General features: G+C 40.5%; 5 protein-coding genes across 9 annotated transcripts; 3 read left to right on the forward strand and 2 right to left on the reverse strand.

Moving 5' to 3' along the window:
* Positions 1–487: 487 nt before the first annotated feature.
* LOC143847521 (guanylate kinase 2-like) lies at positions 488–5863 on the forward strand. 3 transcript variants are annotated; one of them, XM_077356387.1, is made up of 11 exons: positions 488–771; positions 1221–1258; positions 1452–1559; positions 2379–2455; positions 2542–2671; positions 3583–3945; positions 4114–4235; positions 4795–4930; positions 5053–5098; positions 5219–5297; positions 5386–5863. In XM_077356387.1, the coding sequence occupies exons 2-11, from the start codon at positions 1256–1258 to the stop codon at positions 5513–5515; spliced, it is 1194 nt and encodes a 397-aa protein (XP_077212502.1). In that variant the 5' UTR covers positions 488–771; positions 1221–1255; the 3' UTR covers positions 5516–5863. The 3 variants fall into 3 exon arrangements, with proteins under 3 accessions (XP_077212502.1, XP_077212501.1, XP_077212500.1); XM_077356386.1 differs by having other exon boundaries at positions 492–800; positions 5192–5297; XM_077356385.1 differs by having other exon boundaries at positions 492–771; positions 5192–5297.
* A 1095-nt stretch (positions 5864–6958) lies between these two features.
* LOC143847522 (nuclear transcription factor Y subunit A-7-like) lies at positions 6959–27387 on the reverse strand. Of its 2 annotated transcripts, none has more exons than XM_077356390.1 (6): positions 27170–27387; positions 26065–26184; positions 20206–20318; positions 19971–20042; positions 10440–10604; positions 6959–7699 (listed from the first exon to the last, which is right to left on the reverse strand). In XM_077356390.1, the coding sequence occupies exons 2-6, from the start codon at positions 26147–26149 to the stop codon at positions 7376–7378; spliced, it is 759 nt and encodes a 252-aa protein (XP_077212505.1). In that variant the 5' UTR covers positions 26150–26184; positions 27170–27387; the 3' UTR covers positions 6959–7375. The 2 variants fall into 2 exon arrangements, with proteins under 2 accessions (XP_077212505.1, XP_077212503.1); XM_077356388.1 differs by having other exon boundaries at positions 26065–26187.
* Positions 27388–36466: 9079 nt separating this feature from the next.
* SIR (sulfite reductase) lies at positions 36467–43575 on the forward strand. The gene is made up of 8 exons (XM_077355697.1): positions 36467–36817; positions 40374–41162; positions 41265–41561; positions 41757–41954; positions 42361–42495; positions 42668–42784; positions 42929–43087; positions 43176–43575. Exons 1-8 carry the CDS (start codon positions 36650–36652, stop codon positions 43380–43382), a joined length of 2070 nt encoding a protein of 689 aa, XP_077211812.1. The 5' UTR covers positions 36467–36649; the 3' UTR covers positions 43383–43575.
* Positions 43157–60481, reverse strand: LOC143847030 (40S ribosomal protein S27). Of its 2 annotated transcripts, XM_077355696.1 has the most exons (4): positions 60264–60481; positions 46025–46389; positions 45260–45918; positions 43157–45187 (listed from the first exon to the last, which is right to left on the reverse strand). In XM_077355696.1, exons 1-4 carry the CDS (start codon positions 60436–60438, stop codon positions 43741–43743), a joined length of 2646 nt encoding a protein of 881 aa, XP_077211811.1. In that variant the 5' UTR covers positions 60439–60481; the 3' UTR covers positions 43157–43740. The 2 variants fall into 2 exon arrangements, with proteins under 2 accessions (XP_077211811.1, XP_077211810.1); XM_077355695.1 differs by having other exon boundaries at positions 43160–45918.
* Positions 60482–100566: 40085 nt separating this feature from the next.
* LOC143845585 (calcium-dependent protein kinase 20-like) lies at positions 100567–108532 on the forward strand. Its single transcript, XM_077353963.1, has 8 exons — positions 100567–101393; positions 103073–103196; positions 103402–103545; positions 103841–103993; positions 106302–106417; positions 106569–106736; positions 107446–107676; positions 107953–108532. The coding sequence occupies exons 1-8, from the start codon at positions 100905–100907 to the stop codon at positions 108097–108099; spliced, it is 1572 nt and encodes a 523-aa protein (XP_077210078.1). The 5' UTR covers positions 100567–100904; the 3' UTR covers positions 108100–108532.
* Positions 108533–144179: the final 35647 nt, after the last annotated feature.

Below are 144179 nucleotides of genomic sequence, written 5' to 3' on the forward strand. Positions count from 1 at the left end.
CCTAGTAGGTCCAACTTACATTGTACATAGTTATAATTCTCAAAAGAGGGCGAGGACGGGCTGCAACAAGACCATGTAGTGGTTCAGAGACTTAAAGTCAATGGTTAGAGAAGGAAAAGAAGAGGCCGACTCAAGACTAGAGAGATGAATGACAAAATAGTAAACATAGAAATTGTTCGGAATAGATATGACTTATCTTTACTAAAATACCCTTGAAATATACTTAGTTTTATAAAAATTGAAGCGTATTTTTGTAAAATAATATGATAATATCGGATTTCGGACAGTCCCACGGGCTTTTATTAGTCGTAAACTTCGAATAGTCCATCGGACTGTCTGATCCAATGACACCCTACTCCCTAAGGGTGTTTTAGTCTTTTCGCCTGAAAACGGGAAATTTCTTTCCTTGAAAAAAAGTGAAAAGCGAGATAAACGGAAAAAAAAAACTCGATTCGGGATTCTCAGAGAGTCAGAGGCAGTTTTCAAAGTCTGTTTTTCTCGAAATTTCCCGGTTTTTGAAAGCCAAACAGAACCGTCCCATAAACCGCTATAAAAGGCAGGGTTGTGTGGCTTTCTGTGAATATGACCGTACAACATCTAGCAATTTTTGGTTTATCTTCGATCACCTTGTTACTATTTTAAGAAAAGTTCCTGAAAACTTAGGCTCTTGGGTCTGAATCTGATAACATATCTACCACTTTCTTCAGCTCTTTTCATTGATTTTAGTTCAAAAAGATCATCATCAGATCCTAAGACTTAAACGTGATAGAGGTGGGTTTTGTTTCTATTTTCTCTATCTGGTGAGTATCATTTCTAATTCTTCCTTCATTTTTCCGTGTGATGAATATAGCTTTGTGGGTTTTAAGTATGAGTTTGTAAATCCATTGGTGCTATGTTTTTATCTAAGATATGGGTTTTGTTAAATATATGATCAATTATTTGAGTCTTTTGATTTTTTTTGGTATGATCTACTTATTTGCTTTATGGGTTCTCAGTTTTTTTTTTTAAATTTTTCGTTATCTTTTTGTATGTGTATTTGTCAGGTTGCAAATTTGTGTGGGTACAATGGGGTTTTTGGTTCTGTGTCTTCTTAGTGATTTCTATTTTTGTCTTGGTACTTTTTTTTTTTTTTTTAATGTAGGATTGAGATTGTTAAATTGTCTATTTGGGTTTTTAATTTGTCTTTTTCCCTTTTAAATTTCTGTATGTATGTTGTTCAGGTTAGAAGCTTCATTTGGGGAAGCAAGATTTCTCCATGGTGAGATCTTGTTAATAGATTATACTTTGTTTCCATTTTGGAAAAGCAGAGAATAGTGTAATCTTGAATTATGTTGTTGTAGATTGAATTATATTTCAAGTATTTCTTCCTATTTTAGGAGTCATGATCTTTTCTTGGTTTTGGTTGGATTATCAAATAAAGGGTTTTAATCTCTTTGCATTTTCCTAATCAGGGAGAAGCACAAGAGTTCTTTCTAAATGACCTGCCAGAAGTTTTCCCTGTTGGGTTTGATTCAGAATCGAGAGGCTACCAGACGGCCACTATCCTCGACGAGAAGATAGTGAGTGAATCTAATCACATATTTTAGAATCTAAAACCCTAATTTTCACTGATCCTTTTTGCCCCTATTCTCAAACATATCTTCCCATATTCCCAAATCATCCAGATTTCCCAATTTTTTTGAAACTCAAATGGCTTCAAGAGTGTGCCCTAAACTCCTCAATACGTGATTAAAATCAGCAGAGATAATCCCTTCCGTAGATTCTTCTTACATCAATTTGGCATTAGAGCGAAGTATTAGTCGTACATTACATTGCCCTGTATCAGATGGGCCCCATCTTCGTAACTACTTGATTTTTCATGGTATATCAGATGGTCCCCCATCACATTTTACCATTCTTATTGCATCTTTTAAAATCTGGAAACAAAGAAGATGATTGTTTGTGACCGTGAGGATAGCGAGTTGTGTAGTCCTTAAAAGTGTTATTTTCAAATAGGAAAATGATATGGAGACCGAGAGTACCACGTAGCAGGGGACCTGTAATGAGAACGTGCCATGTGTTCAAAAAAAATTTACTTTTTATGATTTCCCTAAAATTAAGGGCTCGCTCACGTCACTTGTGATTTTGTGGCGTGAATCTATTTGTTCGGTCCACTTTTAGGTCCTACTCTCGGTTTTCCTAACATTACTCTTTCAAATAATTTCTGTTTAAACAACGAGTCAAAGTTAAATTGTGAAGTCTGTCAATTTTCAAAGCATTGTAGAACTACATATTATTCCAGTATCATTGAAAGTTCTAATCATTTTTCTTTAGTCATTCATTGAATAGAAATTCTATACATATCATCTTCCTAACCATTAATCTGTGTTTTTGCTCAGTATGTAATTGGAGGATCCGATGATGGAGCAACCTTGTCAATTAGTGTCCAGATCTTTGATAAATCAACAAGCAAATGGTGAGATAGTTACTGACTACTTTGCATTGGTGCTTTTTGGGTATTGGTCTAGAATTGGATTTGTTGATTTATGCTAGAACTGGCAGGGTGGTTCCGACTGTATTAGGCACAAAACCTGCCCCATGTAAAGGCCACTCAGCAATGCTTCTTAATAGAGATCGAATATTGATTCTTAAGAGAGACTCTTCAGCTGACGACTGTGCCTGGTTTCTCGAGGTTCGATCTCTTAAACTGCTTTTGCCTGTTTGATATATTTCTTTGATTAATGCATTGTTAGAAGTGCTGGAAGATGGAAAAATGTACAGTTATCAGCCAATTGATCGGCATGATAGTCTCTGTCTGTGTGTGTGTGTGTGTGTGTGTGTGTGTGTGTGTGTGTGTGTGTGTGTGTGTGTGTGTGTGTGTTAGTGTGTGTGTGTGTTATAGTTGTATTCAGTTGTCATTCGTGCTCCCACAGTTCCTTCAAATCTGCGTGTGTGTTATAGTTGTATTCAGTTGTCATTCGTGCTCCCACAGTTCCTTCAAATCTGCGATGGAAAATTTAAGGCCCTGTTCGTTTAAGATTATGACAACCGATTGAGAGTGCCAAACTGATTATTGGACTCAAAGTTATTTTTAAATTTGAGTATAATAATCGGTTTAGCACTCACAATAGGTTGTCATAATCTTAAACGAAGAGGGCCCAAGTGTATGTGCCCCACCATTTTAACAATCCATGGTTATAATAGTTGGTGTTGATTTCATATAAGGTCTGTATACATCAATTAATAATTATAGTTATTTGGGCCCCCAGTTAATCCATTAGGCTGGATATATTTTTATTGCAGAATTTGATCTGGTTCCCTTTTTATGGTTTTTCCTCTTCGATTGCCATGATAGTCTTTCATTTTTCTGTTGTATTTAGTTGTTGGTGGTACTCTACTCTCACAGTTCCTTCCAATCTGCAATGGGAATTTTAACTGTTTGTACCCTACCATTTCAACAAAACCATGGTTATAACAACTGCTGTTGTGTTCTTATAAGTTCCTTGTGCATCAATTAGGAACTAAATCGATCTAGTTCCCTTTTTGCATTTCTTTCTGTTCCATGTGGACATACCGTATTCTTACCATTCCTTTTTTTGGTAGGTGGACACCCCATTTGTTAAGGAACAGAAGAAGATTCTAGAAACTGAGGTGGTTGCTTGGAGTAAGGGGGTGAAGGGCGACGGTCCGAAGCCAATAGTTATTAGTGGGCCCTCTGGAGTGGGAAAAGGCACATTGATCTCCAAACTAATGAAGGACTTCCCATCCACCTTTGGTTTTTCCGTGAGTCACACAACCCGTGGTCCAAGAGACAAGGAGAAGAACGGAATTCATTACCATTTTACCGAGCGAAATGTGATGGAAAAGGACATTCAAGATGGAAAGTTCCTTGAATCTGCCAATGTTCATGGAAATCTCTATGGGACAAGTATCGAAGCAGTTGAGACAGTAACAGATTCAGGAAAGGTAAAATGCCATACTTTGTTACTACTCTAAACAAAGTGTAGTCTTTAGCTTGGTCTTTAACTCTTTATCCTGGTATGTATGAGAATTTGATTTGGTTTTCTAACTATATACCTCCACATATTTGATCCAGTTGGTTTAGATGAATTAACGTCTTCTTTTCAATTGCAGAGATGCATTCTCGACATTGATGTTCAAGGCGCTAGATCTGTTAAGGCTAGTTCTCTTGGAGTGATATCCATCTTTATCTGTCCTCCTTCATCTGAGGAGCTTGAGAAGCGCCTTCGTGCACGGTAAATTTAGAAGCACGAGGCTGAAACTTTTCTTTATACTTTGAGCCATTGCTAATTGCTGTAAACATAGTTGTCAAACTCTTATGACTCGTACGAGTCAACTCCCAAGTCGAATCGAGTCGCATGGGTGACTCGCCTCTATTGAAGATTCGTCCAAGTCGTTTGATGACACGAACGAGTCGTTGGGAGTCGACTCGAAAAAATAAGACTTACGAGTCGAGTCGCTGGGCCTGCGCTTTCTTATTTTGATGGTTGAAAACATGGAAGTTGGAACTTATAACCTAATTATTTTTGTGCATGCAAGTTACAAGCATATAGTTATTTATATTTTTGGCTTAGTGTTTTATCCATGTTCTATTGGGTTATATTTTTTACATGATGCTTCATCTTTTGATATATAATTATATTTTTTTCAACTAAATTTCTGTTTTTTTTATTTTGTTCTTGTCAAAAACTCTTATGAGTCACGAGTCATAAAATTAAGAAATCGAGTCACAGGTTGACAACTATGGCTGTAAAGCCATTAACCACATTTGAATGTATTTGTGACTTTGCTTAGGGGCACTGAAACGGAGGAACAGGTTCAAAAGCGTCTCAGGAATGCGAAAGCGGAGCTTGAGCAAGGGAGATCTTCAGGTCTTTTCGATCATATCTTGGTGAATGACGGCCTTGAAACATGTTATGCAAATCTTAAGGTCATTCCCATGTTTTCGCATTAACTAAATTCATCTGGTTATGCTTCTAAAGTCTTATGCCAATCAGTGATAGTAGATTTCCAAGGGGTGGTCTGAACTCTCTTGTAATTGCTTTGCTGTAGAAAATCCTGGCCCTAGATGGGAGCAACAAAACTTTTTATTCTCCATGTAAGTACCTATTTTCAGCTCCTATTCATTGCTCCCTTGATTTTTTTTCCTCTTTGAAACTAAACTCAGTAAACCCTTGCAACTTTCATCCAGCTTTGAAGAATGTTGAACTTCCTTTAGGTCATCTGGTATCAGACATGGACCAAAAGGTTCTCATACACTGCAGAACAACTGACCTAGGAAAAGCATCAAATAACCTGTAAGCCTTTTTTTTTTGGTGCTGAATTGCACATACAATATCCATTGAAAATACTCATATTTGTTTTACTTTTGCTTGGACTGCGTAGGTTTGTGCTTGATGTATCGTCGGTAAAGGGAGGTGCACCAGGGCGGACTAGAGGATTAAACATGCATGCCATTGGCCCATTTTCAGATGATCTAAATGGGATCAAACAAATCCAGAACTTCACTTATTAGCACTTGTGGGCAGAGATTAACGCTATTAGTAACCGCTACCTGGATTATGCTTCATGCTATTATTAACCAGTATCTCAGTTTTGGATTAACTTAGAGGGAATAGACTGACGTGTTTGCTTTCAAGCCATCACATTGAATGAGAGGAGGTGAAAGAAGATGCAGAATGGTATTGGGAAACAAGCTAAGATTGGGGTTCCTTCCCATCTTTCTTTATTTGTGCTGAGAACTAAAATTAGTTTTGAGGAAAAAATTTCATCTGTGGAGGAGAGCGAGAGGGGAGAATTCATGTGTTTGGTTTGTGTTGCAGTGGTGATTTTATAATTCAAATACCCATTTAGCATTCTAGTATTTGAATTTTTCTAGTGACAGCTTAGTAATTTTTGTTGGTATAGGGCTCAGTGGATTGTAATTTTACGTTTCTATACCAATCCTAAGCTGTTACTACTTACAGAAAGAAAACCAGATTAATCGCCATGACAAGTGAATCCTAAAATTGCAATTAAAACTGGCACAACGGCTGAGTGTTTCAGAAAATGTTGCACACATTGCAGTTTTAGGTATGCAAATGGTGGAGAAATCAGGTAGGAGTGGAAGGTGATGAACCCTTAGCTTTATAATGAAGTTTTGTTCATTGATGCGTTAGGAAATGCAATTAAGGTAACGGGTGTTTTTTCAATTGAGATGCTTCTGATATCAAGGCTCTGATCATTTGGATAAAGCCTATTCTTGGATTAGGGTAGCATCAACATAGAAGATACTCAGCAAACAAGTTGGCTTCTTATGTCATATAGAAAAGAAGCATTTAGTTTATTTTATACTTGGATAGGGCTGCTATCCTTCGTTCACGTCCAGAAGTCCAGAACAGCCCCAATGGGTAGGGAATTTATCCAAGCAGGGTGGCCAATCCCAGGAACAAGGATTATTTCCATCCCTGTGCAGATGAGCCCTGATTGATAAATTACATGTGAGAGATAATACAGAGGACACACACCTGCAATGAGAGAAGATAAGGCAGAAAAAGCAACACTTGAAGGGACATGGTAGAAGTGTCTACATTAAAGCCAAAATGAATGCATACCATGTGCAATGGATGAGTAGCAAGACCATTGGAAGAACAGTCTAAACAGCAAGTGGGCCACACCCTTCGGGCAAGATCACAACATAATAGGCCCAAGCTCCTGCCTATAATGACCTGTTAATGCTCCTTACAGCAACACAATATTGATTGAACAACTAAGCAAAGGAAGTTACAGGCTCAAAACGTCTACTAGCACTAGCAATTTTCAGGTCTTTCTGATTGCACAAATTACACCCAATTCCCAATTTCGGTATACCAGTTAGATGAACATCAAGAGAAAACAAAGTAGACAACTGTTGTTCATAGATCCCAGATAAAAAAGCCACATCTCTTGAGGTAATAAGGCTTCATCCTTGCAACAAATCTCCCAACATTAAATTGTCAAACTTTGTTAACAACAAGGTATTTACTGTTTTACATACCCTGATGATAGATTGATTGTTGAAAATCCCCAAATCCTATTACAAAGGAGTTACTGTTCTTTTCTTCATATCATTCACATTAACTTGATTCAACAGAAGCTATTCATCACTTTCTTTTTACATGAAAGGATAGAGACAGAGGAATAGAGATGTCTGGTTGACTAGACAACCCACAGAGACTACCTCATCCCTCTCACATTGCCTCCCCAAATTTAAAAAAAAAAGAACAAAACAAAACAAAACAAAACCTAACCAAGCCAAGAATGAATTGCCTTAAACACCAGATAACCAGGGGTTTCCCTCTCTGGTTGAACGGGTCGAATGCTTGGCACACCCTCTGATCCCCATTGCAAAGGGGAATCATTGGATGGTCAGTGCCCTTTGTGGGAAGCTCTGATGTTGCTGGTAGCAACCATTGCTGTTGGAGTATTCATGTGTTTCGTGCATTATAGACCCTTTTACTCCATGCTGATTCTTGGAAGAGCCAACAGTACAATCAGGCTGCAAAGGTTCTGAACCCGACGAGCTTGCCGACTGTGTGGGGAGAGCTGAACCTGAACCCGTGTCCTTATTAGAGGTAAGATTATTGGCATCATTATCAAGCTTCTTTGTATTGAGGAAACGGCCTCCACAACCTCTTGCCCTTCTCATCGCATGCTTGTGGCGAGATTCATGAAGATACGGCTGTAAAAAAAATGCATCATCAGCCACCTATCTTATGGTTAGCTCAGAACCAGAAAATCTAGAATCAATTTGGTACAATTCCCTTAATTTAAAATAATAAATTCCATTACTGAACCGATAAAATAAACTAATGAATCCATATGTTAACAAGTGAGCATTATCAAGCAATACAGAACCTAGTTAGCAAATTCAAGAATAGGTTTGAATCCAGCTTGAAGGGATGAAGTGGAGATTCAAGGATAAAGCTGAGAATACAGAACCTACAGAGTGCCGATAAAAGGTGCCAATCACACTGTTTAACTGCCCGAGTCAACAACTTACCTAAATCAACTCAGTTTTGACCACATCGAGTCCATCAAAAACTCTTTTGACTTGCCCAAGTCAATAAAGAACTTGCACTGTCAGTCACTGACTTGCCCAAATCAACTCAATTTTACCATTGACAAGTTCTTGTCATGGAATAAGTTTTTAAACATCCGCAAATCAACAAAACAGGAAAAGATGTACACAAATGGCAATGGCATTGCCCTTAAATTAAAATGAAAAAAATGCAATTCTCATAATTGTAACACCTAATAACTATTCCATTAATGTTAAATCAGTTTCTCAAGAAATAAATGACTTCTGTGGCAGATTCAAGAGCATACCCTGGCAACGAAGAGTCAAAACATTGGTATAATAGTATACCGGGTAGTACCATCTATCCAATTTAGTATCTCAACTCCAGCTAAACTAGTCCATAACATTGGTAAAATAGTATACCTAACAAGGGGCCATTGCAAGAATTACAAAAACAAGAATGATATGACAAATGCACTCCACTAAAGCTCGTTTCTTGAATGAGAGACTAAAACAAATCATTAGCATACTTATCAAACAAACTATATATAATCGGATGGGTTTCTTACACAATTGACTGTTGCTATACTATGGAAAAAAGCACTTAATGCTAGTTATCTGTAACAGTAAGGGCCCCTTGCATGCATTGCTTTACATTTGCAAGGGGTGATTCTGCCTATAGTCAGTAAAATTGCATTACTACTGAAAATCATGTCTAGTATTTTAATGGTTCAGAACTCACAGATAAGTTGCAAGTGGTGGAACAGAGAATCAGCCACCAAGAAAAATAAGTTCTATCATGTGGATACAACTTGTACAAGAACACTACCCAATACATATAAGCTTCCTTTGTGCACAACACAAGAAGAATTTAACATAAATAATTCTCATAAACCAATCACCTACAGGAGGAGTAGAAATCATATGAAAAATTGAAAACATGCATTGGGCTCCAAGTGGAGAAGTCAATTAAAAAAAGGTACATGTCAGAATAAGCTTTATATTTTTAAAAAGCTCAAGCAATTATTTTATTTCTCTCCATAATTGAGAAAATCGATTTCAAATCACTTCTGAAAATAAGAGTAGGTCTTTCAAAAGAAATTCAAAGCCTAAACTGTTTTGAAAGTTTTCAGGTCAAAACAATGTGAGCACAGCAGGATCACAGGCTGACCTGAAAGTTTTCAGATCATGACTTTCCAATTTGTTTATGTACTTGGTTTGTTGGAAGAATTGAAGAATTGCTGGGAAGCCCTAAAAAGGGAAAATAATCTCAAGAAAATTAATCAATCCCCAAATCTAGGACCTCACATCATCTAAATTGATCAAGTCATCCAAATTCATCTCAAAAGATCAGTGACAATTGAACGGTTTGGGACAAACAAATGTGAGCTCAGCATGACAAAACCTGATCCTAATCCTGTGAATTTGTAATTGTCTCCTAATAACTCACTCATTATCGGTTTTGCTTTCCTACCTAATTTTTGGAAACAGTGGATGGGCCGTCCTGACAATTCAAAAAAGCATCTTTGAAACCCAAAATTGGGATTACTTTACTGTCTCACCTCATGTGTTCTGTGGTACTATCCTATCTAGCACCTTATATAAAAAGCGTAAGGATCTATGCTCAGTGAGAACAACCAAATGGGAAAGTGAATAAAAATGTGGCTTTTCCCTCTTTCCCACTTGCACCTTTTCTTCATGGTTGTCCTGGACTCCTGGTTATCATCTGCCAGTTCCTATAACAAAATGTTTATAGATTTTAGTTTGATGTCAATGCAAGCTTCTGTTCAACCTTAACCCGACCTGTTAAACAGGAACGATGTGCAACTCAAACAACCTATGTAACTTAAGCACACACATATCTCAGTATCAGACAAATATACAAGGTGTGGATCACATTAGCTAGAAAACCAAAAATGGCCATACACCATACAGCTATCTCTTAATATTAGAAGAGAGATTTTTTTTCTTTTGAAAGATAAAACAGAAATTAGAAGAGATATTGTTACACACACATATTAGCCACATAATCATAAAGTATAAAATGAATGTACCCAGATAAACAAAAATATTTTAAATTAGACAAAAGAAGAATAACTAATTTATAAACGACAATACTTGTTAAAAAGGAAAAAAAGGAGCCATCCATGTATGATTAACTTGAAATTTTTACTTCTAAAAATTTACAAACCTTGATAAAACTACCTGCTCTATTGCAAAATGCAACTCTAGTAACACTTACACCAAGCCAGTACTTTTAGTCCACTAATAATGCCAAAAAACTGAATCTTGTTGCCATACATTACGTGCTCACAAAGATTTAAGCATCATGCAAACCTCAATAACGCCACACATGCAACCAACCAAATCTGAATAGGTATTTCAAGATACGTGTGAATACCTTTCTGACTTTAATCAATTTCTTTTCCAATTCAGCTTTGGCCCGTGATCGTCTTCGCCTCAGAATCCCATGGTATTGCTTGGCATTAACATAAACAGGCTCCTCTGCCATTTCAAGGGGCAAAGGCATACGAGTATGATGCATTCCAAATAAATGAGGATGTGCCTGTCACATTGGGTAAGGATCATTAACCATAAATTCTTCATATTCAAATATCAGTTTGATTTAATATATTCTTGAAATAGGTCTCCTTAAAATTGGTACTGCAGAAGATACACCACAAAAGAAATCAGCATTCACATATAACAGCATGCAGCACTAAAAACACAAAATATCAAAGGCATTGGTGGTTCCTGCACAAAAGAACCAAAAATATGGAAACCAAACATGGATGGCAGTTTCACAATGAAAAGAGCTTGGAACCAAATTAAATTGAAGCCCCCAACTGTTCCCTGGGCTAAAAACATATGGTATACACGCCATGTACCGAAACACGCCTTGGTAGTGTGGCAGGCAATCCAAAACAGACTTAACGCTACTGACATTGACTTTCCTAGGAGATAATGCTGATCATATGTGTCTGCTATGCAAAGCAAACAGATAAGGGACATATCACCTTTTCTTTGGGCCTTCTTACTCAGCGTCGATCTGGCTCTCAGTCTATGAAGGTTCAATCATCGCCATAAACCGTAAAGATCGCTGAGAGAATAGGAGGATTGGATTAGGCACTAATTCACAGGTAAGGGGCAGTCAACAACGACCATAAAGCTGGCTTTCTCTGCATCAATCTATCATATTTGGATGGAGCGTAACGCTAGACACTTTGAAAGAAAAGAACAATACAAGAAAACCGTCCTCCAAACAATCCTTGCAGATGTAAAAGATAGATTACAACATTTAAATCTGCCAGACGTCGACAATGAAAGGAACTAAACAATATCTAAGAACTTCGCATGCCAACTAATCACAAAGCAAAAGGAAAAGAAGGAAGTCAGTTAGGAAAGTCCAGATGAAGGGATCTTCAAGATAAATACCGATGCCTCACTTGAGAAAGATGGGGCAGGAATTGCAGGTACAGTGAGGGATGCAGCTGGTTATGTCTACAGAGTATTCTCCCTAGACATAACAAAGGAAGAAATATTTGCTTTAGAGATAAATGCTATTCTCCGAGATATCACGTTGGCGAAAGAACTTCAGCTAAAAGATAAATGGATTGAATCTGACTCACTGATGGCAGTAAATGCGATCAATGCCATCTACAAAAGACCCTGGGAAAAGATACCAGTCATATCAGAAAGAAAGAGCACTTGCTCGAGTTCAGCACTTAGCTGAGTTACGTATATGTGGACAGAGGGCAGCTCAGCAGCTGATTTCCTTTCTAAGATATCATGCCCTTGTAAAGGGGAGAATATTCGTCTCGCCATTATGCCCCCCACTTTGCTTGATATTGTATACACATATAGAAATGGGAAAATCTATACCCGAATGTAAATCTTATATTGTTTAATACATTGGTAGGGGTCATGCCAAACCCCAGCTTGCCCACCAAAAAAAGCATGCAGCACTACAAAGGAATCCAATATAAAACTCTTTCTTGGATATACACAAGAAACTCCACTTTCTATCCGATATATACCAAAAAAGGAAAAAATGTTATAATTTTGCATGCAGACTATTATTTCATACAACGTTTTAAAATGTAATATTGAAAAACAAAAAAAAAATCATGTCGAGGACTCCCAAGAGAGGAAGGTGTCGATCGGCTAGAGCTTGTTATCGGATAAGCCTTGCTCATTTGCAGGGACTGTTTTTTACTGCTATCTCATTACCTTCACTTTCTTGGTCTCTCGGTTTTCGTTGATATTCTCATTCATTCTGACCACTCACAATCAAATGGAATCAAGGTCAAGTTTTCTAGTAATCTCACAGATAAGATGATATAGACTGAAGAACCAGACACGTAAACTAGAAAAAAGTCAAGTTTGCATCAAACCTATGTGTGCTGCTGTAGGATGTGACATGGTTTGTCCGAAATGGAGATCATGGAATATAATGTGGCCCACTAATTTATTCGAGATAGAGTAGGGCCCACATAGTTGCTAGTGTAGGTTGCTTTGTTTTTAATGTTCAAAGGAGGCTCATCTATGTCCTGTTAATTTTCAAAAAAAAAAGAAAAGAGGCTCATCTATGTAATTTGTCATCAAAGTAAGATTAATTGTATGAGTGGGGCCCATTTTCATTGGTTTGGGTCCCCCTTCGCATGCAGTCTATTATTGTTGGAACCCCGAATGAAATCGCTACGCACAACGGAACTACAAATCGCGTAGAACAAAAATTTTCTGGTCGATTTCGCCCCTAAACCCAGGATCCTAAGGTCTAAATGATCTGATGGTGATTTAAATAAAACAAAATGTTAGAATTATTACATTTGTGGTTATCCGCAACAATAGCCTCTGCTTGATCTACTCCTCGAACGGCCACGATCGATCTCATCGCTGCAGACCCGCAAGTTGAACCGATGGATTCATTCAATTTACGTGAAGGGAAATTGAATAACTTTTATTCAATTGTGTACGCTGATCATATCAGCACCTTTGGATGGGAAATATGAATTTTCTTGATGGAGCTTTAATGGTTTTTCCAAAAACTAAAACTAAAAGTGGAGAAACTGGAAGATGAAGCTTGGTAGAGAAAGAGAGAAGTGTTGCACGTTTTTGGAGAGCAAATTTCCAACATTGTTCACTTTAGAAAACGTCCATAAAGCATATATATATATATATATATATATATATATATATATATATATATATATATAGAGAGAGAGAGAGAGAGGAAAAGGATTGTACGCTCGAGTGTACCTAACCTTAGGTACGCTCGAGTGCCAAATCACATGGGTCCCACATTTTTGTGGTCATCCAAACCATTCATTTGCAAGGCCCCATCATAGATAGGGTGTATACCAAATCAGCTCCATAGGATCATCCTAACCCATCCATTTGTGGAGGTCAAAATGGACAAACACTGTTTGTCCACAAATCTGCCCATTTTGCCCTCCAGTTTTGGAGGGGTTAGGATGATTCAATGGAGCTGATTTTTGGTACACCCTATCTATGATGGGGCCTTGCAAATGAATGGTTTAGATGACCACAAAAAATGTGGGACCCATGTGATTTGGCACTGGAGCGTACCTAGGGTTAGGTACACTTGAGCATACAATCCTTTTCCTCATATATATATATATATATATATATATATATATATATATATATAGAGGAAACTGTTGGTGAGCTTAAGCTCACCAAACTTATGGTGAGCTAGCTTGCCCAATCACATGGGTCCCACATTTTGGGGAGTGATCCAAACCATTCATTTGCAAGGCCTTATCATAGATAGGGGGTGTACCAAAAATCAGCTCCATAGGATCATCCTAACTCCTCCATTTGTGGAGGACAAAAATGGGGCAGATTTGTGTCTGTCCATTTTTGTCCTCCACAAATGGAGGGGTTAGGATGATCCTATGGAGCTGATTTTTGGTACACCCCCCATCTATGTAAGGGACTTTCAAATGAATGGTTTGGATCACCAACAGTTTCCTCATATATATATATATATATATATAATGTTAGATTTGTCTCTAATAAGTTTCCTAAGAATTCTCCTTAAAGATAGCTATTTTGCAAAACTAGTTTTCTTGCTTTTTGAAAGATAGAAGCAAATTTGCAAAGAAAATTATGGACGTTTTCCATTGCCCATAATGGGCTTGTTCCAGCCATGCAAAAACGTGGGTTGCTTTATTGTAAATTGAACTGCTATTTTATCTCCAAAGAAATCTCGAAGAAGATCTCCTACAATATCTCCACTTTTCTTTCTTTCCCTACTTTTCCTATTTTCTCTCCAACAACATAGGAAACCAATATTTGAAATATTATAAAATATTCTATCAAAATGGAAAACGATGTACCCAACTTAGTGTTGGACTGTTGGGCCTTTTTGCATGTCGGTCGTCTTATTTGATCAAAACCAATCCCTAAAAAATCTCCTACTTTTTTACTTCCCCATTACAAACCTGGTGGCCAATTTTCAACTCCATTTTTGGACTATTAAATGGCCGAATTAGAAAAAATCATAAACTACAAAGTTGTAGATCTTTCAAAGTTGTTCGAATCGAGTACTTACACACTTAATTTGGCCATGAGATCAGAGAGTCATGACTGTTTTAATAAAACGAGTCTATAAGCTTGTTATTTAATTTTTTCTTATTAAATAAACTTATTTCCTCTCATCCAATGGGATAAAAGCTCCATCCGTAATTTTCTATAATTCCCAAAATACTCCTAAGTTAATAATTAACTCTTTGGGTATTCTAAATGCGTCCTACGGTGTGTATACACCAAAAGAACTAAGTAAATCTTTTACCTCGCATCAAATGCGGGGAAACTATACCGTCCGTGCAATCTAGTAAATGCGAGATCCTTATCCAAAGGATATAAATGGGCCATTCGAGTTGTGAGTGGGATCATTATAGGGATCCTACGGTCGATCCTACAGAACCTAATAATGGGCCCCACTGCAATCTTGCTCCGTAGTTAACAACTACAATTGCATTGGATCAGTGGCCTCCATCGATACGTAACAATGAAAGTAACAATGAAAATGACCGTCAAATCATCATACCTAATATGTGTTAAGTCCTTTCTCTATTCCATATCTACTAAGTTGGGTCCTATGGGGGGTGGACAACTATTACCCCCTGGACCCACTCGTGGTATACCTTCCAGTCAAGCAGCTAGGGCCCGCAAATGCATTTGCAAAACATGTTTTTAATAAAAGATTTGATAAACCATTTATCGAATCCGTTTGGTCAAACTATTTTATAGGCCTACTGTTCTAACAAAAACTGTAGATGATATCTCCTTAAATTGGGGCGGAGAATTCCATGTCGGGTATCCTATTAGCCACGTGGGTTTATCCAAGACTCTAGTACTACCCATTGATGACCCATAGAAGGATCATGGTTAGATAGTCTAAGAATCTAGACCGTGCCCACATACCAATATGAACCCTCAGGTCTAAGGACATGTAAAGGGTCCTATCTGGTAGAATAGCCTTACAAACTCCTGTCCACAAGCTATTCTAGTGCGATCATGTTCAGTGCGCGCTCCTATCGCCGCACCCACTCTTCTTGCTTAAGGTCCATTACCCAAGTGACTGAGAATGAGATAAGCTACTCAACGACACGTGCATGTAGGCAGGACTGGTGCTGGTTGTGTACAGGAGGAGATGTCCAATCTCGACCCCAACCAGGAACCTTTAAGGTCTGCAAAGAAATGGGATATCGTATCTCCCTACTCCCTACGATCTGTGAATCCTTGAGCATGGTATTCCTACTTTGCTACCTAAGGACGAATATGTGACGAATAACAAGAACGTCACACATATTCAATCATATATTACCCATTAGATGTCATGAAATTAAACCTTTATTAATATTAATGTGACAAGACATACGAAATGTATTGGCTTTTAGGGCTCTAACTCTAACAATTATTTCATACAACATTTTAAAACGTAAAATTGAAAAACAAAAAAAAAATCAAGTCGAAGACTCCAAAGAGAGGAAGGTGCTGATCAGCTAGAGGTTGTTATTGGGCAAGCCTTGCCCACTTGAAGGGCCCTTCACTTTCTTGGTCTCTCTGTTTCCACTCTCAGAATCAAATGGAATCAAGACTGACTAGTAATCTCACATATATCTGAATGAATGACAGAAGAACCAGACATGAAAACTAGAAAAAAAAAAACTCAAGTTTCCTTCAAACCTGTGTGCTGCTGTAGAATCAAATACCCCTAGCTGAAATCAAATGACTAAAATGCCACTAGTACTAGCAAAATAACCAAATTGCCACTACTAAAGGAAAATGACATAAAAGGGAATAAGAAAAAACTAAAATGACGAAGTTACCTTACGAGCACAAGTAGACCAAAGAAAAGAAATGATCACACACTAATGGAGCAATATCGGATGCCTATAGGCTAAGGGATGCTCATGCATCAACTCCACCCTAGGAATGGGCTTGGGTGGAGATCGTGGAACCCACCCATAGGTAAAATGGTAGGCCCCATCCTATGCATGGGCTCGGGCAATGTTACCTGGAATGCGGTTCGTTCTGGTACGTGGTACGGGAACAGGTACGGGGTACGATGGTAGCCCGGTACGCAGTACGATGAGGGTATGTTATGTTGGTTCGCTATTCAGGGTCATGGTCAGTTTGGAGCGCTAATTCGGACTCACACACATTCTCTCTCTCTCTCTCTCTCTCTCTCTCTCCACACACACACACACATATATATATATACTAGTAAAAAATCCAGTGCAATGCACGGGCCGATAAAGAACTGTACGGACCACATCATCGGTTGATCCAAACCGTCCATGTGATGGACCACAACAAAAATAAGTTGTGCCCGTAAAATCATTTCCATAGGCTGATCCTAGCCCTCCAATCTATAGAGGTTTCCATAATTAAAAAAGCATAAAGGAGGGGGGTAGGATTGAAATTATGTGGCTTTAATGGGTGCCTTTGTTAAAAAGCATAAAGGAGGGCGTAGGAGTGAAAATATGTCGGTTGAATGGGTGCCTTCGTTAAAAAAAGTCGAAAAGAGTGAGGTGTAATACTCATAGAATTTTGGGAGAAATTCAAATAATTCTCTCCTTTTCTCTTCTGCTATATAGTATATAGATATAATTTCATATATTTTTACAACAATATCATTCCATAGTACAGACTACATACATTTAATACACAAAATATAAAAACCTCATTTATGTCATACATATTTTTTCAAAAAGAAAGTTCCCGTTGGAAGATGTGAATATCCTTCCATAATCCATACTACATCCATTTAATAAACAAAATAAAAAAACCTCATGTATGCCCTACATATTTTTTTCAAAAAGAAAGCTCTAACTTCAATTCAACCCAAAATATATAAAATTTGTAGCTCTCTCTTCATCTCTTCCTTAGTCTATGTGCATCTCTCTCTCTCTCTCCTGCGGGTCGCCGCGAGTCGTATTTTTGGCGATCCGGGTCGCTAGCGAACCACGTTTGGGATCGTGCGACCCCGGATAGCGGGTCAGAGGGCGGATGGCTATTCCGGTGACTATGGGCTCGGGTGGAGATCGTGGGACTCACCCTATCAAAACATGGTGTAAAATGGTGGGCCTCACCCTATTCATGGATTTGGTCATTTGGGTGGAGATGGCGTGCCCACTCATGAGTGTAAAATGCTGGGGCCCACCATATGCATGGGTTTAGGTAGAGATGGTGGACCCTACCATATATTAAAAGATAGGTGTAAATGGTGGGCTCCACCCATGCTATGCATGAAATGCCACCATAGAAATACTTCCAGTAAAAATTTTCAATGGAAAAAGTAATCCAATAATTTTTTTCCTTGGAAAATTCCAGTAAAAATTTTCCATAGAAAAAGTTTTCCAATAATTTTCTGGCATGACAAGTGGTGTTCCTCCCTTCCCCTAAAGAAGCTATTTCCAGATCTGTTTGTAGTTTCTGCTTCAAAGGAGGCCTTAGTTAAGGACTTCTTTGAGAGGAGAGAGGATAGGCTTGTGTGGTTGCCTACTTTAAGGCGAAACTTCTTTGACAAGGAGCTACAGTCGGTAACCAGGCTTTTCAAGTTATTAGAGGGGTGCTACACAAAGAGGGATGGTTCAGATATACGGGTATGGGTTTGGAATACTTCGGGGGAGTTCACCACCAAATCTTTCTATCATCGCCTTGTGTCTTGTCCTATGGCCACCAGAGTAGCTAGGGTTTGGTCTATCCAAGCTCCACCCAAGCTGTGTGTTTTTGGATGGGCTGCTCTTCGAGAGAGGATTCATGTGGTGGATTTCTTGTGGTAGTGGAAGATGTTGATTATAGATCATTGTGCACTATGCATCAAAGCTGGGGATTCAGTGGATCATTTATTCATTAATTGTAAGTTAGCTCAGGAGATTTAGAGTGCCATCGTGGGTAGATTTGGAATATCATGGTGTTCCCAAGACGTCTCTTAGATTTAATGGATTGTTGGCAAATGGCTCCTTGGAGGAAGAAAGGCAAGATTTTGTGGAACACATACTTCCTTACAGTTATATGGGTTTTGTGGAAAGAGAGGAATGCAAGAATATTCAAGGGGAATGCTAAGAACTCTTCTTATTTATCCACCAAGGTGTCGGCTCTAACAATTGCTTGAGTGAAGGCCCTTCCAAGTTTTAAGTTTGTATCCGCTTTCGACTTAGGGAATAGGTATGCTAAGAGCTCTTCTTATTTATCCACCAAGGTGTTGGCTCTAACAATTGCTTGGGTGAAGACCCTTCGAAGTTTTAAGTTTTTATCCGCTTTTGACTTATGGAATGGGTGGATGGTGGTTTGCTATAGTTCAGGATTGAGACCTGTGATTGCGCGAGAATGGGAGCCTCTAGCTCATGGTATCCTGAAGCTTAACTTTGATGGTTCTAGCTCAGGAGATCCAAGTCCGGCAGGTATAAGAGGAGTACAAAGAGATGAGGGGGGGTCAGTGAGGTGGGCAATTGCAGGCCCCATTGGAGTGGCTGACTCTAATGAGGCGGAGGTGCGTGTAGTCCACGCAGGCATTAAATTTCTAATGGGAGAAGATTTAGACAAAGTAGTGGTTGAGGGGGTTCCCTCAATGTGATCCGTTGGTTGTGCGGCTCTCATGACTTAACTTGGAGATTTGCAAAGTTATTTGATAAGATTAAAGACATTGTGGGCAATTCAGTTATTTCCTTTCGCCATAATAGAAGATCTGTCAATGGGGTGGCGGATAAGCTTGCTAGGGATGGGGTTCGTTTGGAGGCATTAAAGCAGTTCGATTTCCTACCACCTTGACTCTTTCCCTTTTTTTTTTTTTTTGCTAGCTTTTGTTAAGTGTAGCTCTGTTGCCTTCTTATTTTATCTCTTCCTTTGCTTGTATTTGACCATCTCGGTCCCTCTCCTTTAATGAAATTATTGACAATTCAAAAAAAAAAATCTTGGAAAGAAAACGAATGACAATGGAAAGAAACATGATTAGTATATTATATATATATATATATATATATATATATATATATAGAGAGAGAGAGAGAGAGAGACAGAGACAGAGACAGAGACAGATGCACCCACCCACACACACACACACACACAGACTTTACTCTCATTTACACTAAATAAATAGTGTTTAGCTCATGAGAGTAAAGTTAGAGAGATATTAGACAATTTTTTAGCTCAAAAGAGTGCAAAGTTAACTAGATGAACATAAGCACAGTTACACTAAATAAATATCATACAAATAAAACAAAATAAGAAATTAGAAAACTCAAGGCTTTCTCTGTAATAGAAGTTTTCATGTGTCCAACACATGTATTGAGACTGGATTGATACCATATAAAAGCACAAACAGTGCATTCAAGAGATCTAACAAAGCTCAAATAATCACAGACATTCTTTTAAGCATATGATACAGGTAGCATACCAAAGTCTGAGCTCCATAAGCACCCATAGCCCCTCCATAATATAGACCAGAATATGGATATGACGCACAAGGCTGTAAAAAAGTTAAAAGCCACTCAACAAAAGCTGTATTTCATACCAAAGGCATGTATAAATCTTAACTTCCTGCTAATAAATCCACTATGTTCAAGCAAGATAAGAATGAAAATATTTATTTCACTCATAAAAATATAGAAAAAATGGAAAAAAAATCTTACAATTGAGTGACCAAGTTCCAACTGGGTATGTGGTAGCACGTACCCAGCCATCACAGGAGGTGTTGTAGATGTTGCAGGCTGGGAATGCTGATGTTCAGATCCATGGTTTTCATCTACCATGGAAGAATAACGAACCTTATCAATATCACAACAGTATTTACTTGCACTCGACTAGATAATAAAATTTCTTCATTGGCTGCCTAGGAAAGCTATTTTATATAGCGGAAGATATGGGTCAACATAATATGCCGTAGTGATTTGAGGCATTGAGATATACCCACTTCCACTCAAGGCATGCACATAAAATATAATTATAAACAAGCATAGACTTGTATGGATGCTGATTGACTTGGTAGGAAAAAACTCGGACTTGGACGAGAACTCAGGCAAGGTAAAAAGGACTCAAACTTGGGTGAGACAGCAATTGCCTCGGGGAGTTTTTAAACAGTGATTAAGATAGATGAAGATATTGTAGGTGGAAAGCACTGTTTTAAAGCTCCCTAAAGTTATCATCAACTTGCCCGTGTTTTTAAACAGTGATTAACAAGTCAAGCAAAAATTCCTATGACTTGCCTGAGCCTACAAAAACTTGCCACCCGATCATTGACTCACCTGTGTTGACTTGGATTACCTCTGGGCAAGTTTTTATCCCAATAAACATTTTTTAAACATTGGTGCAAAGTACAAATTTTCAACCAAACAACAAACTGAATGATGTGAATAGAAAATAGCTGGCTAACCCCAAATATTGTAATTACAAATGCAGGGTGGATCGCGGACTGAAAGTTAGAACTTAGATACTCCCAAAAAAAAAAACATTGTTCATTTTTTGCATTGGTTATGAGTTTGATAGAATCGTATGAACACATGCAAATTTACCACCCTGTCCGATAAATAGCTATTAGAACAGGCGACACTTTGGTAGAAACATATCTACCAAAACGCAGCATGGATTAAATTCCATGACAAGAAGAGTGAGTAGAGTACCAATGCACATAAATGCCTACAAATAATGCATTATGAAATTTCAAATTCAATGACAAGAAGAGTTAGTAGAGTACCAATGCACATAAATACCTACAAATAATGCAGATTTAACACTTTGGTAGAAACATATCTTAAATTTTATCAACATACATATCCAACAGTTTCCATGCCAAGCACTCAAAAAAATAAAAATAAATAAAAACCCAGTTTCCATGCCATAAAACTAAACCACAAATACAAAAAACAGTTTCCATGCCATAAAACTAAACCACAAATCAAGCAGCAAAAGAAACGGAACCCGTGTAGATATTGATTATTCATTAATAAAAAGTTGTATCCAGTTCGCTAGCATTGTCCAATGCATGCTTTTTCCTTGTGGGACTTCTCCGAGTTTAATTGGAAAACATAACTGAAAGATAAAGCCAACTAAATTGTCCACGGGTAAAACCAGATCATGATTCAGTCTTGGAGAGCAAACATAAAATGTAAAGTGGAACAACACTTATGAGTACTTGCTAAAATATTGCATTGGACCTATTGGAATATGTAACTTGCCTAAGGGCATTTAGGACTTTGTACATCCCTTTATGTTTTAGTATAAAGATATGAGTCAGGGGGAGGTAACCCTAACTCATTCTATTTTCTCTGTCTAAACTTTCGTCTAACATGGTATCAGAGCCTTAGGGTTTTCTGATCCCTAGGGTTCTCTATCAACCTCCATCTTCTCCGCCACCCCCCACCCCCAGGAGATAACAAAATAAGTGGGCAAACTAGGATACGCCAAGAAAGCTAGACGCGGCTCCAAGAATGACGGGCATCGACGAAGCTTGACGGGCACCGAGGGGAGCCGCAAAGTCAAACGAGAATCAAAGTAGGGTAAGAGTAAGAGATGAAGATCTAACACATAATAACAGGGAGAAAAGAGTGGTAGGGTTTACCAAGGGATGAAAGGGAGAGGAGGAAAAATGATGGGGGTTGAAAAACTTGGGGTGTGAGACTTACCAGCAAACCTACGAATTGGGGGCTGGAAAAAAAAATTCTGGTGCGAGGCGAAGCACAGCCCTAGAAACTTATTTCCAGGAAAGTGATTTTGTGGGGGGGGGGGTGCAGATCCTCGGTCCTGGAAAAGGTTTTCCAAGTTTGTGAGAAAATATTTTCCTGCAAAATTTTGGGGGAGTGCAAATCCTCGGTCCTGGAAAAAGATTTCCGACTTGGTGGGAATTCCTGGAAAATTTTGGGGGGGGTGCAAATCCTCGTTCTTGGAAAATAATTTCCACCCTGTGTGGAAAATGTTTTAGGGGTTGCTGCGCAGGGGTATTCCCGTATGCAGAAAGGCTATCGTTGCCCTAGCCCTCGTCTGCGTCGCTGGTTTGTCTCAACCGATGTTACGTTCTTTGAGTCTGAGGCATTCTTCCAACATGAGGCGGCATCGTTCACCCCTTCTCTCGAGTCCGAGGTCTCGCTTCCCTTACCAGATCTACCTGCTTCTCTTCCGTCATCTCCTATTTCCGTGCGGCTAGCTTCTACTTCTTCTGCCACATTGGAGAAGCCAGCTCCACCTAAAATTACACAGCAGTATCAGCGGCGCCAAGTTGCAGATAGGTCTCTTCTACCTCCTCACGCACAATCATATTCTGAGCCGATGATCCCTCTCTCCCGCTCTCAGGTATCTTCTCTTCCGCCTTCCTCTGTTGTTTCTGATTCTCCTATTGCATCTCGTACGAGATCCCGTTCCGCTGCACATCCTATTTCGAGTTTTGTTTCTTATGATAAGCTCACCAGTACCTTCTAAAGCTTTGTTTCCTCCTTATCTTCTATGTCTTTACCACAGTCAGTGGCTGAGGCTCTTGACCATCCTGGCTGGCGTGATGGGTGCTCTTCATAGTAATGATACATGGGATCTGGTTTCTCTACCCCCTGGTGCCCGTCCTGTTGGTTGTCGGTGGGTTTTCTCCATCAAATACCTCCCTGATGGTACTGTCGAGCGCTTAAAAGCACGATTAGTCGCGAAAGGATACACTCAGACTTTTAGTATTGACTACACTGAGACCTTCAGTCCCGTTGCGAAAATTCCCTCTGTCCGTGTGCTCCTGTCTCTTGCTGTTAATCATAGCTGGCCCCTTCATCAGCTGGATGTGAAGAATGCCTTCCTCCATGGCGACCTGACTGAGGAGATGTATATGGAGCAACCATCAGGGTTTGTTGCTCAGGGGGAGACTTCTTCCTACGTGTGTCGCCTACGCAAGTCACTCTATGGCCTCAAACAATCTCCGCGTGCGTGGTTTGGGAGATTCAGTGAGGCAGTCATGCGCTTTGGCATGAAACAATGCGCAGTGGATCACTCAGTCTTCAGTTATCACTCTTCAGCTGGGTGTATTTTGTTGATAGTTTATGTGGATGACATAATCATCACAGGAAGCAATTCACAAGGTATACAACGTTTGAAAACCTTCTTGCAAAAGGAATTCTCTACTAAGGATTTGGGTCAGCTCAAGTATTTCTTGGGGATAGAGGGTGCTCGTTCTTCTAGAGGCTTGTTCCTATCACAGAGAAAGTATGTCTTGGACTTGCTAAAAGAAACAAGCAATCTTGGAGTTAAACCAGCTTCTGCACCCATGGATCCTAATGTGAAACTCGTTCCAGAAGAAGGGGAGTTGTTGGAGGATCCTGGCAGGTATCGCAGGCTTGTCGGTAAACTTATATATCTCACGGTTACTCGGCCAGATATTTCATATGCTGTTGGAGTTGTCAGTCAGTATATGAGCTGTCCAAGTACTTCTCACTGGGCTGCGGTGACACAGATTCTCAAGTATTTGAAAGGAGCTCCAGGGAAGGGATTGATGTTCAAAAGACATGACCATATGAAAGTTGAAGGCTTCTCTGATGCAGATTGGGCTGGATCCCCAGCAGATAGACGGTCCACCACTGGGTATTGTACATTCATAGGTGGCAATCTTGTTTCATGGAAGAGTAAGAAGCAGGATGTTATAGCTAAGTCCAGTACAGAGGCTGAATACAGGGCAATGGCACATACAAGCACGGACCTTATTTGGCTACGTTCACTTCTTTCTGAAATTGGCTTCATTTCATCTTCTCCTTCGCAGCTTTATTGCGACAACAAAGCTGCAATATACATTGCCAACAATCCAGTCTTTCATGAGCGCACCAAGCATATTGAAGTGGATTGTCATTTTATCCGTCAAAGAATCCAGAAAAGAGAGATTTGCACTGTGTTTACTCGGTCAGGGGACCAATTAGCTGATATGTTTACAAAGTCCTTAAATAAGTCAAAATTGAGTGATATATGTAACAAGCTAGGAATGTATGATATCTACATTCCAGCTTGAGGGGGAGTGTTGGAATATGTAACTTGCCTAAGGGCATTTAGGACTTTGTACATCCCTTTATGTTTTAGTATAAAGATATGAGTCAGGGGGAGATAACCCTAACTCATTCTATTTTCTCTGTCTAAACTTTCGTCTAACAGAACCTATATAAACCAGCACAGCAATTGACAAATTTTGGATGGAAATAAAAGTTTCCTAAAAGAAAATTGCAGTGGGGAGAGCAGATCACATGCATGGGAAAAGTAGCTTTTAGTGTTTAAAGGGTCAAGAGGATGTAAGAGGTATCCATATTAAAAACATATATTAAATCATATAGCCATAACAATTAAACAATGCCAAAAAACTAATGTTACAAGATAACATGTTTATACCAAGTCACATCACAATGTATAGATAAAAAAATGCAAATGTAAAAAACACAATTTCTTGACAATGGAGGCAAAGGTATGAAGCTAAATCCGCTATGAGACTGGCTGCCAATGGCTGCAGTCAGACAATGTCCCAAAATAGCATACAAGCAGATTTTGGAGATATAAAAATACCTCTAGATAATTATTATTTGAAACGTGAAACATTTGAGAGTAAGGGGATAATTATAGTTAATGGTAAAATGATGGAACCCGCTCCCCCAAACATTATTAAGCTGACACTGACGGCTGATCTCTCGGAAACTCCGAACCAGCGGGTGTTGGGGCTCTTAGGGGATGCTAATGAAGAGGTTTGTTTCTCATATTCAGGTCCGATCAGCCGAACAGATTCAACAGAAGCAGGGTTCCGAGTGGTTTTAATGGGAATAAGACTGTTTAGGACGGAATTTAAGGGACAACTTGTTGTAGAGGGCAACTCATCCAACGTCAGTACGTGGATAAGAAGAGAGAAGGTGGGGTACAAAGGATGGGTCCATGGAGATTTGGGCAATATATGAGAGAGATCAGAGGGACAATTGAAGAGTTTTTGGAGGGGTGGAGACACATGCTAAGAAGTACGAATGAGCTGGCAGATAAATTAGCAAAATCAGGGGTTAGTTAGCAGACCCCAACTACTTTGGGACAAAGGCTTAGTTGAGTTGAGTTGAGAGTTGAAAGGGTTAGTTGTGCGAATCTATATTATGGGCAGGTTCTGCCCATCGATGTACATTTGCAATTCTATTTTACTAATATAGTCATCTTTTCAAGAAAAAAAGTAGAATGATAATAATTGAGAAATGCAAATATTGTTGCGGTGGTGTTTTTAATACTTGTGTATAAATTGTGCTCGCGTTACCCAACATGCCAATCTTTTAATCGTTTTCCTGAATACTGATGTCAAGTGGAAGAAGCTTTATTTCTTGTCACTTTGAAGGTTATATACACTATACATTTGAGCAACCAGAAAAAGGTAAGGATGAGTAATCTCTTCTACCAAAAGTGAACCCCAACTCCACTAATTTAAAATAAACAAACGTCTCCGATCTAAAAGTTATGAAACAACATAACCCAAACCTAGGAAAACAAATAGAAAAGAAGACAATTCGAAGGAAAAATACCCGATGGTGTCACCATAGTTTGAACTCCTTTACTAACATCAGCCGCCTCATTCACACCATTCACATTTTTGTGTTTTGAGTGCATGCTTCCCAAGTTTCTTCAGTGAACTATCTCCTACCCTACTGTATCAAGAGATAAATTCCAATCAATACAACAAAGTAAAATCCGTTACAAAAAGAGATCATAAAAAATGAAAGGGGATGAGAAACAGCGCAATGTTGTTGACATCACCAGATGCAAGAAAAACGAAAAGCAACTAATCAAAATTATACAAGAGATGAATAGATCCAAGTAAAAAACTAGGTGAAGTCCACAGAACATTGAAACAGCAATACTGAGAAAGCGGGGATGAAAAGAAGATAAACAGTGGAGGCATGCCCAGATCATCATATTGAAAGAAAACTCTTCAAAAGGGGAGAAAAAAAACTCCAAATTTCCCCACAAAAATACAACTTTTTCAAAGCTTTAATTCTCTTCTGTAAGCTATAGGCTTCAATGATATTACAGATTCAAAAAAAAAAAAAATCAGAAGCTAGTCCCTGTTTGGATTGCAAGAAAAATTTTCTTTTCACAATTTAGAGAGAAATATATATATATGATTATGGTTAATTTAGAGGGATAACATCATAAATTGAAGGACCCTCTCCATAAAAATTGAATAGGGATTGTTCAAGACTTCAAATTATCTCTAGTCCTGTGCAAAAAAATTAGGAAATTTTAGAAATATTTTTCCTTTCCATACTTTTCTAGAAAATTCTTGGCCTAAAGATATAGCTATAGAAGAAAAATGAATTAAAAAAAGAGCAAATTTTTTTAAAGAAATTCAAGATAAAAAATTATGCAGCAAAATCATCATAAAAGAGATTAAAACACAGAAATGAGAAACACTGAATGATTCCTTAGATCAATCCATGAACTGAAAACAATTAAATGTTGACATCTGTCTCACAAATCAAACCCTAAAACCTGGAAAAAAAAAAACAAAAAAAAAACAGCGTTTTCTCGAACCTAGGGCAAAGAAAACAAAAACCCTAATTACAACCCTAAAACCCTAAAATTGAGAAGAAGAAAAAAACAGTTAAAACTACTTCTATGAAGACTTACCGATCGAGAACAGTAGAAAATTCTTAGAATTCTCTACCTCTATAACTTTCCAGCAATCGATTTCTCTGTAAATCCATTGATCCTCAATTCTTCAACGAAGAAAAAGAAATATAAAAAGTAAAAAGATAAAGAGAAGAAAAAAAAAAGGATTTTTCACTTTTCATGCAAAGAGATCTCTCGCTCGATTACTGCTAAAAAACTGTCTTCTTTTTCTGGACTCTTTTTACCCATCAAAAATGCCTCCAAAAGATTTTTAAAATATAAATCAGTATAAAGACGATGGTGGCCTTGTCTTTTTCATAATGATGGTTGTATCCCCTCGCCTTTCAGTTACGCCCCCCGCATTTTTCTCTCTTTTATTTATCACTATCATTTTTTCACCCCCCTGTAGGATTATGCGCCTCCCTTTTAACGGGTCAAATCTCCCTCTTTTAATAAATACTCAAAAAAAAGATCGGTTTTTTTTTTTACGAGAGCCCCGGGCACCACAACCCCAATCATCACCGTTAGATGGCCTTGTGTCAATCCAATGGTTAGGATTTTTCAATTAAGAAACCTTTGGGTTGTGGTACATCTACTGTGAGGAGATTTAAAATTGGTGGGGACACTTTAATAATGTATGTTATGAATGGGTCCAATAAGTATACCAACTAGGATTATCGGCGGAGTGAATCTCATAATTGGATGATCCAAACCGTTCATCTGTTGGGTCCGACCTAAATAATAGGTGGCCCGCCAAAACTCATCTCCAGAGGATGATTTTAACCCTCCGATCTGTAGATGTTTATAATGGGACGTGCGATATAAGAACGTCCACAGATCAGATGGTTAGGATCATCTTACGGAGATGATTTTTGAGACTCGGCTTAATTAAGGTAGGACCCAATAAATGAATGGATTGGATCTTCCAATAATGTGAGCCCCGATATACATTTTTGGTATATAGTTGCTCATAGTTTCTTTTCTTTAATAGGGGCTAATCATTTTTACTTGGTCAAAACTCAAAAGTCTATTTTTCTTATTATTTTTATTTACAGTAGGTAAGTTGGGATTGAACGGGTGAAAATGAGAGGTGGAGACTCAATCGGTCAATCCCCTTGTTAATTTGCCAAAATTTCTTTAGTTTTCACTTTCAAATGAATGGAGTGGTATTTTAGTCATTTCATATTTGAATAGCTACTTTCCAAAAGTCTATATCCGTCAGTTATTTATTATCACAAACCGCCAAAATGAAATTTCCCAAGACAGTTATCAAGTCCTTCCAAAATTCTCACTTTCCCCAAATTACCCTTTTAACGGTGCCTCCGTTATTTTCAGACTAGACAGGTGCTTAGAAAATCCCGTTGATCTGCTGAACCTGCCTGCTATGGTGAAAGACGTAAATACCCTTCCAATTACAGAATTAGACGCACAAGTACACTCTGTTCACTATACTTACAGTAGCAGGACAGAATAGCCACCTAATATGAATAAGTCAAAATCTTCTTAGAAGTGGTTGTCCTAAACCACAAAATGGCTTTATGTGAAATTACCCAGATAAACACTCCTAATAAATCTGAATTGCCTACTAAATACCCCACATTAGACTGCCCACAATATTCTGATAAATTAATCAACAACCATCCATGTTCAGTGCCCAAAAATCTGTTGGTCAAGAATAGTGCGGGCCCACCAAGTGAAATGTCCAGAATATCCAAATCAATAATCAGATCAGTTATGCGAGCTAACGGTGCAAAGATTGCATGGGATCATCAGCTGTTATTTTGTAAGTGTGCATGGATTTCCTAAGCAGTCACAATTACAAGTGGGAGCCACTTGTTTAATGATCTGACCCATTCACTTGTCGGACCCTGCTACTGATCATCTGACCCAACACACAAGCAGTTTCACGATCAATGGTTAAGAACAGGTTTAGGCCGCAAAGGGATATGTATAAATATTTATGTAAAATGAAGGTTCATTGTAGTAAGAGTCGAAGAAGGGCAATCACTCAGCATTCTTAAGAGACCAAAGAGTAAGGCAGAAAAAAAAAGGGATAGTTTCCCATTCTTAGTTCTCTTATAGCTAGATTCAAAACTCCTTCGAATGGGAATCGAATTCAACACCTTTTGATTAAGACTTTGTGAGGAGTTGCTCTGTGGAGTTCTCGATGATAATTGGCTATAATTGTAATTATGGTTCTAGTTCACATCAACTGGTCTGATCAGGGGTCTGCCTAACCCCGGGCATTTTTTTTTATTTTTTTTTTACTCTAATGGAGTCCCCTTCATGAGATTGTAACTCCTTTCTTCATTAATATATTCCGGCCGGGGTCTGCCTAACCCAAGTTTGCCTACCAAAAAAAAAAGCCTGGTCTGATCACATACACAACATAGAGATGAGGTGAGGCCCAATAGGTGTCTTTTAGGAGGGAGCATAACGCTCCCTTTCTTTTAGAGAGTGATATATTTGCCCTCTTTTCTTCGCCGGGCCACTCCCATTGATGTATTTACGGCTATTCTTTTTGCACTAGAAGGTGGTAGCCCAGCAAAGAAAAGGAGGGTAATATAACATTTCCTAGAGAGACCATCAATATCATGGCCCATGTTCAAAATAGAAAGAGTGTTACTTCGGTCAACTAAAAGTTAGTAAGGAAAGGAATTAGAGGCATTTTCGTCATTTTACAAGGACCAGCCAACAATAGCCGTCCTTGTGCCCTAATTTTCCGTTCCCTACCCAACCATTGGTATGAGTTAGCTAACCGTAGATTAAGCTGAGCGTGAAAGTGTCGTCAAAGGTGTCAAAGGTTAGGATCCACGAAAGCATTGACTGTCAACACGTGGTAGGAAGATGGCCAAATATTGTTGAGTTAACGGCGTAAAGACGGTGCCCCGCCGTTATGTCTTCCGCAAGGTAGCAGGTGGGACCCCTTCCCGAGTACGAATATGGGAAGAATCCGAGACCCAACAACAAAAAATGCCCCTTGGAAACTGTTATAGGCCGGTCTCCGTTTGGTTGCTAGTAAAAAAAAATCCCTAGGATTCTTGTGGGAGAATATTTAGTGGTCACATCAGCTTTTTCTTTTCCTTTCTAGGGAATGATGCTCTCTCTTTCTCTCTCTTATCTGTCTCTCCACTCATAACAACAAAGATGTCTAATTAATACTTGTCTCCTCCTTTGTCTCCTACCTTTTCCCACAAAAGCCCCAAGAACTAAAAAAAATTCTGGCAACCAAACGGATAGTTAAATTTGTCCGGAATTACCTCATAGAATAGTTGGAAGTAGTGTTTGGCTGTGCGGCATAGACTCAGGGAGTATTGGAATAAGTAGTAAAGATATACAGTGAAGTAAGAAAGGGAAAGAGAGAAAAAGCACCATTTCTAATATTTTCAACCAAAATTCAATCTTTTCTTAGAATTTGGTTTGAAAGTTATAAAGAGGGTACATAAATACTACCTCAGCAGACATGTAATAATGACATAAGAAACATGCAAAAGAGTCACCTGGAAGTTCAATACAATGTTGGCAATCAAACGAGGTTGCTTTATGGAGATTTTATATGGTGTGGGGCTGTATCGTCAAATATTTTTCAAAAAGTACTGTATGGCCCACTTCATATGATGATCAAAACCGTTTGTTTGTTGGGCCATATCGTAAATAGGTTGTGCTCCAAAAAAAATCATTTCCATGCGATTATCCTAACCCAAAATCATTTTTATAGAGGCCATAGATTCGAGGGTTAGAATCATTCTATAGAAATGATTTTAGTTTTGATGCCTGTCTTGTTTTTGAAGTTTTTTTTTTATTTTGAGAGGTCTTCCCTGTTTAAAGGACAATCCTGCCCATTCAAATCCAAGACATCCCTGGAGCACCCTATTTGCCCGCCCCACACCTAAACAGACCATTGAGCTGAGGTTCTTTGAACCAATGAAAGATGAGGAGGGGAATAGCTTCATATGATTCGTTGAAGAAGAGATCCGTGAGATTAAAAACTGGTTGAATAACGGCCTCATATCCTTGGCCGACGACCTTACTCCTTCAATCCAAAGGACAACCTCACCAAAAAATGGTAGTTGAGAGGGGAGCTGCAAATCTACACCTTAAATCAAGGTTTCTATCTCTTCAAGTTTAGTTGTTTTCGGAGGATTGCAACATGTTCCTAAAGAAAAACAGCTCCTATGCAGGTAGACCTCTCATCCCTCGAAAATAGTCCCTAGGAGTCACTCTGGAGAAGATGAATCTAACGATTGTTCCAATCTGGATTCGAATGCTAGGCTTACTACTGCAGTTTTGGAGCCCAAGGGGAATAAGTAAAATTCCCAACGGGATTAGTAGTACCCCCCCTCCCCCCCAAGACACACACACACACGGACACCCAAATTTCAGAAGTATCAAGACTCAACTTCACTAGAATATGCATCGAAGTGTAAGTTGGGGTAATAACCTGGATTATATCCCCATTCATACCCCGAATGGCTTTCACCAGCAAAAAATAGAATACAAATGGAGACCCCATGCCTGTAGTGATTGCCGAGATTTCAGCCATACTTCCGAGGCATGTACTATGCAGGAAAAAGAAATGAGGACATCAACCATTCACCAGGAATGGAGAGCAATTGCAAATGCCTCAACACACCACAAAGCAAACACACAAAGACCCTCCAAAGCTTCCCTGAAAAATAGTTTCTCCATTCTAAAATAACCTACGGGAGATTGAGCAAGAAGAAGATGACAATGATCAATCCGGCACAGATTCCCCAGATGATGACGACAGTCTTCAATAACAGTCTGAAATGGAGATTATAATAGATGTAGGCAATCAAAACTTGCCTCTCATCAGAGGAAGATGGCAAAACCCACTCTAAGAACACACCATCAGAAGATGAGGAAGAGCCACATAAACAAGAAGCCGGGTCAGAAGAGGATTGCCCTGCTTCCATTGAAGACAAACCATTAGAAACAGATGTGAAACCACCGAAAACAAACCACCATAAGTCGAGAAAGAGCCAGAGAATCAGGAAATTAACTCCGAAGATGATAGACCTCCCGGAACATTAGGGGCATCAAGTCCTCTCAAGCTATCTGCCCAAAGATATTTTGCATTAGAATCATTCATGAAGGGATACCAGGGAGCTGACCTCGAGGAGCTTGAAAGTTTGCTAGTAGGTCTCCAGATTTTTTTGATTATTTGAGTCCTTTGTTTTTTCCCCTATATAGTGTGTCTCGAGGATAGGGATGACGGTTTTCATAATTGTATCATATTTTAGTAAACCAGTAAGCATCCCCGCCAAACCCCAGCTTACCTATAAAAAAAAGTCTTTCTTGCTTTAATTTGTATTCGGCTTCAAATATTAGACGTTGTTGGAATGAGGTTTGCTTAATTAGGGTTAGGAGATCAACGCTCTTGGATGGAAGCCCAAAAAACTCTCACAAGCAAATTAAAAAAAGAAAAGACAAGCTGATTTTGTGCAACTATTTAAACATGGTTGTGCTGATATCATTTCCACATAAAAAAGTCATTTCTTATTTTAAGAATTTTTTAGTGTTCCTATGCGACTACAAGCAGAAAACAGTCGAAGTTTGTGTAGTGGTCTAAAGAAAAAGACCCCCAAAATGTCCAAATTCAGTAGACTAGTTCAAGTTTTCTTTGTTATCAAAAGAGATGGCTAGACCCATGCTGGGGCCCATTCTGAATTGGTTAAAGTTAAAATAACCACATTGATTAGATCCAAAGGGCATCAATTCGATTAAATTATCTGGAATCTAGACCGTCAGATTCAATGAGAATCTTGGACCGCAGCAGGGCAATAATAGGGCCCACCAAATCAACGATCAATATAGACGATGGAAAACTGCCACGTGTCTATTGGGCAGGGCCCACTAAAGTGGAACTCAGCAGATGATTGGCCTGGATTAATAAACAGAAAAAAAATCCAAGGAGATTGGTGGGAAAAAAAAGAGTTCTAGAAGTATCCCGGTAAAATAAAAGTCCCATGTTTGGTTGACAGGACTATGGTGGGAAAAAAAAAACTTTGTTTGGTTGCTTGAACTGTTGGGAAGAAAAAAAATTCTTCTCAAGCTTATTTTTGTTTCTGGGATTATTTTGGGATGAGATGAAAAGGCAATCATTACAAGAGTGAGATTAAAAAAAATCACCACACAAACAATCATTACAAGAGTGGGATTAAAAATATTCTAGTGGTAAAAGGCAACCAAACATGGGATGGGACCAAAATTTTACTAAAACTTCCTACGACAAAAATTTTACTGGCAACCAAACGGAGCATAGTCCCGTATTTTTCAAAAAGTACTGTACGAACCACACTATAGGAATCACCAAACCATCCATGTGATGGAACACAACGTAAATAGGTTGTTCCCTAAAAATCATTTCCACAGGATGATTCTAGCCCTCCGATCTATGGACGTTTCCATAAAATGCAGTCCTCTACAGATCAGAGGGTTGAAATCATCCTATAGAAATAATTTTTTGAACACAACCAATTTAAGTTGTTGCCCATCATATGGACGGTTTGGATCATCCTATAGAAATGATTTTTTAGGCACAACCTATTTAAGTTGTGGCCCATTATATGGACAGTTTGGATAGTCCTATAGTGTGGTCCGTACGGTACATTTTGAAAAATTCGGGACTATAATGCTCTGTTTGGTTGCTTGTGGATGGGTGCGAGATTAGGAGAAGAAGAAGTCACGGGAGATCAAAAGGAGATCAAAAGAAAATCAGTCGATGGGGAGATTAGGAAAGGATGTAGGGAATGTTGTTTGGTTGCTTAAGATTTGTGGGAGATCTCCCAGACGTCTTCTCAACTCTATCGCGCTGAGATTTTCTCCTCAAAATTTCTACGTTTTGGTAAAATTTGGGAGCGAATTTAGAGTGCGCCACATCACCCGACCGGCTCAAGACAACCCCGGTGGTCAAAGACCCCAAAATTGCTAAATGGCGACCAAACAACCTTCGGCAAATTAGGAGAAGATCATTCCCCCATATTTTTCTCAAAAATAAGTAACCAAACAGAGCATAAGGGCTTACACCTAGGAAAACACGGTCTCGGGTCTCACCACATTCGTCCAGTTTCAATGAAATTATGTAAACTAAAGTTTCTTCTAAAATACGCACCAGTGCGCAGTACCCACGCTCACGTTCTGACGTTGATGCTTACGCCCTCAACACAAAGCCTAATCCGTGCAGACAACATAAGAGTCGTATTATAGCATCCCGCGTGCGCATTTTAGCAAAATGAAATCCAACACACCCATTTTAAATAAGGAAAGTGATATATTCTCTCCCCTTCCTTTACCCTAAACAGCTCTCTCCAGCCTATTTATCAGTTATCACTACTCTTTTACACTAGATGTAGGCACAATCAAAACTTGCATCTCATCAGAGGAAGATGGCAACACCCACTCTAAGAACACACCATCAGAAGATGAGGAAGAGCCATATAAACAAGAAGCCGGGTCAGAAGAGGATAACCCTCCTCCCATTGAAGACAAACCATTAGTAACAAAGGTGAAACCATTGAGAACAAGCCACCATAAGTCGAGGAAGAGCTATAGAATCAGGAAATTAAGTCCGAAGATGATAGACCTCCTGGAATATTAGGGGCATCGAGTCCTCTCAAGTTGTCTGCCCAAAGATATTTTGCATTGGAATCATTCATTAAGGATAGAGGGAGCTGACCTCGAGGAGCTTGAAAGTTTGCTCATAGGTCTCTAGTGTTTTTGGATTAATTGAGTCCTTCGTTTTCTTTTCCCTTTCTAGTGTAGGGATGACAGTTTTCATAATTGTGTCATCTTTCTTTTCGATTAGTAAACCGGTAGGGGTCCCCGTCAAATCCAGCTTACCTATAAAAATAGGTCTTTCCTGCTTTAATTTGTATTCGGCTTCAAATATTAGACGTTGTTGGAATGAGATTTGCTTAATTAGCGTAAGGAGATCAACGCTCCTGGAAGGAAGCCCAAAAAACTCTCACAAGCAAATTAAAAAAGCAAAAACAAGCTGACTTTGTGCAATTATTACAACATGGTTGTGCTGTTATCATTTCCCCATATAAAAAAAATTCATTTCTTATTTTAAGAATTTTTTAGTGTTCCGATGCTACTACAGGCAGAAAAGTAGTTGGAGTCGTGTAGTGGCCTACAGAAAAAGACCCTCAAAATGTCCAAATTCAGTAGACTAGTTCAAGTTTTCTTTGTTATCAAAAGAGATGGCTAGACCCTTCCTGGGCCCCACTCTGAATTGGTTAAAGTTAAAATAACCACATTGATTAGACCCAAAGGGCATTCGATCAAATTATCGGTAATCTAGAATCTGGACCGTCAGATTCAATCAGAATCTTGAACCGCAGTGGGGCAAAAATAGGGCCCAACAAATCAACGATCAATATAGCCGATGGCATGAATAAACACGGCCCCACCGATATGAATCAGTCAATTTACCATACAAGGGCTACGGGTAGGGCCCACTAAAGTGGGACTCAACAGATGAATGGCTTGGATTAATAAACAAGTTGGTTATTCCCCGCATCCAAACACAGATTTTATATGGTGTAAGCTCTTAATAGTCCCATATTTTTCAAAAAGTACGGTACGGACCACACTATAGGATGATCCAAACCGTCCATGTGATGGAACACAACGTAAATAGGTTGTTCCCCAAAAATCATTTCCATAGGATGATCCTAGCCCTCCGATCTTTGGACGTTTCCATAAAATGCAGTCCTCGACATATCGGAGGGTTGAGATCATCCTATAGAAATGATTTTTTGGGCACACCCAATTCAAGTTGTTGCCCATCATATGGACGGTTTGGATCATCCTATAGAAATGATTGTTTTAGGCACAACCTATTTAAGTTGTGGCCCATCATACGGACGGTTTGGATCATCCTATAGTATGGTCCGTACGGTACTTTTTGAAAAATACGGGATTATAAGGGCTCCTGGAAAACACGGTCTCGGGTCTCCTCACATTCGTCCAGGTTCAATGAATCTACGTAAATTAAAGTTTCTTCTAAAATACGCACGCGTGCGGAGTACGCACGCTCACGTTCTGACGTTGATGCTTACGCCCTCAACACAAAGCCTAATCAATGCAAACAACATAAGAGTCGTATAATAGCACCCCACGTGCGCATTTTAGCAAAATGAAATCCAACACACCCATACTCTCCCCCCTTCCTTTACCCTGAACAGCTCTCTCCAGCCTTTTTATCACTACTCTTTTACACTACAGGGGGCTGTCCCAAGTAAAAAAAGAGCCAAATATATCATTTCCCTTTAAATATCGTCACTATCATCTCCACACGCTCCACCACCACCAGTCAGCTGAACAGGATTAAGAAATACTTCCGTCATTTCTAGGGTTTCGTTTTCCCCCCCTTTTTTCCTATCCGAAACCCTAACCCTAACTTTTTAGGGTTGATTTTTTCCTAGCTTGGATAGGGATCTTCGTTTTCTTCGAAATAATAATTTTCCGGCCATGGCAGCTTTAATCGGAGCTTCAAAAACGGCTGTTTTGAATGATCCGAAGCTTCAGATCCATGGATTTCATGGATTGAGATCTTATAGTTTGGTTCCTTTGAGCAGATCTCTGATCGTCCTGCCTGTTTCCTCTTCGAATTCTTCCGTTATAACCGCTGTTGCGTCGGTAATTTTTTTTTTTTTTTTAGATGATTGAGTTTCTTAAGCTTGGATTTTGAGTTTTGGCTTCTTTTTTTTTTGCTTTTGTTTTGATGATGAATTTTTTATTTTCTGATGATTGCATGGTGTTTGTATTTTTATTAGGGTTGAATTTTGTTCACTTTCCTGATTTTAAAAAGGCAGATCCAGAAAATTGAGATTAAATAAATCGTAAAGGAACAACAAAATTCATCCGATTCTTGAGTTTCTTAAGCTTGGATTTTAAAATTTGGCTTTTTCCTTTTTAGCTTTTGTTTTGATGATGAGATTGTTGTTTTCTGATGCTTGCTATGTTTTTTTAGGGCTGAATTTTGTTCATTTTGTTGATTTATGTTTTATTTAATACCAGTTTTCTGGATCTACCTTTTTAAATTCGATGTTTGTGATGGAAAACAGTTACTCTGAGACTGTAATTTGTCTTTCCTCATCGAAAATTATGATTTTTTTTTTCAACAACGACCTCTTAAAAAAAGAAAAGTTTGCATGCAAGATTTTTTATTTATTTTAAGGTTATGCTATTAAATTTTGTTTTAATTTGACTTAACAAACATTAAAACATACCATAAATGTCACGTCGATCTCAGCCCTACAAAACTTGAGAAATATGGAATTTAAAACCTTGCTTTTGTGTTTGCTCGAATTATTCTCATAAAGGTATAATTGATAACTTGATCGATTACTCAATCAATATCCTTCTCTGGTTTTTAAAATTTCATCTTGCAACCTAAAGGAGTTTTGATTGAAGGGTCAACTGGCCTAATTTTTGAAGAGGTACATGATCAAGTTTTTAACCATGAGAGTTGGGGGTTTCTAAAATCGCGACAGAAAACTATCTACATCATACCTCTTCTTTGTGTAACTGAGCTTGAACAAATGCCTTTTACATGTCAGGATTTTAGAACTTCCATTTGGGTACAGGAAGTAGTCTAGGGCTTGTTCTGGTAGTTTCTGTTATCCAGAAAAACTGTAAGGTTCCCACGTTAACCTTCTTTAAAGGTAGAAGATATGCATCAATGGTTAATTTTTCTTTGGCTTGTTGCGGCTTAGATTGTTCCTTCATGACTTGTCCGTTCTTCCAGTCTCTTCCATGTTATTCATGATATCTTTGTTCCATGTCGTTCATTTTCCCTTCTTGGAATCTACTTACGTCTTATTTCCTTTTGTAGTCTGTTCCCACTCTTGAGGAAAAAATGAAACCTCCTCTTGACCATGATGTCATGCTTGCAACATGTTCTGACCCATTATTTTTCAGACCTTAACTTGTGATCATAGCTTGACATATGATTCTTTGCATGGTTTGTTCCTGTATATCGTATGTTATGATCTGCAATCTGATCACTTACCTGACAGGTTTGCCCATGCTTTTTAAGGTAACACCTTTCATTGAATAAAGTAAATTTGAGATACCTGAAGAAGAACGAGATTTCCCAATACAAGAGAAATAGTCTGAATCTACCTAAAAACTCATGTACAAGCCTGCAACCCAAACCCCATCTAGGAAAGAAAACCCAAAATGACATGAGCTGCCAAAATAGAGGAAGGCAGTAGTACACTGAGGCCTGAGAATGCTGTCTGTAAGAATTGAGATACCTTGTAAAAATGCAGAAAACATATTATCCTGAAGGACACAAATTACAGCAGGGGGGGAGGTGTTTCCAGTTCTCAGGGACAGGCGATCTACTCTCTCCCTAGCATGTCTGTCAGCTACGTTGTTGGAGGAATGATGGACATGACGGAAAGATAAAGAAACAGACCTGCATAGGTCGTTTAATCCCACAAACCACCTAGCTAATTTTCAAGGACAAGATGCCAATCCTTTTGCCCATCTTATCACATTGTTGGAGTCCCTTTTGACAATAAGCTGATTCTTCCTTGAATATGTGCAGTCCCATCAACAAGGCTAAGAGTGCTGCTTCATTCGCATCTGATCTCGAGCTGCGGAGCCTGAGTAAATCTTTATGGTTTCCATGTCTGAATTCCTAAACACCTCTCCTAGACCAGCGGACCAGGATTCACTTTAGTGCTTCCATCGAAATTCAGTTTGAGAGAGTTAGGAGGCGGCAGTGTACATCTGGGAATAGCTATTAATCTTGGATTGTTGTCGATAACTATCTCTTTCTATTGTCCTAATATTATCACTTGTGTGGTAGCCTCAAAAAGGCTCCCTAGAGGCAGCCCATCGAATTAGAAAGGTTTTTACATCTGTCTGACTGTAGATCTAGAGTGGCTCTTACAAAGCTGAATTTAATTTCCAAAACTCATCAAATGCTCCGGTTTATATTGATGGACTTCTAAAGTTAAGTTGTGTTTAAGTTGCCTGTGATCCTAAGCGCTTGACCCACTCATCATTCTCAACTTTTTTCCAGTTTCTTTCCTCATAAGTTCCTGAGCTACCTTCCCCTTGATGTCGTTGTCAATATTACATGCCAATAACGGGATTGAGCCTCTAGTTCAATGCTAAAGGCTATGCTCTGCAACCTAGAGGTCATCCCTTCACTCCCAGCTTACCTACCAAAAAAAAAAAAAAGCATTACATGCGTATAGTCACCTATCATTTCTTCTATCGAAGAATGGGGTTTTCCACGTTTCTGGGATTTGATTGTCCATTGATGACATTGTCAGTATTATATGCCTATAGTCACCAATCATTTCTTATATCAAAGAATGGGGTTTTCCAAGTTTCTGGGATTTGATTGTCTTGATTATTTACTTGATTTCCTTATTTTGGACTCTGGTGATTGATAGGCTCTTCTTTTTTCTTTTAATTTCTTTGGGATCATTATCGATCCATCCTCCATGCCCTCCACGGAAGAAATTGAAGTAGTAGGTCATAATTGTGGAATATTTATTTATTTATTTTTTGATGACATAGGGTATCCCCACCCCATTTTAGGGCGGGACCAATCCCTATGGATGCACGTGGAATAGTTATTTATTTTCTTCACCTAATCATCAAACATGTTTTATATATCTTGCTTTGTTATGTTTCACACCCCTGATCTAACTTAATTTCCAATGATGATTTAATCTATTTATATTTATATTCTCGACTACTAGTTGAAGATGCCTGCGAGATCTTACATCTTTGCTTATTGGTTTTTTTTTTTGGTGCAACCCTGTAATTTCTATCGATTGCTCTATTAGCTTGGACTTGCATTTTGAGCTAGGCAGATCACCATTTAGTGAAAAAGGAATATCTATAGCAGGTTGAACAGTTGCATAGACTGTGTGCTATTCATGCCATGTGTGTCTTCACTAGTCTATATCTGGTTTATACTTGCCCTTTTTCTTTTTTACTTCTTGCTATTCATGCCATGTGTCTCTTCACTAGTCTATATCTGGTATATACTTGCTCTCTTTTTTTTATACTTTTTGCCATTTTGGTCACTAAGCAAGATATTTATGCCATTATCTGCCCAAAAAGGATCCTCATGTCCACCCTTTTGTTTTAGAGCTGATGGACTGAACTAATAAAACTATGAGCCAGTATAACATACACTTATAAATTTAGTTTTGATTTGCAGCCTGTAAAGCCAGACACTTCTTCTGAACCTAAACGCAGCAAGGTTGAAATATTCAAAGAACAAAGTAACTTTTTAAGATACCCTCTTAAGGAGGAATTGCAGACAGAAGCCCCAAATGTAAATGAGGCTGCCACACAGTTGATCAAGTTCCATGGAAGCTATCAACAGACTAACAGAGATGATCGTGGTCCTGGTGGAAAATCTTACCAGTTTATGCTTCGAACAAAGAACCCATGTGGTAAAGTCTCAAACAAGCTCTATTTGGCAATGGATGATCTTGCAGACGAATTTGGTATTGGCACTCTTCGTTTGACAACTAGGCAAACATTTCAGCTACATGGCATTATAAAGAAGAACCTCAAGACTGTGATGAGTACTATTATCAGAAACATGGGCTCAACTCTTGGTGCCTGTGGGGATCTGAATAGGAATGTTCTCGCTCCTGCGGCACCAATCATGAGAAAAGATTACTTGTTTGCACAGGAGACTGCAGATAATATTGCGGAACTTCTAACCCCTCAATCGGGTGCTTATTATGATTTGTGGGTAGACGGAGAGAAAATTATGTCCGCAGAACCTCCTGAAGTAGTGAGGGCTCGTAACGACAACTCCCATGGAACAAACTTCCCGGATTCTCCAGAGCCCATCTATGGAACTCAGTTCTTGCCACGGAAGTTCAAGGTTGCCGTGACTGTGCCGACAGACAACTCCGTAGATATTCTCACAAATGATGTAGGCGTTGTCGTAGTTTCTGATGCTGATGGGGAACCTCAAGGTTTCAACATTTATGTAAGATAGAAAGCATTTTGGTTTGTAGGGTAGTTTTAATTTTCTAGCTTATTTATTTTTGTTTTTCATTAGTAATGACTGACAAGTTATGAAGATAATCAGGTTGGAGGTGGTATGGGTAGAACCCATAGGATTGAGGCCACCTTTCCTCGTCTGGGTGAGCCATTGGGTTATGTGCCAAAAGAGGATATTTTATATGTTGTGAAAGCAATTGTTGTTACTCAGCGAGAAAATGGGAGACGAGATGACAGAAGATATAGTAGAATGAAGTATTTGATCAGTGAATGGGGAATCGACAAGTTTAGGAGTGTTGTTGAGCAATATTATGGGAAGAAATTTGAGAATTTCAAAGAGTTGCCAGAGTGGGAATTCAAGAGCTACTTGGGTTGGCATGAACAGGTTTGTCGATCTATAGATACGTTGTTCCTATTATTTTCCTGTGTGGATTTACCTATGCTATTTTATATTGATTAAGCAATTCACTGTGCTTTTGATTATTTTCATAATTCAGTTCACACATTTCCACAGATGTGCTGTGAATCTGATTTTTCTGTTTGTTTCTGTTTCCTGATCTTTTAATATGTTATTAAACAGGGTAGTGGTGCAATGTTTTGTGGGCTCCATGTTGATAATGGCCGTATTAAAGGGACAATGAAGAAGACTTTAAGGGAGATAATTGAGAAGTATAATCTGAGTGTTCGTATTACTCCGAACCAGAACATTATCTTGTGTGACATTCGACGTGCATGGAGGCGGCCCATAACAACAGCTCTTGCACAGGCCGGTCTGCTGGTAAAGTCTAATCTTCCAACTCAATTTGTTTCTGCTACTAAACTAAGTTGGAAGGTCTAAATCTTGGTTAAAGGGTTAAGGGTTGCTTGGGGAATCATTAGGGTTCGTCAAAATTCAACTGTTACTTTGGAAGTACGTCTGGTTCCATTTTGCTTAGGACTGAATTAGGGAAGGTACTTAATGAATGGAATTAGTAGATTGGTAATGAACGACTTTAGGGTTCCGTAAATTCCGCTCCTTTCATACAGAAGTGGGTTAAAATTTAGGCGTTTTTACTAGTCATTTGTTGACTTGTTGCAACTGTATTCTTGATCTCTTCCTTACTAAATGTTGCTGCACTATATGTACAAATTATATCATACAACCAGTTGGAAAGCAGATCTTAACTAGGTTCCTATGTGCTCAGCATCCTAGGTATGTAGATCCTCTCAACTTGACTGCAATGGCATGCCCTGCGCTACCACTTTGCCCACTGGCGATAACAGAAGCTGAGAGGGGGATACCTGATATTCTTAAGCGGGTTCGAGCTGTATTTGATAAGGTAAACTTCCAATGCATATATTCGTCTTTTCTGTAGTTGCATGGAAACACAGGCATTCAGAAATATTATAATGTAGTATAAGGATCCATTACAACAACAACAAAAATCACTAGTACACTAGAATTTTTCCAATGTTTGTCTATGCATGAAAATTGTGGAAATCTTGTTACAGGTTGGCCTCAAGTACAATGAGTCAATGGTAATAAGGATAACTGGATGCCCCAATGGTTGTGCCAGACCTTACATGGCTGAGCTTGGGCTAGTCGGCGATGGACCCAACAGCTACCAGGTATTTTAAATGCTAGGACAATGAAATATGCAACCCTTTTGCAAAGTTAGGACTTAGGACTACTTACCTCTTTCTCTCTTCTCAGACAATTAAAAAAACTCTGAAAATGAACTAAATGTGAAATGTGTTCTCTGTGTTAAACAGATCTGGCTTGGGGGAACGCCTAACCAGTCCACCATAGCATCATGCTTCATGGATAAGGTGAAGATTCACGACCTAGAGAAGGTATTCGAGCCATTGTTTTACACTTGGCGACACAAACGCCAACAGGGAGAATCATTCGGTGCCTTTTCAAACCGTACGGTGAGGAACAAAATACAAACTTTTGTGGGGAAAGTCTTTTCTGGGTTCTTACAAATAGGATTGATTATTTTGCTCCTACTTGTTGCAGGGCTTTGAAAAACTTAAAGAAATAGTTGAGAAGTGGGAAGGTCTACCAGAAGCACCATCAAAGTTCAATTTGAAGCTTTTCGCCGACAGGCAGACATATGAAGCCATGGATGAGCTTGCAAAGCTGCAGGACAAGACTGCTCACCAGTTGGCCATGGAAGTTGTCCGTAATTTTGTTGCCGCCCAACAAAATGGCAAGGCCGAATGATTGCTCTGTAGGCCTTGAGCAATTTTGTCGCTGCCAGTAAAAATGGCTCCAACGAATGATCAGCCTCTCTTTCTCATAATACTGTTTATTTATAACTGTTGGCAGTGCGGATTTTGTAATGTGTTTTGTATCTGAATCATAGAAGAGTTTTTTAGTTGTTGATCAATGGAAGAAAAGAGCAATGCTTAAGATATTTATAAAGAGCAACCAACCTCTCTTGTTTTCCTTTTTTTCTGTACAAGAACCAGTTTCAAATATACAATAATCAATCCTTTAGCCGTTCGGAAAAAAAAAAACAATAATCTATCCTTTACCATGCAAGCCTTGATGTGTAAAAGAGTTGGAAGTCACCCCTGGTTTAACGCCCAGACTGGAAAGGATCTGTTACTTCTTCACCATCAGAGCATGAACACACATTTCTTACCATCCCATCTTCTAGCTCCACCGGAAACTGGTTGTTCACTGCCGGATCTATTGGTTCTTCAACCTCACTAAAAACCATGTAATTTGGCAGGTCTGTTGCGAAACAATCAGAGGCTTGTGTTTTTGTTTCTGGCATGTCGCCCAAAAGTGATTCAAGGGGCAAAACAATGGGATTTGGCAGATCACTTGCGATTTCGTCCCTGTCAGAAGCTTGACTTTTTGCTTCCAGAGGGTCGCCCAAAAGGGCTTCAAGGGAAAACCCAGAAGTCCTTTCGTCCCTGTCAGAAGCTTGACTTTTTGCTTCCAGAGGGTCGCCCAAAAGCGCTTCAAGGGAAAACCCAGAAGTCCAATTTTCCTTCAAAACGAACTTTACATCCAAGATAGGAAGTTCGAAGTCCAGTGTAAAATTAGAGGTTTGTATGTCTTTGTTCTTCAACCCATCAACATCAAGGCTTGCAGTTTGGAGCTCTGTAACTGTGGCAGGACCATTGTTGGCAATGTCCGCTGTGCTGTTGAGGTCATTCCCTTCTGCAAAAAACTGGCCCGTTATAGGAGCTTCTTTGATGGTAGGGGCCCATTCAGTGAGTCTCTGGCTTTGGAATACAATTTCCTCAGTACATGAATCAGTTCTGCTGTTTTCAGTTGATTCTTCTTGAGAATGGTTTGGGTTAGTAGCTCCATTAGTGATATCCTCTGTGCTGCCGTTGATGGTCCATTCTATGTCATCACTGTTTCTATTGATGCTGTTGGTCCATTCATGAGAGGGGGAGATGCAGGGAGTTGAACTCCGTTTTACATTGACTGTACCAGTATTTTCATGGCGATCCATGCTGGGATCGTCAACTCTGAATGGAACTTCAGCAGGAGATGAATCCCTAACAGGGCTATCAAGGGACTCTCTCATTTGTTGCTGTGCTTGTTCTTCATCTTCTGGGGAAGAGGAGATATATGGAGGAGATGAATTTGAAGCTTTTAAGTGCATGGTTCCGTCATTGTCATTCTCTTCATTTGCAAATTCTGGAGCTTTAACTATCAAACTAGGGCTAAGTTTCGGAGGTTGAATAGACGATGACAAGAATGCTGCCAGTGACGAAGCTAATACATCGTCAATGGACAAAGATGGCTTGTTTATAGGGACATCATTCCTCATTGAGTCTGAAGATCCATTGCAGTTTTCATTGACATGGTCATCATCATCATCATCATCATCATCATCACCATCATCTTGATCATCATCATCATTTGGAAATTCAGGAGCAAAAATTACCAAACCCTGGTACAACTCAGTAGCAGACTCTGAAGAAGCAGTTGCACCATCAATGGGACATGATGGTGGTTTCTCAGGAGGGGCATTCTTCGTTCCAGATTCCGAAGCATTAAAACTGTACCCATCATTATCATTAGAAAGGGAGTGTGATTCAGATTCATCACATGTAAACTCTGGAGCTACAAACCTTGAACAGGGTAATGATGTTGGAGACTGGGATCTCAGATTAAGTGCATCTAGTTGCTTCTCAACTCGCTCGAGCCTTGTTGCCATGCAGTTAAGGGGCTGCACCATGTTTTCTTCAAACCTCGAACAGAAAGCTTCTATTCTTCCTACTCGGGAGAGCAACTGAGTCAACACGCTCTCTAGATGATTGTATGGCAAATTATTTTCTCCAGGGACAGATTTAGCACTTTGCTCTCCCCATGGTATTGTGGAATTGGCTTCAAATCTCACATGTTCTGTTCTGTCCCTAGTTGGTTCCACCATTTTCTCTTGCTCTATTGTCTTCCCTTTCAGAGGGCTAACTGTCTCAGTTGCTTTCAACTCACCATCTGGACGCTTCTGTGGCTCTTTGATATCAGAAACATGTCTGTTTTGAATTCTGTCATTCCTCGATTTGGATAATTGCAAAAGACTAGGAACAAGCATGGAATATAAAGAACTACCAGCTGAGTTTTCAACTGAACCCAACTGAGGGCTCACATCACTGGATTCAACTGGATCAGCAAATATGTAAATCTCTTCAACATGCACACATCCCTTAGTCTGAAGTGAAAGCATGCGAAGTGTAAGGGAGATGCAAGGACTAGCATCGGTAATCTCCGCTGTTGCTTCATAGTAATCCTGAAACTTTTCTTTAATCAATAGCAGGCAAGGATGGGGAAGAGAAGTAAATGAAGAATTACTTTGCTTGAACTGAGACTCTACAAAGAGTAGGCAAGATTGATACCTGAATGTTTCTGCTAGAATTTGCATCAATTTTCTTTGAAATAGGATTTGTTATTTCATCAAGCGAAGGAGAATCCGGGACCTTCACTTCCACCCATCCATCTTCATTGCTGCTATTATTACTATGATTTTTAAAGTTCCCTTCAGGTAGTTCTGTAGCTTCACTAGAACCCTTCTGGTGTTCAGAAATGACTTCCCCTATGTCACCTTCATGAAGTATCCCATCTTCTTTTGCAACAACCCCACAACGTACAGTGCAGAGATACTCATTACTGCTCTTTTTGTCTGACGCATAGTATATCTCGTAAGTTCGAGCTGTACTGCGCACATAGACCTGGCGGACTTCATGTTGATGCCTGAAATTGACTACAGTATAAACAATCCATGATCATTTCCGAAACAAAAGTACGAAAAAGGAAAAGAAAAAATCGGTCCTGTCTACAAATTTCATCAGTGAATCTGTGTTTGAATAAATATAGGTCTAATAATTTATCTTCTGCCCATGGCATTTTTTCAGCTTGATTGACAAATAACAGATCGAGGCTACATAAAGCACTTAACAGAGTATCCAACTTTGCTGGCAAAAACCATGCAGAGAGATACATTAATCATATCCTGCATGGTAGCAGCTCCAATTGATATAAAAGAAAGTCCAAAATTCCAAATCTCCTTCCCCTTTCAGGAATTGAAGAAATCACTACCCAAAAAAACCTAAGAAAAAGTTATTAACATAAAATCCGGCTTGAATATGTTACATGGATATTTCATTGGACATGACTCATGAATACCCACATCATATATGTACTGCATATTAATATGCTTGATTCACTTTCAGATGCTTCCAGATGCTTTCAAAAACTTGTAGAAAAATTAAAATATGCTTCCAGAAGTGAATATTCTTCTATAGCAAAATCAGTTTCACATGGATCTATAATTTTCACAAATAACCCAAAGATTGCAAATGTTATGGGGGGACCTTTTTTTAATGGCAACAGAATTTATTTAAGCAAAAAACAGCATGTAAACTAAAGGATCTCGATTGAGATGATCAATGCAATAAACAGAAACAACAAAAGAGCAAAAAGAGATCAAACAAATGGAAAATGATCAAGAACCACCTCTTTTAGCATCAGGGAACTTCCATAGAAAACTTTTCCCTCCCCCAGTCATAAGATCACATTTAAAGAACCCTTCGAAAATCACCAAGTCAAGAAGATAATGATCTACAAGAAAAACAGCTGTCTTCTGCCCCATTACAACTGCATCGTTTGAGTCCTCCACACCAAGTCACCAATAGGGCCATACAATGCCTATTTAAAATCGCCACCATTATTCCATAGTAACTTCCAATACCAGTCAAGAAGATAAACCCCTTCGATAATCACCAAGTTGGTCAAGGATTCCTAAAGCTCAAACCATTGAAACCCAACTTCAAGTAAGCTGAAAAAATTTCAAGCAACCTAGGATACCACCCAAGTAAGCAAGAATCACAAAAAAAGAGCGGAATCGCGCTTCCCCAATATGTGATTCCGAATCGTGAATCTTCCCTCAAAAGTGTGAATCGCGTTTATGAGTTGTGGGAAACACGCTTCCACAAAATGGGAGAGCGATTCCCCGTCGCTTCCCATCGTTTTAATTTTATGGGAATCACAAAAATGGGAAGCACGCTTCCCCGTCGCTTCCCTTCGCGCATCCCGTCCCACCATCCCAGGAGCCTTCGCTTCCCGCTTCCCAGTCTGGCAACCTTGGCACCACCTAGGTTGTGGTTGTAGGAGGACTGTTGCTGAAAAACATGCATGCATGTTCAAAGAATTTCAAAAGAGAAGAAGAAAAGAAACACATAACATACATTTAGCACCTATAGCACTACAGTTTTTTTTTTTTTTGGAAATGGTTTATCTTTAGTACCCCCACCGCCTATAGTACAATAGTCATATTCCAATATCATAATTATCGACTTTCGCAAAACCAAATTAGCTGTCAACGTTCATCTACCTAAGTCATGCACCCATGAATACGTTTGAAGGAAGGGTTCAACTCCTTGCTGAGGCTTGAAATTTGATTGTTGACTTGGCTAATTTCCCTGGACCTGGTGGTGACCTCTTCACCCTTGCAATTGTGTTTGATGAATCTCCTTCCACCAACGAAGTCCTGGTTGAACTTTCCTTAATGCTCTGTTTGATTGCTAGTAGATGGCAGGAAGAGATTAGGAGAATAAGTCAAAGAGAATTAGACAAGGCATGGAAGACGGGGAGAAGTTTAGGAGGAAGTTGTGTGAGTAGTGTTTGGTTGTGCGAGAAGATTAGTGGGAGATGTAGGGTGTCGTTATCAAAATATAGGGTGGACGAGAAAGAGAGAAAAAGACTAAGACAAGAATCTTCTCCTAATTCACCACACAAATTTCACCATTTTGGTGAAAAAAGGGGAGAAGATTATAGGGGGGGGGGGGGGGGGGGGGGCATCTTCCGCCACGTAGGCGCCTCCTAGGATAAAAATTAATAATGATGTCTAGAAGTTGTCTAGTGGTCAAAGGTCTAAATGACAACCAAACATGCTTTGGGGAGATCATTGGAAGATCTCAAGCATTTGAAACTCCTACAATCCTCCCAAAATGAGCAACCAAACAGAGCATTATGAGTGCCCATGAGAAGAGCCCTACATGCTTCAATGGAGTAATTTACTCCATCAGGCCTGAAAACACCTTTAAAATCTCACCGTGGTGATTTCTAAACACCCCCATGCTGGGCAGTTCTTGATTTCCACTTGAACTCCCATCAAAATTAAGCCTTTTGACATCCAACAGCGGGGGTCTCCATCTAGCTACAATTTTCTCCAATTTCTATTGCTCCAAGCTATAATTCACCAATTGCAAAGAAATAAAAACATCACCAACAGAGAGGCAGAGGAACTCATCCCTCAGCACTGCCCAATTTACGATGGATATTTTAATGTCCAATATGAATGAGGTAATTGACATGTGAGAGTCTTCAAAGATGCAACCGTTTCTTTCATTCCAAATGCCCCACATGATTGCATTAGGAAAGATTTGCCAAAGAGCTTTTCCCTTTTGGTAGAAAGGACCTTTTGACCATCCAGTTAAGAGATGTCTCACCGATTTCGATATCACCCATGCAATGATAAATTGTTTGAAGAAGCTGGTCTACATGCTATATGCAGATTTACGGTGAAGCAAAAGACTCTTTACAAAAGATAAAAGATTTGTCACCTCAGCTCTCACAATATTACAACCACACAATCAACTCCAAGCCCTTCCAAATCTGAGATCATAATACCTTTTCTCTAAGGTAGGTTTCTTTGGAACTGTGCTCTCCTTCGTGTATTATTCTTAATGATGGGAACAGAAATATCTGCAGAAACAGTAAAGCTCACAGAAAATAAAAAGAGGGATAAGAAGCTTTACAGTCCAAAATAAAGTGAAATTCCCAGTCATACCGACATGCACAGAAGGTTAAGGACAAAAATTTTGTTCCACTTTGCAACAAATTGAGCCAAACTATGTTTGGACTGAATTTAGCCTGTTAGATAATTAACTCTAAAGCTTTAAATCTTTGCAAATCCTAGTTGCTAGTTGATTAATTTTGGATTTTTAAATCTTTCGAATGAATATGCCGCTTTAATTGAAAGTCTAGTCACTTAAAGTTCCAAGAGTTTTCTAAAAGAATCTAGGAACCCAAGGTTCGCAACAGAGCTCAACAAAGCGATAAAGAAAAGAAGAAAAAGACTCACTTCTGGTAAAGCCATGGAGGAGAATAAGAAGAAAAGGAAAAGAAGAATCACAAGACATTTTTTTTTCATTTCAAAAAATTACAAATACAACATAGGCGAGGGGGTAGAATGTTACAAATGAGGGTAGAAATATGATGGGGATCATAACCCACCGAGGCGTTGGCTCTTCGGCAAAAAGTCACGGGTTTGCTCCCTGTTGACGAGTGTTCGAATCCCGCCTCCGACTTACTTGATACACGTGGTGAGTGGGTTGTTGCGTGTATCCGTAGGGACTAGTCCTACTCCCGAAGGGGGTGGGGACATTCTACATCATCAAAATAATTTAAAAAAAAAAAAAAAATATATATATATATATATATATATATATATATATATATATATATATATATATATATATATGATGGGGATCATCCCAAGGATCTACTCTATTTTTTAAAGTATATTTTAGGTGTCTTTTAAGTCCCTTACGTTACAGGAAGGATACCATGGTCTTTTCCCACCAATATCACCTGGTTTTTTACATTGTAGGTGCTTAAAATGGGACCAACATGTTTATTACAAAATCTTAAGTGAGAAACATTTAAGTCATTTGTAATCAATCACTTAAGTTGTTAAGTGACCACAAGGGCTCACAATGCAACATAAAAGAGTCCTTATAATAGTGGAACTAGAAGTGGGTTAGTTTCAATGATACGTTATGGGTCCTAGTGGATTTGAATAGTCCTAGTTTACTTATAGTAGGGAGAGTCTATGTAATAGTTTTATTTCAATGATGAGTTAGAAGTTTAAGTGTAATAGCAGTCTTAATTAGACTAGGAGTTGTTTTGCAACAAGGATTGAGTCTTTCTTCAATTTTCATATGACTTGTATAGCCTATAAATATGAAGGCGTATTGGTCCTAAAACGATTGAATATGAATAAAATTTGATGTTTTCTTATGCTGCATTTTCTGAAGTGTGATGCTTCATATAATGTCAGTTTTCTATCCCTAAACTCCTCCTAACCTTGATTTCTTTCACTTTTCTCTCTTTCTTTGTAGTCAATTTTCTCTTTTTCCTTTTTTTTTCTTTCTTTCCGTCTTCACCCTCCCCGATTGGATTTATAAACAACTCCCCTTACACCTATCTTTCTCCTTCTTTTTTCTTTTTTTTTGAGACAGTATCTTTCTCCTTTCTTGATCTTGATTTCTTTTTCTTGATCTTGTTTCTCCACACTTCTCTCCTCCATATATTTTACTTGAAGCTCGATACGCCATCCTAGTTCCAAAAAAAGTAATATATAAGCCCCGAATTACATCAAATTGGTACTAGAGCTAGATTCACATCAGTTTAGTATCATAGCCTAGGTCCGAATGGCTAATAAGATATTTGGAATAGCAGATTAAAATGAAAATATCCAAGCCTACGGATCGTAATCAAGGTTTTAAATTTCAGGTTTCGGTCGAGACCGAAACCGAAATCGACTATACTCGAAACACTAATTTATTTAGGTTGAAATTTCGGTTCGGCCGAAATTTCGTTTATCCCTAAATCTGGCCGAAATTTAAGGGATTTCACCCAAAAAACTAGATTTTTGATAATTGTTTAATATTATCCCAAATTTCAGCCGAAATTATAGAGTAATTTCTGCCGAAATTTCGGTAATTTTGGTCGAAATTATATAGGATAAAAAATAGTAGTTCGTTTGATTTCGTCTGATTTCGGCTAAAATTTCGGTTTTGGTGAGGACCGAAACGCATTCCAAAACCGAAATTAACCTTGATCGTAATCAATATACTATGAGGACTCTAGACATACCAAGATTTATAGAGTTCTTAAATGAGCATTTCTTGATTGGGTAGAAGCTTTGGAGTCATATTTATGGCAGCATAATCCAGAGGATGAGCAAATGATTTAGATTCAGTGTTTAAAAACGCAGATGCGGCACGGAATGCGGCCGAAGAAAATCCTAGTCGACTCGGCACGATGTGGTTGAGTACTCAGTTAACGTAGCTGAGTACTCAGTTGAAGCGGTCATAATTCGGGAGAGTCAAAGGAGTTTTTATTAACTCTGTAGGGAAAACGCGAAACACGGATGCGGCGCAACTCGGAAGGCGGCCAAGGTAAAGGGGAGTCGACGCAGACGCAGGGGAGTTCTAAAACTATGTTTAGATTACCAGGGTAACTTACCCTTTGGCTGATCATGTCTTAGAGTGGTAGAAACAATGCATAATGGGAAAACTATAAATCGTTAGTTAGATTTATGTGATTCAATAGTCGTAGTCATTAGATTCGGTAATTTTATATTGGGCATGTATTATTTTTTACCTTTTAGGTAGGATTTTCTTTGAATTTAGTGACAGTTATGTAGCCTAGATGTGGGGATGTCGACATCAACCTTTGGCCCACCACTACCCATTACGCCCAGGGGCGGAGCCAGGAATATGCTTTAAGGGGGCAAAAAATGTTTGTTATAGCATGTTGGTGCCCACCATTTTGGACTTCGTGTTTTGATAGGTAGGGCCTACCATCTCCCCTAACCCATGCTGAAGGTGGAGGCCCGAATTTACACCTCAAATTTTGATGTACTGGGCCCACTATTTACACCTCATGTTTTGATGGGTGGGGCACACTACTTAGACCTCATGTTCTGCCGTAAATCATCATCTCCATAGGTTGATCCTGAGCCTCTGAGCGAACAGGCTATTCCATTATAAATCGGAGGGTTAGGATCATCCTATGGAGATGATTTACCCGGTGGAAATAGTGGGCCTATTTATGTCGTGGCCCAACAAATGAACAATTTGGATCATCCTATGAAGTGGGCGAGTATTTTTTGAAAAATACCTGCACACAACATATAAAATCTCATAATATCTAGATTGTGTATGTGTGTGTGTGTGTGAGAGAGAGAGAGAGAGAGAGAGAGAGAGACCGGTTCGCTGAGGGGGACTTATTAAACAAATCCCTATAACATAGGAACTTTAGACAAGAAAAGCTACAGTGTGGAGAAAGAAATCCCGAATTTTAAGGAGGCAACTTTACAAAAAAAAATGCAAACTAGCCTATGGACTTGAAAAAATCCCCAATTTTAAGGGGGCAACTTTAAGAAAAGACGGTACGTGACTTAGAGATTTAAAAAATTTCGGAATTTCAAGGGGACAATTGCGCCCCCCCCCCCCCCCCCCCCCTGCGACACTCCCCTTAGATCTGCCCATGATTACGCCTAGCCTATTACCCGAGCGCCAACACATCTCTAATTCAAAATATGAACTTATTATTTTTAGTGAGCATGAACTTCATACTTTAGTAAAGACAGACTTACTATTTTTAAAAAATAGAGGCTTACTATTTTTATGAAATCCGAAAATTGACAAAAGATCCCTCGACCCTTCTTATGAAAGCAAAAGGAGGAGAGTCCAAAAGAGGAATTTTGAAATTTTGAAGAAAGCTCAAGGAGCTCCCGGCTGAAAGGTATTCTCCCCCTTTCAACTCCTCTCCTCTAATACTTCTCTATTATTTCTTACACCCTAAATTCAGTTTTGATCTTCATCCTTCATTCACCTCATTGTCTTTAGCTGAGATCAACCCTTCTTTCTCTCACTCTAGCTTTCTCTCTTTCCTCTCTTGGCCATTACATGTAACAGAAGATCAAGGCACAAAGCCTAACTCATCGCTCCCAGGTATGTATCGTTTTCTATTCATTTTAGTAGCTTACTCACATATTCCCTACCCCCATAAACCTTCTTTTATTAGATTTACACTTTATTTTCCTTACCTTCCTACCTTTATTTTCCATTAACTAGTTGTTTTGTTATAGACTTGATGTATGAAACCTTCATTGGGCTAAACCAATTTCTATTTGATGAATTTTTTTTCGAATGGTTTCAAATTTCATTGAAAAAAAGAAGGGACGGCCAAGATTTAAAAAAAAAAAACCCATCAAAGTACAAAGAGCGGCAAAAGATAAAAAAGAGGGAAAAATACATAACAAAGAGGAGATCAAGAAGGAAGAAAATCAAGTCTCCAACCCCTGCTTATCAGCTCCTTCCCTGGCCAAACGGTCTGCAATATTGTTTGTTGATCTCCTGGTATGCAAAAAAATGATAGAGGATCCATCAACCCGATCATGAATCAGATAAAAGAACTGAGCATATCTCTAAAGAGGAACAGACAATCCTCTAAGCCACCGGATGACATTGAGGGAATCACCCTCCACTATTACCTTATTGAGGCTATCCTTATCCAAAAGTTTAATCCCCTGATGCACGGCTCAAACCTCCGCGTTGCTTTCGTCGGCTATCCCGATGGGCCATAAGAAAGCCCAAGTGGCTTCGCCCCTAAAATCTCTAAGGACACCACCAAAGCCAGCTGGACCTGGATTACCCATAATAGAGCCATCAAAGTTTAGTTTTAGCATCCTGAAAGATGGAGGCTGCCATTCCTGGACAATTGAGGGGCAACGCTCAACACTGAAGCATATCTCCTTCCATCCCTCTCACAAGTCAAAGGAAGAAACAAAACAAAATAACGGAAGGCTTCTCACCCATGCAATGGTCAATGTAATTACCTTAATGAATCAGAATGAAGATGATTTAGCTACACCTTCGAAAACCCTTGCATTTCTTTCTTTCCAAAGGACCCATAGGTTGCTAGCAGAGACAAAGCCCAAAGTACTTTACCTTTTTTCTTCCAGGGTACCATCGACCAACCAACTAAAAGGTCTGAGAGATTGGACAGAAAGACACAATACATACCAAATTTGGATAGGATGCTACCCCACACCTCCCTGGCTACTTTGCAATGAATGAAGATGTGATCAACCGATTCACCCGCCGCTATGCATAAAGCACAATGATCAACAATCAACATCTTGCTCTTCCTTAGAAAGTCCATTGTCTGAATCCGACCTCGGATAGCATCCCAACTGAAAGTACAAACTCTGGGCGGAGCTTTTATCTTCCACACTTTAGCTTCAATTGGGAACCCGGGGCAAGGCACAATATGGTTACGGCTCTAGCAAATGTGGATTCTCCTTGCTAGTGGAGTTGTAATAACCGTTAGTCGATAAAAAAGCAGTAGAAGGTGTTAAAGTACAAAAGATTTAATAACACCTTCTCCAACAGCTCAAGCTTTTGGAGTAATTGGTTGTTTTCACATGGTATCAGTTTAAATGTCCTCGGTTCAAACCTCCTTGATAGTAAAAATCCACATGCAATGGTTAAACCCAAAAGACAGGCCACATGCTCCACGTGTAGGCCAAACCCAAAAAGAGGGGCCACACGTGACGGGGGTGTTAAAGTACAAAGATTTAATAACACCATCTCCAACAGCTTAAGCTTTTGGAGTAATTGTTTGTTTTCACAGAAGGATTTGACAGTAAACACCTCAGTAGAATCTCAGATCCACACCCGTTATCCACCCCCGATAATCTGATAAAACAACCTTCTAACAACTCGAGGATCTAGTCAGGGATGGTAGTTCTCCATCGAAAAATTTTCTTCTAATAGCTGGCCTCCATAACACACTGTCGTCACTTCTCGCAAAACAGTCTTTGACTAAGGCTTCCTGCTACTACATATAAGTTAGGGAACATATCTTTTAATGGAACATTAGAACACCATTTTCCATTCCAAAAGCTGATTCTGCCGCCCGAATAAACTCTGAACCTAATTCCTTCCTACATTAAACTGATGGCCCATGCACATAATGTCTCTCCAAACTGTACGCACTGATTTCCTGAAACTGTCTTTGACTTCCTAATGGCCAGGCTCAGCCCGTATTTGCTTTCTATCACCTTAGCCCATAGTTGGGATTGCTCCTCTCCAATCCATAGCCATTTTCCCATAAGTGCAAAGTTAACCTCCCTGATTTTCCTGTTTCTCAACCCTCCCACCTTTGATAGGTTTACAAACATCTTCCCAGTTCACTAAGGGGATACCTTTTTTCTCATTCGATCTTCCCCATAAAATCTTCTCTGTATTTGTTTGATGCGCTTCATAATGCTAATAGGGGCACTTGAACAATGACAATTGGTAGATGGGATATTTGTCAAAGCTACCTTTATAAGAGTAATTCTACCAATCGATTCCCCAGCTTCAATACACAAGGGACAATGGTCAAACAACCTCATCCCCCTTTTCCACATAGAATCTATTGTCTGGATCCGACTTCTAATAGCCACCCAAGCGAATAAGCTCACTCTAAGGGCAGCATGGATTTTTCACACTTTCGCTTCAATGGAGGTTACCGAAAGAGGCACAAGATTGACAGAGAAGATACCAGTAGAGTCCCATATCCATATCCTTTTGTCCCCCCACCATTTTTGATATAGCACCCGTCAAGAATTTGAAAAAAGCTTGCCACTGACTCCAGTTCCCAATCAAAGAAATCCTTCTAAAACTCGGTATCCAAGACACACCATCCCCATTCCTTGCGTAGCAATCTTTGAACAAAGCATCTTTATGGTCCACTACCAAAAACAAGGAGGGAAAAATACCTTTCAGCGGGCTATCTGAGCACCAAACATCTTCCCAAAAATTTTATGTGATCTCCAGAGTAGACCCTGAACCTTGTACCCAGGTTGAAACGACGCCTAATTCGAACAATGTCACGCCAAACAGTGACTCCTTGCTTCCCAAAATGATCCTTTGATTCCCAATGGCCCAACTTTGCCCCATACTTGCAAAGTGGCTAGATCGGTATGGAGTGGTCTCTTGTCCAAATTTGGGATAGCGTGAGTCTTTCCATCCAAGCTTACTGATTTGTTGGAAGGGTGGGCGGCGGCTCCATGGAGGAAGATAGGTAATGTGTTATGGAACACTTGCCTTATGGCATTCTTATGGGTGCTATGGAAAGGAAGGAATGACAGAGTATTCCAGCGTGTGGAAAAATCTCCTTACTTTTTGCTCATCAAATCTATTGCTTTGGTTATTGCATGGGTTAGAACACTCCCTATGTTTAGATTTACATCAGCGTTTGACTTGTGGGAGGGTTGGATGGAGGTGTGCTCAAGTGTGGAGAGGCGGGATTCATATGTTCAGCCTTGGGAAGCCCAACAGAAGGTTCGCTTAAGCTAAATTTTGATGGGTTTAGCTTGGGTAACCCCCGCCGGCGGGCATTGGTAGAGTCCTAACGAATTATAAGGGGAAATTATTTGGGCTTATTCAGGTCCCATTGGGACGACAGATGCTAATGAGGCGGAAGTAAGGGCGGCCCATCAAGGTATAAAAAGTCTTAACAGAGACTCCTTGGATATCACGATAGTGGAAGATGATTCTTTAAATGTCATTCGGTGGTTGAGAAGCTCTATTGTCCATCCTTGCATATTTGCTCAATTCTTTGATGAGATTCAAGATAAGATTGGCGAATCTTCTATTGTGTCTTCAACCACGTAAGGAGATCGAGGAACTATGTGGCGGATAGCCTTGATCGTCAAGGACTGGGGAAGGCAGGTTTGGAGATGTTTGACTTTCTCCCTCCGCGATTGTTGTTATTTTTGTTATCTTTCTTTCTTATTTCTTCTGCTTGTAATTTATAGTCGACTATCCAGGTCTTCTCTTTTTCTATGAATGAAATTGCAACCTTTCAAAAAAAAAAAGAGTAATTATCATTAAAAAAGAGTAGTTCTACCACCCCTCGAAACCAAATTGCGTTTCCACGTGTCTAATCTTCTGTCTATTCTTTCCACAATTGAGTCCCAGGTGGATTTTTTTGGGTCTTTCCGGCCCTAATGGGAGACCTAGGTAGGTTGAAGGGAGATGGTTCAACGAAACCCTTTTTGTACATTGATCCGTAATTCTTCGATTCCCCAATTTCGTTTTCACTCTACCAAAGAAACTGGAGAACTTTTCCAATGGAGACACCGGCAGAGAATCCATATGGTACCCCCTAGGAGTCGAGGCACTGTATCAGAGTTTGGTAAAAATGATCCGCGCGCGGATTTCGCTCTACTCCCCCAGTCTTCACTTTACGCCATGCCGACTCTCCGTCGTGGAATTAGACCAAGGCGATCGAAGCCCTCCTTTTCCTTCCAATTAGTGAGATTCCCCGGTGTGGCTGGCCCTGACTACATGGGAAGATATCCTTCTTCCTCGGAATCGACACTTTTCGCCAGAATATTGAATTAGATTGGGCAGGCTCATGGGGAATCCAATTAGGGGTTGGGGAAAGGACTGATAACACAGATCAGATAGCAGAGCGGTCAGGGAAGTTGGTTTGCGACAGGCCAATCAAAAATGGAAGTTGCATGCTTGTCAGCCAAGGGCGACTTTTCTAGTTGTCAAACAGTTGTGCAGTTTCAAGTGTCAGGCACCATTTTGGACTCCTTGCTTGTCCAGAGGGCTCCCTGCTTTAACAGCTGAGGGCTCCCTGCTTTAACAGCTGATCCAATCACCTACTCGATTGACATGCATAGCTTTTGAAGCTGCTTTATCTGCCTGAAGTCGAAAATCAAATAAAAAAAGGATGAAACCCTTCCCAACTTCGAAATTATCGAAGCTCCATTCACCCATTGCTTGTTGCTTTCGCCTTACTTTGCCCGAAAACTGGTGAACTCGGCTCACTAATAGGGGCCATTTTAGTCAAAGGATACGGGAAGTGATGGTGTTTTTGGGGGCGCTCTTGCTCACGAATCCCTTTCAGGTGCAGATGAATAACCACTTTCAGCATCTTCCTCTCCAACTTGATTCTAAAGGGCGGGTGGGAAAATGGGGATAAAAGATCGATTGACAACCCATTACACCTGCCGACCCTTGCAGCAGCACAGGATCGATATTCAAAGCAAAAATTCTTGACTTGTGGAAATTGGATCTTTGACCTGTGATCAATTCATAACATCTCAGATTCAAAAACCTTTGATGTATGTGGAGAACAAAATAGCAAAGTATCATTAGCAAACTGAAGATGGGAAAGCTCAATTCCATTCTGACCCATTTTGAATCCATCAATCAGTCCATGCGACCTGCCTTTTTCCATGAGGCAACTCAAAGTCTGCCACAATCACTATAGAAAGGGGGAAAGCGGGTCTCCTTGACAAAGCCCCCTTGAAGATTTAAAAAAAATTAAAAAACTTTGGAGACCCATTTATGAGAACCGAGAACCAAGCAGATGATACATAGCATCTACTCCACCCTCTCCATCTGGACTCGAATCCCATCCTCCCAAGCAGATAATCCAAGCAATGCCACTCCACTCTATTTGATGAATGAACTCTGAACTTTAGAATTTCTATTAATACCCAACCTGAATTAGATTAGTATACTTTGTTTAACCTGTTTTGGAAATGTATGTTGTTGTTATTGATCTATATCCCATTTTATGCTTGTAAATTCCGAAAAAGTCATCTACGAACCAAGGTTTGCATCATGGATTGATATGGGAGATCAATTTTGGAAATGTTCACTCCTAAGACTTTTGAGGAATGTAAAATACAACAAGCTAGAACGATTCGAAAGGAAAATGTCAAGAGAGTCAAAATTTGTGTGATGAAAGTTTCTGCTTGCCTGAAGATCTAGAAAACTCAGTACATTTACTTGGCTAAGCAAGTATACAAGAGGCAATTAACTTCAGTGATCTAGATCCAAGCTTGTATGAGAGGATTGGCGGTGCGACAATCACTTGAATTAAAACAATGAATGGGAGCCGCACTGATGATCTAATGACAATTCCGACAGTATGTGACCCACCCACATTACTTAAGGATTCAGAAAGCGACCTACATCTTTCGGAGTTGGTTACGTCACAAGTTATCCTATGAACCCTATCTGAATATGTTCCTGGTAAAAGAACGACAATATCCGACAAGATTAGATGTGAAAATCTAAGATGATAACCCTATCAGACCCCCCCAATTCACACTATAATTGGGAGCACACAAACAGCATCAATCGATCTAAAGAAACGGAATAACCTGAGTTTTTTTTGCCCAAGTTGTCATGGTAGGCACACCTCGTGATCACACGCAATCCAACAATTAGTATTTTCTTTTGACCTCAACGACCAAAGCCATGCATCAAAATAACACATAAATCGACCATGAATTCCTACCATACATAGTTATATTACAACAAATAAACACAAATCAACCACGTTCATTACTTCCAGAAAATTCAGAAAAGAGAGCCTATCAATTTCAACAACATACTTCTTTTTGAATGGCAAACTTTCTGCTTCAATCTCAACAACATACTCTTATCTCTTATGATTCAACAATCTCCAACTATAAATCTAGTACAGTTCGCTATCATTTTTAGGTCAAAACGGTACACCATTCACCAACTAAAAAATCAACAACGATGTTAACCATCACTCCATGCTTTAAACAACGAACAACAAAAAGAACAAACTAAAAGCAGAAATCTGTTCTAAAGAGAACATGAAAACAGGGGATTGGGACTCTTATCTCAATTAATAGAAGGATTATACCTCAAACTTAAGCTCGTACTAACTTACCTAACAAATGAAAGAGAAAAGTGAATACAGAAACCCTAGAAAGGAACAGATCTTGAAATTTACCAGTGATCTCGCAAGGGCTTGAATCTGGCGAAGGAGAATTCAACAGAAGATGAGATTCAGAACGCGCGCTGTTATCTTCTTCGATCGGAGATTCGAATGAGATGTGTTCTTGGAGAGATCCATGGACGACGATCCAGTTCGTTGCAGAGCTCCAGATCTTTTTCTCTTCCTCCATTGTTTTCTCTGTTACCCCTCTTAGAATGAAGATTGTTAAGTGAGGGAAGCTTCTTTTATAGGGGGACTCGGATTGGGGTGAAATCGTAATTTATAAGAATTTGGTGGGTGTTTTCCACTCGGTTTTTCATAGTCATTCACGTTAATTGGGCTTGGTTTGAAGAAATAAACGTATGGGATGATCCCAAGTGTTGTGAAAATAGATAGGACTGGGGTGTGAACTAATCCACTTTGGGTCGGATCCTCCTGTCTTGGTTGTGAATTGTGATATATTCAAACACCTTGGGATTGTAATCAGGGTGCTTCTCGGATCCTTGCTTTTTAAATTGGGTCACCATCCATTTCAATTTGGACCGTCCATTGGAGTGTCCTAGGTCCTACGTAAGTTATACAAAGTTAGGGCTTCGGCAGAGAAGAGGGAAGAAACTAGAGATAGAGAAGAGAATCGTCATCAAAATGAGAAATAGAAAAGTAAAATATGAGGAATGATAGATGCAAGGGCCCTCTTTATGCAAAGGCTAAAAAAGGGCCCTTCAATAGATCCACGTCATTACGTGCAAAAGAATTCAGTTTCTCAACCACTATAAAAATGACATGGATGTATTAAGGGCCCTTCTCCGACCCTTGCATAAAGAGGGCCCTTGCATCTATCATTCCTCGCAAAATATTGTTCATCTTTATCAGTAAGATTTTTTGATGATATGAAAGCATCCAACATCTCCTGAACAGACATAAATAAACGAAATATGAATTCTCTGATGCTTGGGGGGTTGCTTACTATTACCGGCTTAGTAATTCCCTCTTTTAGCAGTGTTCATGAACGCCGGTAAAACCTATATGTATTGTAGCGTATAGAATGGATTTTCAAGTCATTGGCCCCTCATGCTATATCTGGCTCCGCCCCTGCTTTCAAGCATTCGATGTAAATAATTTCTATATCTCCCACTTTTATTTCTTTTCTTTTCAATAAAATTTAAAGTGCCGGCCCGTGTCGCTAGATAAATTCCAGGTTTATGTTTCATCACTTCATGCTTAAGGCTAAAAAAATCTTGCACATGGTTAGTGTATATTATAGGAGGAATGATAGATGCAAGAGGTCTCTTTATGCAAGGGCCGGAAAAGGGCCCTTAAATACATCCACGTCTCTTTATGCAAGGGCCGGAAAAGGGACCTTGAATACATCCACGTCATAAAGTGCAACTGAATTCAGTTTCTCAAGCGGTTACCGAAAATGACGTGGATGTATTCAAGGGCCCTTTTTCTGGCCCTCACATAAAGAGAGCCCTCGCATCTATCATTCCTCATATTATAGATGCCATTATATTCCTAATGAATGATAATGAAAATCCAAGGGTGGTCCCGAATTGGCAACTAATGAGGAGTGAAAATTATTAGGTTGCTAGCAAGTTTTAGCCTTTTGAAAATTCAAACCTAATTTAGAAGATTAAGAGATCAACAATGAAATTCAAGCACACAAGCTAAATCTAAAGGTGCAATGCAAATAAAGAGCAAGAGTTCAAGAGAGAGTGCACCCGAGATTTAAAGTGGTTCGGTCCTCAAAATGCGAGGCCTGCTCCACTCCACCAACCAAACCCGTTGATGGCTTCACTATGTGATCTTCTTAACTTCGGCGAAGATCGGTGCCGATTACAAATTCCGATTACCTTTAACCTTGGTGGCAATCTTCACCACGGAGAGTGGGCTACGCTTCTCCGAACACTCGCCCGAATACAATCTTGATAAAGAAAGAAAGAACTAAAAACAATCCCTCACAAGGGTTTACAACTTTGTAGAGGATGTACAAATTTAAGCCTATGATCCAAATCCTAATCTTAGAGGATGAGAGGCATAATCAAGTTTAATTCACTCTTTGGATGTTCAAATGAAGTTTTAGAGTGTTAGGATTGATTATTGGGAAGTTTAGAATGCCCATATATATAGAAAAACCAAATATGACCGTTTGAGGGGTATAGTGGTAATTCTGGCAAAAAACCAAACGGCTATTTTTCTTCCCGTTATAGTGGTCTCGGAGTTCCGAGAAAAAATCTCGGAGTTCCGGGAATACAAACAGAAAATGAAAAAATGCTACTGGACCATTTCTCGGAGTTCCGAGAAGCCTATGTCAAGCAGATTTTCATTTCTTGTTTCTTGGGCTTCCAACTCTACCCTAAGTTGGGATCGCTATGAGGGTTCCAAGGTGTTGGAACTCCACAAAGACAATCTCTTATACATTTAGGGTGTGTGAGATTAACTTAATTATGCCTCTAAAATCTAATTTAAGATTGGATCTTTTACAATCTAAAATGACTTCGATCTTCAATGCGATTCTTCAAGTCTTCATTCGTCTTGGACTCCGATGACCTTGGCTTTCATGATGTGGTCCAATGAGATCTTCTTGGCCTCAATCCAAGCAATGTTATCTTAGCACCAATGTGATCTACAACTTAGATAATCAAACACATTAGTGATCATAAATCACTTGTGTATTGGAATCATCAAAATAAGATGGGAATGCCAAGGTGGAAACCATTGGGCTTACAGATAACCCCATTGCAGATAGATGAATACCACAAAGGAAGTGACATATTCACCTTTCCCTAGTCCCCTCTAGTGTATTTATGACTACCCTTTTATACTAGAATCGGGTGGCCCAAGTAAGGAAAGGGGCAAATATATAACTTCTTATAGCTATATTATCTCTTAGTACTCTCACTCAAGCAAGCGTAGATATCATTTATGCCCACCTTAACATGAGTGCTTTGAAACCTTCTTTTTTTTATCACATTGGGTATCCCTACCCCATTTTAGGGCAGGACTGTGCGTGCAATCAACCGTAAACCATGTGCATCGGGTATGCCTAGGGAAGTTGAACTCGAGTAAGTAGGGAGCAAGCCCACGGCGCAAGCCAACATGCCAACTTCGTACGGGTTGTAAATTTGAAACTTAAGATGACTAAGTGCTTTGGTAAAGGTGGCTGCTAATTGATCCTAGCGTGGACTTCACCTCTAGAAATTTGTTTCCTGGAGATCTTTTCTCAAATAAAGTGGCAATCATTTTTTTTTAAGGATTAATGGTCTAGAGGTTAATATTATATTATATATAATATTAACCTAGAGAGCATTTATGTCTCATTCATTGCATATATAATATAATATTAACCTCCAGACCATTAATTTCTACCTCCACGTCAACGAAAACCCAGCAAAATATAATAGTTTATAATTTTTTTGCTAGCTGTTAAACTTTAAGAAAGAGAGCTTATCGCATTTTTAGCTTAGCACTAATTCTCTATATACGCGATTTGCTAGCGAGTATATACGGGATTTGCTAGCGTGTCGAGAAATAGGGTTTTATTTTATCTTCTCTACTTCACACTTCATAGAGAGAGTTAGGGTTTTTGACTTTTTGTCACCGCCGCCTCCCTCCAACGAAGCTCTTCAACTCGGCAACTCCACAGCCCCCGCCTCTCCGCCTTTCTTAGTTTCTCTCCTTGGCAACTCCACCGAAGCTCTTCAACATCCTCGTCTTCTTCTCCTCCATCGAAGTTTTTTTTTCCTAATCTTCCTAAGAAAGTTTTTTTTCTTCCAAACCCTAATACAAACCCTCGCCTTCTTCGATTGAGGTTTCTTAAGAGGCAATCATCCAATTTTCTTCAACATACTCACCTTCTTCTTCTTCTTCAATCGAAAATTACTTATGGATACATTTATCCTCTTGGAATCCAGCAACAAGTATCAAACAAGGAAATGTGGAAGCATTCATGATTTTTCTCTCTCTTTTTTGTGGGTTCTTCTCAACAAACATTTTTTTGTGTTTCTTTTTTATGATTTTCTTCTTCTTTTTGCTGCACTTGGTGAGTTTTTCTCAACAGTTCTCTCTGTATCTCTTTCTCTCTCTCTAACAATTTTTTTTTTCAACTTATTAATGGCCATTTTTTTAGGGAATACTTGTACCGAAATGGGGTTCATAATTCGGTTATAACCGAACTAACCATTAACCGAAATATTTATTCCGGTTCAGTTAGTTTCGGGTCAATGAAATTTTGGTTTCGGTTTTGGTTAGGGATTTTTGCTAACCGAAATTATTTCGGTTAGTTGAAAATAGGTATTTCAGTTCGGTTATAACCAAATAACCACCCCTACGTTCATGTATCTTGTCTTTTAGCATTTAGTTGTCACGTAAGTGCTTTTTGGGAACGACAAAGACCCCTTTACAACTCTTTAAATACTAAAAGACAAGAAACATGAGCGTCTTGTATCAAAACATGTTTGTGTTGAAATCATTTCCCTTTGCAAATGATATTAACTTCGGAAAACGCTTCTAAAATGGAACTTCATCTTGGTCAATAAAATGGCGGCTCAAATGACAAATATACACTTATTTAGAGGTTGAATTTTCAAACAAATACCATCATCACAAAAGCCATCATGGTCAACTTAGATGTGACTTGCGATTAATGGAATCTCTTCGATCAGCCAATATAGCATCAGAGGAATCCCTGGGCTTGGCTTCTATATGGCTCCTTTGGTAAGAGAGAAATGCTCGCCTGTTTAAGAACATGTCTAAAAGTGTTTGTTCGTCTTTTGCGATGATCATAGCTTTAGTCATCTCCTAGGCTAAAGCTAGGAGATGACTAAAAGCCCTTCCTAATTTTAGATTGTATTTGGCCTCAGATATCAGAAGATGCTGGAAGGAGATTTGTCTTAGCAGGACCGTGAGGAGATTTTCCCTCTCGATGGAAACCTCTTGATCCTGGATGGAGGAAACTTAGTTTTGATGGCTCTAGTTTGGGTAACTTGGAGCCGTCAGGTATTTGAGGGGTTCTTAGAAATGAAAATGGTGCTACATTGTGGGCATTCTTTGGGCCGGTAAGTGTTAAGGAACCACGAGGTGGACATTAGAGCGATTCTCCAGGGTATTAGACTCTTGGAGGGCGGAGAGTTAGACAATCTTATAGTGGAAATTCCCTCAATGTCATCAGATGGATGGAGAAGAGAACCCCCCCCCCTCTGGGTAGAGATTCGATGAGATCCTCGACCGAGTGGAGGATTACTTAGTCCAATTTCATCATGTCAGGAGATCGACAAATGAAGATGCAGACCAGCTAGCTCGGGCGGGAGAGTCTAGATCGGCGTTAGAGAATTTTGATTTCTCATCCCATTGAGCTATATTATTTTTTCTGTTTCTTGTTCTCTTTGCTATCATGACCGTCTTGGTCCTGCCTTTCTAATAAAATTCCACCATTTCGGAAAAAAGGAAGGTGGTATATTGTTAGGATTTTTCAAAATTCATAAAGCAATATTTTTGAAAAGTTGCAATCTTTAGTGAACAGTCATGATTCTATACTTAAGCATTGCAATCTTTGGTGAATAGTCAGGATTTTATACCAACAATCACATCTGTTATGAAATGGTGCATCTGTTCAAATGAACAGACACATCGGTTCTGAAATAATGCATTGATTCTAATAGACATGTCTGTAAAAAGTGAACAGACACATATGTTCTGTAAAGATGCATTGATTCGAATAAAAAGACAATAGACATGTCTATTCATTGATGATGTTTAAATAAGACATGTCTATAGAAAGTGACTATTGGTTGGTTATAAATATGTAGGCTATGATTCAATTCAAATAACTTCTTCAGATTCATTCTCTCATCTCTATTACTTCTGTAGTTTTGCTTCAATTACAAAACTGCAATTTTGTAACTGAAACAGATTAATTTCTGGGCCTAAATTATCTTGGGAGGCAGATTTGCTGATTACCTTTTGCAGATTTATAAGGGGAAAATTTTGTCTTAAGGAGAGAACGAATTACGTTCGATTTAGGCATTAATTTTCTTCATTCAATATTTATAACAATCTTAAGACAGAAATTGACAATGGAGGAGATTAATGGAAAGTCGTCAATCCAACATCAGATTGGCAAACTAGATAAGTTTGATGGAACCTTTTTCAAGCGTTGGAAAGGATATTGTTCTTTTTCCTTACTGGTATGATGTTAACGTATGTACTGACAGAAAATAAATCCGAAGAGAAGGCAGAAGAGACATCTGATGAAACTTCAAAAAGGCTTAAATGGAGTGAAGATGATTTCATGTGCAAAGGGCACATTTTGAATGCACTGTCAAACATTCTCTATGATGTACATGCTGCAAAGTTCGCTGATGGAACGGCAAGGCAACTTTGGGAGGATCTAGACAATAAATACAAGTCTGAAGATGCTGGCCACAAAAAGTTCCGAGTAAGTCAATTATTTGAGTATAAAATGGTAAATAATAAGTCTGTTATGGCCCAAGTTCTTGAACTACAGTTTATTATGAATTAATTAATATCTGAGGGTCGTAACTTAGATGAAGTTTTTCAAGTATCCACTATTATTTCTAAGTTACCTATGACTTGGAAAGATTGCCGTAAGGAATTGAAACAAAAGAGAGATGAAATGACTATGCAAGAGCTTATAGAATATCTTCAAATTGAAGAAAATTCTCGCAATTTGGATAATCTGGAATTAGAAGGAAATAATCAAAAGGCTCTTGTTATAGAAAATGCATCTCAACGTAAAGGTCACAAGAGAAAAAGAAATGGTTCAACAAATTCTTCATCCAAGAAATCCAAGAGTGATAAAGATTGCTGGAAATGTGGGAAAACTGGACATTTCAAGAAACAATGTTGAGTTTATCTCAAGGAAAATGAAGCAAAGAATCAAGCAAACTTGGTGCAAAATGAAGACATTGTTGCGGTCATTTCGGAAGTGAATATGATTAATGATGATATGGACTGGTGGGTAGATTCTGGAGCTACTAAACATGTTGCAAGGAACAAGAATTTGATTGAGACTTATGAACCTATTAAAGATGACTACAATTCTATGCATGGGAAATTCTTCACTTGCAAAGGTAGTAGGCAAAGGCAAAGTGGTTCTCAAGCTCACATTCGGAAAGACTTTGACTTTGAATGATGTTCATCATGTTCCTTTGATAACAAAGAATTTGATTTCTGTTAGTCTTTTAAGCAAATATGGACTTAAAGTTCTGTTTGAGTCTGATTGTATGATCTTGTCCAAATGTGGCATTTATGTTGGTCAAGGATATGTATCAAATGGCATGTACAAGTTAAACACAATGAATAAATGCACATCTTCTGTTTATATCGTGTCTTCAATTAATTTATGGCATTCTAGATTAGGACAAGTGAATTATCGGAGTATGAAATGCATGAGTAAATTAAATTTGTTGCCTACTTTAGATTATTCTGATATAGAAAAGTGTCCTATATGGATTCAATCGAAAATTGCTAAGAAAATATTTAAAAGTGTGACTAGAAATTCACAATTGTTAGATTTTGTGCATTTTGATATATGTGAATTAGAGGGTCACTTGACCAGGGGGTAAATTATATTTTAGTACTTTTATAGATGATTATTCAATATATTCACATGTTTATTTGCTTAGGACTAAAGATGAGGCTTTAGAAAAATTTAAAGTCTATTAGGCAGAAATTGAAAATCAATTGGATCGTAAGATTAAAATTCTTAGATCTGATAGAGGTGGAGAATACATCTCCTTTAATGATTTCTGTGAAACTTATGGAATAATACATCAAACTACAGCCCCATATAGTCCTCAGCAAAATGGTGTGGCAGAAAGAAAAAAATATGACTTTAGCAGAAATGGTTAATTCTATGCTTAATACTTCTGAATTGCCCAAGAATTTATGGGCTGAAGCTTTAATGACGACATGTTATATACTTAACCGTATACCTCATAAAAAGACAAAAATATCTCCATATGAAGTTTTGAAAAAGAGACAGCCTTCCCTTGATCATTTCAAAGTATGGGGATGTAGAGCATTAGTTAGGCTCACTGATCCAAAACAATCAAAACTTGGCAATCAGGCGATTGAATGTGTCTTCATTGGCTATGCTCAGAATAGCCAAGCATATAGATTTTTGACTATGGAATCTACGAATTCTGTTAGTCAAAATATAATTATGGAATCAAGAGATGCAGAATTCTTTGAGAATTCATTCTCAAAATTAAGGGAAACAGAACATTCAAGTGATGAAGGTAAAAATGAACTTGAACATCAACCCTTAATTGAACCGCATCCTCGTCCTATAATGGATGAAGATATTGAACCAAGGAGAAGTTATTACATCTCGAGATTATGCTTTTTGGCAAGAAGCAATTAATGATGAAATCGATTTTATTATGACAAACAAAACCTGAATTTTGGGGGATTTACCTCCTGGTAGTAAACTGATTGGTTGTAAATGAATTTTCAAACAAAAGGGTAAAGCCGACGGATCCATTGACAAGTATAACGTAAGACTTGTAGCCAAAGATTTTAGACAAAAACAAAGAATTGATTATTTTGACACATATGCACCGGTTGCTAGAATTAGTAGTATTAGAGTTATGCTTGCATTAGCATCCATCTCTAAGTTAAAGATACATCAAATGGATGTTAAAACAGCTTTTCTAAATAGTTATTTAGAAGAGGAAGTTTATATAGAACAACTGGAGTGGTTTGTTATGGAAGGCTAAGAAAAGAAAGTTTGTAAACTTGTAAGATCTTTATATGGCCTTAAACAAGCTCCTAAACAATGGCACAAAAGATTTGATCAAGTGGTTGTTTCCAATGGTTTTAGAATAAATGAATCTGACAAGTGTGTTTATTCTAAATTTAGTAAAGGGGATGGTGTTATAATTTGTTTATATGTTAATGATATGTTAATTTTTTGTACTAATGAAAATGTAATATCTGAGACTAAAACTTTCTTATCATCAAAGTTTGATATAAATGATATGGGGGAAGCTAATGTAATATTGGGTATAAAAAATACTAGAACTTCTGATTTCATTTCTTTAACTCAAAGTCATATATTGAGAAATTGTTAAAAAAATTCAATCATGAAGATTGTAAAGCAGTTTCAACTCCATATGATTCTTCTATCAAGTTATCACCAAACAAAGAGCCTCCAATTAAACAAATGGAATATGCAAGTGTAATAGGTAGCTTAATGTATGCTATGTAGTGTACAAGACCAGATATTGCATTTGTAGTTGGACTTTTGAGTAGGTATACTCATAATCCAAGTGAAATTCATTGGAATGAAGTATATAGAGTACTTAAGTACTTAAAGAGCACAATGAATTACTCACTTTGTTATGGTAAGTATCCCGCAGTTTTGGAATGTTATACAGATGCTAGTTGGGTAACAGATTATGACTCAACTAAGTCCACAAGTGGATGGATATTCACTTTGGGAGGAGGTGTTATTTTTTGAGGATCAAAGAAACAAACTTTAATAACTCATTCTACAATGGAATCTGAGTTTGTTGCTTTAGCAACGGCAATCAAAGAAGCTGAATCGCTTAGAGATTTATTATTGGAAATTCCATTATGGTCTAAGCCTATGGCTGCTATATCAATATTTTGTGATAATGAAGCAGCATTGTTACGTGCTTACAATAAAGTTTATCATGGGAAGTCTAGACATATTAGTTAAGAAGCTGAATCACTTAGAGATTTATTATTGGAAATTCCATTATGGTCTAAGCCTATGGCTGCTATATCAATATTTTGTGATAATGAAGCAGCATTGTTACATGCTTACAATAAAGTTCATCATGGGAAGTCTAGACATATTAGTTTGAGACATAGCTACGTGAGGGAACAACTAAACCATGGGGCTGTCACGATAAGCTATGTAAAGTCAAAGGAAATTTGGCTGATTCCTTAACAAAAGGACTAGGTAGGGATCTTATATGGAAGACTTCAAGAGAGATGGGTTTAAAGTTTATAAAATAGGTGACTTTCAAGTGGAACCCAACTATACACTAGAGTAATATCTAGTCTACTAGTTCAATGGAAAACACTTGAAATTAACCAATTATGCACTAACAAGTATGGAGATTTTATCTTCATAGCCATCTCAAAGTATAGTGCATGCTTGTATGGAAAGAACAAGAGGGTAAGATAATCCTTTTAATGAATCTAGGTTATAGATGTGGGTCATACAAGCACATCTTTATAGATTCACCTATATAAGTGAAGGAAGTGAGGCCGCTTCTGCGAGGTTAAGCTTTCCTCTAAGTCACTTATGAAATCCTAAGATGTAATACAAGGCCATAACTGTGTTGGGTTTCTTGAAACTATAGGAAGAGATATTATATGTCTAATAGACCAGGTTGTTGTTGTATTAAAGAATACTTAGTTCAAAGCTTCGGCTACTCTGGATTCTGACTTCTTGGAAAATAGACTACATAGAGGTTTGAAGTCGAAAGATACATTTACTTAATTATAATATATCAAAGTATAGAGAATGATTGTGAAAAATTGGGGGGGAATTGATAGGATTTTTCAAAATCCATAAAGCAATATTTTTGAAAAGTTGCAATCTTTAGTGAATAGTCATGATTCTATACCTAAGCATTGTAATCTTTGGTGAATAGTCATGATTTTATACCAACAATCACATCTGTTATGAAATGGTGCATCTATTCAAATGAACAGACATATCTGTTCTGAAATAATGCATTGATTCTAATAGACATGTCTATTCATTGATGATCATTTGGAAAAAACATGTCTGTAGAAAGTGAACAGACACATCTGTTCTGTAAAGATGCATTGATTCGAATAAAAAGACAATAGGCATGTCTATTCATTGATGATGTTTAGAAAAGACATGTCTATAGAAAGTGACTATTGGTTGGTTATAAATATGTGGGCTAGGATTCAATTCAAATAACTTCTTCAGATTTTGTTCTCTCTTCTCTCTTATTTATGTAGTTTTACTTCAATTACAAAACTGCAATTTTGTAACTGAAACAGATTAATTTCTGGGCTTAAATTATCTTGGGAGGCAGATTTGCTGATTACCTTTTACAGATTTATAAGAGGCAAATTCTGTCTTAAGGAGAGAACGAATTACGTTCGATTTAGGCATTAATTTTCTTCATTCAATATTTATAACATGTCGGACGTCAAAAACTTGATCCATAGTATATGTAATATGTTTATAGGGACTTACCTAGGATGTTGTATTGACTGCGCTGAGAGATTCCGTCATTACTTGTGGCATCTGTCCATCGGAGTTTACCAGTATTATTATGAATACTTCGTGTGAAAGGATACTTTGGTCATTTGGTTGAAAAAAAAAACCAAATTCAGCCATTTGGTTGAAACAAAAAACAAATTTATCCCATACGAGAGCCTCTTTCTCGTCTTCGTGTATACTGGGATTTGCTAGCGTCCATTGTAGAAGGCATTTCGCAGAGGAGTTGTTACATGTGAGAGCAACCACATCATGAATGGAGACAAAATCTGCTGAAAAGTGAGCTGGTGCGGTTGCTGTCACATGCAACAGCCCATCCGTGAAATGCCTTCTATAATGGGAGAAATTATATAGTGGCCGCCCTTTAGAGAAAATATCAACCCCCTTGATTTTTTATCAAAGGGAAAGTCAAAAAAGGAAGTTTGACTTGGATCAAAAATCAAGGGGGAGGAGGAAAATACTAAAGGCAGCTAGTTTATTTTCTAAACTTCGAAAACCGGCGAGTTTTCAACTTTACTCCCTGACACAGCCAAAGGACTTGTGTCAGACCAAATTAAGACTATTTTGCCCTTCGTTGCAGGTTCCCCAGTGGCATACATCACATCCAACTTTTTTTGCTGATTGCGTGTCTTTTTCTACTTGAACTAAGTGTAAAGACAGCAATAATCTTTGCCGTTTGTAGACACCCCATTTTGACTGGACCCAAATTCGCTGTGTTTGTGCGAAGCCCCGTCCAATCACCAAGCTAGGATCCCAAATTGCATCACAAGTTAGGTTAGGGTAACACCAAGACCCCCGCCAAATTTCATCAAAATCCGAACCAATTTGTCAAATAGGACGAGCCAAGAAAGAGGTGTAGCATGAGTATAAGAGGGGCGTGAATTATCTGCGAAAAAGGATACCTAAAGGAAAAGGGGGTGAATTTATCCTGCGAAGGGCGCATTTAGGCCGAATAGGACAAGATTGACGGGCGCGCCTTATCATTTTCGCGCGCCCATCAATTGGGGGGGTGCCTTTATCAGCGATTTTTCGTGATTATAAAAGAGGAGAAAAGAGAGAATTCAGGGAAGGGGGGTCTCATTTTTTGTAAAATGGAGAGATTGCAGAGAGAGGGAGAGTGTTTCTCCTCCGACAACGGTGCCGGAGCTCCGATCGCACCGCACCACCATCTCTCCATCCCAATCCCCAACTCCTCTTCTTCGTTTTCTTCTGCTACTCTTCCTCCACTGGCCCTGGTCTAGAACTCCTTGTCCGAAACCCTAACCCTCCGATCTCCTCTTTTTTCTGGTCATCTTCTCCGGGAAGCCTCACCGGAACCCGACTCCACCTTCAATCATCTCCTACCTCTGACCATTGCCTCTACCGCTGCTTGGATCTGATTTTCTTTTTCAGATCTGTCTATAAAAGATAAATCTCAGATCTGAGAATAGCGAGAGAGGAGAGCTGATTTTCACAGAGAGAGAGAGAGAGAGGGAGATCCAGCCGGTCATCTTCTCCGGCGGGTTTCTTACCGGATTCCGACCAACCTCCATTTAAATCCCACAACCTTTTCTTCTCCTTCCACCACCATCTCTGCAACCCCCACCTTTATTTCAAACAGTGAAACCCATCTCCCCTCATTTCCACCATTTCGAACCCAAAACCCTCTTTACCATCCCCTCCTCTAACCCTCTTTCACACTAATCCTTGACCACAACTGGATCCTCCATTGTTGTTGAAAAAATTCCGTTCAGAGAAAAAATGAGAGAATTGAGATATCAAAAGATCCGAGAAAGAGATAGCAGAGGAGAGGCTTGTTTTGGGCTGAGCTAGCGAGCGAGAATCTCTCTGGAAGCCGACCATCTTCCCTGGCATCTTCTTGCCATTTATCGTCTCCAGCATTCAGGTGATACTTTCATTTATTTTCTATGGCTGATTAAAAGGTTTGTGAGCTTATTCCTTTGCCTTGATCTGTTATGTAATTGAATAGAGGTGGAGGGTTGATTGAGATTTAGATTTTTTAGTTTAGTCTATCCTCTTGATTGCTTTTGCAAATGTGGTAATAAATGGATAACAGATTTTAAGTCTTACTTGCATTTTTGTAATTTTCCTTTGAAATATGGTAGTAATCAGAGATTGGATCTCATGTTCTCGCTTTGATTTCTTTGTTTGTACTATCAATTGCCTTTGGAATGTAGTAGTAATAAGCAGATCTGACCATTCCATATGAAAAATGAGAACCTTAAATCACATGCGTAATGATAATTTCGAATCATTTTCAGTTTTGAACTGTTTGGAGGAGATTTGTTTGCCAGTTATGGTAGCCTCTCCTGCAAATTCCTTGGATGTTTAAGAGTAGCAGATTTAGAAAAGCTACCAAAGCAGAGTCATTGCTTATTTCTTGTGCTGCATTATTAATATCTGCTGCCAAATGGTTCGAAACTGTGCATAACTGCTCATGAGCCAATGTAAGATACTTGTTCATAATCTGTTTTCATGTGTGTGGGCTGTTTATAGTAGATTTATAGGGAGGACTGGTTGTTTGGGCACCATGTCAACCCTTGTGGTTTGTGATTTAGTCTTTTGGGCTACTACGGATCAGACTTTGTTGATACTACTGGCGCTTTGTTTGTTTTGGGCATTCATTTTGGCTAGTAGGCATCTCTTTAGGATAAAAAGGTTGTTTTAGCTAGGGAGTTAAATTTGTGCATATTATACATTTAAAATGCCGTGCATATGAATTGGATCCTTTGGTTTCTGTGTAAATACCTACGTTGGGCTACTACATTGAAATGGGTTCTATGGGTTGAGTTGAAACCTTGTGGGATTTTGATTATTACAGCTTTTCATATGCCTTGTTTAGTTGAAAACATATCTCATTTAGTGTAGTTATTGGATAGCTGATGGACTCAAAATGTTATATGCTCTATCTAGTCTTCTTTAGGATAGAAGGTGATCTTGGTGCCTTTGCCGAGCTGCTGGCCACTGACATCCCCTGTGAGGACCTACCATGTCATGGTGATACCCTCCGTCCTCTTTCTCTTGCTTTTAGTAGAGAGCTCTTACCTTTTAGGTGTCTTCTAAATTTAGATGACCCTTTCATTTCATGGGCGATGAAGGAGTCATCCCAAGCCCATCCTTGGGGGACTAGCTTAGTCTGAGTAGCTCTCCCCTCTTAGTTTAGTAGACTTACTTAGTCTTTTAGACACCATTATATGGTGGTTCATCTCTTCCTCATTGCAATGGCAATGAGAGAGTTATTTGGCCCCCCATTAGGAGACACCCTCGGTCTCATTAAGGTGATTCTCCTTCGAAGACATGCCTTGTCTTTCTAGAATGTATCCCTTAGGGAGCTTTTATTTTTATTTTTTTTAGTTTGATAGAAAATTAACCCATAGGATACACACATTGTCTCATTAGAATTTAGTTGCATCTTTGAGGAGACAAGTTTTGTCTCGCTGGAAAGTCGTACCTTCTTAGGGGGACAGGCTTTGTCTCGATAGTGAGTTTCTCTTTTAGGACGCTTATTCAGCCTCATGTTAAAGGTCCCCTTTCTTTTGGAGCGAGTCTTTGACTCGTTCATCCTTTTAGTAGTTTCATTAGAGAGTCTTTGACTCATTCGTGTTTGACGCTTTCATCTCTTAGCTGGTATTATTAGAGAGTCTTTGACTCACTCGTTTTCTTAGTTGGTATTATTAGAGAGTCTTTGACTCACTCGTCTCTTAGTTGGTATTATTAGAGAGTCTTTGACTCATTTGTCCTTGTTAGGGAATCTTTGACTTAGTTGTCGCTTAGCAGTGTTATTAGAGAGTTTTTGACTCATTTGTCTTTATTAGGGAGTCTTTGACTCATTCGTCCTTTAGCAATATTATTAGAGAGTCTTTCACTCATTCGTCTTTTAGGTGGTATTATTAGAGAGTCCTTGACTCATTTGTCCTTTTAGCAGTTTTATTAGGGAGTCTTTGGCTCATTCTTTAGTACTGCTAGTAAGGAGTTTCTCCTTAGTCTTGTTGTCATTTCTTCTTCTTTGGAGACTAGCCCAGTCTCATTAGAGCTTTGTCTTTTGGGATCTTAGATCATTTTGTTGTCCTTGATAGTTAGCTTACCTGGTTTGGGGGTTTTCCCCGTTAGCCCTAGGGTTTGGCCTTAGGGTTTTGCTTTGTATATTCCCTTAGGTCTTTGACCAAAAGGGTGAAAACTCTTTACTTCAAAAAAAAATTGAAAACTTTAAAAATGTCAAAAAAATATTTGAAAACATTAAAAACCTTAAATCTTTTGGATTGTTAGGCTTTAATTAAGAGAGTTCGTTTCGAACTACGTTGGCTTAATCCTCTTTCACGAGGTACGTAGCGCAACTCGGGATCCATGTCCCAAGTCCAGCCAAACTTTGTAAATAAACGATTTAACCTTTTTTCTTTAAAACCTTGTTTTTAACAAGATCTTCCTCTAAAGTTAGGAGTTTGTCCTAGATAGGGAGTTTTTAGAGTTAGGAGTTTGTCTTTGATTTGTTGTGTGCTTATTTGTGTTTGTTTTTAGAGTTAGGGGTTTGTCCTAGAGTTATATGAACACCTCCGTCGGGTCAGTCGGCGATCCACATCGCCGAGTGATGACTAGCGTAGGATACGTTAGTCCACCCTTTATTTTTCTTAGGAAACACAGCCTAGTTACACATAGGTTGTAGGAACCACCTGCATTAGCTTAGGGCTAATCTGCATTTAGTTAGGGCATATAGGGTGTCCTAAAATCCACAATTCACTGGAATTTAAATAATCGTACAATAAACTTTAATAATTGGTCCGGTCTTTTCGATCGAGTCTAGGATAGAGGGCTAGGTGTCTTAAGCATCATAGCTTAGAATAGGTGCGAAGAACTACGTTGCATTGATTCTCGTGGAGGCGGGGATACGTAGGCTTCTTTGGATGAATATCAGACCATCCAAGGACTCGGGCTAATGTTTTAGAGTCTTAGGATTTATTGTGTTTTTATTATATGTTTTGATGTGTTTTCTTACTTTCTTGTACTGATCCTATACCTTTAGCTGTAGCTTGTATGTGTATGTCCACTAGAACTTAGACACCAGTTAGGCATGTCACTCACAACCTAGTTGTTATTAGGTGGCACATCTTTTATCTTACATTATGTGTGCTTATTATTTCATCCCCGAGTCATGCATGATTAGGTAGACGTTCACTCGGGGATATTTGTTCCCATTTCACATGATTTTTACCCAAACTTCTTTGGAGTTAATGAAAATGGCATGAGAGACCAAGTGCTTGCACTCGGACGAATTGTGGGTGCTCTTCAGACCTTCTCCATTCGTAATCAGGCACGAACCTATATATATTTCTGGTTATCCATTGCACAGAGGATTTGATTTTGGGTGGCTTATCCATGGATGGCGACTCTGAGTTTATTTTAGGTATGTCTTGGTTTCGAGCCATGGCTCCGGATCGAGACATATCTCTTTCTTTTTATATCGCCACTCGTACTATGCTATGAGGGTGGCATCCGTTTCGAGAGTTCCTTGGCAGAGCTCTCCATTCACGTGGATGATCCAGAGGGTGTTAGGAACCCGTTCCCTCACCGTCTATCTCGGATCGGGGTCCACAGGCTGGCGACTCTGCTGGGGAGTTTTTGAAACATTGCCTAACTCTTTAAAATGCTATTTTTACTAACTTTGGAGAAATTTGAGCTAAAATCATTTTAAATGGAAATTCTATCGTTAGAATCCAGGGGCACCTGATAAGTGCATAATTAAAACAAAGGATTCACACACTGCACATCATATGTTATCATATTGTTTATTTTTTTATTTCTTTCATTGTTTTTCTTTATTTTGGCTCCATGGGATAGATACAATGCGCGCCCGACTGGGATGTCATTACCCTGATGGCGCTGTTGTATCTATTTCCAAGCTATACGCCGGTGCTGCAGCCGTAAACACCAGGTGTACTTGTGTTTACAGCAGCCGATGAGCAATGAAGCATACTATGTATAACACTAGGTGTACTTGTGTTATACATATTAAGTATGTTTCATACGCATAGTACCTGATAGATTGAGTCTGGAGCCCTACTTTGTTTTATATATTATGTATATACGTACTGACTTAGTGAAATCCAACTAGGAAGTACCCGTGTTTATATAAGTATATTGCATTCATATAAGGGTCGAACGTGTGTTGCTTACACATGTGGAGCCTAGAGTTAGGAGTTTTGTCCTACTTGTAGACTAGAGTAGCTCATTTTACATGGCTACAACGCGGTCTTAGCACACTCATCAGTCTGTCTTGAGTCGAGACTTCCTTGACTCTGCTAGATTAGAATTAGGGCTGGTGCCTCTGGTTAGGATATATGTGTATGTGTATATACCTATATATACTGATTATATATATATTAGGGTTCTCCTCTTAGTTAGAGTTCCTTATTCTTTTCAATCAGTTGTATCCATTCGTTATTCAGATCTAGATCTAGTCAATGGCTTTTGATTGCCATTACCTTGGCCATGTTTAGTCCTTGATCTATTGATTATAGGATTTGACCTGTTGTTGTATGATCTCACCTTTGGTCAGTCCTTCAGTTGATCCCCTGTCTCTGGTAACCATTATTCATATACCTTTGATTGAGCTATGGGGATCCCTTGTATAGCCGTTATGCTGCCGGATTTTATCCAGAATATTTTGTGCATGACCGCTATCTCTTAGAGTTAGGAAAGCCATGAGTTTACCTTACTTTACTTTCTTGTTTAGCGTCGTTATGCTGCCGGATTTGGTACAGAGCATTTTGAGCATAACCGCTATTTCTTAGAATTAGGAAAACTATGAGTTTGCCTTATCTTGACTTTCTTGTCTAGTCGTTATGCTGTTGAATTTTTCGCAAAATATTTTTGAGCATGACTGCTATTCTTTAGAGTCAGTTTACCTTGCCTCAATTCCCATGTATAGTCTCGACTAGCTTAAAACCCATTTCTAGTGAAAACTCTGGTTTGATCAGTTGTATTTGTATCCCTTTCAATTTTACTGGGTTAGTGGCCTGTACCGGTCGTTCTCTTGGTCACAATTTGTGGGCTACCCTTTAGTTATGTATCCATTCTTTGGTTGTATCATAAATTCATCTTATGTATTGTAGACACCCACATTTTGCTTTACTTTAACCAACAATAACCTAATATATGTTTTAGGTCATTAATATCTTGATCTGACTTTACGGATCATCAATCGGGACAAAATAAGATAGGGTCACTTCATAGCCCGAACCCTGATTCCATTCCGAGACCCGATTTCCGTAAATCGTTAGATCAATGGCAGATCTTGACCTGGGTCTAACCATCCAAAACCACCTAACCTCTCCTCTCATCCTAACCATCCAAACCTCACCTAACCTCACCTAACCTCTCCTCTCATCCTAACCATCCAAACCTCACCTAACCTCACCTAACCTCACCTAACCACCTAACCTCACCTAACCTTACCTAACCTCACCTAACCTCACCTAACCTCCTATCCCATTCTCCTATAAATACCCTCTCATCCCACCATCCAACAAAAAGAAGAAAAAGAACCCCTCTCTTAGAAAATTCATCCCTCTCCCTCATCTCTTCAAGGGTTCGGCCATCCTTGCCGGATCGGGTGATTTTATACGTTGGGTGATATATATCAAAAGCAGTCATTATCAAGCAAGGAATCATCTTCAAGGAATTACCATCAAAGAAAAATCAAACACAAAGTGGGTTTCCAAAGAGGTAGGCATTTATTTCAATTCTATGTAGGGTCTGTTTTCATGCATATCTTTTACTTTAAAAGAAAAACCATGTTAGGAAGCATGTAGGGTCTGTTTTCCCCCTGGTTAGCCTCTGGTTAGACCCTGGTTGCACCCAGGTTCGCTGCTGGTTGCACCCAGGTTCGATGCTGGTTGCACCCTGGTTCCCTACTGATTCGCACCCTGGTTCCCTGCTGGTTGCACCCTGGTTCCCTACTGGTTCGCACCCTGCTTCCCTGCTGGTTGCACCCTGGTTCCCTACTGGTTCGCACCCTGGTTCGATATTGGTTCGCACCCTGGTTCCCTGCTGGTTCGCACTCTGGTTAGACCCTGGTTGCACCCAGGTTCGCTGCTGGTTGCACCCAGGTTCCCTGCTGGTTGCACCCTGGTTCCCTACTGGTTCGCACCCTGGTTCCCTACTGGTTCGCACCCTGCTTCCCTGCTGGTTGCACCCTGGTTCCCTACTGGTTCGCACCCTGGTTCGATATTGGTTCGCACCCTGGTTCCCTGCTGGTTCGCACTCTGGTTAGACCCTGGTTGCACCCAGGTTCGCTGCTGGTTGCACCCAGGTTCCCTGCTGGTTGCACCCTGGTTCCCCTGCTGGTTCGCACCCTGGTTCCCTGCTGGTTCGCACCCTGGTTCCCTGCTGGTTCGCACCCTGGTGCACCCTGGTCCGCACCCTGGTTTGTACCCTGCTTCCTCCTAGTTAGACCATGGCTAGTCTCGGGTTTGCTCCTAACTTAGACCCGACTCACTTGACCCTAACCATTAACCCAATCCAACCAAGTCATATCCCAACACAATCCGAGTCGCATGTCTGAATCCATTTGGCCGAATCTCATAAGCCCGCCCACTTTGAATTCCGAAAATTCAAACCCTTGATGATTCCTATATGCTCAATTCTTTGATGCAAATTCCCAATTCCAAAATCCCATTGCTAGATCAATGTTTCTGAATCTCAAGTCCAATGCTCAAATGCAAACCCGATTCCAGATACAAATACCAATTCTGTCTTCCAAAATCCAAGCAACCTCGCCAGTGGAACTACGTGTGGCTTGATCCCCATCACGGGGTACGTAGGCAATTTGGCACTCCCAAGTTCAGTCGCACCTTTCTCTATCTTTCCCATTCCCTCACACTATTCATCATCTCGATTCATCTCGTGTCTCTCGGAACCATTGGATTATGATTTCCGTCGTAAGGACCCTTAGAGCCCAATTTAGGAACACCGGTGTCGTGTCGTGTCCTAAGTTTTAGGGAGTCTTAAGTTTTAGGGAGTCCTAGAGTTAGGAGTCCGGCCTCATCACGGACGCTTGCTATGTATAGCAACCGTGCCATAGGTCTAGTTACACTGGTCACCCAATCTTTCCCTAGGACAAGCCTAGTAAACTAGGATGTAGGCTAACCTGCATTAGTCTAAGGGACAACTTGCATTTAGATAAGAATCATATAGCATCTTCGATGAAATCCTAAGATAATAAAATCCTCAACTTGAATTAAATAACTTCTCTTAAAACTGTTGAAACAGTCAATCCCGTCTAGGTCGGTGTCTTAGTTGAGTTAGGCATATGTAACTTAGCTTAGGTGCACCGAACTACGTCGACTCTGATCCCAGTGAGGCTTGGGTACGTAGGCAGCTTGGATGTCTGATGGCATACCACCCGCGAGTCGGCACCACAAACAAATTGTGGTGTTTTGTATATTAATTTTCTTGTAAATGCTTAATCAAATCACTTAGGACTTTCCATGAAATTAGAATTTTAGGAGAACTTTCACATAGATTGAATCCAGACAAATTAATAAATCAAGATACACATTTAGGATTCACATTGAAATTAGATCATAGGATGCATGTCACTTAGTTCGCACATTAACATAGAGTTGAATGAGCCATTTAAAATAAATTTAAAAGAGTTAGCTTTTGGAATCGAAGACCGATTATCGGGCAAGAATGGTGCATGTGGTGGATAACTCCCCATACCTTCCATTCTCGTAACCAGGTAGCGAGTCTAGATTTCTGGTTAATTACGGGTCCTAGATCCCACATCTAGGTGGCGACTCTGTCAGTCTCTTTCGTGTGGAATTCGGATTGCCTTAGTGATCCCAAGTTCACAGGAAAGATTAATTCAAATCAATAATAAAATGCACACGCCAATCGCGTGGATACGAGAGACCAAGAGAGAGAGAGCGGCGGCTCGCGCCCCACACCCCTCTCGCGGGATCAGGGTCCCACAGTCTGGCGACTCTGCTGGGGATCACCTAACTTCATTAAAATTCCAAAAGATAATTCATTTGAATTTAATTTAACTGGCTCATAAGAACTCTATCTCTTGTATACTTGTCAGATTAGTTTGTCTTGTTTTATTTTCTCATCACATTTTACTCAAACTTAATCTAACAAAACCTGAAGGCATCATAGATCGCGCGAACTTATTGCACACACTTACATCACTTGCATCTAAACTCTTGCATCTCACGTGCACACACGTCCTATTTTAGGAACCCGGAGTGTTATCTAGCATGGTTGACTGGGATTTCATCACCTGGTGCCTCTGTGCTAGAGAAGCATTCCACCCTTAGCCTGGTACCTTTATGGTACGTAAACGGATCTCTTGTTCACGTACTGATACGCCGGACACTGGTACAGTATATCGAGCAGGGATTCGCGCTAAGGGAACTCTTGGCCTTACCCCTAGATTAACCTACACATGCATGTAGTATACGAACACATGTGCATCACGTGTGTGAGCCTAGTTTAGGATATCCTACCCATTGGTGTCTAGATTAGGCCGTGGTCCATCTTCCAATGGTCACGATCGGTCCTTATATACACGAACAAAGTCATGAGTCGAGATTCTCTCTCCACTCCGATAGATTAGGATTAAGGTTGATGCCTTCAGGTAACACTGATAAAATGTGAAAAAAAAAAAAATTCCCTTTGGGTTAGGATATAAATCCCATCATTTCCAAAGATCTCATAGGATTAGTCATTCATGATCTATCCGTTGAAAGCAATCTTATGCTATCTCATCTAATCTTTTGATCGTGCGCCTTTCGTTCTTCTGTCATACGATTCGATCGTATCTTCATGCCATCCCCTAACTGGCAGATGCAGAATCTCACAATCTTTCGATTATGCGTTCTCATGATCTGATCATGCCTGGTCCAGATAATCCAATCTTGCTTGTACCCCTGGTCTGTTCCTCCTCTAGGGGCTACCTTTTTCAAGATTATTTTGCTAAGTCCTTCAGAGTTCACTCTCAGAATCCTTGAGCTAGGGGCATTTCCCTATGCGAATCAGTCATCATTGTCCAAAATTGAAAGTATCAGCCATGATGATGTTCAGAACGAACCAGCCTTCGCCGAGCCTTCAACGCCAAACAGTTGCAGCAGTTAAAGTTTTAGTCACTTACTATTTTATGTTGAGTCAGTCATCATGGTCAGTATAATTGTTGAGTCCGGTCTTACAGTTAAAGGTCAATGCCTAGTCCAGGCAAGTTATCTTCTGTTTCCCTTTCTTATTTAGAGTTGTGAATCCTGAGCATGTTCAGGATAGGTCGTCTGATGTAATAGCTTTTCTTTAAATAAAATTTCAGTCAGTTCCAAAAAGTTCACTTGTGTCTGTTCTTAAGTGTGCTTCTGATCTTAAAATAAGACTCCCTCTTCAAATGAGGACAAAATTGACGAAACTCCACTTGAGTCACAGCAATTACTTGAACGAGAGGAGGAGCGCCAATCCCAACCTTTCAAAGATGAAATTGAAATGATAAACACTGGCACTGAAACTTTGATTCAGTGAATGCCGATTGAAAATACATTACCCTCTAAAGAGTGTGAAGAATTGATAAAATTATTTCAAGAATAAGAAGATTGTCTAGAAAAGCTACAACCGATACCAGGGGCAAGACATAGATGGAAAGCTCAAAGAAAATGAAGAAAGTGAGAAGATATATGCTATACAAGGGGCATAGAGTGGAAACAACTTTCATATTTCCAATCAATGACCTTGGTTCTCAAATTCATAACATAAAGCCAACAAATTCAAGATGAAAAGTTCAAGAGCAAACAATGAAAAGTGATCATCAGATATCGAGAGTACGAATCCATAGATGGAGGATGTCAAAGAACAAGTTTCACTCTATGAAAATCAAAAGCACGTATTAGAATCTTGGAAGAAGAAGATCCATTATCTCTTACCTGGAAATGCCGTCAAATTCTGTGAAAAAAAAAGAAAAGAAAAAATAAATAAATAATCAGTACCAGAGGGACCCTAGTAACCTAGATCGATTCCCAATTTGAACATCGGAAGGCCTCCTTTGGCCGAATAAATCCCAAAATCAGAACCCAACGTCAAAAGAATACCGGTTTGCAAACCCTTCGAGCCTGAATCAAATTTTCTTGAAAACCCATCAAACTAGGGGCATCCGCCCCGAACTACGCGAGACCTGATCCCTACACTGGGGTACGTAGGCAGCTCGGTTAAACCGAGTTCGGTCGATTCAAAAAAAAAGAAAAAGAAAAATCAATCGTTCCAGAAAAAAAAAGAGGGACAAGTTCCAAAAGAAGAGAAGTTAATTGTTCCAGAAAGAAAAGAAAAAAGGAAAAAAATCAATTAACCTTCAAACAATTGATCTTCAAACTAGGGGCATTCGCCTTGACCTACACACGACCTGATTCCTACCTTGGGATATGTAGGCAACCTGTTCACAGGTTCGGTCGAAATCTTTGTTGAACCTTAAGCCATTCTTTGAAAAGCCCTATCCTACCTATAAAGTCCTTCTGGTGTTCAGAACTAATGAGCTAGGTCCCGAGACACAATAAAAAAAAATGATGAATAAGAAAACGAACGGAGTTTGAAGATCTGCTAGACTGAAAACCTGAAAGGGCGGTCTAGGCAAAATTTAAGATCATTCCCCTGCTAAGTTGAAAACCCGAAAGGGCGGCTTAGGCAAAAGCTAAGGGGATAGCCTGCTGGATCGAAAACCTAGAATGGTGGTTCAGGCAAAAGTTAAGGCTAGCGCGGTCCGCCAAGTTAAAAACCCCGAAGAGGTGACTTGGTCACGGTAAGAGAATCATTATAAGAAGGCTACAGCTGGTATCAAGACTGAAGATCAACTGAAGTTCAAGCAAATTCAAGTGATATCCTCAAAACTGGGGGCATTGAAGCTAAGCAATCTTAGGGGGCGTAATTAAATCCTTGAGGCATTACTGTTTTAAGGAAAAAGTCCAGTGTTTACCAATTGAAAAACTATTCCTCGAAAGGATAGACTTACCAAACAAAATATTAACTAAGTCAGAAGCATCACTGTGTTTGTCAGTATAGTCAGTCAATCTTTGTTATTCTAAGTTCACTCCTTCAGGGCTGCTCAATCCTTTGAGTAGTGCCTTTCATCTAAGTTTTCTCTTTAGAAAGAGTCAATCGTCGTTCCTATGTCCAAATGATGTAACTGTCTTGGTGAAGGAGGCCCGGCCTAGGCAGCTCCCTGCAATTATACCTGAAAGGGTTCGAGAATCTAGTCAAACAGCTACATTTCAAAGAAGATCAACTCAGAAGAGTTCAGAAGTAGAAACATCAGAAAGCCCAGCTTCCGTAAAAAGATCATACCCCAGGAAGGCACCTTAAGCTTGGAAGAGCCCCAGATGCAATGGTGGTTGAGCCAATTTCTCAGAAAGATGAACCATTAAAATTCAGAATTTCCTTCCGGTTAGTTAAATACTATCCTGGTCAAGAAATGTTCATCTAAGCACCTGTCAAAAAACAGATCCCGCTTTTCCATGTTAGAGAGCCGTTGTTCTAAATTACCAATTTCAAGTATCTTGTTCAAGGTTTCAGTTATCAAAATCCCCAGAAGACAAGACCAACAGTCTCATTGAGAAAAATCTTGTTGAAGTTTCATAAAAGTGTTCCTAATCCATTCTTGTTACTAATGGTTCTTCGTTCATAAGGTTGGTCGTCTCATCATTCGTCAAAGTCTTGGTTTCCAATATCTTTACTGGGCACGATCTATAATGTCCCCGATTTCATTGAGTTCAAAAAAAAAAAAAAAAAAAAAAAAAATCCAAAATTCATCAAATCCAATCCCCGATTCAAACAAATCCAATCTTACGTCAAATTCAAGTTCATGAAAAATCTCATGTCCTCTTTGAGCCCTTTTGTGAAAGGTGCCTCATTTCTCGAGTCCATTTGTGAATGGTCTCGTCTTCTCCTTAAACCCGTTTGTGAACAGGTTTCTCATTCTCTGAGTCCATTTGTGAATGCTCTAATGTCCTCTTTGAGCCCTTTTGTGAAAGGTGCCTCATTTCTCGAGTCTATTTGTGAATGGTCTCGTCTTCTCCTTAAACCCGTTTGTGAACAGGTTTCTCATTCTCTGAGTCCATTTGTGAATGCTCTAATGTCCTCTTTGAGCCCGTTTGTGAACGGTGCCTCTGTTCTCGAGGCCATTTGTGAATGGTCTCATCTTCTCCTTGAGCCCGTTTGCGGACGGTACCTCATTTTCCAAAAATAAAAAAATTTATCAAATCCAAATCCTTAATTAAAAAAATAAAAATAAAAAAAATCCAATCCTACGTCAAATTCAAGTTCATAAAAAATCTCTAAATTCTTCGAGCCCGTTTGTGAACGGGGCCTCATTTCTCAAGTCCATTTGTGAATGGTCTCGTCTTCTCCTTGAACCTGTTTGTGAACAGGTTTCTCATTCTCTGAGTCCATTTGTGAATGCTCTAATGTCCTCTTTGAGCCCGTTTGTGAACGGTGCCTCTGTTCTCGAGGCCATTTGTGAATGGTCTCATCTTCTCCTTGAGCCCGTTTGCGGACGGTACCTCATTTTCCAAAAATAAAAAAATTTATCAAATCCAAATCCTTAATTAAAAAAAAAAAATAAAAAAAATCCAATCCTACGTCAAATTCAAGTTCATAAAAAATCTCTAAATTCTTCGAGCCCGTTTGTGAACGGGGCCTCATTTCTCAAGTCCATTTGTGAATGGTCTCGTCTTCTCCTTGAACCCGTTTGTGAACGGTGTCTCATTCTCTGAGTCCATTTGTGAATGGTCTCATCTTCTCCTTGAGCCCGTTTGTGAACGGTGCCTCATTTTCTGAGTCCATTTGTGAATGGTCTCGTGTCCTCTTTGAGCCCGTTTGTGAACGGTGCCTCATTTCTCGAGTCCATTTGTGAATGGTCTTGTCTTCTCCTTGAGCCCGTTTGTGAACGGTGCCTCATTTCTCGAATCCATTTGTGAATGGTCTCGTCTTCTCCTTGAGCCCGTTTGTGAATGGTGCCTCATTTCTCGAGTCCATTTGTGAATGGTCTTGTCTTATCCTTGAGCCCATTTGTGAATGGCGCCTCTTTTCTCGAATCCATTTGTGAATGGTATCGTCCTCCTTGAGCCCGTTTGTGAATGGTGCCTCATTTCTCGAGTCCATTTGTGAATGGTCTTGTCTTCTCCTTGAGCCCGTTTGTGAACGGTGCCTCTTTTCTTCGAGTCCATACAACTATGGTCTCTTATCCTCTTTGAACATCATACATCTATGATGTCTCATTTCCTTGGAATCCGTACAAATACGGTATTTCATTCTCTTCGAGTCCATACAACTATGGTCTCTTATCCCCTTTGAACATCATACAACTATGATGTCTCATTTCCTTGGAATCCTTACAAATACGGTATTTCATTCTCTTCGAGTCCATACAACTATGGTCTCTTATACCCTTTGAACATCATACAACTATGATGTCTCATTTCCTTGGAATCCGTACAAATACGGTATCTCATTCTCTTCGAGTCCATACAACTATGGTCTCTTATCCCCTTTGAACATCATACAACTATGATGTCTCATTTCCTTGGAATCCGTACAAATACGGTATTTCATTCTCTTCAAGTCCATACAACTATGGTCTCTTATCCTCTTTGAACATCATACAACTATGATGTCTCATTTCCTTGGAATCCGTACAAATACGGTATTTCATTCTCTTCGAGTCCATACAACTTTGATCTCTTATCCCCTTTGAACATCATACAACTATGATGTCTCATTTCCTTGGAATCCGTACAAATACGGTATTTCATTCTCTTCAAGTCCATACAACAATGATCTCTTATACCCTTTGAACATCATACAACTATGATGTCTCATTTCCTTGGAATCCGTATAAATACGGTATTTTATCTTGCCCAAGCCCATTCAAAAATGATGCTGCATTTTCATTAAGAATCTTTCAAAAGTCATCCATTATTCTCTCTGAGACCATTTGAAAATGACGTCTCATTTCCTCTGAAGCTGTTCAAAAGCGATATTCCTTTCCCTCCGAAAATCCATTTGAAAATGGTATCCCATTTCTCTCGTTGCCAGCGGCACCGCAGCGGGTTTGTTTTATTGCATTCCAATTCTAGGATTTCATCTAAGGTCTTGCATTATATTAGGTTGCATTGTGTTTAGGGGGTTCCTTTGTCGATTAAAGTTACGCAAAATGGTTCTGTCATTTTAACTTTGGTATTCGATGACTACGTCGTCTCTACCAAAGAGGGGCATCTGTAGACACCCACATTTTGCTTTACTTTAACCAACAATAACCTAATATATGTTTTAGGTCATTAATATCTTGATCTGACTTTACGGATCATCAATCGGGACAAAATAAGATAGGGTCACTTCATAGCCCGAACCCTGATTCCATTCCGAGACCCGATTTCCGTAAATCGTTAGATCAATGGCAGATCTTGACCTGGGTCTAACCATCCAAAACCACCTAACCTCTCCTCTCATCCTAACCATCCAAACCTCACCTAACCTCACCTAACCTCTCCTCTCATCCTAACCATCCAAACCTCACCTAACCTCACCTAACCTCACCTAACCACCTAACCTCACCTAACCTTACCTAACCTCACCTAACCTCACCTAACCTCCTATCCCATTCTCCTATAAATACCCTCTCATCCCACCATCCAACAAAAAGAAGAAAAAGAACCCCTCTCTTAGAAAATTCATCCCTCTCCCTCATCTCTTCAAGGGTTCGGCCATCCTTGCCGGATCGGGTGATTTTATACGTTGGGTGATATATATCAAAAGCAGTCATTATCAAGCAAGGAATCATCTTCAAGGAATTACCATCAAAGAAAAATCAAACACAAAGTGGGTTTCCAAAGAGGTAGGCATTTATTTCAATTCTATGTAGGGTCTGTTTTCATGCATATCTTTTACTTTAAAAGAAAAACCATGTTAGGAAGCATGTAGGGTCTGTTTTCCCCCTGGTTAGCCTCTGGTTAGACCCTGGTTGCACCCAGGTTCGCTGCTGGTTGCACCCAGGTTCGATGCTGGTTGCACCCTGGTTCCCTACTGATTCGCACCCTGGTTCCCTGCTGGTTGCACCCTGGTTCCCTACTGGTTCGCACCCTGCTTCCCTGCTGGTTGCACCCTGGTTCCCTACTGGTTCGCACCCTGGTTCGATATTGGTTCGCACCCTGGTTCCCTGCTGGTTCGCACTCTGGTTAGACCCTGGTTGCACCCAGGTTCGCTGCTGGTTGCACCCAGGTTCCCTGCTGGTTGCACCCTGGTTCCCTACTGGTTCGCACCCTGGTTCCCTACTGGTTCGCACCCTGCTTCCCTGCTGGTTGCACCCTGGTTCCCTACTGGTTCGCACCCTGGTTCGATATTGGTTCGCACCCTGGTTCCCTGCTGGTTCGCACTCTGGTTAGACCCTGGTTGCACCCAGGTTCGCTGCTGGTTGCACCCAGGTTCCCTGCTGGTTGCACCCTGGTTCCCCTGCTGGTTCGCACCCTGGTTCCCTGCTGGTTCGCACCCTGGTGCACCCTGGTCCGCACCCTGGTTTGTACCCTGCTTCCTCCTAGTTAGACCATGGCTAGTCTCGGGTTTGCTCCTAACTTAGACCCGACTCACTTGACCCTAACCATTAACCCAATCCAACCAAGTCATATCCCAACACAATCCGAGTCGCATGTCTGAATCCATTTGGCCGAATCTCATAAGCCCGCCCACTTTGAATTCCGAAAATTCAAACCCTTGATGATTCCTATATGCTCAATTCTTTGATGCAAATTCCCAATTCCAAAATCCCATTGCTAGATCAATGTTTCTGAATCTCAAGTCCAATGCTCAAATGCAAACCCGATTCCAGATACAAATACCAATTCTGTCTTCCAAAATCCAAGCAACCTCGCCAGTGGAACTACGTGTGGCTTGATCCCCATCACGGGGTACGTAGGCAATTTGGCACTCCCAAGTTCAGTCGCACCTTTCTCTATCTTTCCCATTCCCTCACACTATTCATCATCTCGATTCATCTCGTGTCTCTCGGAACCATTGGATTATGATTTCCGTCGTAAGGACCCTTAGAGCCCAATTTAGGAACACCGGTGTCGTGTCGTGTCCTAAGTTTTAGGGAGTCTTAAGTTTTAGGGAGTCCTAGAGTTAGGAGTCCGGCCTCATCACGGACGCTTGCTATGTATAGCAACCGTGCCATAGGTCTAGTTACACTGGTCACCCAATCTTTCCCTAGGACAAGCCTAGTAAACTAGGATGTAGGCTAACCTGCATTAGTCTAAGGGACAACTTGCATTTAGATAAGAATCATATAGCATCTTCGATGAAATCCTAAGATAATAAAATCCTCAACTTGAATTAAATAACTTCTCTTAAAACTGTTGAAACAGTCAATCCCGTCTAGGTCGGTGTCTTAGTTGAGTTAGGCATATGTAACTTAGCTTAGGTGCACCGAACTACGTCGACTCTGATCCCAGTGAGGCTTGGGTACGTAGGCAGCTTGGATGTCTGATGGCATACCACCCGCGAGTCGGCACCACAAACAAATTGTGGTATTTTGTATATTAATTTTCTTGTAAATGCTTAATCAAATCACTTAGGACTTTCCATGAAATTAGAATTTTAGGAGAACTTTCACATAGATTGAATCCAGACAAATTAATAAATCAAGATACACATTTAGGATTCACATTGAAATTAGATCATAGGATGCATGTCACTTAGTTCGCACATTAACATAGAGTTGAATGAGCCATTTAAAATAAATTTAAAAGAGTTAGCTTTTGGAATCGAAGACCGATTATCGGGCAAGAATGGTGCATGTGGTGGATAACTCCCCATACCTTCCATTCTCGTAACCAGGTAGCGAGTCTAGATTTCTGGTTAATTACGGGTCCTAGATCCCACATCTAGGTGGCGACTCTGTCAGTCTCTTTCGTGTGGAATTCGGATTGCCTTAGTGATCCCAAGTTCACAGGAAAGATTAATTCAAATCAATAATAAAATGCACACGCCAATCGCGTGGATACGAGAGACCAAGAGAGAGAGAGCGGCGGCTCGCGCCCCACACCCCTCTCGCGGGATCAGGGTCCCACATGTATACATCACTTAGTAGGATTATATCCTTGTCTTTGTCTACTCGTGATGTCTTAGATCTGGTTGATGGCTGATATGGTGCCTTTATAGCCATGGTCTATAATTTCTAATCATATTGATCGTACAGTTGTTGATATCCATCATTCAGATTTTAGATCTGGTCCTTGACCCTACTTTTGTCATTCTTATGGCCATGGTCTATTATCTGAGCCATTGATTTTTTCATTGATCCGTGTTTACTTATCATATACCTTTTAGGCTTTTACCTTTGGATCATATCAAAATCATTGATGCAAAAGTTTGATTTTACCTGTATTCTTTGAGTGCATGATCATTGCTGAGATCGAAACTTATTTTGATTAGGGATGTTTATCGTTCCTGACTCTTTCATTCCCAAAAGAAGAGCATTTATACTCAAATGAGATTTAAAGGAGTGGATTGAGAATCCCTTGAGACCCTGTTGATGTAGGTCATATTATCACTGTCTATTTTTCCTTGACCTTCATAGACAGTATTTCTTTGATTTTCATAATAAAATACCCGTTGATGTGTTCAAGAGTACTCATATCTCTATTTGTTCAGAATCTTTATCCCATGACTATTGATCTAGTGTGTGTCCTTCCAAGTCAACAGTCTGTGTTTAGCGAAAGACCATTCTTTCAAAAGGCTGACCATTTCTAAACTCATTCGATACAGCAGTTTATTGCTTTACCTACATTGTCAACATAAGCCTTTTGTTACCCCATTTAACCTAGACTTTGTGGAATTGCCTTTTTTGGGATTCCTACTCCGGGATCGAACTTTATAGTTATCATTATCATGAGGAAAGGTGTATCATCTATAAACTTTCAGTGTCAGTTCACTACCTTTGAGGAAGTGTCCTGTGTCTTTAGATTTGTCTTTCATTGAGTGTACATCAATTTTCTTCTCTCTAAGTTGAAAAAGTTCAGTTATGTAGATGTTAAAAAAAAGTGGCATATCTGTCAGTCTTTCTTATATAGAGTCAGTGTTCTGTTTTCTATCAGAACTGATGAAGAGCCCAATGAGGTGTGTCAAAAATCATCAATGTACTTACAGTCTTCAATTCAATAAAATGGTTGATTTCGTATCTTTGATACTCTATGATTCACTCTTAGATCTAATGTTTAAATAACTAAAGACACCCCTCTTGGATGAGATTGCAGACGAAATTCCCCTCGAGATATGAAAAGGTCAAACGAGAAGAAGAGCGTCTAGCATAGCCACTTGAAGAAGAAATCGAAGCTATCTATAGTGGTATCGAAATCCGAAACTCGGAAAAGATGGATTGGCAAAACTTTATTTCGCAAAGAGTGCAAAGAATTGATAAACCTGTTTATAGGGGTTTGAGGTAGTCTTGCTTGATCCTATAAGGATAAACCAGGGGAATGCCCTGTCGTTGAGCAAAGCAAGACTTCATCTGCTTTAGACATCCAGTTGAAGAGTAAAATTTTAAAGAGATAAGCATCAGACATCCTGTGGAGCTGATGAGATATTGGAAGAAGAAATAGACAAGGAGTTGTGGAATCTTGAGCATAAATTCAAGATCTTCGAGATGAGAATGGAGCACAGTGGTTAAAGTTTTGCCTGACATGCTGTCAGACTCCTCGAAAATTTTCAAAGTCTTTGAACCTTAAGCAAAAGAGCTTGTACATCAAATACACAGAGAGGTCATCCTTGGACGTTTGAACTTTTATAGCCAAAATCCTAACGTTTAAAAATCCTTCTATGAACCCTTTGGGCCAAAAGCAAAATTAAACAATTTCTTTTCCAACACATTATAAACCCGGGGCATTTATGCACCCGAACTACGTCGGACCTGATCCCTAACTCTTTAGGGGTACGTAGGCAACCTGATTAATTCAGGTTCGGTCAAACCTTGGAATAAAATCCCTTTTAAAAATTTTTGAAGCTAAATGCTAAACCATTCTTTGAAAAACTTCAAAACGAACTACGCGAATCTAATCCTCTATTTTTGGGGTACGTAGGCAGTCTGGCTAGACCAGATTCTGTCCAAATCCTTAGAACCTTAGGTATTCAACCCTTTTGAACCCGAGCCCACATAGAAAGTCCTTCTGGTGAAACAAGCAGAGGTTCAAGGCAAATGAAAGCAAAAACAGAAAAAAAGAACGAGAATCTGAAGACCCACTAGGTTGAAAACCCGAAAGGGCGGCCTAGGTAAAGTCATTTTCTTGCTAAGTCAATAACCAAAGAGATTGGCTTATCTAAAGTAAGGGTAGCAGTCTGCTGGATTGAAAACTTGAAGATGCAATCTAGTCAGAAGCAAAAACTTCCCATGAAAAGTTGAGTTGAATGGAAGCAGAAAGAGTTCCTCAGTAGCGAAGAATTCCAAAGTTTGAGTGCAAGTAGTGCAACCAAAAGAGTTAAAAACAAGGTTTTACTTCAAAAAAAAAATTTGAAAACTTTAAAAATGTCAAAAAAACATTTGAAAACATTAAAAACCTTAAATATCTTGGATTATTAGGCTTTAATTAAGAGAGTTCGTTTCGAACTACGTTGGCTTGATCCTCTTTCACGAGGTACGTAGCGCAACTCGGGATCCATGTCCCAAGTCTAGCCAAACTTTGTAAATAAAGGCTTTAACCTTTTTTCTTTAAAACCTTATTTTTAACAAGATCTTCCTCTAGAGTTAGGAGTTTGTCCTAGATAGGGAGTTTTTAGAGTTAGGAGTTTGTCTTTGATTTGTTGTGTGCTTATTTGTGTTTGTTTTAGAGTTAGGGGTTTGTCCTAGAGTTATATGAACACCTCCGTCCGGTCAGTCGGCGATCCACATCGCCGAGTGATGACTAGAGTAGGATACGTTAGTCCACCCTTTGTTTTTCTTAGGAAACACAGCCTAGTTACACATAGGTTGTAGGAACCACCTGCATTAGCTTAGGGTTAATCTGCATTTAGTTAGGGCATATAGGGTGTCCTAAAATCCACAATTCACTGGAATTTAAATAATCGTACAATAAACTTTAATAATTGGTCCGGTCTTTTCGATCGAGTCTAGGATAGAGGGCTAGGTGTCTTAGGCATCATAGCTTAGAATAGGTGCGAAGAACTACGTTGCATTGATTCTCGTGGAGGCGGGGATACGTAGGCTTCTTTGGATGAATATCAGACCATCCAAGGACTCGGGCTAATGTTTTAGAGTCTTAGGATTTATTGTGTTTTTATTATATGTTTTGATGTGTTTTCTTACTTTCTTGTACTGATCCTATACCTTTAGCTGTAGCTTGTATGTGTATGTCCACTAGAACTTAGACACCAGTTAGGCATGTCACTCAAAACCTAGTTGTTATTAGGTGGCACATCTTTTATCTTACATTATGTGTGCTTATTATTTCATCCCCGAGTCATGCATGATTAGGTAGACGTTCACTCGGGGATATTTGTTCCCATTTCACATGATTTTTACCCAAACTTCTTTGGAGTTAATGAAAATGGCATGAGAGACAAGTGCTTGCACTCGGACGAATTGGGGGTGCTCTTCAGACCTTCTCCATTCGTAATCAGGCACGAACCCATATATATTTCTGGTTATCCATTGCACAGAGGATTTGATTTTGGGGTTCCATGGCTTATCCATGCATGGCGACTCTGAGTTTATTTTAGGTATATCTTGGTTTCGAGCCATGGCTCCGGATCGAGACATATCTCTTTCTTTTTATATCGCCACTCGTACTATGCTATGAGGGTGGCATCCGTTTCGAGAGTTCCTTGACAGAGCTCTCCATTCACGTGGATGATCCAGAGGGTGTTAGGGACCTGTTCCCTCACCGTCTATCTCAGATCGGGGTCCACAGGCTGGCGACTCTGAGTTTATTTTAGGTATATCTTGGTTTCGAGCCTTGGCTCCGGATCGAGACATATCTCTTTCTTTTTATATCGCCACTCATGCTATGCAATGAGGGTAGCATCCGTTTCGAGAGTTCCTTGGCAGAGCTCTCTATTCACGTGGATGATCCAGAGGGTGTTAGGGACCCATTCCCTCACCGTCTATCTCGGATCGGGGTCCACACAGTTGAGATGGAAGTTGAAGGGTACAAAGTATGGTGCGTCTGGAATAATGATGGGTGCTAGTGGCATACATCACATCCAACTTTTTCCTGCTGATTGCGTGTCTTTTTCTACTCGCATTAAGTGTAAAGACAATAATAATCTTTACCGTTGAGGCGAAAATCGACGGCTACAAGGTAAGGTGCGACTGAAATGCATATGGGTGCGGTCGGAAAATTGGAAATTGGAAATGGCGACGTTAATGTGTGTGTGTATAATATAAGAAAAAAACTAAAATATAACATATCTAAAAAATAAAAAAAAATTAAAACATATAAATACATATAATTTAAGAATAAACTAAAATATATACTGTTAACTTTGACACTAATGTCGAAGTTAACGTCGACCTTAATGTCGAAATTAACAGTATCTATATAATCTTACAAGAAAGTTAACATATATAAACTGTTAACTTCGACATTAATGTCGAAGTTAATGTTGAAGTTAACAGTATCTATATAATCTTACACGAAAGTTAACATTTGCGGCTGTTCTAATTTACGTAATTGTCATATTTTTATACTTTTTATTTGTCATTTTTTCCGTAGTTGTCATATAAAGGTTTCTTTTTGGTACTTTTTTCTTCAAAACTTAGGACTTAAATGGCTATGGCATGATTGTTATTCACCATAATTATTATTATGCTAGCCACATTTGTAAAAGTCCTAATTCGGTGCAGTTTTCACCACGTCAAGAATAAGACAAATCTCTTAAAAAGTCACAATAAATGGCTAACATCAAAGGATGGGCGAGAAGTAGCCTTTGGCGAAGGTGGCTAGCAAATACTTATAAAAATAGTAAAAAATAGAAAATCTATATACAACTCACACCATAGGATGATCCAAACTGTCCATTTGATGTAATGGAAGTTTTTGCTATTAGGCGGTGATAAATTCAGCGTCTTCTATTTACCCCTATTTGTCAAAATGGACTATATAGCCCACACCATAGGATGATCCAAACCGTCCATTTGATGGCCATCATTGGGCGGTGATATATTCACCCCTATTTGTCAAAATGGAATATACAGCCCACACCATAGGATGATCCAAACAGTCCATTTGATGGCTACCATTGGACGGTGATAAATTCACACCCTTATATTCACCCCTATTTGTCAAAATGGACTATACAGCAGACATCATAGGATGATTCAAACCGTCCATTTGATGGCCACAATGTATCTGTGCAAGTTTATAATATAAGAAAAAAAACTAAAATATAACTTATCTAAAAAATATAAAAAATATTAAAACATATAAAACATATAAGAAGTTAACGTTGAAGTTAATGTAGAAGTTAATGTCAACGTTAACAATTTAAGGTGGCAGGAAACGATATGAATGATACTGACTTCTATTTTTCTTCTTGTTGTCAGGCACTCCTCACTTTATTAAAAGTATGGTATGGCCCTCACCATAGGATGATCCAAACCGTTCATTAGATGGGTCACACCCTAAATAGGTTGTGCCCCAAAAATTATTTCCACAGGTTGATCCTAACCCTCTGATCTATAGAGGGTTAGGATCAACCCTCTAACATTCTGATCGAAGGGTTAGGATCAACCTGTGGAAATAATATTTGGGGCACAACCTATTTAGGCTGTGGCCCATCTAATGGACGGTTTGGATCATCCTATGGTGCGGTCCGTACCGTACTTTTAATAAAGTGAGGAGTGCTCTCATAAAAATATAGTAGTGCTGATAACATTTCCCTTTGTTTAACGCAATCGCACCGATATACATTCCGATCGCACCCATCATTATTCCAAACACATCTTACTCTGTACCTGTAGATTCCTGCCTCAACGACAAAGATTGTTTTTCTTTACAATTGCTTTCACAACGTCGATGTTGACATGAAATGATTTACATTCTTTGGCGGATTTCGAGGTATATTTAATGCAAGTTGAAAAAGAGACGCAATGAGCAGAAAAATTTGGATGTGATTTACGAGGGCAAAATGGTCTATATTTAATCTGACACATGTCCTTTGGCTGTGTCAGGTCGTAAAGTTGAAAACCCGCCGCCGCCTATGGAAGTTTAGAAAATAAACTAGCCTCCTTTGGTGTTTCCCTCAAGGGGGAGAGGTTTTTCTCTCTTTGCCCTTGTTGTTTGACGGTCGGCCACCATATAAGTTCTCCTACAATGGACGCTAGCAAATTCCCAGAGGAAAGTGGAAATGACCGACGATTTGATCATTTCCACTGCTTTTGGCATTTAATGGGGATTCGTGCTCACTTGTTTGTCTTCTTGCACATGTGTGCAACAGACGATTTCAATTTTTTTTTTTCTCCGCAAAAGAGATTTCCGCTTTATTAGCAGCCATCTTGGTGAGCAATGATTTTGGTGGTATCCAAAGAGGCTTTTGATGTTTGTTTTTTATTAGGAAGTCAAAATCCCTTGAATAATAACTTGTCATTACAGACAATGATTCCTCTCTTTAAAAGATGTTGTTGGGATCGACATCTGTGCCGTTTGTGATCTTATTCACTGCTTGTTTTGGATTTTGAGAACCGATTGTGAGTCCGAAACTGATTATTGGACTCACATTTATGTTCTAATTTTGAATCCAATAATCAGTGTCTCTAAAGAAACGCTACAGTAATGTAAATCATTCATCCAAGGGCCAAATTTGCAGATGATATAACGGTAATAGAACTCTAATGTACTTTCATTGCTCATTCTTCCCCAACCATCCATCTATGATCCATAAAGGATCATCTAACAAGAGCGCAAATACGGTTTCTCGATCATGTCATCTCTATGATTGGGCCAACCGAATGAAGGGTTGGATCATGCTAGTGACGTGGGTGGGCCCAGATGAAGAAATAGGTCCATGGGTTCCATGTGGACCCTAGGAATTCGTGTTTTTTCATGCAAAAGATAGTGTTTACTTAATTGCTTGAACTTTGAAGTTTATGAGGTCTCCTTCGTCAAGATGCCTTGGAAAAGAGAAAGCTAAAGAAGAAAAACAAGCTTGTATCCCTTGTTTTTTCACTAAGGCCTTGGATTTACATGGGTAAATTGCTTGTATCTTCTTCTATGCAGAGTACTTGACAAAATAAGCCGTCGGGACAAGTACTTATATATTTTTTTTCTCTTCGATTTTATATAAACCTTCTTATTTTTTATTTTTCTCTCCCTTTTTTTCTAGGAATTCTCTTCACAAGGTTGAAATTACCTTATGATTTAGTTGGATTTGGGTGAAACATAATTCATATTTCTTAATCATAACTTCCCACTGGAAATGCCCATAATGCACTTTCCTTTGTAGAGCTGAAGCAAGATGAATTGAGGGTTAGGATCATCCTATGGAAATGACTTTTTGGCACAACCAATTATTTATGTTGTGCCCAAACAGATGAACGGTTTGGATCATCATATAGAGTGGGCCGTACCTACTATTTTAGACTTCACGTGTTTTCACGGCCACCCATCATATAAATTCTCTCTTTTGACTAGCATAAGCTAGTTACAAAAGCCTTTCGAAATTTAAAAACATCGAACCATTTGCAAAGCATTCGCCAAAATATAGGTGGTCTTTGAAAAAAGGACCAATTACCAATGGGGGACAAACATTAGGCAGAATTATCAACTGGACCCAGGCTTTTCAGAAATTACCAATGGGGGACAAAATCTGTCTTGTCAGTAAAAGCTGGACGAAAATACCCTTTGGCATATAAAACACGTTTTGACTTTGGAAGGGGGTTTTCAAGTCTCTACGATTGGGGTTATTAGGTATCAAAATGGGGTTACCAATTTCAGAATGGGCTTATCAAGTCCCTGAAAATTGGCCGAGAGTTTTGGAGTTTTGGAAGAGGGTTTTCAAGTCTTTAGGAATGGAGTTATCTAGTATAAAAAATGGGGTTACTAATTTCCGAATGGGGTGATCAAGTCCTTGAAAATTGGTCAGGATACTAGAGTTTTGGAAGGGGGTTTTCAAGTCTCTGGGATTGGGGTTATCTAGTATAAAAATGGGGTTACTAATTTCTGAATGGGCTTATCAAGTCCTTGAAAATTGGCCGAGGGTACTGGAGTTTTGGAATGGGGTTTTCAAATATCTAGGATTGGAGTTATCAAGTATCAAAATGGGGTTACCAATTTCCGAATGGGCATATCAAGTCCCTAAAAATTGGCAGAGGGCACTAGAGTTTTGGAAAGGGGTTTTCAAGGGACTTGATAAGCCCATTCTAAAATTGGTAACCCCATTTTGATACCTAATAACCCCAATCGTAGAGACTTGAAAACCCCATTCCAAAGTCAAAACGTGTTTTATATGCCAAAGGGTATTTTCGTCCAGCTTTTACTGACAAGACAGATTTTGTCCCCCATTGGTAATTTCTGAAAAGCCTGGGTCCAGTTGATAATTCTGCCTAATGTTTGTCCCCCATTGGTAATTGGTCCTTGAAAAAAAGAAAAAAAAGAGAAAAAACCAATTGGGAGATGATAAATTCGCACCCCCCTAAGGATAATTCGCACCACTGGTAACGTGAATTACTGAATTGTGGCAGACTTTTTAACGCTTTTTTGACGTGGCATTGAAATGCTAATGGGGGTGCGGATTTATCATAACCCAACTAATTTCTATTGATAGGGGAACATATGCCACGTCATCACAACATTCCAACAAGATCTTGACATGTGTAGTTGTAATCATCACCGCACGTTCATTAGCTGGGAAGACCTCGGCCTGCAGTACCCGCCAACGAAAGGTATAAACGAGTAGGCCAAGGGAAAATCTTTCTTGATTTCCTAGGAAAACAAAATATTCATTCCAGAATCCTTGATCGGAGGGTTAGGATTTGTATATGTTTCTATAATGTGCCATCCTTTTACAGATCGGAGGGTTAGGATCATCCTATTGGGCTATTTTTAGGAGCATGGCCTATTTTTTTTACATCAGGGCCCAATAAATGAATGGTTTAGATCATCGAATGAAAGTGAGCCCCATTGCATAGCCTTAAACGGTAAATTTGCTCTAAAACCAAAAACAAAAGGAGACATGATTTTGTCAACCCCATAATTATAATGCTCTCCCAACTTTTTCAATGAAAAATTTCTAACCATTCAATCATAAATCTTGGAGAAATGCTTACCTAAATGGGTGGTTCAGATCCCACCTTTGAATGATCCGGCTGTCAATTTGATAAGTCTTGATTTGGATCTCTTGTGGCCTCCACTGGAGATCCAAAGCAAGCCCTATTAAGTGGGCGGTTTAGATCGACGGTATAGTTGGCCTGATTTTAGGGCCATAGGAGCTTCAAACCAAGCCCTATCACGTGGACGGCTCAGATCAATCCAACACATAACTTATTACTGGCCTAGACAGGTGAGCCTATGACCATATCCAAAGTGAAATGACTACTTTGGCCTTGCAATTAGTAGGACCCACATATGCATAATATTACTTAGATATTTTAGTAGGGCGGCCCACAAATCCATGGGATCATGGTAAAAATTGATTCTTAAATCTCAAGGACTTCAAATTTATGTATTTGTTGATGACTAACAGGTGATTTCAATGTCCGCATGACTCTAAAAAGTCCCAACTGGAGTCCCCAGAGTCCACAGTGTCCGCACATTAAAGTCCAGGTTCCCAAAGAGTCATGGACAATATGAAGAAGTCCGCGCGTTAATGTCCGCACGTTAAAATCCCCCACGATTAAGCCCCCCTTAAGATATTTGTAACGACATACGTGTCATAATTCACAACAAGATTTCAACGGCTAATGACAACAAGTGATGTTTAAAATTTAAAATAAAGAGAGATGTGCCAATATCAAAACAATAGGTAACAACCAAATATTAGATTAACGGTCTTTCCAGCGTGAGTCCATTTACGTAGTTGTGTGAGGGAAGCCTCTGTTTTGGTTTTTCCACTCAAAAAGGAGGAACAGAAAAGAAGAAAAATTCTGACTTTTGTTTGGAGATTAATGGCGGATTCACACCAAAAATCCCTCTTTTCATTCTCTTCTCCTTCAAAAACCCTCTTTTTATGCCATTAAAACCCTCCACCACAATCTGGGTCTACACCAATACCCTCTTAGTTACAGGTTTTTTCTTTTGCAGCTTGGAAAAAGAATAGGCATTGTTTTTTCACTTGCTTCAATTTTTTCTTGCCTTTTGTCATTTTTTTTGGGTTTCATTTAGTCTCATTTGAAAAGAAGAAAAGCTTGAATCTTGAACCCTTGATCAATGGGTAATTGTTATGCTGTACCTGGGGTTTCCTCTCAGAAGAAGAAATCAAATCCTTTTGAGATTGATTACGCGGTAAAACATAGATCAAATGGACACAAGCTCTGTGTTTTAAAAAATCCAACTGGGCGTGACATTGAGAGTAGATATGAGCTTGGACGCGAGCTCGGTAGAGGAGAATTTGGGATCACATACCTTTGTACTGATAAATCTTCAGGGGAGGTTTTGGCCTGTAAATCGATATCGAAGATGAAACTGAGAACTATGGTGGATATAGAAGATGTAAGAAGAGAGGTGGAAATAATGTGGCATTTGCCAAAGCATTCGAATATTGTGACTTTGAAGGATACTTATGAGGATGAAAATGCAGTTCATCTTGTGATGGAATTATGTGAAGGAGGGGAATTGTTTGATAGGATTGTGGCAAGAGGGCATTATACAGAGAGGGCCGCGGCTGGGGTTACTCGTACAATTGTTGAAGTTGTACAGGTTAGAATTTGAGATTTAGTTCTTTTAATTAATCTATTCTTTGGCCTCTTTCTATTTGTGTTCATTTCTTTTAATTGATCTATTTAAAATCTTTTTGAATTATGTTATGAACCCGAATCAGTTCACAATGCGATTGATCTTCTTAGAGGGGAGATCAGCATCTTGACCGACTTCGAGGGAAGGGTCAGTCGACTCAGTCCTCCTCTGTTCTATTTGAGAACAGACTACTTACATGTTAAATAGAAAACCCACTTTGCAGCGACTTCCCACTACTTCCTGTAAAATTCCTACCCAAACCAATCTAGATACCGTGACCTTTATCTCTAAGACTAATACCCATACCAAATATCCAGATAGCAAACTCTCAAGCTACACAAATCTAAAATAATTTTTTCCACTCAAGTGGGGCTAGGCGCGTAACATTGTTCTTTTACCTCTTTCCATTTGTGTTCATTTCTTCCTTACTTTTTTTTTCTTTGGTGCAAATCCTATTGGATGTCTTGTATGGGTGGGAATTAAAGTTGGTGATCTTATGAGGAATTTGGGTTATGCCTATTTTTCTTTTCTTTTTTCTTTTTTGTCTTGATTGGATTTTCTGAGGGACTCAAGATTTTTGCTTTTTTAAGGCTCTTGTGTTTGATGTTGGGGTTCTCTGGTTCTCTCATATTGATAGTAATTTTATTTTGTTATCTTTTAGTGGCATGATTTTGATGAGAAGTGTTGGGATTCTTCTCTATTAGAATGTATGGTGATCTTTTTTTGCGGATTATTGTTTGTTAAGACTTAAATTGTATTTTGGTGAAACTGTAGGGGTTTTGTGTTGGGATTATTTGTTTGATCTTAGTGAGCGTGTGGGGATTTTGATCAGTTAGCTTTTTGGGGTAACACTCTATATCTGTTGGAGATCAATCTATCATTCTATTGTAAAATCTAAATCACCCCTTTTCTCTGTACTGTAGTCCCTTGTGTGTTCTCTCTGTACAATTCACTTTTTTTGGCCAATATTGAGATTATCTCCAAAACATAAAAGTGTCTTCTTGCCGATCCTTTTATGATTCAGTGCTGTTGGCATGTGGAAGCATGATAATTGTTCTTGATCCATCAGTTGTTTGATCGGGAAGATACATGCCTGCTTATTTGGTACTAGAACATGGAACCTTGATTGTACTTATTTTTGCAGGGACAGGCCTATCCGTGTGAAGTTATGGCATCCTTTGAGGCCATTATTTCCTTTTTTGAAGTTCTTTTTTTTTGAACGGTCTTTTTTTGAAGTTCTTACTAACTTGTAATCCTTATTCATTATATTTATTACATTTACCCTTCCATTGGCCATAATTTCTTTTATCATTTATTCGTCACCGGCTAATAGGTATGGTTATGGCTTATTTAAGGGGATATCATCATAAATTGAAGGTTCCTCTAAATAAAAATTGAACTATGCTAGTTCAAATTATTTATTTTCATACATAACCAAACAATGGGAAAGCAGTAAATTCTGAAAAAAATTTCCAGAAAATCCCTGCAGTCCAAACATGGCCTTGGTGCATTTTTGGTGCTACTTATTCGTTTCCATAGCATGAGTTGGAAGTAATCTTGGATTTTGAGTTAGTTTTTTCCTTGAAATATTAATTTTGGTTTATTATTGGTCATATAGCCTCAATTTGTTTATGCATTTACAGATGTGTCATAAGCATGGGGTGATGCATCGAGACCTAAAACCTGAGAACTTCTTGTTTGCGAGCAAAAAGGAAACATCTCTCCTCAAGGCAATTGATTTTGGGTTGTCTGTATTCTTCAGACCCGGTAAGCCCTTGGTATATCTTGCATCAAATTATGTGGTAACATGAGTGTTTTTTTGCATGTTGTGTATGAAGAGATGCATGGTCTCTTACACTCTTATCATGATATTGCATGTCATGTGCAATTCTGGCCACTGCATTGCAATTACAATTTGCATCCTTTCCCTTTTCCCCTTATACCTTCGCCGAAACATTGTGATTTTTAACAGGTGAGTGCTTCACTGAGATAGTGGGAAGTCCTTATTACATGGCTCCAGAGGTGCTGAAACGAAATTATGGCCCAGAGGTTGATGTATGGAGTGCGGGCGTGATTCTTTATATCTTGCTGTGTGGAGTACCACCTTTTTGGGCAGGTTGGTTCTGTATTTCGGGTCACCATTCTTGATTTTAATAAGCTTACCTTTTTTTTTTGAAATGGTAACCTAATACATGTTAACTCTACAATTTTTTATGAGTAAGTTCTGTAAAGGATTCAAATTGAGGGGTTTCTTGTGAGTATAAATTGGTTTAAACCTGTCCCTAGAATGTTGTCCCTCTTATTTGTCATTTTCAAATTTGATTGAATTTACATCAAATTGTGTGATGCTCTCTCTGTCTCTCTCTCTCTCTCTCTCTCTCTCTCTAAGATTTGTTATTTTTTTCATACAGAAACTGAACAGGGAGTTGCACAGGCAATTATTCGCTCTGTTATAGATTTTAAAAGAGACCCTTGGCCTAGAGTTTCCGATAACGCAAAGGACCTTGTGAAGCGGATGCTTAATCCAGATCCTAAGCGACGGTTAACAGCGCAAGAAGTCCTTGGTAAAGTTCAATTCCTCTTTTTTTCTAGTTGTTTCATGTGGATTTTAATTTGAGACATATGGTGTTTGTTTGTTTCATCTAATAAAGAATTACATTTCTGCAGCAAAATATAAATAAATGTTTAGCACTTAATGGTGGGGGTAAAGCATGTATTCTATCTTTTAGGCAGGAACTAAAATGTCTTTCTTTTATGAAGGCAATCATGATTGAGAGAAAATACTTTTGAATTTGGATGCTTAAAATATCCATAGAGTTGTATCAACATGTTCTCTTCATAATGTATTAGACATGCTCCTCCCAAGGTCAGTTCTAGATCCTTTTCTAAAAGGATGTTAATTGTTGACTCAAGTGTTTATTATTTTAGTTTTCTTTTTGAATGGCAATGATTTATTAGGAAAAAAAAGGAAATGCCCAGGGATGGTAAAAAAGCCAAAACAAGAAGATAAAATACACAACTCACATGACCTCAAGGAGAAATAAAGTAAAAAAGTCTCCAATCTAATTCTACCCACCCCAGAACGGGTGAGCTGATCAACCCCATTATTGGCCCAGGCACTATCCTATAGCAGAGCATGACATAGGGTGCTACCTGAATTATGCAAAAGAGTCAGTGTGTACCATGTTCGAAGATGATCACGGGCCAAGAGTCTCTCTTCCCCAGGATGCTCAAAAGGTGGTAGTCGTTGTCCGCGTCCCAAACCGTCATCTCCCTAGATTGGCTTCCTCTCTCGAAAGAAGCAACCCCTGAGAGCGGTTCTGTTGCAAGACCATTGACGCTGCTTATCTGAGGCTGATCCACATTCTCTATCGACCTATCTCTCAACATTCGGACAAGGTTTTAGATGTCGGTTTTGGTGGAAATTTCGCCGAAATCATGTAAAACTTTGATAAAAAATTCGGTTTTTTTAAAATTTCTCCCAGAATGTATAAAATTTCAGTGGAAATTTCGGCCATTTCAGTGGAAATTTTGGTAATTTCGATGGAAATGCTTAAATTTCTGTGGTAATTTTCAAAATTTCGGTGGAAATCATTAACATTTCAGTTGATTTCCGATTCAATGTACTTTCGGTCTCGGTTTGGACCGAAACCGAAATATTTCGGCTGAAATTGAAACTATGCATCCGGGTTTCTTTTCTGTTCCTCTCTCCCTTATTGGATATGGATGGATTTTCAAAAATCAGCATAAGATTTAGAAGGGCATATCAACTGCCTCATAACTCATGAAGCTAACAAAACCTAGAGAGCTCAATCCCATTTGACCGAAATAGGAAGATCCGGCCCATTCGCAGCCCCTCAATCTGTTGATACACTTCCACACTCTAGGTCGAGGATGCCATTGCAATTGTTGGGGTTACCTTTCCATACTTGCACTCGATCCTTCTGACCGCTATGACCACCAGCTTGATGTAGTTGAGTTTTGCCTTCATCTAACAGAGACCAATCGAAACAACGACAATCTCTTATCACCGGCAACATCATTCTTCCGCGTCACTGAGCCCTCATCTCTCCTGCCAATTGCTGAGGGCTCTCTAACCAAGCCTAGATCAAGAACATCTCTTCATCAACTGATATCAGGGGGGGCATACTCTTCTAGACAGCGGCTGAGGACTCTTGTACACAATCTTTCCAGGTCTTGGCAATAACCTCGCGACAAGGATGATCAAGGGAAACTACATCCCCAAATCATCAATCCATCTCAAAAAATGCCTCAACTAACCACGCATGACGGGCAACCCCTCTGATTTCCCACCAGACTTCTTAGCACCACGCATATTGTTCCACTCAAGCTCTGTGAAAGGCCCAATTAATGACATCCCTTCTTTAAACCTCCTCCGTCATGATGAAGGTAAAGTGTAATATTGAACTAGATAATAACTCAAATGCCTTATCCATTCCCCAAAGTCATGGCTTATGTTCTCAATGCCATTATTCACACATAAGGAATGTCATGTGCTAAATCTCATTTTAACAACACATGAATGAACCCATCTTTTGGATTCCCTTTATTTTCACCTTTCTATCTGCCTTTCAAAATTTTGGAAATCTTATTTTCTGCTGAAGGGCTTACCTGGACACTTCTTTCATTTCTGTTATATTTAAAATTTTCAAACATTTCCATGTGGCGGGAGAGCTTTCAACTTTGGTTTTATCAGTACTTATGATATGAACAAGATTTATGATGTAGTAATACTTAATGATATTTTGGATGCATAATAATGAGGTTCTCTTCAGTGTCCTTTTATATTTATTCAGTAACAAAAGCTTTAATATAGTGGTGCTCAAAATCTTCCATACTTCTTAAATGCAGATCATCCTTGGTTGGTGAATGCCAACAAAGCCCCAAATATCCCGCTGGGTGAAACTGTTAGAGCAAGGCTTAAGCAATTTTCTGTAATGAACAAGTTCAAAAAGAGAGCCCTGAGGGTATGATTTGAAATGTTTCTTGGATGTTATTTTGTGATTCTAAAGAAACCCTCTTTGGGCTTATGATTTTGCTTAGTGCCCCACTTTTTTTTTTTTTGACAGCATTGTCTTGGGTTATACTGAATTTACACTGTTTTGAAAATTTTTGCAGGTTGTGGCTGAACATCTATCTGTTGAGGAGGTAGCAGGAATAAAGGAGACGTTCAAACTGATGGACATTAACAATACTGGCCAGATAACACTTGATGAATTAAAACTCGGTTTGCAGAAGATTGGCCAACAGGTCCCCGACCCCGATGTTCAGATGCTAATGGAGGCTGTAAGTTTCTGGGGCCTGCATTTTTTTTATTTTTCATTTAAGAAGTTGGTTATGCATGTTTTCTTTTATATTTTAATCGATAATTTGAGCAAGGTGCTTTCTTCTAGGACTTGTATTTGATCAACAGCTGATCTGTATTGATTAAATTATTCACACATCTGCATGGTACACTGCACACATAAAAATCAAAAGACAAATTATTCTAAAATACTTTGAAGGATAAGTTGAACCCATTCTCATGTGTAGTTGCCTTGTTGATAAATTAGCATAGTTCACTTTTGTACGTCGTCAACATACTAATAAGGCAATTCAATCGCTTATTCTGTTTGCCCTGTTCTTTTTGAATTTTGAGAATTTATTTTGAGTTTAAAACTGATTATTGGACACCAACTGCATTTAATTTTGAGTTCAATAATCAGTTTTTGACTCAAAATCAAATTAGTTTTGGAATCAAAATCTATTCCTAATATCCAAAATGAACAATGCCTCACTGTTTTCTTTCTTTCCTACAAAAGTAGCATCATTTGTAATTTGCCATCCTCTGTCTAATATCAGGTTTTTGTAGTTTCTTACAAAAGTAACATGCTGTTATACAAGACAGTTACCTTGGTATCTTAAGACCTTAAATAGTATTATTAACTTGTCAAGTCATTTGTAAGGTGAGAAATTTTTGTATGAGTCTGAAACTTGGTCTTCCTTTTGTTGGCAGGCTGATGTTGATGGGAATGGGACTCTTGACTATGGGGAATTTGTTGCCGTTTCGATTCACCTAAGGAAGATGGGCAACTACGAGCACCTGCACAAAGCCTTCTTGTACTTTGATCAAAACCGAAGTGGATACATAGAGATCGAAGAGCTGACGGACTGCTTAGCCGATGACTTGGGTCCGAACTATGAGGAAGTCATCAATGCCATTATCCGTGATGTAGACACAGACAAGGTCAGCAATATTCGCATCAATCAGATCTCAACCTTTCAACCATTGTTTTAAATTCCAGCCGAAATTTGAAATTTCGGTTGGGACCGAAATCTGAAAATTTCACTGTCATTTTGACTGAAATTGTAAAAAATTTCGGCCGAAATGACCGAAATTTGAAAAAAAAATGGTTTTGGTAGGGGCCAAAACTGAAATTTAAATCCATGTTTTCAATCCCCACTTGATTTCTTCCATTTTTTGTCTCATGTACTAATTATTTGATGTGGCATTTTTAATCAGGATGGGCGCATAAGCTATGAAGAGTTTGCAGCAATGATGAAAACAGGCACAGATTGGAGGAAAGCATCAAGGCAATATTCGCGAGAGCGCTTCAATAGTCTCAGCTTGAAATTGATGAAGGATGGATCTTTGAAAGTAACCCACTGAGGTTAGATGAAAAAGACCCCAAAAATGGCAAAAAGAAAAAAGGAAAAAGAAAATTCCTTTTTTTGGTGGACACATTAAATTCTTTGTTTTTAACCTTTTCCTTTTCTCATTTGGGTTCATCATTTTTTTCCTTGTTTTAGTAGGGGATTGGGTGAGGGTTGGGCCTCTGAATTATGTATTACTCTGTTCTTTGTATCACTTGAGAAAGGGGAAAGAGCATGGGTGGAAGAAGAGGAGGCTTGACATTTGTAAATATTTCTGTTGTGCTTTCTGTTTTTTTGGTGTAAGTGTGTAACCAATCTTTGAGATATTTGTTTGGTTTAAGCCATGTCGCTGGCCACCTTCACTTGCACATAGAAATATTTTAGGCTACTGATATTGGCAGTGGCATGTTTTATAATTGCACTAACTCACCTTGTCTTTTCTTTCTTAATTTGCTGTTGAGAGCCTTTTTAGAAATTGTGATTACTTTTGTCGATTTGAGCCGGGTAGATCCTTTAACCTTCTCCATGAAAATTTTCTAAAGGATTCATTAGCCGACCCCAACTAGTTTAGGACAAAGGCTTAGTTAAGTAGAGTTGATAACTTTTGACAGCTAGTTAAATAGTAAATGACAAAGTGACTGCAATTATTAAAACATAGCAGTACCAATATGAGTTAGCCACATTTTAAGTTAATCTTATTTTGCAAAAGAGAAATTCAGGCCTATTTGGAAGTTATATTTCAATTCATTTTTAGCAAGCTGCCATTAAAAAAAAATTTTTTTTTAGCAAGCTCTACGCCCAGGCCATTTTTGGTCCAACAGAACTTCGGCCTTGGTGGCGCCCAGGACTCTTTTTTGGTCCAACGGGACTATTGCCTTGAGTCGCTCCCAGGCCTTTTTTGCTCCAATAGGACTTCGGCCTTGGGTCACGCCCGGTTCTCTTTTCCGGGTCCAACGGGACTTTTGCCTTGAGTCGCGCCTAGGTCTTTGGCCTTGGGCGACACCCAGTTCTCGTGTTTGGTCCAATGGGACTATTGCCTTGAGTCTCATGTCCAGGTCTTTTTTTTTTATCAAGCCCAAGTTTGCACGTCATTAATTAAAAGTTATGTAAGATAATTACTCATTTTTATGAGCCGAACATAAATTAAGGCTACTGATGTGGCCCTACAATGCTTTGATAATACGTCGAACAAAAATTGTTTTACATGCTTTAACTTGCTGTCAAAGGCTTATTAAAATCCCCAAAAAACTCTCAGCGGTCAGTTAGAGAATATAAAACAAAGTGGGTCTCATTATCTAAACATTCTTAAGATTATCAGTATCCTAAATTCAAAGTAGCCATTAGCAAAGGTCTCGGTCATGTATGGCAAAAAAATAAAAAAAAGAAGAAAAAGGAAATGGCTACTAATATCCATGCGGCCATGTCTTGATCAAGGTTTTAAATTTCGGTTTCGGTACCGATTTCGGACCCCACCGAAATCCGAAATTTGGTAAAAATTAAAAAAGATTATTTAATTCATTTTAAAATTTTCGGACCGATTCCGAAATTTTGGACCGAAGTTTTGTAACATTTTTTTTTTTAAAATTATTTTTTCTCGAAATTTAGGACTGAAATTTGGTAACGTCCAAAATTCCGGATTTCGCCAAATTTCGGTTTCGGTCTCCACCGAAATCCGAAATTTCGGATTTCGGCCGAAATTTAAAACCATGGTCTTGATAATGGGATGACTTTTTTTTTTAAATTACCTGATTGGCTGCTGAGGGCTTTTAGGGAATTGTATAAACCCTTGTTAGCTGGTTTAAACATGTAAAACAATGTCTGTTCGTCCCATTATCAAAACATGGTCGCACAGATATCAGACCCCCCCAAAAAAACAGAGAGAATGAGAAATGGTGGTGAACAGTTCAAGGCAGTGAAGGTAGTGGTAGGGCTGCAACTCGAGCTGGGTTTTACCCGACCCGCATCGACCCGACCCGAAAATAGCCTGGGTTGGGTTAAGGTTTCATGGGTTTCGGGTCGAGCCGGGTTGAGCATTCAAAAGCCCGCATGAATCTCGGGTCGAGCCGGGATTGAAGGGGCCCGACCCGACCCAACCCGAGCTACATAAGTTATAGTATGTACATTTTTTTCTATTGTTAGTTAAAAGTTAAAAGTGAAAACCGACGCACCCACTGTTATTGTGTGTGAGTGTAATTTCTGCTTCTATGAGTTGAGTTGATTCAAGTGTTTGATTCATCATTGTTTGATTGTAATTACAACATTGTTTGATTACAACATTGTTTGATTCAAGTGTAATGTGAGTGTAATTACATCATTGTTTGATTCAAGTGTGATGTGAGTGCAATTTCTGCTTCTATGAGTTGAGTTGCCTTGCCAAACAAGAATTTTCCTTAAAAAATTACGTCAACGTGAAAAAACCCGACACGACCCGACCCGAGATTTATCATGGGTACGGCCAGGTTTGGGAATCGTGGGTTTTCCGAAAAAAAACCCGACCCGAGATATTTCTCGGGTAGGGTTGGGTTCTCCAAAACCCGACCCGCCCGACCCAAGTTGCAGCCCTGGTAGTGGGAAGCTTCCCGGACTGTTTATTTAATTGCATGAAAATGGATGTTTTTTTTCCTTGTTCAAATAAGGTTTTCAGGTTTTCTTAAGAAAGTCAAATGGTGTGATGTCTATCATGACGTGGGCCTTGTTTATTGGGTCTTGTTTTATTTATTTATTGTGTATCCTCCGGAGATTGTTAGGCGGGAATTGTCTTTAATTTGGAGAGATTAACAATGGCAATAATTTATAATCATTCGAATTTGCTTATTGATAAGTACAAAATACAGCGAGGCCATAGGATCTCGCCATGTGTCACTCTATCATGCACAATATCTTAGCCATAATCGCCCGTCATAACGAGAAGTATTAGACACGGCATAAGACGCCAGATCGGGTCACGCGACACCCTCCCGCCGCCAAATCATGAGCCATGATCATCCATCATCATGATTATGGAAAGGATTAGACGCAAGATTAGCAAGTCATGCACACCACTAATCCTCTACGACCAGAGTGCCCACCCCGGACCACCCTGACTCCTTTATCTGTGGTTGCAGATATCCAACGGAGGCCATTTACCCACCGTGCGATCACAGACCTGGATTTTGGCACGATCACTTATCTAATTGTTAATTTAGTTTTAATTGGTTTTCATAAATTACATATCTAATTGTTAGTGTACTTTTTTTAATTGATTGTCATTTCCCACAAAACTGAAATAAGAAACTACTAAATTGACTTTTTTTAAGTAATGTGTCATTTAACAATTAACGACATAATCTCATTTGAATTTATATTATGGGTACTCCATTCTCTAGTTTGATCAATTAATAGAATTTTTTTTATTACTGATTTCTTTATGAGCGGCTTGGATTGCTGTAATTTTCTGGAAAAGTTTGGAAAGGAACAATGTTTCTAAAATTTCTTTACTTTTTTTACACACAAAAAAAGAAGATAACAGTTTAAGGTAACTGATGGGGTCCGGACTCAGCACTAAGGGAATCCGGACTCACCACTGAGGGAATCCGGACTCAGCACTGAGGGGTCCGAACTCAGCTCTGAGGGGTCCGAACTCAGCATCCAATTGGCTGCTGGCACGTGGCCCTCACAAGGACCGTTGGAAGGCCAACACCTGTCCCCACTAGGTGTGGCACCTGGACCAATCAGGGACTTCCACCTGCCCTTCTTAGGTATGAGACCTGGTCCATACAGAGCCCACCACCTGTCTTGGACAGGTGGCTCAGAATTACCACCTGTTCTAGACAGGTGGCTCAGAATCACTATAAATAGCCTTCACTTGTGCTAAGGTGAGGGTTCTAAGATCTGAAATCCAAAATCCTAAGCTCCTCAGTTCGGAATTGCTCTGCACTCCTGCTCATACTGACTTGAGTGTCGAAGCGCCCGTCCAGAGCACCACTCCGGGCTGGTCTTCTGACCCTTTGTCTTCTTGTCAGGCCCTAACAGCGCAGGACTCCATCAGCCCTTCAGGCCCAGATCAGCCCTTCAGGTCCAGATCAGCCCTTCAGGCCCAGATGAGTCCTTCAGGTCCAGATCAGCCCTTCAGGCCCAGATCAGTCCTTCAGGCCCAGATCAGCCCTTCAGGTCCAGATGAGTCCTTCAGGCCCAGATCAGCCCTTCAGGTCCAGATCAGCCCTTCAGGCCCAGATCAGTCCTTCAGGCCCAGATCAGCCCTTCAGGTCCAGATGAGTCCTTCAGGCCCAGATCAGCCCTTCAGGCCCAGATCAGTCCTTCAGGCCCAGATCAGCCCTTCAGGCCCAGATCAGTCCTTCAGGCCCAGATCAGCCCTTCAGGCCCAGATGAGTCCTTCAGGCCCAGATCAGCCCTTCAGGCCCAGATCAGCCCTTCAGGCCCAGATGAGTCCTTCAGGCCCAGATCAGCCCTTCAGGTCCAGATGAGTCCTTCAGGTCCAGATCAGCCCTTCAGATCCAGATGAGTCCTTCAGGCCCAGATGAGCCCTTCAGGTCCAGATCAGCCCTTCAGGCACAGATCAGTCCTTCAGGCCCAGATGAGCCCTTCAGGCCCAGATCAGCCCTTCAGGCCCAGATCAGCCCTTCAGGCCCAGATCAGCCGTCCTTCGGCCCAGATCAGTCCTTAAGGTCCAGATCAGCCCTTCAGGTCCAGATCAGCCTTTCCGGCCCTACCATAACCTGTTACCAATTTTAGACCTAACAGATTTGGCGCCATCCGTGGGACCCCGCAACAAAAAGCTGTTCGAAATCTCACTCAGACAAAAATGGTAGGACGGATTGGCGCCGAGAACACACGCCCCCATACCGGAATCAGACTCGTCATTTCACAAGACGAGACAACAGCCTCCGGGACAGGCATGTGCGTCCTGAGTCTAAGTGTTTGCAGTGCTTGCAGACTTAGACCTCAGCAGCGGTGCAGAGGTTCACTCCGTAGAACCTGTTTGAAGCGCAGACTCAGCGGTGGTGCACTCCGGCTCATCCTAGTGGCTTGGAGATCAGTTCCAGCCGAGGACGCCAGCAGTGAATATCAGTTCCAGTCGAGGACGCCAGTAGTGTGGCCCACTCCGGCTCATCCTAGTGGCTTGGAGATCAGTTCCAGTCGAGGACGCCAGTAGTGTGGCCCACTCCGGCTCATCCTAGTGGCTCGGAGATCAGTTCCAGTCGAGGACGCCAGTAGTGTGGCCCACTCCGGCTCATCCTAGTGGCTTGGAGATCAGTTCCAGTCGAGGACGCCAGTAGTGTGGCCCACTCCGGCTCATCCTAGTGGCTCGGAGATCAGTTCCAGTCGAGGACGTCAGTAGTGTGGCCCACTCCGGCTCATCCTAGTGGCTTGGAGATCAGTTCCAGCCGAGGACGCCAGCAGTGAATACCACCTTCGAAGACTCTAAGTGTTTGCATACTTAGCTCTCAGCTCGGTGCTTGCAGACTTAGAAGCCCCGCAGTGGTGCACTGCGGCTCATCCTGTTGGCTTGGAAATCAGTTCCAGCCGAGGACGCCAGCAGTGAATACCACCTTCGAAGACTCTAAGTGTTTGCATACTTAGCTCACAGCTAGGTGGTTGCAGACTTAGAAGCCCAGCAGTGGCTCACTCCGGCTCATCCTGGTGGCTTGGAGATCAGTTCCAGCCGAGGACGCCAGCAGTGAAGACCACCTTGAAGCAGCGGTGGCTCACTCCGCCTCATCCTGGTGGCTTGGAGATCAGTTCCAGCCGAGGACGCCAGCAGTGAAGACCACCTTGAAGCAGCAGTGGCTCACTCCGGCTCATCCTGGTGGCTTGGAGATCAGTTCCAGCCAAGGACGCCAGCAGTGCCCATTCCGGCTCATCCCGGTGGCTTGGAGATCAGTTCCAGCCGAGGACGCCAGCAGTGGAGATCACCTCAGGCCGACCAGAAAATGAGGTCATCTCAGGCGGACCAGAAAATGAGGTCATCTCAGGCCGACCAGAGAAATGAGGTCATCTCAGGCCGACCAGAAAATCATGGTCATCTCAGGCCGACCAGAGAAAATGAGGTCATCTCAGGCCGACCAGAAAATCTGGTCATCTGAAGAAGACAAAATTCTGCCCGGCCGAGCCGCCCAGAAGGGCTCGGGCCGACCAGAAAATTAGGTCATCTCAGGCCGACCAGAAAATCTGGTCATCTGAAGAAGACAAAATTCTGCCCGGCCGAGCCGCCCAGAAGGGCTCGGGCCGACCAGATCAGGCCGACCAGAAAATCTGGTCATCTGAAGAAGACAAAAAGTCTGCCCGGCCGAGCGGCCCAGAAGGGCTCGGGCCGACCAGAAAATTAGGGCATCTCAGGCCGACCAGAAAATCTGGTCATCTGAAGAAGACAAAAGTCTGCCCGGCCGAGCCGCCCAGAAGGGCTCGGGCCGACCAGAAAATGAGGCCATCTCAGGCCGACCAGAAAATCTGGTCATCTGAAGAAGACGCCAAAAGTCTGCCCGGCCGAGCCGCTCAGAAGGGCTCGGGCCGACCAGAAAATGAGGTCATCTCAAGCCGACCAGAAAATCTGATCATCTGAAGAAGACAAAAGACCTGTCCGGCTGTCCGGACCGGATATGGCGCAAGCGCTAGAAGACAAAAGACCTGTCCGGACAGGATATGACGCATTCGCTAGAAGACAAAAGACCTGTCCGGCTGTCCGGACAGGATATGGCGCATTCGCTAGAAAACAAAAGACCTGCCCGGCCGAGCCGCCTAGAAGGCTTAGCCGGACAGGATATGGCGCATTCGCTAGAAGACAAAAGACCTGCCCGGCCGAGCCGCCCAGAAGGCTTAGCCGGACAAGATATGACGCGTTCGCTGAAGAAGACAAAATTCTGCCCGGCCGAGCCGCCCAGAAGGGCTCGGGCCGACCAGAAAATTAGGTCATCTCAGGCCGACCAGAAAATCTGGTCATCTGAAGAAGACAAAAGTCTGCCCGGCCGAGCCGCCCAGAAGGGCTCGGGCCGACCAGAAAATGAGGCCATCTCATGCCGACCAGAAAATCTGGTCATCTGAAGAAGACGCCAAAAGTCTGCCCGGCCGAGCCGCTCAGAAGGGCTCGGGCCGACCAGAAAATGAGGCCATCTCAGGCCGACCAGAAAATCTGGTCATCTGAAGAAGACGCCAAAGACCTGTCCGGCTGTCCGGACAGGATATGGCGCAAGCGCTAGAAGACAAAAGACCTGTCCGGCTGTCCGGACAGGATATGGCGCATTCGCTAGAAGACAAAAGACCTGTCCGGCTGTCCGGACAGGATATGGCGCATTCGCTAGAAGACAAAAGACCTGCCCGGCCGAGCCGCCCAGAAGGCTTAGCCGGACAGGATATGACGCGTTCGCTGAAGAAGACAAAGACCTGCCCGGCCGAGCCGCCCAGAAGGCTTAGCCGGACAGGATATGACGCGTTCGCTGAAGAAGACAAAATTCTGCCCGGCCGAGCCGCTCAGAAGGGCTCGGGCCGACCAGATCAGGCCGACCAGAAAATCTGGTCATCTGAAGAAGACAAAAAGTCTGCCCGGCGAGTCGCCCAGAAGGGCTCGGGCCGACCAGAAAATGAGGCCATCTCAGGCCGACCAGAAAATCTGGTCATCTGAAGAAGACGCCAAAAGTCTGCCCGGCCGAGCCGCCCAGAAGGGCTCGGGCCGACCAGAGAAATGAGGTCATCTCAGGCCGACCAGAAAATCATGGTCATCTCAGGCCGACCAGAGAAAATGAGGTCATCTCAGGCCGACCAGAAAATCTGGTCATCTGAAGAAGACAAAATTCTGCCCGGCCGAGCCGCCCAGAAGGGCTCAGGCCGACCAGAAAATTAGGTCATCTCAGGCCGACCAGAAAATCTGGTCATCTGAAGAAGACAAAATTCTGCCCGGCCGAGCCGCCCAGAAGGGCTCGGGCCGACCAGATCAGGCCGACCAGAAAATCTGGTCATCTGAAGAAGACAAAAAGTCTGCCCGGCCGAGCCGCCCAGAAGGGCTCGGGCCGACCAGAAAATGAGGCCATCTCAGGCCGACCAGAAAATCTGGTCATCTGAAGAAGACGCCAAAAGTCTGCCCGGCCGAGCCGCCCAGAAGGGCTCGGGCCGACCAGAAAATGAGGCCATCTCAGGCCGACCAGAAAATCTGGTCATCTGAAGAAGACGCCAAAAGTCCTGTCCGGCTGTCCGGACAGGATATGGCGCAAGCGCTAGAAGACAAAAGACCTGCCCGGCCGAGCCGCCCAGAAGGCTTAGCCAGACAGGATATGACGCGTTCGCTGAAGAAGACAAAATTCTGCCCGGCCGAGCCGCCCAGAAGGGCTCGGGCCGACCAGAAAATGAGGCCATCTCAGGCCGACCAGAAAATCTGGTCATCTGAAGAAGACGCCAAAAGTCTGCCCGGCCGAGCCGCCCAGAAGGGCTCGGGCCGACCAGAAAATGAGGCCATCTCAGGCCGACCAGAAAATCTGGTCATCTGAAGAAGATGCCAAAAGTCCTGTCCGGCTGTCCGGACAGGATATGGCGCAAGCGCTAGAAGACAAAAGACCTGCCCGGCCGAGCCGCCCAGAAGGCTTAGCCGGACAGGATATGACGCGTTCGCTGAAGAAGACAAAATTCTGCCCGGCCGAGCCGCCCAGAAGGGCTCGGGCCGACCAGAGAATTAGGTCATCTCAGGCCGACCAGAAAATCTGGTCATCTGAAGAAGACGCCAAAAGTCTGCCCGGCCGAGCCGCCCAGAAGGGCTCGGGCCGACCAGAAAATGAGGTCATCTCAGGCCGACCAGAAAATCTGGTCATCTGAAGAAAACAAAAAGCCTGTCCGGCTGTCCGGACAGGATATGGCGCATTCGCTAGACGACAAAAGCGCTAGAAGACAAAAGACCTGTCCGGCTGTCCGGACAGGATATGGCGCATTCGCTAGACGACAAAAGCGCTAAAAGACAAAAGACCTGTCCGGCTGTCCGGACAGGATATGGCGCATTCGCTAGACGACAAAAGCGCTAAAAGACAAAAGACCTGTCCGGCTGTCCGGACAGGATATGGCGCATTCGCTAGAAGACAAAAGACCTGCCCGGCCGAGCCGCCCAGAAGGCTTAGCCGGACAGGATATGACGCGTTCGCTAGAAGACAAAGACCTGCCCGGCCGAGCCGCCCAGAAGGCTTAGCCGGACAGGATATGACGCATTCGCTAGAAGACAAAGACCTGCCCGGCCGAGCCGCCCAGAAGGGCTCGGCCGGACAGGATATGACGCGTTCGCTAGAAGACAAAGACCTGCCCGGCCGAGCCGCCCAGAAGGACTCGGCCGGCCAGAGCTCCAGTGCAGATTTTGTCCGGCCGAGCCGCCCAGAAGGCTTCGACGGACAGACCTCCAGTGTAAATTCGGCCCGGCCGAGCCGCCCAGAAGGCTTAGACGGACAGACCTCCAGCGCAGTTTCTGCCCTTTCAGGCCGCCCAGAAGGGCTTGGCCGGCCAGACTTCCGTTCCAAAATTTGGCCGTACTGGATAGCTCAGAGGCTCCTATCCGGCCGTGCTCCTTCAGGCCAAACTTCAAGGCCAGACCAGAGCGCCCGGAGGCCCCCTGTCCGGCCGCAGTTTCTTCAGGCCCAGTCTGAGGCCGGCCTGAGCTGCCCAGAGGCCTTAAGGCCGGCCAGATGCTGTTTTTAACCCTCTCTTTGCTTCTCCCAGCCACTCTCATGGCTCGAAGAACCAGGGGGCAACTGATGGGGTCCGGACTCAGCACTGAGGGAATCCGGACTCACCACTGAGGGAATCCGGACTCAGCACTGAGGGGTCCGAACTCAGCTCTGAGGGGTCCGAACTCAGCATCCAATTGGCTGCTGGCACGTGGCCCTCACAAGGACCGTTGGAAGGCCAACACCTGTCCCCACTAGGTGTGGCACCTGGACCAATCAGGGACTTCCACCTGCCCTTCTTAGGTATGAGACCTGGTCCATACAGAGCCCACCACCTGTCTTGGACAGGTGGCTCAGAATTACCACCTGTCCTAGACAGGTGGCTCAGAATCACTATAAATAGCCTTCACTTGTGCTAAGGTGAGGGTTCTAAGATCTGAAATCCAAAATCCTAAGCTCCTCAGTTCGGAATTGCTCTGCACTCCTGCTCATACTGACTTGAGTGTCGAAGCGCCCGTCCGGAGCACCACTCCGGGCTGGTCTTCTGACCCTTTGTCTTCTTGTCAGGCCCTAACAGCGCAGGACGCCATCAGCCCTTCAGGCCCAGATCAGCCCTTCAGGTCCAGATCAGCCCTTCAGGCCCAGATGAGTCCTTCAGGTCCAGATCAGCCCTTCAGGCCCAGATGAGTCCTTCAGGCCCAGATCAGCCCTTCAGGTCCAGATGAGTCCTTCAGGCCCAGATCAGCCCTTCAGGTCCAGATCAGCCCTTCAGGCCCAGATCAGTCCTTCAGGCCCAGATCAGCCCTTCAGGTCCAGATGAGTCCTTCAGGCCCAGATCAGCCCTTCAGGCCCAGATCAGCCGTTCAGGTCCAGATGAGTCCTTCAGGCCCAGATCAGCCCTTCAGGCCCAGATCAGTCCTTCAGGCCCAGATCAGCCCTTCAGGCCCAGATCAGTCCTTCAGGCCCAGATCAGCCCTTCAGGCCCAGATCAGCCCTTCAGGCCCAGATGAGTCCTTCAGGCCTAGATCAGCCCTTCAGGTCCAGATGAGTCCTTCAGGTCCAGATCAGCCCTTCAGATCCAGATGAGTCCTTCAGGCCCAGATGAGCCCTTCAGGTCCAGATCAGCCCTTCAGGCACAGATCAGTCCTTCAGGCCCAGATGAGCCCTTCAGGCCCAGATCAGTCCTTCAGGCCCAGATCAGCCCTTCAGGTCCAGATCAGTCCTTCAGGCCCAGATCAGCCGTCCTTCGGCCCAGATCAGTCCTTAAGGTCCAGATCAGCCCTTCAGGTCCAGATCAGCCTTTCCGGCCCTACCATAACCTGTTACCAATTTTAGACCTAACAGATTTGGCGCCATCCGGACTCAGTCCTGGCGCCATCAAAAACTGGGTGCGCGATGACGGACTCAGTCCCGGGGGGCGGTGATGCTCTGGAAACGACTCGAGGCTCCGGTACAGCCAGCTCTGCTTCTGGAGAAGGAACTGCTACCAGCCCGGGGTCAGGGTCCGGAACTGTGCACTCGGCTATGAAGTCAGCGAGAATCTGAGCTTTGATCGCCGGCCTGGGTAGATACTTGATATCAAACTCACTGAGCTCCACGGCCCACTTGACAAGTCGGCCCGAAGTATCTGGTCGGTGGAGGATCTGTCTGAGAGGCTGCCCTGTCAAGACCTTGATTGTGTGCGCCTGGAAGTACGGCCTTAGCTTCCGGGCCGCCATAATAAGGGCGCACACGAGCTTTTCTACTCGCTGATATCTGGTCTCTGCATCATGGAGGACCTTGCTGACATAGTAGATCGGCTTTTGCTGGTTAGACTCTTCTCTGATCAGTACTGCTGCGACTGCCAAGGGTCCTGCTGAGAGGTACAGAATCAGCTCTTCTCCTGGCTCCGGCGTGGACAACAAGGGGGGGAGGATAAGTACTGCTTCAGCTCCTCGAACGCTGCTTGACATTCCGGAGTCCAGGGCGCGGTTTTTATACCTTTGATCGCATTGAAGAACGGGAGGCATCTCTCGGCGGATTTTGAAATAAACCGCCCCAGAGCTGCCACCAGCCCGGTCAGCCGCTGTACTTCTCTGATAGTGTTGGGAGGAGTCAGCTCCATTACCGCCTTGATCTTCTCCGGATTCGCCTCTATTCCTCTCTGGCTTACCATGAAGCCCAGGAATTTGCCTGCTCCGACGCCAAACGTACATTTGGTCGGATTAAGCTTCATGTTGTGTTCCCTCAAGACTTGGAAGGCCTCTTCGAGGTCGGAGACGTGGTTGGAAGCACTTCTGCTCTTTACTAGCATATCATCAACGTAGACCTCCATGTTCCGACCGATCTGATTTCTGAACAGCTTGTTGACGAGACGCTGGTAAGTGGCTCCTGCATTCTTCAGTCCGAAAGGCATCACCCGATAGCAATAAGTCCCCTGGTCGGTAACGAATGATGTCTTCGGGATGTCTGAATCGTACATTCTGATTTGATTGTATCCTGAGAAAGCATCCATGAAACTGAGCAGCTCGTGACCTGCTGTGGCGTCAATGAGCTGGTCTATTTTTGGGAGTGGGTAGCTGTCCTTTGGGCAGGCCTTGTTCAGGTCTGTGAAGTCTATACAGGTCCTCCACTTCCCGTTGGACTTTTTCACCATCACCACATTCGCGAGCCAGTCCGGATACTGGATCTCACGGATGAAATCGGCCTTCAAAAGCCTCTCCACCTCTTCTCTGATGGTTCTCCGCCTTTCTGGCGCAAAGTGTCTCCGCTTCTGCTTCACGGGCTTGCATGTCTGATCGACACCGAGTTCGTGGGTGCTAATCGACGGGTCAATGCCGGGCATGTCTGAAGGAGTCCAGGCAAAGACATCTGCATTGGCTCTGAGGAACTGAGCGAGATTCTGCTGCGCGGCCTCTGGCAGGGCAGAGCCGATATGGACAACCCTCTGTTCGTCATCGATGTTCAATTGAATAGAGATGAGGTCCTCTGCGGGCTCGTTGACTGTGACCTGCGCTTCGTCTCTGAGATCGTACAGCTCGATTGGAAGAGACTCAGACGCATTCTTCCCTCTCAGCGCTGCCGCATAGCATTGTCTTGATTGGGGTTGATCCCCTCTGACTTCACCTACGCCTCCTGGCGTAATGAACTTCATCTTCTGATGATAAGCGGAGGGAATAGCTCGGAGGAGGTTCTGGCCAGGGCGTCCTAGAATGGCATTATAGGCCGACTTGGCCTTAACCACCAGGAAGGTCACCATAGCAAAGGACTGGCGGGGCGGCTCCCCGATAAGAACTGGAAGCTCAATCTGCCCTTCGACCTTGACAACTTCTCCTGAGAACCCAAACAGATCTGAGTTGGCCGGCTTCAGACGGTCAGCTCCGATCATCATCTGTTCGAAGGCGTGATAGTAGAGGATGTCGGCGGAGCTCCCGTTATCGACCAGGATCTTCTTCATTTCCCAGTTTGCCACTAGCATTGTGACGACCAGGGCATCATCGTGCGGGAGGATCAGACCGTCAAGATCTGCCTCCGAAAAGGATATCTCATTTTCTGGCTCGGCCCTCTTGCTGCAGGCATGGACGGCGTTGACCTGCCGGGCATAGGTCCTGCGGGCCGATGAAGAGGTCCCTCCCGCGGTCGGCCCTCCTGAAATGGTACCAATAACACCATGAGGTTGAAGTTGAGGTTGAGGTACCTGAGGAGGGAGAACGGCCGGGGCAGGAGCCTGGATGCGGTCGCCCAGGGGTTGGGCGTCTCGAGGACTTCTGTCTCTGGGCCTCGGGTTGTCCTGGCGCTCCCTTCTGTTGTCATTATTTTTTAAGTACCTCCCAAGGTACCCTCTGCTTATCAGCTGCTCGATCTCCTCCTTGAGATGAATGCAGGCGTTGGTGTCGTGGCCGTGGCTCTTATGGAACCGGCAATACCTGGACATATCTTGCGTGCCCGCCTCTGGCGTCTGCTTCTTCGGCCATCGGATGAAGTCTTCTTTCCGAATGGCTGCCAAAATTTGAGCCCTAGATGCGGTGAGCGGCGTGTAGCGCTCCCTCGTCGGGGGGGCTCCTCTCCTTTCGAGGCCGGGGGGAGCTCCTTTCCTTCCGGGACGGGCTGCTCTCCTTCCTCTGGGGTCTGTCATCCCTACGCTGCTTGGCGGGGTTCTTCTCCTCTGGTCTTCTCTTGCTGACGGAATCCAGGGCAGCGAGAGTCTCCTCGACGGAGATGTACTCTTCCGCCCCGGTCATCAGATCTGCCAAGGACTGCGGATTGCGTCGAGCGACTGCTCTTCTGAAGTCGGTGGACCGGGCTCCGGCCAGAAGAGCATTCGTTGCCGCGGAGGGATCCAGGTTGGGCACCTGCAGGGCCTCCCTGTTGAACCGGCCAACGAACGCTTTTAAGGCCTCGCCGTCTTCCTGCCTCAGGGCCATCAGTGAAGCCGTTGTCTTTCGAGGTCTTCTGCTGCTCATGAAATGCCGGGCCAGGTCGTCCCCGAAGTCGTCGAAATTGTCCACAAACTTGGGCTTCAGCCGTGAGTACCAGTCTCTCGCGGCTCCAGTTAATGTGGTGGGGAGTGCCCTGCAAAGGAACCCGTCCGACGCCCCGTGGAGAAGCATCGTGGTCCTGAAGGTCTGCAGATGATCCACGGGATCGGTGGTCCCATCGTACTGCGGGATCTGCGGCATCTTGAAGCCCAAGGGGACTGCCGCACCGAGTACTCTGTCTGTGAAAGGGGGATTGCTACTGAAGATCCTTGAAGCAGGGCGGCCATGATCTCTAGCCAGCTCTTCGATTCTATTATCGATCTTCTGGATTCTCAGTAACATCGGATCATCCCTCTGTTCGGCCAGATGGGCAGGTCTACTCCTTACGGCTGATGGGCTCCTTGCGGATCCGGACTGGCTGAGGGGACTCCTTCGCCGGTGCCGCGATCCTTCTCCGTGCATAGGGTCTCTCTTGCTACCACGTTTCTGCACGGAGGGAGATCGTGACCGGTGATGCTGTCGAGGCTCAGGGCGCACGTTCCTGTCCCGCGAGCGGTGGTCTCTTCTTGTGGAGTGACGAGTTTGGTCGCGGGGTGGAGACGCGCGTTCTCTGCGGGAGCTTTCTCCCCTCTGAACGGGTCGAGAAACCTCGACTGGGTGTTGCTGGAGTGCGGGGGCCGCATTCCTGAACTGCGCAACTACAGCAGTCATTTCCTGAAAAAGGGCCCGCATCTCCCTTGGGGTTGGGGTAGGGTCTGAGCGGTCCGAGTGGGGCGAAGTTCGCTCCACGGCCGCCCCGACCTCCACCTGTGAGGCCAGACGCTCACTTCGTCCTTCACGGGGGGCCGTAGCCCGGGTAGCCCGAGAAGTCGGAGGTGCTCGCTTGCCGGTCTGTCCTACCATTTTTATCTGGGTGAGATTTCGAACAGCTTTTTGTTGCGTGGTCCCACGGATGGCGCCAAATCTGTTAGGCCTAAAATCGGTAACAGGTTATGGTAGGGCTGGGTGGTCCGAACTAACGAGCCACGACTGAGAGGCTGGTTGAGTCCTGCGCTGCACAAGAGTACAGACAAGAAAGAAAAGGGTCAGAGGACCAACCCGGAGTGATACTCCGGACGGGCGCTTCGACACTCAAGTCAGTATGAGCAGGAGTGCAGAGCAATGTCAGAGCAAAAAGCTTAGAGTCCTGGTTCTCAGTTTTTCAGGACCCTCACCTTAGCACAAGTGAAGGCTATTTATAGTGATTCTGAGCCACCTGTCTAGGACAGGTGGTAGTTCTGAGCCAGGTGGTGGCCTCTGTATGGACCAGGTTTCATACCTAAGGAGGGCAGATGGAGGTCCCTGATTGGTCCAGGTGCCACACCTAGTGGGGACAGGTGTTGGCCTTCCAACGGTCCTTGTGAGGGCCACGTGCCAGAAGCTAATTGGATGCTGAGTTCGGGCCCCTCAGTGCTGAGTCCGGATTCCCTCAGTGCTGAGTCCGGACCCTATCAGTAACCATCACACATTATTACCCCCTAAATCTCGGAAAGAAAGAATGATCCCAAGTAAAAAATTTGCACCGGAAATGTTTTTCTTGAAATCCAAACAGGGCCTTAGGCCCCGTTTCTTTCCACATAAAATGGGTGTAAAATAAAATTTTAATTGGATGATTCTAATTCCACAGAGGTCTTCACCTATTGGGTCGTAGACGTCTCAATCACCAAACATAGGTAAATTATTTTATATTTCTTAAAATAAGGAATAATTCATGAAAAAGGAGATATAATATGTAATAAATCAAATTAATTATCATGAAGTGAAAGATTTCTATTATTAGGGTCTCGCATTATGGCTTTGATATGATATGTAGGTGATAAGGAAGGATAGAACAAGTTGAGATGGATTGGATATCCTTAGCATCAGCATTTATTCTTACAACTACTAAGTCGTTAAACATACCTGTCAATCATCACGCACTAAGATGAAAATTACAAGGTAGTGTATCTTCATCACCTTAGTTTCTATGTCTTTGTTACAAACCCTTAGGCTGCATTTGGATGGCAAGAATCAAGAATCAGAATCAGAATCAGAATCGACATCATATTCTATTCTACCTCAGATGGAATGAGAAAAATTAAAATTAAAATTTTAATAAAAAAATTCTACTCCAACCCGGGTGGAATTAGAATACGGCCTGTTGGGGTGGGAAATAAATTGCCACATTTTTTACCCTCGATTGCTCCCCGATGTCAATTCCGCCCTGTGATCCCATTATTTTTATGAGCCAAACACCCGAATTGGGTGGAATTGGAACCAGATCTCGATTCCAGTGCTTGATTCCAGTAATCTAAACGCACCCTAATGTTTTTTTTTTTTCTCGTGTATATGATTTGTAATACGTCGCTTGTTTTTAAGTAGTCGTGCGTTGATCTTTGTATGTTTTCTTTATACAGTAAAAGTTGATTCTCATCCTGTCGAGGTAAGCTTTTACATCTAACCATGTAAATCTTCCCATTGTTTGTGTTCTTTATGCGTTAATTTGCATATTTTTACTACTTTGATTTTGTTTAAATCATTTTTTTTCTGTCTGATTATCTACATAGTGATATGAGAGCTGTAGGATCGATATAATAGAGAAGAACGGAGGAATTAAAGAGCTTGTTTAGGAGATTCTCATTGAAGGTAGAATTTTATAATGAAATATTCATCATCTCAACTTTCAAATTACTCTAGGTTATTCAGAATGATTAATGTAAGGAAAAAGAATTTCTGCTTACCTTTCTCGAATATTTTGCTTATGTATGGACTGATCGACTTTACAAAGAGCCATTTAGAGGTGTAGAGTGACCCAAAATGGCAACAAGTGACTAGAACTTTGAGTTTGAGATTAAGAAATTTGATGAAAAATGTAGCCTTATTCTTTGGAGGAGAAGGATGGAGAAGATCAAGGAAGACGTGTGAGACGACAATCAATGGAAAATTTAATTACTAAACTATGTGAGAAGTTGGAAATGCTTGACATGTCATAGTGCTTGTCCAAACAATATGTATGTGGAGCTTCAATTATACGGGCTAAAGATGTTGGAAGGCGAGAATCTTTCAAAATATATAATTGTGTTGAATGAGAATGTGAATAAACTCCACGAGATTGCTAAAAAGGAGAGGATAGTGACATCGCCTTTTACTCTTTTTTCCTGTTTCTTAAGAAAATCACGTGACTTCGCTGTTGTTCATGGAGGATACAATGTAGTGGAAGAAGTCAGAAAGTCTCTCATATCTAATGGGATTAGGAGACAAGCCAAACTTGAGGATGGTGAAGATCAAGGGTTGATTTTTTTATGGAGAGAATTATATAAAACGATCATTTCACAAGAGATTTAAGAAAGGAAAGTCGAGATCCAAGATCAACAAAAAAGGAATGAATTTGAGAGCTTCAAGTGGTACTGAAAAACAATGCTCATACTGATAATAATAGTATTTCTAATAATGCGACAATAGTACTGATGGGTGGGCAAAATGAGATACTTAGAGAGGTCCTCACAGTCTCCACATATATTAATACTTCTCCTAATGATGGGTGAAAAAAATTAGGATGTTATGTTCAATTTTACTTGAGGGGAGAATACTTTGGTACGTTCTAGGAGAACATGGTTGGTACAGTCTCCGTGGGTAGCCAATCCGTTGTGATGTCACTGGAGTTGGGATGGTGAAGATCAAAATATTCGACAATGGTCACACTTTGGGGCGGTATAGTCTCCTTTGACTCCAAAAGCTGTAAGTACTATTCTACTGATTGAGCAATGTAAATCACACCTAAGCTACATGGTTCTAATGAAAGAAGAGGAGTGTGACAGATAATATCATCTGGTAGGCAATACAATATCTGGTAGTATTTCTTATGACATCAATGGGTGATGAAAAATATGGTTCAAGAAAGAACTACTGTTTGTATATGGTCTCTTTTGCAATTAAATTAAAAAAGAGCAATGAAGCCGAAGTCAATGGGGGTACTATTGTTAAAAGGTTAAAACCTCGGGCTTGAGGACGTAGTTATCCATAAAAAGACCCACCTGTCATATAGGTCTCCAGAGTTAATTAGATATGTTGATTCCGGACAACTAAACATTTGCATTAAGCTATGTTGATAAAAAAAGGCTAGTGATCATAGGTTATTTGGAGGTTGAGTTCCTTAGGCCGTCTTTGTACAAGCCAATAGATGGAGTAGTGGATAGATCAAGGTCACTCTCCAGAGTTAATTAGATATGTTGATTCGGGACAACTACACATTTGCATTAATCTATGTTGATAAAAAAGGCTAATGATCAGGTGGAGTTAGAACCAACTACACATTTCGATGTCCTGTGTAGTTGATGCTTAAGAAGGCCAATGACGATTTGCATAACACAAATATAGACTTTGAATAATAATCTTCAAAGTGGTTGCAAAATAAGCCAATGTGAAGATTGTTAGGTTGGTATCTTATTTATGAAACTCTATTGGTTTCAAGTAACACTAAGCTAGATAGAGATATAGGATGTGAATTCTAAAATCCTGAAAAGATTTGCTTGAGGGGTAAACCATATATGTGGCGATTTTTATGGATTGTAATATCCAGATTTTATCTTCTAAAATTCAGGATTTTACAATCTTGAATTATAAAATCCATGTAACCAGATGGCCCCTAAATGTGTTTTGTATATAGTAAATGGGATGCACACACACACACAAAATCACAGGAAGGTTTTTGACACAGAAGATTTTCAAGACGAGAGAGGAGGGTTAGAATCTTTTTGGCTAATGTTAATCTTTTTATGGGATTTGCTAGTGTCCATCGCAGAAGGCATTTCATGGAGCGTCTGTTGCATGAGAGAGAAGATGAATTAAATGAATAAGACAAAATCTGAGCATACATGGCTGCTCTCTCATGCACCAGATACTCCACGAAATGCCTTCTGCGATGGAAGCTAGCAAATCCCTCTTTTCATAATTTGGGCCTTGTTAGAGACCATTGCAGAAGCAATTTCGTGGAGCTGCTGTTGCATGAGCCTCAGATTTCGTCTCAATCATTTAATTCATATGAGGTGGCTGTCTCTCAAGCAACAACCGCTCAGAGAGAAGCCTTTTGCAATGGTCCCTAGCAAATCCCTTATAATTTTGTTTATTTAGCTTATGATAAAACTCTTGGATCGTCATGTAGGCTAAGTCCAAAACTAATTATTGGACTCAATAATTGAGTCAATTAATTAGTTTTTAGACCGACAATCGGTTCTCAAAATCCAAAACAAATGGGCCCTTAGACTTTTACGTCATATGGGAGAATCATTGTACTCTTGTGATGTTTCATACCCATTTATGTCTGAATCAAAGAGTTGTAATTAGATAATAAGTTTCCATAGTTAATAGTTAATAGGGATTTGCTAGCAATTCCCTACTTAATAAGATCGTTTATTAGGTATTAAGTTTACGACTCCGGCAGTGTCATTTTCTTATGCAATTTCTAATAGATACGGATACCCAAGTAAGGGACAAATAAGTAATGAGGTGTCGTTTATCTCATGAATATACTAAGTTCAATTTTGTCCAAGTGTAATTGAATCAGATGATGAGACTTTCTCGACCCCATGGTTGGTGCAGTCATTGAATTACGCTTGGCTTGGCTGTGCAATGTGGATAGATAACCACGTGGTCACCAACTCAGCCATGATCTGAAAAATTTAGTCATTACATGTTGTAGAAGAAAATAACCAATAATATTTGTTTGGTTGCTTGAATTTGGCTGGAAGATTAACAGTAGGAGAAGCCAAAGGGAAGAAGACAAGCATGGAAGATGGAGAGAAGAATGGTGAAAGATTAGTAGGTAGTGTTTGGTTTGCGCAACAATCAGCGAAAAGATTAACAGAAGATGTAGTAGGAGTGTCATTACCAAAATAGAGAGGGTAAGAAAGAGAAAGGAAAGAGAGAGAAAGAGAGAAAAGGGAAAAAGACAAGAATCTTCTCCTAATCTTTTGCTGGCAATTATGCTTGTTCAACTAGACTCAATGACACTTTTTGGAACTGGTTGGTTCTCCCAAGAGACACGAGGAGGGCTGTTAGATGTGATCAACTCGGTATTCGTTATGTTCAAGTTAAATAAGTATTTTATACTGTGTAGTAGTTTTTTAGCATTTTGTATGTTATTTAGAGGCAAGGTGACATGTCCTCTTGTACTTCTTTATTTCTATAAATAAAATTTGGGGTGCTGCCCCGGGTTTCTAGATAAATTTCAGGTTTTAAAAAAAATCTTCTCCCCAAATTCCTCTAAAATGGTGAAAGATGGGGAGAAGATTGCAGGAGAGAACATTGCCACCACCTAGCAAAAAAGGTAATAATGATGTCTGGAGGATGTCTGGCGGTCAAAGGAAGTTTGGGCAATTAACCAAATATGTTTTAGCTAGATCTTAGGAAGAACAAATGCCGATAATCTCCCGCATAAGATTTGTTATATAGGTTGAGGGCCCCACTTGTTTAATCGTACAAATCGTTTATACGTGATGCCTGGTAATGGCTGGGGCAGATCTAAATTTTGGACCACGTATCCCGTATCAATGGTTTAGTTTTTATTGGTAGAACAATAAAGCTTGATGGGGCTTAAGATAAGCCAATTAAGGTGTTCTCATAGGACACGGTCTATTTAAGTTGGGACCCACCGAATGAATGGTCTAGATTTTTTACAGAGAAAAGTATGGAATGTACGCACATGATTCGAAGAATTATGGATTACGGGTGCCTTTTAAAACAAGAATGAAACACGGGCTATTGTTCAAAATCGGGTGGTAAAAAGACCCTGATACCCTTCTGACATCGACATAGTCCTCCTTTTTCATTACTGCCTATTAAATTGGCGCTTCACGAGGCTTCTTTGGTTTGTTTAAATGTGTATTTGAACCGACAGAACCTTGGGTTCATTTCTATCTTAGCCGTCGGAAATAACTAGAGACAGATGAATGCTTGACACGTGTTGGAAAACTTTTTGGAACGCTATCATTTCTCACTTCTCTTTTGGCTTAGAACAGTAACATTATTGAATACGTCTCTTTTGGCTTAGAATCTTTTCATTTCGATCTTTTTTAGTCCTCATTATTTACGGCGGCGTACCTATTATTTCTGTCGGTGTACTCCTGAATTCCACCGGTGTACACCCTATTTTCACTTACACACTATTTCGGCCGGCGTACCCCATTATTTACGCTGGCGTACCCATTATTTCCGCCGGCGTACCCTTGAATTCCGCCTGCATATACCCTATTTCCGTCGGCCTACCCCTTAATATTCCGGTGGTGTATTCCAGAATCCGGCGGCGTTCTCAGCCAAAAGAGACGTGAGAAATAATTAAATATTCAATAACGTCGTCATTCTTAGCCAAAAAAGACGTATTCAGTAACGTTACCGTTATAAGCCAAAAGAGAAGTGACTATATTCTAAGCCAAAAGAGATGTATTCAATAACATTACCGTTCTAAGACAAAAAAAAGAAGTGAGAAAAGATAATGATTGACTTTGGGTTGTCAGTGTTTTAAAAAGTTTTCCAACACATGTCATGCATCCATCCGTCTCTAGTTATTTCCTACAGCCAAGATAGAAACGAACCTAATGTTCCGTTGGTTCAAATGCACGTTCAAACGAACCAAAAGAAACCTCGTGAAGTGCGCCAATTTAATAGACAGTAATGAAAAAGAAAGACTTTGTCGATGTCAGAAGGGTATCAGGGTCTTTTTACCACCTGATTTTGAAGAATCGCCCGTGTTTCATTCTTGTTTTAAAAGGTACTCTAATCCGTAGTTCCTCGAAACAGTGCCTACATTCTGTACTTTTCTCTTTTTGAGGTACGTGGGCTCGGGAGTTTTCTTTTGCTACATTTTCAACGACACGAGTTTATTGTTCAAAAGAGATTTTATATTGTGTGTGGCCGTATTAAGTCTCCGTGTAAGAAACTGAAATATGGTAAGATCTGGATTTCTCATGGGCAGTGATAAATTCACCCTCTTCTTGGATGAATTCGCCCCTTACTTTTCAAAATGACCCCAGCCCACACCATAGGATAATCCAAACCGTCCATTTGATGGGCCACAATGTAAATAGGCTGCGCCCTAAAAAGCATTTCCATATGATGATCCCAACCGTCCGATCTATAGAGGTTTGTTTATGGAGTTTCTCTATATATCAGAGGGCTAGGATCATCCTATGGAAATGAGTTTTTGGCGGCAAAACCTATTTACATTATGGCCCATCAAATGGGCGGTTTGGATCATCCTATGGTGTGGGATGTACATGTCATTTTGAAAAATAAGGGGTGAATTTATCACTGCCCTTTCTCATTACTCCTCCGAAAAATCAAGGAAGGACAGATACGCTAGTCCCACATCCATAGTAAATTATGAGACACGTGTTGTCTCCTTATTGGTAGTTATCAATGGTCCCCAGTCAGCCAAAGTATACGGAACACTAACAAGTGTCAGAAAGCACTCAGCAGCACTCACTCTCAGTACTGACTCAATAGGCAGGTAGATGTGGCCCACAGCAACATGTGCTCTATTGTACAATCCAAGACAAGAGGATTTTCACGAGAAATGATATATTCTCCCTTATTTTTTACTTGGAACAGCCCCCTCCAGTGTATAAGAGGAGTCATAAATAAGCTAAAGGGAGCTGTCCCAGGTAAGAATAGATGCCGATATATCACTACCCTTTTCTAAGTAATAGATTACGTAGGGCCATGGTTGCCGGGTTCGAATCTCCCTCCTAGTCATTTCCGCAAACTCATCAAAACGAAACCGACACGAAAACCAAATAAACAAATCATTTAGAGGATATTAAAAAAGAGGGCACTTCTCCGAAGAACCTTATGTTGATATTGGCACTAAACTCTTCATTTTATACTTCTTAATTTGCTTTTTACTTCTTAATTAGGTGTCAAAGCTTATTACAGCTCTGATATTGCTCTCAGCAGCCAATTAGGAAAACATCTCACAAAGTGACTAGTGCCATTATCAAAATAAGGTAGTGTGGATCAAGGAAGCAGGATTCTTTTCTGGGAGCCTTCGATTCCCGCTTCGATTCCCGTTTCGATTCCCGCTTTCGATTCCCTCTCTGGCAACCTTTAGCAGGATTCTTCCCTGGGAGCCTTCGATTCCCGCTTTCGATTCCTGTTTCGATTCCCGCTTTCGATTCCCGCTCTGGCAACCTTGGTGTGGATATTACTTTACTTTAAAAAATTTATGTTGGCTTTTGGATAGTATAAGGTTGGTAAGTGATAAACTTGTAGGACTCAATATTTGCCTTTTACCATTGATCCTAGAGACAAGAAATCTCGGAAGTTGGAAGAAATGCTCATGACAAAAGTGCCCTTTCCTTTTTTATAAAATCACAAAGGGAAATGATAAATGCGCCCCTTTTCATTACTTGGGACACCCCGCTACACTATATCTATGACTGCAAAGGGGCTGATGTACTTCACCTTTAAGGGATGAAGTAACTTGATTTAAATTTTAAAAGCACGTTTTTTAATAGGATTGATCTCAACCATTCACCAAAGAGTGAAAGGTTGATTTCTTTGTGATTCGCTCAGTGCAACGGAGGTGAAAAAACCTCTTATTTTAAAATTTATAAGAATCTCTTAATTATTTAGGATTCTAAAAGGGAGATGATATTTTCACTCCCCTGCATTACGTGCACGCTCCCCTTATAATGTGATTTGACATAAAAAAGCGTTAAAGTTGCTCACTTTTCACGTCAAAAGTGACATAACTACCCCTTTTGATTACTAGGGACACCCAGCAACAGTGTATGTGGGAATCAGCCCCATTGAATCCTTCTGACGTGAAGTAAATCAGCCCCTATGCAGTCATTGATACTCTATTGCTGGGTGTCCCAAGTAATCAAAACGGGCAGATATATCACTTCCCCTCTAAAAATTATAAAATAATTCAGGATATTCTTGGGACTTTCGTGTTTTGCGGCGGGTTGTTGTATAATAGAGCAACCACATAGGCTCCCTTTTAAGCAAATTTTATCTTTGAACAATTACTAGTGGGGGACAAAAAAATGGCATAATTGTCAACAGGACCCATGTTGTTCTGAAATTATCAATGAGGGACAAAAGAGGTCTTGTCAGAAAATGCCCTTTGGCATTTACAACACGTTTTTACCTAGCTTTTTCATTCTGCCCTCTTCTTTTACTTTTCCATTTTCACCTTTTTGGTTTTTAACCCTACTAGTAATCTTCCTCTTCATTCAACCACCATTGTTGCAGACAAGTTTTGAAAATATGAAAGTTGAGTTCTTACCATCTATCTATTTGTATCTAGGTTTTGGTTTTTTTTAGGGTTTTGAGCTATTTTTCATTCCTCTATTTCTTATTTATCTTGTTTATGGTTTAAGTGGTTTGTATTTTAGGGTGTATTCTAGAGATAATGCATGGATGGTTTCACTCACTTTTTGGAAGACAAGTGGTTGTATAAGAAAATTTTGATGTAATATATGAATGGATGGCTACACATTTTTTGATGTACTTAAATTTTTTTGTAATACACGAATTGGGATGTATGCATGAGGCACATTTAATGAATACAACATCCATCTCTTTTGTTATTTCTACCTTGAGCAGATTTGTAATGCCATTAGAATAGTTGCTATATGAAGGGTTTTTGTAGCAAAATGGGTTTATTTTTGTAGCAAAATGGGTTTATCAACTCTCTTGAAGGGAGTTAGAAACTCTCAAAAGTAGGGTTACCAATTTTCGAATGGGCTTATCAAGTCCCTGAAAATTGGCCGAGGGTATTGGAGTTTTGGAAAAGGGTTTTCAAGTCTCTAGGATTGTGGTTATCTAGTATCAAAAGTGGGGTTATCAATTTCCGAATAGGCTTATCAAGTCACTGAAAATTGGCCGAGGGTACTAGAGTTTTGGAAAGGGGGTTTTCAAGTCCCTGGGATTGGGGATATCTAGTATAAAAAATAGGGTTACCAATTTCCGAATGCGCTTATCAAGTCCTTGAAAATTGGCCAAGGGTATTGGAATTTCGAAAGGGGGTTTTCAAGTCTCTTTGATTGGAGTTATCTAGTAGGGTTACCAATTTTGAATGGGCTTATCAAGTCCATAAAAATTGGCCGAGGGTACTAGAGTTTTGGAAGGGGTTTTCAAGTATTTGGGATTGGGGTTATCAAGTATCAAAATGGGGTTACCAATTTCCGAATGGGCTTATCAGTACCCTGAAAATTGGCCGAGGGTACTGGAGTTTTGGAAGGGGGTTTTCAAGTATCTAATATTAGGGTTATCCAGTATCAAAATGGGGTTACCAATTTTCGAATAGGCTTATCAAGTCCCTGAAAATTGGCCGAGGGTACTAGAGTTTTGTAAGGAGGTTTTCGAGTCTATGGGATCGGGGTTGTCCAGTATAAAAAATAGGGTTGCAAATTTCCGAATGGGCTTATCAAGTCCCTTATGAACACGTTTTTACTTCTTATTTTTTTTCACTCATTCATTTTCACCGTTTTTTTCTTTCTACCCTCCGATTCATCTTCCTCATCCGCCATTGAAAGGGAGAATGAGAAATGCAAAAACCTAAAAGAAATTAAAAAGAAAACCTAGATACAAAGAGATAGATGGTAATGAACTCACATTTCAAGTTTTTGAGACTTCCCAGCAACAATGGTGGCTGAACAATGAGGAAGATGATTGGCAGGGTAAAAAAATGAAGTTGAAAATGAAAAAGTAAAAAAAAAAAAGAGGAAAAGAAGAGAGAAGAGGGAAAAGTGGAAAAGTAAAATCTGTTGCTTAAGCAAAGGGTATTTTCTTCCAGCTTTTACTGACAAGACATCTTTTGTCCCTTGTTATTAATTTCTGAAACGCATGGGTCCTGTTGACAATTACGTCATATTTATATCCCCCATTGGTAATTTTTCCTTTTATCTTATTCATTTATTCGTATGAGGTGGTTGCTTACGCAAGTCCCTAGCAAATCCCAAGTAAAATTTATAACCAATTTGGGATTTTTGAGAATTTTACTACCGCTCTATAGAACCACACAGAAGTGACGAGGCGCATTGGCGAAAGTGCATGTCCGTGATTAGGAATCGCACAACAATTCACTTGACAGTAACGGCAGCGCACGATATCATTCCATCGTCACGATTTCCATCACTTTTACGATTTTAGAAATAGAAATCGAAAAGTAAAATTCCTACGGAAACAATACTACGTTCTCTGTTTAGGCAAAAAATCCTCCATTTTTTTGGAGCAGTAAAAAACTTCCAAAACGGGCCTCCAAAATTGACGGAAATACCCTCATCTAAAGGGTGAATTTTCAACAAAGTGACAAATGCAGGATTAGTAGGGTAGAGAGACATGTGCCAGAATTCGCACGCCCGTGATCCGAAATGTCGATAGGCTTTGCTCGAGAATCTATACTTGAAAGGGTTTTGGTTAAGGGGCATTTAATTGCCATTGGGATCATGATTTTACACATAATTTGAGATTTTTACACATCTTTTGAGATTTTATTATTAAAAAATGTGTAAAATCATGATCTCAAGGGCAATTAAATGTCCCTTAACAAGTGCCCTTAGGCGGGGTTAGTCGCGCTTGAATTCAGAGGACTCCATCGGACTTGATAAGTTCTGCGTTTGTCGAGAGAGATTTTTCGCCTCCACTCTAAAATGTCGTGTTAGTCGCCCGGAAAGGATTCTTGCGGAAAGAATCCCTCAAAATTGTCACTCTTTACAAAAACAAACAAAAATACTAGGTTGAAAATTCCACTTAAAACGGTGGAACTTGAAAATGCTCAATGAGGCGTCGTTTTAACTCTTCGCCAAGCCCTACCTGCTTCTTCTACCTCCTTCGCCAAACTGCCCTCGAAGAAGTTTCTCTCTAATCTGATTCATTTGTCACTGGTTTGATGTAGAGAGGTTCTTTCTCATTAATTGTTGCATTTCTTCCATGGAAAAGGCCTAGAAACAAGGAATCCATATCCATATTGAAGTTCTGCCATGATTGTTTGGGGTTGCAGATGATAAAAAGGAGGGGAAAACATTGCTAGGGTTTCGAGAACGAACAGAGTGATTTATAGGGTCTCTATTTTCGTAGATTATTGGGTAGTTTTTGCTCTTTTTTTCTGGTAAAGATGACTGCCTGTTGTTGTTAAGGGTTTCGAGAATGGGCAGAGTGATTTCTAGGGTCTCCATTTTCCTAGATTATTGGGTAGTTTTTGCTCTTTTTCTCTTGTAAAGATGATGGCCTGTTGTTGTTAATTCGAAGACAAGACAAATATTTGGTTTCTGATGTATTTGTTTCATCGATATATGTTAATCTATCTTGCTCCTAGCATCCATGTTGCATTGATGCTTAATAATTTGAAAAAAGAAATCATTATATCAATCGTTGTTTGGGAAGCTGTAACCTTATCATTTTGTTGTTTTGGGTTTGGAGATCAGTAGGGGAAGATACCCACTAGCTGTTGGGGGTTAGTCGTGCACAACTTCGGTGCACTACGTAGGACTTGGAGAATATCCCCTTAGTCGGAGAAGGCTTTTCCCCTCCACTTTCAAGTGTAGCGGTAGTCGGGAGGGAGGGATTTTCACGTAAAGTCTCCTAAATTCCAAGCGCTTTACAAAAAAGGCGAGATGCAAATTCCGTCGAAAAGGGTGGAACTTGAGATAGCTAGTGCCTGCGCTAGTGTGACATGTGAGTGTGACATGTGGCACCCCCACTATAGTCTTTCCCATTCAACGTTTATATTTGCTTTTACTAGATTACTAAAAAATTGTTGGATAGCAATTGTTAGAGTATTAATTAATTAAGACTCCTCCCAGATAAGTGATAAAGAGTTTGTGGTTGGCATGACAAGTAGGATTGATTTAATTGGTTGATCTTATCTACTCAACTGATCTACTTGATGTAAGATTTACTCCGCAAGGGTTTGCAACTAGTTTCATGTAATAATCGGAGAATTTATATGATGGGTGGCCGTGAAAACACGTGAAGTCTGGAAAGTATGGTACGGCCCACTCCATATAATGATCCAAACCCTCCATCTGTTAGGCCAGAACTTAAATAGGTTGTGCCCCAAAAATCATTTCCATAAGATGATCCTAACCCTCCGATCTGTAAACGATTCCATAAATGATTTTTAGGGCAGTACATATACAGATCGGAGGGTTAGGATCATCCTATAGAAATGATTTTTGGGGCACAACCTATTTAAGTTCTGGTCTAGTAGATGGACGATTTGGATCATCATATGGAGTGGGCTGTACCATACTTTCCAAACTTTACGTGTTTTCACTGCCACCCATCATATAATTTCTCATATAATCAATATATCTGAGTAGAAATATTTCGACCTATTTTAGTGGGACCCAAAACTTGGAATCTTCGATCACTTTGAAATCCCTGCTGAAATCCCTGTTTGAGGAGTCACATGCATTCCTAGAGTGACCAACAATCCCCTGGACTTTCCCAGAATAACCCGTAGTCCCAGGCATTCCCAGAGTGACCAACAATCCCGTGCGACTAACCTCACTATCTCATGGTATTTTAATTCCCAAACAACCTTTTGGCCATAGAGTAACCATCAAAACTTGCAGTAAGCCACATTTAATATTCAGTTGCTATTCAGGCCAATACTAAAGCTTTTGCAGTGCTAGGGGTGGATTGTCAGCTAGAGGGTGCATGCCAAATTTCTCAAAATGATTCTTCAAGCTAAGTTTTTATATATGTTGGGCATTTCAACATCGATCAAATTTTCCAGATAAAAGCAGCCATTCATTTTTGTAATACATTATAGCAACTGCTACATGTAAGCACAATATTTATTTATTCGGCCTCCAATTGGGGAGTGTTAGGTGTAAAATCGGTATATCCAGTACCGAACTTCAAACCCCTTCTTCATTACTCAACTGGATCGACACAGTCCCCGCAACAACACTCGGTAACGAACATTGATTGGACCTCCTTAATACTTCTCCCTTGAGCGGTACTGAGATACCAAGGGAATCAAACACAATCGCGGGGATCTCGCCCCAAACGGGAAATCCGGATGACCGTTACACGTAAGGCGCGGTTTTTGAATTCAAAACATCCCGCCTAAGTCACCATCCACAATCTTCGCACAGAATCATCGGAAATCATATTTCCACGTGTTTATTCGCCAGCTATCAAGCTCCACGTGGGTTAAATCTAGGGTATGATTGATGTCTCCACGATCTTACTCTCCCGCTATCACGCTCCACGTAGGCGAAATCAAAGGCACGATTGACATCTCCAAGATCGTGGATCTCCACCCCTATAAAAAGGGGACTATGCACTCAAGCAAAGGGATTCAACTCTCCCTCTCTTCTTCTCTGGTCTAGTAACTTGACTTAGCTCTCTCCCATTCCCCGTCCATTGTTTGTGATTGCCCATCCCTGACTTGAGTGTCGAAGTGGCCATCCGGAGCCACAACTTTGGGCCCACTGACGCTTTTTCTATGAGTGCAGGATTACAGGTTCTGCGGAGTTAGTACATGCAGTTAGATTTTGGGCGTCATCAGATTGGCGCCATCTGTGGGACCTGACTATGCCAAAGTCGAAAGCTACCTCCTCTTAACGACGGAATGGTAACGAGAAGCCAAGCAAGTCAACGAGACTGCGAGCCACCAGAAGAGATGGGAGAGATGGTTACTTTCGGCGACACTCTGGTAACATTGACTGTCATCAACCAACTCACACAACAACTGGGAAGCGTCGTGTCTGCCCTCCAACAAGTACTCCAAAGGATCCCCCCAACCGGCAGCACCACCTCCGCCTGTAAACCCGCTGGACAAAGGAATTCATCCTGTCAAAATTTCAGAGGAGCAGGAATCCTCAGAAGGACGAAATCCTCGGAGTCAGAGACCCCACCAACGTCAACAAGGGGCTGCCTCAATCACCAGCCCGCCACTCGACCATCGCCGTGACAGTCGGCATTGAAGGGGTGACAACTCGATGATGGAGCCGACAAATTTAGCCCATCAAAATGAGAATCAGATACCTCCACAAGTAAGAACCCCAACAAAAAACATCCAAACAGAAGAAAACCCCGCCATCATGGCTGATCTCCAACGTCAGATAAGGAAACTTCAATAGTAAATGAAGGCACCATGTGATCCGGACCTCCTGGCAGAATGGGATAGCGAGATCGCTTCCCCGTTCACCCCAAGAATCGCCAATGCCATCGTCGCTACGAATTCGGATATGCCTCGGTTGGACCTCTATGACGGGTCCTCGGACCCTCTTGAGTTTCTCCGAACCTACCGCCGTGCGATGGTGATCAGCAATGCTTCAGACGCCATGATGTGTAAGGCCTTTTCCGCCTACCTAAAGAAAGATGCTAGTAATTAGTTTAGCCGATTAAGGCCCAACTCCATCGAGTCATTCCACGAATTGGGAAAGGAGTTTGTCGCTTATTTCATCAACGACCGGCTGTAGACACCCCCACTTTGCTACGCTTTAAAAACGAAAGATTCGGTAGTATCATCTAGTCTTGAGTCCGTATTCAGCATTAGATTAGGCATCTATGCATTTTAGGGTAGATTTCACCTCATTATGGGAGTTTTCAAGTTGATTCGAGATCCTGAAGGTCTCTAGGGGGTTCCTTTGGCATCTGAAAGATGAAAGTTCAAGTTTCCAAGCAAATGAAAAAGGCTGCTATTTTTAGAATTTTTAGGGTTTCCCTCATTTTTGTCTATTTTGAACTGCAGGGGTATTTTGGTCATTTCCAATGTGTCTCATTTGACCCCCGAGTTATATTTGAGAAATCTTGAGTGATTTTACAAATTTTGAAAAAGCTGCTATTTTTAGAAACTCATGGGGCTTCCACATTTTCATCATCTTATGGATATTTCAATCATTTCTCATATGTATGAAACCATCTCGAGGGTACGGCTGATGGATTAAGAGTAATTTCGTAAGATTTGGGAAACCTGCTAAATTTAGATCTCTCAAGATTTTGTCATTGTCTTGCACTTCAGGAGTATTTTAGACATTTCCAAACATATCATATTTAGTCCCTAAGTTGTGTCTAAGAAATCTTGAGTCCGTTCATAAATTTTCGAAAATCTGCTTTTTTTTAGAATTTCTCAAGGTTTGCCCTAGTCTCGCCAAATTCTAGCACGTCGGGGTAATTTGGTCTTTTCCTGTGCAATTCTTTTGATCCCCGAAATATGTCTGAGAGATTATGAATGATTTTCTGAATTTTGGAAAAACTGCTAAATTTAGAATTTCTCAGGAGTTTTGCTTAATTTGGAAATTCTAAGTGTTGAGGGCATTTTGGGTATTTTCAGGGGATACCAAATGATCTTGTTTAATATTGCTCACCGAAAGGACCCAATTTTAAAAGTTTCTATTTTTGAAGTTTTCCACAAAGACTTTCCATTTTTAACTTTTCCCTTTAGGGGTGAACCAATTTAAGGTTATTTTGGTCACATTTGGATGTGTAATTGTCAAATAGGGGCATTTTGGTTCGAAAAAATATTTTCCCAAAAAAGATGGTTCGATCATGTGTGAGGGATGCACCATAAATGTCAAATGGGTTGGGTCCATATATAGAATGTTGAATTTAGAAAGATTTTATTGATTTTTTACGGAAAAACCCGAAACCCGTGTGAAATGGCCCATTGGGCTAAAGCCCGTAAAGATGGAGCTCATGTGGGTTCACCCATATGGGTCGACCACCATGGGGGGCGCCCCACATGGCTGACCCACATGAATTGAGCTCCCACCCTTGATGATGTCACAATGGTGACATCATATTTGTTAAAAGAAAAATAAAAAGAATAAAAAAAAGAAAAGAAGGAAAGAAGGAAAAGATGAATGATTGCTTAAAAAAGGTTTTCTTCCAAAGAAGCAATGTGGAATAAAGAATAGCATGTCTTGATTGACAATAAATTAAGATTGGAATCAAATTCAATTTGGAAACAAGAAAAAAAGCAAGCAAGAGGGAAAAATTGGAAACAAGCAAAAAATGAGAGCTCTCACATTGGGAATTACTATTTCTCTCTTAACCCTAGCTTTTTTGTATAAAAATCAAAGGAAACAATCCTAAAACAAGATTGGAAAAAGATCAAAATTCATTTTTTTCTCTCTCCTCCTAAGAAGGAAAAAAAAATCTCTTTTCTCTTGAAGTGTGATCTCTCTCTCAAGTGTTCTTCACAAAAGGAATTCTTGAATTCCTTCTTCTTCTCCAAGGCATCACACAATCAAGAATTATTGGAGTGTTCTTTGGGTCTTCTTCATCATATAAAAGGGTGCGACAAGGCGTATACCTCGGATCTACGCACCCTAGAGACAAGGAGCGCGATCAACGGTATGATCTTTATCTTTGTAATATCAAAAGTAGAAAATCATGCTAGGGTTTTACTTTTGATAGATCAAATCAATGAATTTTTTCTTGAAATTTCAATATGTTATAAAATAGATTATGAGTTTTCAAAATCCAAAATTTGATCCAAAAATTAAATTTCCTCCATTTAATAATGATTTGCTTTCTTTTTTTATTCAATATGGATTTAAATCGGATTATCAAAGCAAGTGTTTGAAAACGTGGGTTTCTTTAAAAACTGATATATTTTGGGATTTCTATAAAATAAAATACTAGTGGAAACTTAATTTTCAATCACGGTTTGACCGTTTTAATTTTCATTCTAATTTTCAAACAATAACCCTGAAAGGGGTTATTTCTTGATGAACGAATCCAAAAGTATATCAAACCATGTCCAAAATTTATAAAATCTTATTTCCAAACTAATGTTTTGATTTCCAGAATATTAAAAAAATTTCGGATTTTTTTGAATTTTTTAAATCCGGTTTTAAATTATTTTAAATTTCGGCCATTTTTAATAAATATCAAAATATTTTAAAAATTAATGAAACTCTCCAGAATTAATTTTCAATAATAAATTGAATTTTTCATGAGATTGTTTTTTAGAAAATAGATTTTTTTATTTGTTTTCTAATCGCTTTTTCTTTTTACGTGCTGTAATTCTTTTTCGTATTAAATTAGTAAATTTTTGAAATTTTTCTTTACAAACAAGTAAATTAGGTTACTGGAATGTTAGATAAAAATTTTAAATTGGTTTTTCAAAGTTTTAATATGGTTTTGTAATTTATTTTAATAAATGGGTTTCAATTTCTAGGAAACAAATTCTCTTTTTCTATTTAAAAATCGATTTTATGGAGGAGATTTAATTTTTAAGTTTTAAAATTTTTATAGAAAATTTTATAATCTATTATATATCTACTGGAATTTTTTATTTGATTTTAGGATATTATTAGGTTTGCTTTTTAGGTAATTCTTTGGTTTCATCCGATTTTTGTGTGAATTTCAATTGGCATCAAATCGTAATAAAAGTTTATAAAAGTCATACAGTAGTCTAATCTTATGATTATATTTATTCTGTGAAAGTTTGGTTTGATTTGAAATTGATATGCTACAAGTTGATGTGTTAATCTATAATCTGATTTAACTTTTGGAAAATCAGAAATTGATATCAAATCTTAATGATAATTCATGAAACTTTTCCAGTAAGCTACAATTATCCATATCTGGCTACTGAAAAAGTTTTAACTAATTTGGAGTTTGATTGCTTAGGGTTACTGTATATTCCTAACAATCTGGTCTTAATGATATTAAATCACAATTTAATAGCAAATCAATGCAAAAGTCAGTAAAAATCTCCAAAAAACCTTAACTTTTCAACATAAATTCAATCCCTAACTTTTTGAAATAGAAACCTTAGGGTTCATAGATTGCCTTTGTAAATTGGCTATGCTGTGACAATTTAACTGCCGAGATCGTAACCATAATCGTATACTAATTGCGATCGATCCAACATAATTGGAGTGCGTAAATTATAGTATGATATTAGCTCCGAAGTCCACTGTCCACGAAAATCCTGAGAAATATGCCAGGCAATAAGATACTATAATTTACGTGCTAAATTATACAAGGGTTGAGAGTACGATTCCCTTCCATGGTTGTGATTCGAGGTTGAAACTTGCGAACCATAGAGCCTTTGGTATTCCTTAGATGTTTAGGAACCGAAAATTCTTGAAATATGAAAATCATTAACTTCAGCAAATTGAATCAATTTACATCATGTCTTTCGGAACCGTTGGATTGCGGTTTCCATCGTAAGAACCATTAGAGCCCTATTTAGGAACATTTGCGTCATGTCGTGTCCTAGGTTTTAGGGAGTCCTAGAGTTAGGAGTCCAGCCTCATCACAGGCGTTTGCTATGGATAGCAACCGTGCCATAGATCTAGTTACACTAGTCACCTCACTTTTCTCATAAGACAAGCCTAGTTACCTAGGATGTAGGTTCACCTGCATTAGTCAAAGGGATGTCTTGCACTTAGATAGGACCATATAGCATCTTAGATGAAGTCTTAGGATAGTAAAATCTTCAACTTGAATTAAATAATTTCTCTTAAAACTGTTGAAACAGTCAATCCAGTCTAGATCAGTGTCCTAGATGAGTTAGGCATAAGTAGCTTAGTTCAGGTGCACCGAACTACGTCGACTCTGATCCCAGTGAGGCTTGGGTACGTAGGCAGCTTGGATGCTTGATGGCATACCAATCACGAGTCGGCTCCACACATAAGTGGGGTTTTGTATATTAATCCTTAAATTAAAAGTAATTAAATCACTTAGGACTTTCCATGAAATTAGAAGTTCAGGAGAACTTTCACTTAGATTGAATTCAAACAAATTAAGAAAATCAAGATATGCATTTAGGAATTACATTGAAATTAGATCTTAGGATGCATGTCACATAGGTCGCACATTAATATAGAGTTAAATGAGCCATTTAAAAGAAATTCGAAAGAGTTAACTTTTGGAATTGAAGACCGATTATCGGGCAGGAATGGTGCATGTGGTGGTAACTCCCCATACCTTCCATTCTCGTAACCAGGTAACGAGTCTAGATTTCTGGTCAATTATGGGTCCTAGATCCCTCATCTAGGTGGCGACTCTGTCATTCTCTTTTGCGTGGAATTCGGATTGCCTTAGTAATCCCAAGTTGACGGAAAAGATGAATTAAATCACACCTTGCTAGGCTCGGCGGCTTACCCCTGCCCTTATGGGTACTGGGTTGCACGTTTGTTTGCACCCTATGGCTTGGTTGCTGCCTGCTTGGTTGGGTAATTAAAATCAATAATAAAAAGCACACGCCATTCGCGTGGGTACGAGAGACCAAGAGAGAGCGTGGCGGCTCGCGCCCCACCCCTCTCGCGGGATCGGGTCCCACACCGGCCCTGAAGAAAACCAGCCGACGCTCTTCTGGCTTTATGGCAAGGTAAGGATGAAATATTATGAAAGTTCATCGGTCGGTTCCGAGTGGAACTCCACCAAATCAACGAGCAGAACTTCGATATGGTTCGCTCCGCACTCCTACACGCTATTCGAGATAGAGACATGAAAGTCGCCTTGAATGTGAATCCTCCTCGCGAACTCCAAGAACTCATGGCCACCGCGGATAGATACATCAATAACGATGAATCATTTGCCATGGAAAGGGAGTTGGAGACCACCCGAGGAACCGAAAAATGAAAAGACAACTCTAGGGCGCTACCGAGTCATAAGCAGGCAAGACACAATGATCGACAGAATCGTCGCACCCCAAATCCCCAGTTTGATAGGGTAAACTACACTCCGTTGAACAACACCATCTCAAATATCCTATACGAAATCAGTGATAGAGAACCCATAAACTGGCCTGAAAGAATGAGAAACTCAGGAAAGGTAAAAACTCTAACAATTATTGTCATTTTCACCAAGATCATGGGCACACCACCGACAATTGCTATCATCTGAAGAATGAAATTGAAAGACTCGCGGGACTAGGAAGGATTGACCGTTACCTTTAGAATCCCTCAAGGAACCAGCAACGACCCCGATCCGAAGTTCACCGGTCGGACGAACCTCATCGCTCACCAAACCAGCATGCAGAAAGTAGTCGGCAAAGACCCTCGGATCAGGAG

The sequence above is a fragment of the Tasmannia lanceolata genome, unplaced genomic scaffold (genome assembly GCF_043159265.1).
Source record: "Tasmannia lanceolata isolate RefF3 unplaced genomic scaffold, GAP_Taslan_0.1 ptg000015l, whole genome shotgun sequence".
Classification (NCBI taxonomy): domain Eukaryota; kingdom Viridiplantae; phylum Streptophyta; class Magnoliopsida; order Canellales; family Winteraceae; genus Tasmannia; species Tasmannia lanceolata.

What these genes read in the sequence shown, in the direction of transcription:
- LOC143845585 (XM_077353963.1), top strand. Translation starts at nt 100,905, where the DNA reads ATGGGTAATTGTTATGCTGTACCTGGGGTTTCCTCTCAGAAGAAGAAA. An exon ending in GTCTGTATTCTTCAGACCCG is followed by an intron (nt 103,197 to 103,401) that starts GTAAGCCCTTGG and finishes GATTTTTAACAG; the next exon opens with GTGAGTGCTTCACTGAGATA. An exon ending in TCAAAAAGAGAGCCCTGAGG is followed by an intron (nt 106,418 to 106,568) that starts GTATGATTTGAA and finishes AAATTTTTGCAG; the next exon opens with GTTGTGGCTGAACATCTATC.
- LOC143847030 (XM_077355695.1), bottom strand. Translation starts at nt 60,438, where the DNA reads ATGGAGGAAGAGAAAAAGATCTGGAGCTCTGCAACGAACTGGATCGTC. An exon ending in AAGCCCTTGCGAGATCACTG is followed by an intron (nt 46,390 to 60,263) that starts GTAAATTTCAAG and finishes TTTATACTGTAG; the next exon opens with TCAATTTCAGGCATCAACAT. An exon ending in ATTCTAGCAGAAACATTCAG is followed by an intron (nt 45,919 to 46,024) that starts GTATCAATCTTG and finishes GAAAAGTTTCAG; the next exon opens with GATTACTATGAAGCAACAGC.
- LOC143847521 (XM_077356386.1), top strand. An exon ending in GAGAAGCGCCTTCGTGCACG is followed by an intron (nt 4,236 to 4,794) that starts GTAAATTTAGAA and finishes GACTTTGCTTAG; the next exon opens with GGGCACTGAAACGGAGGAAC. An exon ending in CAAAACTTTTTATTCTCCAT is followed by an intron (nt 5,099 to 5,191) that starts GTAAGTACCTAT and finishes ACTTTCATCCAG; the next exon opens with CTTTGAAGAATGTTGAACTT.
- SIR (XM_077355697.1), top strand. Translation starts at nt 36,650, where the DNA reads ATGGCAGCTTTAATCGGAGCTTCAAAAACGGCTGTTTTGAATGATCCG. An exon ending in CTCAAGGTTTCAACATTTAT is followed by an intron (nt 41,163 to 41,264) that starts GTAAGATAGAAA and finishes GAAGATAATCAG; the next exon opens with GTTGGAGGTGGTATGGGTAG. An exon ending in TTCGAGCTGTATTTGATAAG is followed by an intron (nt 42,496 to 42,667) that starts GTAAACTTCCAA and finishes ATCTTGTTACAG; the next exon opens with GTTGGCCTCAAGTACAATGA.
- LOC143847522 (XM_077356390.1), bottom strand. Translation starts at nt 26,149, where the DNA reads ATGCACTCAAAACACAAAAATGTGAATGGTGTGAATGAGGCGGCTGAT. An exon ending in TGGAACTTGGTCACTCAATT is followed by an intron (nt 20,043 to 20,205) that starts GTAAGATTTTTT and finishes ACTTTTTTACAG; the next exon opens with CCTTGTGCGTCATATCCATA. An exon ending in CTTATGGAGCTCAGACTTTG is followed by an intron (nt 10,605 to 19,970) that starts GTATGCTACCTG and finishes CCAATGTGACAG; the next exon opens with GCACATCCTCATTTATTTGG.